This window comes from the organism of the source record quoted next, unplaced genomic scaffold (assembly GCF_019419815.1).
Source record: "Pyrus x bretschneideri cultivar Hongxiangsu unplaced genomic scaffold, Pyrus_bretschneideri_v1 Contig13, whole genome shotgun sequence".
Classification (NCBI taxonomy): Eukaryota; Viridiplantae; Streptophyta; class Magnoliopsida; order Rosales; family Rosaceae; genus Pyrus; species Pyrus x bretschneideri.
In genome coordinates this window covers 3,123,981-3,262,731 of record NW_025999424.1, presented here as the reverse complement: position 1 = coordinate 3,262,731, position 138,751 = coordinate 3,123,981, and the positions used below count along the sequence as shown (strand labels likewise).

Below are 138,751 nucleotides of genomic sequence, written 5' to 3'. Positions count from 1 at the left end.
ACAATGATCAAGCAAACACGGAATAAGTGAAGTTCATGTGATGTGTATGTAACGAAGAGTGTATGTAGTAGTATGAGTAGTCTGAGAAAGTATGTGATGTACTAATGTCTATTAAGACAAATTATAATCGAAGAAGTAGATATGAAGTGTACTCAGTATGTAATGTGTATTCAACAATACTTGGAGTGTGAATAAAACAACCTTTTCTTTTTTTTCTTCTTTCATTTTTTTTGTCAGAACCCTTTTTGTTTTTAGGTTGGAGGGATTTGAGTGTGAGGTGGGGAAACAGGGTGAGAGGGTTTTATGTACACATGTAAGCAATTGGGCACGAGTTTTGCACTCATGAACATGTCAATATATCCAAGAGAGAACAGAAAAGTGTCCCCTAATATAGAAATAGTGGACCCCGTACATTTAGAATTAGACAAACTAGTAAGCCCTGCATGATACTGTGGGATTGAAAACCATATGAAAATTTTGTGTATAGCACTATTTACATACAAAAATACTTGATCTAGTTGGAGCCTTTGGAGTAAGAGTTGTGTCTGATATTTCCTTTGCTGCAACATCACTTATATAAATGTAAAAGAGGAAAATAAAAGTCTTACTAAAGATTAAGTAGTGTGGAACTTCGAATAATGAAAAACTATGAACTTGATACGAATAAATTTGAGATGAAGATATACATACAGTATTTTGGGACATGTGAAAATGATTTCGGAATTGCTTGAAGTTGCTTTGGTTTTCAGAGAAATGATAAGGGTACGGTCGAAATTTGAGTCAAAATTTAATACATTTTACTATGGAGCGTTTGTGTCATCACTAAGTGTAAAACAGAGGACAATTGAAGGCATTAATAAACACTTAAAATGCATAGATTAAAATTAAAGGCATTAGATAGATGTAAAATACACTAGCATTTATACCGTAAGTAATAATACCAACTTGCTTTAAAATTTGGATCAACTTTATGGTTTTCATGCATAATTTCAACAATCGGATTCCAGTGATGATGAGGGGTATCGATTTGACGCCTCCGAAGTGATCGCATTTCACAGTGGGCCCCACTCTCAAATTATCCTCACACTAATTGTGGGATGCTTTTGTGTAATTTCCTCGTATTGCATTAAGCCCCCTCTTAACCTTGAATTTTAGCTCCGGATGCATAGATAATGTGGTTGCTTGAACCTTCAAATTTGGGTCAACTCTCTGGTTATCATGCTTGAGTTTCATGATTAATGTAGTAATGTTATGTTCGATTCTTGTCAAACGTAAATTTAAATAACATTGTTATGGTCAACCAAGTGTGAGGTTGTCCACTCTCTTATTCTCTTAGTCTAAATAACATCGTTTATTTAAAAATAAATTACAAGCAAATTTGATGCTTATGATCTCAATGTCATTTTTTTGTGACTCAATTAATCTTTTTTATTAAAATGTTACATTCCAATACGAAAGAAGATCCTTCAATTATCTCCATATTTTGTGTAATTTCTTCATATTGCATTAAGCCCCCATCTTAACCTTGAGTTTTAGCTCCGGGTGCATAGATAATTAGATATTGTGATTTGTTTCAACTTTGAAATTTGGGTCAACTTTTTGGTTATCACGCGTAATTTCAACCATTGGTTCCTTAGTAACCCTACAAATGGGACCCACCCACTACCACTTACCGGAAATAGGATTCTCTTCTTCTGAGCATGAGATCAAGATCCTCCTAACTTACTTACATGGACTGTTGAATTTTGATCTAACGGTTAAAATTATTATAACTTTTAAATGAGTCCCTTGTTTGTAAGCGTTGAATCAAAATCTAACGACACGTATTGTTCGGTTAAAAGGATCTTGATCTCCTGCTTAGGAGAGGATCCGATTCCCACGTACAGAGTTACAGGTACGTACCCCCTTTCGGCTCTGAATCTTCCAATATAATGGAAAATGTCTCCTCAAATATCATTGGCGGTCCGAAGCCTTTTGACTCTGAATCTACCAATAATCTTCCAGTATAATGGAAACTGTATACTCAAATATCATTGGCGGTCCGAACACGGGCGGAGCCACCATAGGCTCAGAGCGAGCAGATTTGGCCCCTCATTTTTGTGTGTGAAAAGAAAATGTGCTCTTCTTGTTGTAGTATTAGTACTAACTGTTTCATATACTATTTTTATTGTTGAAAGAACATTTTCGATCATGAAATTTATGAAGATCGATTTTGAAATTGTATGAGAGACTAATGGATAAATGATAACATGGTTATTTTTGTAGAGAGAGATGTTTGATGGTATTGGTAATAATGTTATCATGCAACGTTTTCAAAACATAAAAACGCATCGATGGATATTGTGATATGTTATATGAAAAACCTTATGGACTAATATATAAGTGTTTTGTTTAGTATATTTTTATGCTTTTTAGTACGTAACTTTGTTATTTAAAGATGTCCCCATTTATATATATCTCTGACTTCATCCTCGGTCGAAGTCTTTTGGCTCTGAATCATCCAATATATGGAAAATGTGTCCTCAATTCATTGGCGGCCCCAAGCAATATGTTAGGTTCCTGTCGGAAGGTAATCATCGTAACCCTGTCAGAAATTATATATACTCGCTAACCAGAGTCTATTTCTGTGGAGAAATGGCTTTGTACAACACTGAGAGTATCATGATTCAAGCAGCTAGCAACCGACCTGCAGTGACTGCGAGCAGTAGCACCCCTTCATCTTTATCATCTCGCCATGCGTAAGTACATCCTCTATATCTAGCTTCTTAGCTGCTCTAATATACGTTAAACTACTACTGCATCTAGTCACATGAACAAGTGTTTTTGCAATCACACCTCTTCATGTTGTTTTAGAAAGTGGCCTTGTGGCCATGAACTTTCCAATGACATTGGATCTGCGACTATTTAGATTTCAAAATTACTTATATCCACTCTATCAGAATTATACTTGCAATTAACATATTTGTCACGTATAAATTTTAAGATTAGAATAATATACTTTTTAATCATTATATAATAATTATCTTTATAAAAATATTAATTAAATCAAAAATCTTAAAATGATGCATATAAATGATTAAAAACAAAGAAAAACTAACGTAAAGTTCTCAAAAACTTTAGTTTTTAATCAAAATGACAAAATAAATGTGTAAGTAAATAGTATTAGGAGTGACTTTTCAAGGTAAAAATATCATTAACGTTAAAAATGAACTGTACCGAGAGTGTTTCATTAAGATTCCCCAAAAACAATCCACCGTTTTTATTTTTTATTTTTTTTAGAGACGGTCTTTAAATAATAATTAAAAAATGAACAATTTTAATTATAAAATTCGTGGTAAAAATAGGTTAATCTCATGAGATAGATTAAGATGATGCACCTTATGGAGTTGATGAAAGTATTGTCCTTTAGATTAAACATATTAGATGTGTGGTAGAGTACGTAGGTGCAACCAGAGCTTTCACTTTGTCACCGCGTCGAGCTTAGAATTTTGTCTAAGAGGGCTTGAAATGGGATTACATAATATTTCCAACAAAAGAAAATGTAGAACTATAAAGAATAAGTACAATTTTTTTTCTTTGGCAAAAAATATGTAGAAAGTTCCAAACTTTGAGTATTTGATTTGTTGAATCAATGTTATTTAGACGTAAAATATTAACACACTGTAAATAGCTTTTCGATCGAATATTATGACTTACCTCTATTTTTTGTACAAGTGAGGTCATCATTAATCCACGCTGCATGCATGCTTTTAATTATAGAAAAACTAATGAAAAAGACTTGAAAACCTTGAGTTTTAACAAAAATGACAAAATAAATGGTAAAGTGAATAGTATCATGATTGACTTTTTAGTGTAAAAATGTGGTTTTTCGTTAAAGTAAACAGTACCGGAATCTTTTCGTTAAAATTCCCTTTAATTATTGGTTGTTCGTATTCTTTAAACAAAAATGTTATTCTATCATTTATTTGTACCTATTTGTATCATTTATCTGGTAGAGATAGGATCCACATGCGTTGTCAAATCCTACTTTTATTAGGGAGATAATATAAATGATGGTATAAATAAATGATAAGTATAACATTTACTCTAAAATTATATGTTAGAGTCTCACATTGAAAATATGAGAGATTTCGATTCTAAATCACTGAAGCCTTTTATGATAAAATTTAAAACCTAGTAATAGGTGCTTAAATTTGGACTGTATTGATGATGCTTGTGGTTAAACATGATACGCCTAAAACGTTTATCACTATAGACCTAGAAGAAAAATGCTTATAACCCAATATAATTTTCTAACCATATATTTATAATACATCACAAGCGAGGCTGGGGAACATTATCGTCAAGGTTCTTCAAGGGCATTGCACAAGCGTATTATCTTTGCCATCCCCACGCTAGCCGGGTTTATCCAGCTTAGGTACGGAGCTGGAGCTGCAGTATATCTGTTGTCCACGGAATACGGCGTGTTAGTGGCTTTGATTGTTGCTATTGTGGTTTACATCAGTTCATGGGCACTGGCAGTCAAGATATTCCCAGCTCGTGAAAATCCAGATTTGTCTGAGTTCATGGATAAGATTAGCCTCTCGTCTGGAACACTTGCCATAACCTTAGAATTGTTGATTATCGTTCCAGCTTTGGGGTGGTTCGCCATCGCAGCATGGAGCATTTGCCTTGTGATTGCAGTAACAAAGTCCTACCATGAAATTGCAGATGTTTTGAAAAGTTTGTATCAGAGAGCACTTGAACAGCTTCTTCAGGTGTTTGACAAACTGAAAGAGTTGTTCATGAATATTGGTGCAAGTGCAGGAGTTGTTGCATCCGGAATGTTTGACAAACTGAAAGAGTTCTTCATGAATATTGGTGCAAGTGCAGAAGTTATTGCATCCGGAATGTTTGACAAATTGAAAGAGTTGGTTATGGGATCCGATCAGCCGAATGGTGCAAGTGCTAGTGCAGGAGATGATGAGATAACATCCGTACGAGTCTAGGAGCTACCGTCGAAAATTTTCCATGTAGGGACCCACTCCTTAATAAAAATAATAAATAGGAAGTGGTCGTGAAACATGGAAGACAAAATACTTTCCCTGTATTAATTATCTCATCAGACTTTTCTTTGGTCAAATTTCTGTTTTTGGATTTGGACCTCCAGGTCCAGGAGGGGCCAAACCCTAATATGCTTGTTTTTTTCTTTTGTACATGGTGTGTTGGTTGACATGGTTGGTGGAAATTTTCTGGTAAACGTGGACAGATCCATTTTTATTGTTTCATTTTGAATAAATTGTAGCAATAATTTCTCAACTTTAATCAGAATTTTCTCAAAATGAATTTTATCAACGGACTATAATCAATATGAAATCTAACATCAAGTTTATTTTAAATTTCAATTTTTTTAAAATACTAAAATTTAAAAAACCCCATATTTATATACCTCTGATATTTATCCCGCTGCAGGAATAGGAAGTAGGATTTTGGTGGAATAAACTTCTCCGAAACAGCATTCGGCCTTAGTCGATCGTGGGCCCGGCATCATGTCTCGTTTCTTTATAAAAAGAGGTATTAAGGCAAATCATTCCTAACAATGTCTCGAATCAATAGTTTAAGCTTTGCTTGCAAAACATACATTGAACGTCCAAAAGTGGAAAGAAGTTGAAAAAATCTGGGTGGTCCAACCAAACATGTTGAAACCTATAAGGTGTGGAAAATTGAGCAACGTACTATTGAAAAGAGACTAAAAGTGGATTATGGTCCGAAGGCAAATCATTCCTTACAATGTCTCGAATCTTATCTCCTCCTCATTCATCTTCCTATTGTTTAATGGAAGAATTATATGGATCCCTCACCTTTTGTCTAAACTGACATGTCTCGATCTCGATATCTCCTGAACATCAGAATAGACACGTGCTGGCCGACGCTCGATGCGACGAAAGCCATCTATTAAATGCAAATGCTGACAACAAGGAATAAATAAGACTTATAAATTTAAATATAATGAATATGCATTTAAGGAACGTGTTCAGAGCACACGTCTAATCTAGAACACTAAAAGAATTAATATAAAAATTGAATGAACCAGGAATGGGTCCTACACCGAGAGGACTCGATGATGCCGATGCGGAAGTGTCTTGAGGCCGGGATTGTACGCCTCGAATCTAAATCTTGAGGGGGCACAAAACAAACCTGAGTGGACCAAGTTGATATATATATATATATATATATAATACTAAAACAGTTATCAACATACTAACCCCTAAAGTTTTACGAAAACTCATAGTATAATATGTAATAGGTTTTCCAAAAACCCTAACATGCCATAAAACCTTTCATGAAACATATGTCGTATATAGTGTGCTAACTAGTGATATCAGTATCGCCCAAAGGCATATAGAACTCTTCTTCAGAACACTTCTTTCACAAGTATTAATCGCCTACATGCTTTTACAGCACCTAACCCGAAGGTCAATTTAAGTATCAATCGCCCAAAGGCTCCTACAGCACCCAACCCGAAAGTCAATATAAGTATCATCGCCCAAAGGCAGAATAGTAACCACTAGATACACACAAAACCATTGAATATAATCTTTCCAAACATAGGTACATATATCTAAAAAACATCTTCATAGTATAAAGTCATCCATCATCTATATTATAAAGAAGTGTGTAAAACATGTTCGAAATAGTATATCGTCATCCATCAAATATCCTACAAGAACATGGGTTCGATAGAAAATATAGTATTTCAAATACGCTCAGTATAGCATGATAATCAATTTCTTATAAACGTTTTATAAACGTAATCATTAAATCATGTTTTTCATGTATGCATTTCTACTATTAAAACATGCAATTTAGAAAGGGTCCACTTACAGATACTTCATTGCCGAAGAGCCATGTAAACTAACGAAGACGGAAACGCCACAAAGATTGCCCCTAAGCATACAAAGGGTCCAATTAATAAAACTCTTTTCAAATGATTGAATTTTGGAAAACGGACGTCAAAAATGGATTCAGTACATCGAATTAACTTAAGCAGTGTCCCGGGTAAATTTCGAAAAAGTCAACACAAGACTATTCCCTATGAAGTGTTTGGGCCAGTTAGGGTTTAGGGTTTAATAAGGACTTGGGCTAGGGTTAAATAGGTTAAAAGGTTATAGGGTTGGGATACCCAAAAGGGCTAGGTTCCAAAGGTCCAATTCGGCTGGGCTGGGTCAAAGGCTAGTGGGCTAGCTTCCATGGCCCAATGGCCTGGGGTCATTTGGGCTCTAAAGGGCTTCGGTTAAATAACCGGGCCTAAGGCCTAGTTTAGGTTCTCAAGGGGGGCATTTGTTTCACCTTCTTAAGTGGGACTGGACTAGCTAGGATTATTGTCCTATGTTTGGTATGCTTGGGGACTAACTTAAATGAGACTAGCCCGGACTCGTGTGGACTCTGAGCCTAGTTAGATCGTCCAAATTAGTCCGGCGTTGAACCATAGGATTGCTAAGAATGCCTTCCTCACAACGTTGTCTCCTTCGCCGTTCCTTATCTCTCTGTCTCTCCCTCTCCCTCTCTCTCTATTCTCGCGTGTTCTCTCAACTGCTCTCGTTCTCTCACTAATGCTTGCGTCATTTCCCTCTCTCCTCACCCTGAACCCATATCACGTCATCTCCTTCTCTTTCCTCGTCCTGCTCGATGCCGAGCCGATTTGCACGACCCAACCGAGATCACGTCCTCTCCTGCTTTCTCCTTGTCCTGCTCAAATCAGAGTGTCGTTGTTGGGTATACAAGGAACACAGCTGCGATTTCAATTCGATTGAAATTGAATTTTTGATTGTTTGTGTTTTGGGAGTTTTATCGATTCAAATGGAAGAGAAAGATGTGGTTGCAAGTAATGGAATTTGGATGGAGAGCTTTATTAATTGAAATGAAGGAAAATCTGTGATTGGAATCTATGGAGTTTGGACGAAAAAAAGGAGAAGGAAGAAAGGTTTTAGGATTGTTATATAACAGGAAAAAGAAATAGAAAAAGAAAAAAAAGAATTTATTTTATTATTTTTATTATCCTACTTCTTAGTCCGACACTGCACCAAACACTTCACTAAGTTAATTATACTTAGTCTAGTCTAAGCCAATCCGGCTTAGTACCTGAAACTAGTCCAGTCCTAGATAGTCTGGTACAACAAACACCCCATAAGGGTTTTAGGATGCGTTCAAAAGGGGTAAAGGATTGGGCTACCCAAAAGGATGGTTTTTGGCCTACCTGTTTCATGGGTCGCCGAAACCAGAAAAGAAGAAAGTCGGAATCCGGCGGGGGAATTCCCTAGCTCCACTTGGCTTCGTTTTCCATCCAAAACTCATCATATAAATGCCAAAATAAAGCTACGAGGATGGAGATTCGAGTCATACCACTTAAACTCACGGTCGTGGTCGAAAGGTGATCGAAAAAGCCTTTGCAAGTCACGGCACCTCACCGGAAAACTAGGAATTCCTTCCTCAAGTGTTTCTTTGTGGTTTTGTTGTCCAAGAACACAAACATACAATTAGTAATGTATCATGGGAACCAAGGGGAGAGATTTAAAGGGTTTTCAAAGCTTACCTACATTGAAGTAAGTCGGGGAGAAAGTGAACAGTGGACTCTGTCATTGTTGAGCTTTAAGGTCCTCAGTCCGAGGTTTGTGAAAGCATAGTCAAAGTAGTGGTGAGTGGTTGTAGTGAAAGGAGGGACTGCGGGGAAGAGTGAAGAGCCAGAATGAGAAGTTTGCAAGGGAGAAAGCTCGGGGGATGTGAGAAGGTGAAAGCTGAAATAAAGAGAAGAGATCCGAGAGATTTGGGGAAGGTGAAACTGCCACGTGGCAGGTAGGGAAGAGGGAACCGAGGACACAAATCAGGGGGTGGGCCCCTTGGGTTCATTAATTAAGATCCAAAAATAATTTTTAAATAAAAACCCAAAACTTAGTAAAATTACAAACTAAATTTGGGGAGAGGTTTTACAATCTACCCCCCCTTAAATAAAATTTTGTCCTCGAAATTTGAAATAACATACTACACTGAAAAACTCGAAAATAAGAAGAAGAAAAGAAAAAAAAAAATATATATATATATATATACACACACACACGTAGTGAAGAAATAACTTAACTAATCATTAACCTTTTCCGTAGATGGGTCTACTTGCCCACTTGCTTAATGAACCAAACGAATAAGCTATCGATATCATAGTCTGCAGCCGCAATATCGACAACACATTGTTGTCTGGATAAACAAGTAGTAATTTCCCGAGGGTGCACAATTTCTCATATCATAAAATTTGATCCTCCGAAAACAAGTTCGCAAAACTCTTATGTCAACCCATGTTGCCTGTAGAAACTCTTGTACCATGTCGTAAAAAGTCTAATACCCAAACCCACTGCAAATTTTGTTCCTTGCGTCTCCTCCTTAAAGATTGCTCAAGTTCTGGATCAAATGGAATCAATTTTTGTGCTACTGATCTAGTTCTGACCATGCACAGATTGTTGTAATCTGCAGTACTGCTGTAATCTGTAAAAATAAAATAAAAATGAAATTAATTTTTTTTTATGTGTATAGACAGCAATAACTAACTGTAAATCTGATTAGAATGAATTATTTTAAATAATCCCCGATAGCGGTGCCAATTTCTTAATAGAGATTTTACCACACACGCAAACGGGTTAAAAACTCTTATATTACTTGCAAGAATGACAAGGTTGTTGTAGTATAAAATGGTTCTCGCAAGATCATTCTCCACAGGAATTATTAAATAATTCAAAACAAGCCAAATTTCAATTAATTATTGTAAAACAGAAAGTTGAGATGATTGGTTTTATAACCTACTTAAATTAAAACGAATTTAATTAATAAAAATAAACTAATCTGCAATATTAAAGATGAAAGGAAAAGAAAACTGTTTTGGAAAAATCAAATTAAGAAAGCACTAGGGTTCCACCATCACCTAGCAATCTTATGTATTTTTACCAATTACTTATGATTTACACATGCCACTTTGAAGGTTAGGTTTTCCTAATTTATATTCTACTTGGAACCTCTAACATAGAACGTATATCTAACATGCAACCCGTCCGGACGTTCGGATCAAATCTGAACATGAGAGACTCATTATGTTTTATGAAAACCCTTTGAAAAACCGTGCAACCCTTAAGACGTGGTGTTCATCTTAAGTGAAATTACAATTATTAATCAGAAGAAGCCATCGTCAATTTCAGGGAACCTTCCGACCAAAATTGCATTAAATTACTTTTCTAAAGATCCTAATGATGATCAGGCATTAAGACAATTAGATAGTTTTAATTACGGTGATCAATAATTCAAAGTATGCATGCAATCAATCACAAGCAATTAAATAAAAATTACATATTCATGCTAAGACTCAAGGTTTCGCCCTAGCAAAAGGAATTAGTTACGAATATTCATAATTGAAATCATAGAAAATATTATTAAGAATAAAAGGAATGAAAACACCTTAAAGTAGAAAATCTCCAAAAACCCTAGCCAAGTTCTCTGTCTCCTCAGGTAGCATAAAAGAAAGCATCCCCCAAAACCTAGAACCGGCCAAAGCCTTTTAATATCTCTCTAAAAACCAGCGCACAAACCCTAACAATCAAGTATTTTATTCCCACTAAGAAACTAAATAATAATAAAATAAAATAGAAAATAAAGTCCTAATTAAACTAGGAAAAACTGCACAAAAATTGTTCAGCCACGTTTTAGCCTCAAATCTCCTCCAAATCCGGCCCAAGATAGCTTGTTTTAAAGATAAGAACGTTCTGAACACATCTCCAGAAGGTCACGAATCCATCTGAGGTCATCTTGGGCTCCAAAACACAAGTTAAGCCCAAAACGTCACTATTCCAGCATTGCGCATTGCTCCTTTATTTTATTGCCAGAAAATCATCGCTTGGTAGAAAAATCTAATATTTTGATACGATCAAGCCAGGTGACTCACCACATCCTCCAATTGGAATTACTCCAAAATTCATCCATTTGGCCATATTTTGCTCCAGAAGAAGTTGAAAGTCCTATATTAGATATACAATTTAAAGTATCAAAATTCTTCCAAATTATTAACCAAAATATACTAAGAATAGGGTAAAATATATAATATAAAATATACTCATCACTAATCAACAAATCACAATGTTACATCTACTAAGTTAGTCATTAATTCAAATTACCATCCTCGTTAGGGCTGAGTTCGGTTCAAAACTGTTCAGTTTTTCCTTGTCTTGTTTCGGACCAGTTTGGTTTTTTTTTTTTTTTTTCCTTCAATAACAAAAAATAAATAAATAAATAAAAATCCTTAGAAAACAAAACTTCCAATGGAATCAAAGACAATGACAATAGAGCAAAAACATTAATTAGTCCAAATTTCCAATATATGCAATGAGAAATGGAGCACCCAAACTCTACAGGAAAAGCATTAGTTAGTCCATAAACTAACAGAAACAAGCAACAGACAGCTAAATGTGAGTAAAGGCTGAATGAAAACTTACAACAGGGGAAAAAAGAGCGTGCCAATACTTAGCACATTGGCATCTTTAGAACGGTTGGGTGTAGAGCATATTGAGTGCCCAGATCACTTGTAAAATCAACAGGACCAGAATCATAGATATGTCCAGTAATACACCTTCTGATCAATCGATGTTCAGCCTCCAAAAATGAACATATGGGATCAAATGGGCATTACGAATAAAATAAAGCACGTGTTTTAACTGAAACTAGAAAGACAACATACCGGATAATGCTGAACATCACAAATTCTGTCAAGAATCTGCAGTTACATTTAAAGTTATTATAGAGTACAAACATTGAAATAAAATTAGAAAACTTACCCCAAATCCAGAAATCAACTTATCAGTGCCAAATACAAAGTCGGGTATCCACTACTACAAAACTTACCCCAAAAACCTTGTACATACAAGCTTTTATACCAGCAAAAAGAGCCACAAAGACTACAGAACATGGCTTAACCCTTAGCTCCTGCATACCCAAAATATATAAATAAATAAAAGGACACTCCATAGAGTAAACTCGAAATTCGAATGGGATGGGATTTTACACCATATAAGACTTCGGTTCTTCCTCGCCATTAGGCGAGTAATACACGTACACACACAACTAACCACAAGTCATTGGCCCGGAAATCGGATCATAGCTCCGTATTAAATATATGCATCAAAATCTAAAGAAGCAATGAATAAGAAATTGGCAAACTGGGAAGCAAGCTGACCTTAACCAGCCCATTGAGAATAACAAAGGCAAACGATATGGCCTTTTCGGGATAGAATCTACACAAAATTTCATCACCAAAGCAGAAAAATAAGCTCGAAATGCAGCAAAATTGAATAAAACTCCAATCTTTAAACCCATCCATGAATCATAAACCAAATATCCAAATACAAGCAAATCCATGAACGATTTAGCACAAAAAGAATTCTAAAAATACGTCTCATGCATGTTACGTTCTGTTTGGGTGGTGAGCAAATGCGAGAGAAGTGAGAGTGTGAGACTAACCTTTTGTTGTTGAGACTCGAAACGGCAAGAAGAATCTGACGGCGAGCTGTGAGAAATTGAAAGTGAGAAGGGTCGCGCCGTTGTAGGTCACCTGGGATTCAAGACCAAGCAAGACAAAGAGTTTGAGAGAGACTGAGAGTGATTGAAGTTGAAGACCAAAAGAGAGAGAGAGACAGAAAGAGAAGGCTTAGGCTGCACGAAGGCCTCAGGGTTACTGGCTTTGGGGGGTTAAAATAACACCATTTCTAGAATAGGATTATTAATTAATAAATAACTACAAAACAACGTCGTTTGAAGAAATTCGGTTTGGTTTGGTTCAATATATTTGGTTCGGTTTTCGGTATGGTTTTCTTCGGTTTTTTGTTTTTTCCAACCCAACCCTAATCCTGTGGCGATCAAATTTTATGTACTCATTTTGTGTGTGGTCTTTCTATGACCTCTATTATTGATTGATACATGTTAACTTTACGACAACAAAGTTAAGAGAGTTAAGTATTCACATGTGTCAATGAATGATAGAAGTCACATAGTAACACATACAAAATGAGTGCAGAAAATTCCATCTCATCATCATGAGTTCTTATCCATAGAACTTGTGGAAATGTAGAACCATTTATCCAATCGGTTATTTTTAAAGAGGAGTTGACGTTATTACTTTAATTTATAAATTAGGAGAACGAAATAATTTGAATGAATGATTATGGTCATGAGTTTCTTTTTAATATTCTTGCAGATGTAAACATTACAATTAGGCTATAATAAAGCTCTGCTTTGAAAAATAAAAATCGTACTTTATTATTTTTAGATTGTTTTTTAATAATTGAATACGCAGGACCATGCTTGGCATGACAATTTGCATTGTTCATTAAGTAAATAGGGTGACATCTGTAATAAGATTCATACTTCTTATTAATCAACACTGTCAATTATGTACATGACTGTGACATATGTGAGCGACTGATACTAGCATTCTTGAACACGAACGACAAATCAAAAATACAACACAAACTCTAGTATCCGACGATCGCAAACAGATTTCACCGAACCTTCCGACGGCCCATAAGCCCAAGGACCTTCTCCCAAAGCCCAACACTTCCCACACTCCTCAAATCAATCACACTTGGGCTACAAGCTGCCACAGTCCAATAACCAGATCTTATTTCATCCTTCAACTGCTCCTTCTCCCACCCACAATACCCATCAAAGAACCTGAACTCCCCAAGCCCAACCATATTCCTCTTCACCATCTCAGCCGCACACCCCACACTTTCCTTTGTCCCATAGTACAACCCCTTCATCACCTCATCAAAAACTCCACTCCTCCCAACTACATCATCACCCCCTTTGGGCCTCACCAAGAACAACCCCTCTTCCAACGGCCCGCCGAAGAACAACGGCTGGTCCGAGAACGTGCCCGCCACGTCCAGAGCGGTTGACCGCGTTTCCTTGATCGACATGAGGGAGGGCCGGTTGAGTATGATGCCCGACGGTCCCAATGGCCCAGTGGACAACACCAGAATGACTGTCCGTTCGAATATGTGGACCCCGTCGAGCTTTTCGGTTGCAAGGAGTAGGCATCCCTTCTCAGGCTCGTGGATTTCGTGAGCCCATTTGTCACCAACAGTGATGGGCTTAGGTTGATCCACCACAGTGTCAAGATCAAGTGAGGAAGTTGAGGTGGGCTCTTTTGACCTTGATTTCTCTGCAGCTACCAGTCTTGCTCTGAATGATCGCCAATCTGTATCAATGGATGGTTTGTGATCATCGTTGGACGGCGTTGATGACTCCCCACGGCTACCTATCATTCGACACTCGACAGAAACCCCGTTAGAATATGCAAGAAGAGCATGGAATTTTTCCCAGCTTGAAACAAAAAGGCAATAGAACAACTTACATGTTATTGAAGATGGAATCCCAACTCTTTTGGATTGAAGTTGAGTGAAATTTCTGTTGGGAGAAGTAACAGTTTTGATGAAGGAATTTGAGGCAAGAAAACAAGCTTCCATTGATGAACTTTTGACGGTAGATCAAAGCTTCACAGATGGCAAGAAAAAAAGAGCAGATCATGCACTGATATATAAGCTAATAATATATGCAAAGACTGAGAGAGTGAGAATAAATGTGCACCACATGGTGGTGTTTAATCCAAATCCCAATCCATGTTGGATGTTACTTCGTAATTTGCAAGCTTTCAAAGTATGGGCCAGTGGATATGACTTTACACATGGCACAAAAGGACAGGGACCTCCTCCTCCTCTGTGGGTAAGGGGCTTTTCTCATCAATCAAACCAGTTGTTTGTTGGGCACTTGCTCACCAAACTTTGAAGCACAATAACTTGTTAGATGTAATGGAGGAGTTATTTGACGGATGTCACTCTGTCAGTATTCTAAATTAGAAACACACTATTATATTAAAAAGTTAAAACACATGGCAATTGTTTTTAAGATAAGTTTTTCTTCTGTGAATGAAATAGCTTACAACACAGTAGTTCGACGTACAGTTGTTTTTAAGATAACATATTTCATTAAGAAATTCAAGGTTGAGTTACAACTTACAGCATATCAGCAAGAGCGATCCTTTCTCGTCCCTTTTCCGGCTATTTGATTGCGATATTATTTCCTAAATTTGAAATTGATGACAGAGCGGTGGCAAGCAGTGATATGGATACGGTGCTATAACTGTAGACACTTCCCCAGCTCTCTGCAAGAATTGTACTAGTGTGACACAGTAAGGCAGTAACAAACTTATTATCTCACTGATAAAATAAATGGCATTGATCACTGTTAGAGGTTAATTCCAATCTACGGATACACATAAGCAACAAATTAAACGATTGATCCCCTTCTATTTATCAACAAGTATACAAGTTTATAATCTACGAACACTGGAGAGAAGTTTTTCCTTGGAAAATTTCCTATTAGGAGGCTTGCAGAAGTGCTTCTGGCCAAGTTTAAGTCATGCTGATGCTCACCACATAAATGCCTCTTTCACAATTTATCCACCTATTACATTGCTAATACTCCGCGATGACAGATTCAATTGCTTGAAGTCGATACGAAGTCTGTCAATCATCCCATACACTTCGTCGGATTTAGGGTGTAATTTATCGAAAACTGTAAATTCATGGACCTCGTCGTCCACCTCGATGGAACTAGCCCCGGAAGGTTTTTGGACTCCAGGTGCTCCTCATTTGCATCCTTACATTGGCAACATTTGCCCAGTCACCAGCTGCAGCATAGATATTTGACAACATGGAAAAGTTTCCCGGTTCAGACGGGTCTAACTTAACTAGGTGATTAAGCACCTCCTCATGCGAGTTCCCGATCATTATGCATCCGACATGCCCCCAAAAGGGTACCCCATATAACAGCATTCGGTTCCATTGGCATGCTATGCACAAGCCTAAAAGCCTCCAGGAGACGCCCACCACGACCCAAAAGGTCAATCATGCAACCATAATGCTCAACTTCAGGTACAATCCCATACTCCTTCTCCATCGTGTTGAAGGCATGAAGACCTTCCTCCACAAATCCTACATGCGTACAAGCACATAAGACCCCAATGAAGGTCACTTTATCCGGAAAAAACCCAGCTTTCACCATTCGAGAGAAAAGCTCAAGAGCCTTCTCGCCATGCCCGTGCATGGCTAACCCTTGGAGCATGGCATTCCAAGACACCAAATCTTTTTTCGCTATCCCATCAAAGACTCTAGATGCTTCATCCAACACACCACATTTGGCATACATGTCAAGCAAAGCATTCGAGACAGGAGTACTACACTTGAACTGATTCCTCTCAATTGAGGCATGAACTTTCCTACCCAATCCAATCATACCAGACTCTGCACAAGCAGCCAATATACTAATAACAGCACCATTATCAGGCTTCAATCCAGCTTCCTCCATTTGATCATATAGCATAATCGCCTCCTTCGCAAGCCCCTTCTCGGCATAACCAGATATAATAATAGTCCATGGAACCAAGTTCCTGAAGGGCATCCTATCAAACATCATTCTTGCCATACTCATATCCCCAGCTTTGCTATAACCCGAAACCAGAGTCGACCACGAGACAACATTCCTCTGAGGCATTTTCTCAAACAATTCAAAGGCTTCATTCATCTCCCCAGCCTTCACATACCCATCCAATATTGTATTCCAACTAACCGAATCTCTCTCAGGCATTTCTTCGAACAAGCGGCGTGCATCACTCAGCTCCCCAGCTTTTGCCAACCCCCCAATCATTGAATTCCAAGACACAGTATCTCTCTCTTCCATCACCACAAACAGCTTCTTCGCCTCGCTAACACCAATCAATCCACACTTTGAATAAGTATCAATGAGCGAATTGGGCACGAAGATATCCAACCCAAATCCAAATTTCTCAATGTGGGCATGAATCATTTGAACTACCGGCAGCCACGGACGGCCCACACAAGCTTTCAGAAGAAATGGATAAGTAAAATTATCGGGATAAACCCCATTAATCTGCATATCGAAGAAGGCCGCGAAGGCCTGAGAAGTCTGCGAGTTCTGAATGTGAGCTCTGATAAGAGTGTTGTACAAGTGGACATTTGGGTAATCAATCTGATTGAAAACGTTTACCGCCAGCGCCATCTGCCGGCAGAGGGAGAAAGCGGCGATGAGCTTGGGCGCCGAGTGGATGTCCTGGTGGAGGTCGGCTTTGAGGATTTGGGCGTGGACTTGCTTGATGTGGCTGAGGTTTGTACATCTGTGGAGGTCGGAGAGCTTCTGGTCTAAGATCCGTCGCCGGGAAACCCACGACGGGGATCGAACTGGTACACACATTTGCATGGCGGGAGAGAGAGATTGGAGCAGAAAGTTGGGATATTTTTGCGTTCAGTGTGAAATAGGCATGGCGGTTATTATGGTTTGTGGGAAGCAGTGGCTGGGACTTGATTTTTTTTTTATCTCAGAGAGAGAGAGAGAGAGAGAGAGAGAGAGAGATTTGAAGAGGTTGCTGAGTGGACTGAGCCAATTTGTAAGAGCTAAAGAAAGGGTGGGCTTTTGCAGCCCAATCTCTAGATCCACTCAATTTCACTTTGATCCAAACAAATTGATTTTGATTGACGTGATTTAGGTGATTGATTAGAACAATGAACCCAGTTGTTCTCCAAATCTCTAAAAATGAGTCTAAGGATCAAGTGATTCGGAACGTTGAAATTTGATTTAATGGCTACAAACGAGGGAGTTCCTCTAAAATTATAATAATTGTAAGCATTTAATTAAATTTTAATTGGTCAGATCACTTGATTTTTAGGCTCAAATTTTTTTGATCTGAAGATGATCTGGTTCAGAGTAATGAGCTCAACTCTTTGTCCTCGAGTTAGAACTTTTCTTCTAAATATTGCTCAGATAAGAAAACATTATATTATGATTATACACAGTTTAGGATATGTATATCCAAGTGCCCCAAGGTATAGGGGTAGTGATTTTCACTTTTTTGTTGGGTGCAATTAAAGATAGATGGGAGAAATCGGTTAAGGTAATTTATACACGTGAACCTAAAATTTGCATATACTTTGGTTAGATGATGCAACTATCAGAATAAGGATCAAGTCAAAATGGGTAGAGGAATACCTAGAAAGACTTTGAAAGAGACTTCAAGAAAAGACATGAAGTATTTAGAGCTAACAGAAGACTCGCTACAAAACCGAGCGCATGACGTTCTAGTATTTATACTGCAGACCTTATTTAGTAGGATAAGACTTGGTTATTGTTATTTATATTATTCTTGTTTGCGCTCCTTACTTCCCATTGTTTATTCAGTTAACAAAAACATAACAAATATGATATACGAATGCAAATAGACAAAAATGAGAGTGTAAAAATCGTCACCATAATTTTGGTTACTAAATTCCCTTATAGTGGTGTCCAAAATATAGGAAAGTTCAATCTTACACATTTCCTTCTAGAAAAACACTCAATGAAGAGTATGTGACTATATGTCCTAGTTGCCTTGCCTACTAACTGTTCCACTCAATTATATTCTTTCACCACTAAGTGCTTGAACAAAGCAAACATTAATTCAAATAAAAATATAAATGTCATGTGATAAGAGTTTAGGAATGAAAGTGGAGATCCCATGGTCGTTTTTGTCTTGTTCTTTTTTCTTAAATAAACCCATGTGACAAAAATTGTTGTCATTCTCAAATTGTTCCTGAAACACATCTAAAATGAAGACCAAACTTAGCAGGTCACTGGGTCGGTGAGAACCATTATTTGTTCCATCCACCTAAGACAACGCTGATAATTATTTAGGGTTCGTTTAGAATTGTTTTTAAAATGGCTAAAAACGGCTTTTGTGAAAGTAATTTTTAGATTCAATTTTTAGTTAAAAATGCAAGTGAATCTTAGAAAAATACTTAAAGTTTTTCCAAGAAGCACATAAATGGTGGTTTTTGCAAGAAGCACTTTAGGTGCTTTTGGCTTGCTTTTAGTCATTTTTAAAAAAACTTCTAAATAAGCCCTTAATTAGTGAGATAACTTCCGTTCACGATGTCACAGTAAATGTATTTTAAGTCAATTTTGTGTATAGTTATGCGTATTTAATTTGTAACAACATTTAAATAACTTGAAATATCATAATTGTGACATATTACATAAATTCTATTACTATAAAAGGAAAAAATGACATAAAATAAATTCACAACCACGTGGCGTATAATAATGCACTTTATTTGAAGAAAAACCGTATTGAACTAAAACGTCTCCGCAACGGAAAATTTTTAGGTGTACCGGGTACACCAAAAAAATTTGGTGTACCCTCACTCATTAGAATTTTTTTGGTGTACAAAAAGTGAGGGTGCATCAAATTTTTTTTGTGCACCCTCACCATTATGAGTGAGGGTACACCGAAAAATTACTCCTCCGCAACGCGAACAGAAAAGATTGGAACTCAAGTGTCGCACATGCCCACATCCAACAAACCAATCACGACAAAAAGTCTCAGAAAACACAGAAAAAAAAAAACCAACAAAAAAAAAAAAAAAATTAACTAAAACTATCCGTACTGTTTATTTGAACGAAAAATTACATTTTTACACTAAAAAATCAATCTTGATATTATCTACTTTACCATTTATTTTATCTTTATAGTTAAAACTTAAATTTTTTAAAATTTTTTATTAGTTTTCTTAAAAAATAATGTGCAGTGTCTGCCTTCTGTTCTGTCTTCAGCCTACCAACCACCAATTCAACCTCTATACCTACCCTACTCCTCCCTCCCCCTTCCAACCACCACCATAGTATTGCTCCCAATTCCATACCTCCATTCTTTCTCCTGATTTCTCAAAGAACCCATCTCTCTCCTCCCCCTCTCTCTCTCTCTCTCTCTCTCTCTCTCTCATCCATGGAGGCCAAGCTGCTGATGGCCTCCTCTCCTGCCGCTCTTTCAGCTCCCCATGTTTCCAATTCAAGACCCAATTATTTGTTTCCCTTGAAAGCAACGCAATCCAACAGCTTCGCATGCCTCAATTCTTCCTTACCAAAGAAACCAAATTTGTCTGTCCAGGCTGCTTCGACTTCCATTGGGTACAAATCCAGCAACCCTTTTGCCTAAACTTGTTGGGTTCTCTGATTTTCTTTGTTTGCCCTTTTATGGATCTGCTGGTTATTCTGCTTTTATGTGAGAGAGAGAGAGAGAGAGAGAGAGATATATATATATATGCTTTTGTACTGTTATTTCTGGAAATTGGCATGCTTTTATTTTTCTGTGCAGATAAACTGCATTGATTGATTGGAGTCTGTAATGATTTGATATGCACCAAATAAGATGCGTAAAATTATTATCTTTTTCCTCAAGTCTAGGAGTAAATAATTGTTCAAAAATATTATTTTGAAAGAGAATTTGGGAAAGGCTGCTCCTTTGTGACTGAAAGGTCACAGTGAGTTGTGAAAACAGCTTCTTTGTTAAGGCATAAGGCTATTGTACGTTTTCCCCGACCCTCACAAAGCGGAGAGCTTTGTTAGCTTGAGATCGCCCCTTAGAATTTAAGTACTTGATTATTTTTGTTATTGTTAGTGTGCTTTTGCTTTCAAGTTAGTCAGGCTACTTCAAGTATTCCGATGAATTCAAGTTCAAGTGAATATAGTTTGCTCAAGTTTTCAAGTTGGTTCAGGTACAAGTAATCCGGTTAGTAGAGTGATAGCTTAATTGTTTACATTGAAAAAGATGTTTTTGAAAGTACCTATGATTTAACTTTTTCTATGACCCGTTGGGGGTAAGAATGCTGGATCCGCCACTGGATGTAACCATAAAAATTCTCAGGAAGTGTTATATATTGCTTCGAATAGTATTTGTAGCTTAGATTGTTGTGATATCTGGCATGTCTTTGCTGTATATATTTTTTGATGTTTTGCGTAGAAAAGTATGTTCGTTGCCACTCAAATCCATCGTTCATCATAAAAATGCATATTATTGATTACTGGATGGATTAGGAGTCTTGCTTTCAATTTACTATGTCTAGATTCTGATACTAGACTGGCTATTGTGTAGATCATTGGCTACGAAGAAAAGGATGGATGAAACCGATAGTTTGACACTAGAAGGTATAAGACATTCTTTGATCCGGCAGGAGGATAGCATAATTTTTAGCCTTTTAGAGAGAGCTCAATACTGTCATAATTTGCTTACGTACGACCCCAATGCTTTCCCTGTTGAGTGTTTCCACGGCTCCTTGGTAGAACACATTCTTAAAGAAACAGAAAAGCTTCATGGCCAGGTATGTTAAACCGTAACATGGACAATAAGAAAACTCGACGAAAGGATTGTTCTGGGGTTTCTTATTGACTTTGCATTGTGATTAGGTGGGCAGATTCAGCAGTCCTGATGAGCATCCTTTTTTTCCGGATGACGTACCTGAACCAGTGTTGCCACCTCTGCACTACCCTCAGGTAAATGTAACACACATTAGGAACAATGAAATTGATTATGCCCAAGCTTGTGCTTATCTTTACGGCAGGGCCACATGCAGGCCCGGCACGGCAATGGCCTCCCACATCCTCCATGTGGCTGTTTTCACTTATTAAAATTTTAAGAATATATTTAATAGTTTAGAAAATTCTGAAAACATGCGTTTTTTATCCCTCTCCTGCAATGCTGCAAGGGACAAACTATGAGAAACATTTGAAAAGGTCTCATAAATAACTTACTTGAATGGGGCTGATTGTGATCGAGAAAGTTGTGTTGAACATGGAGGTTTTGTTTTCTTTTTTGGCCGATGTGTGAAGCTCAACATGGTCTAAAGCACAGAAAACGGAGTCTTTTCATGTTATTACTTGCTCAAAAGAAAATTATATCTGAAACTATTTAAGAGATAACTCGATCTATAACATTCCTAGATAAACTTAAAATGGTAGTCAATTATGTGAATCCATCTGCAACAAAATATTTATTCAGAAAATTTGATTCTACCAAAAAACTTGACATTTAAAAATCTAACACTAATGGGAAACAGTTAAAGAAACAATGTCTTGTCGGTCATAGTTTAACTGAAATTTCACTACATGAGCTAGCCCTTCCAATAGGAGAGCTTTCTTTATCTCCCCGCTTTCTGCATCTGTCCTATTTGTACCACCATTGTTGTGTGGCAGTGGCAATCGTTGTTCTGGTTTTCTGAGTGGCAACCACTTTCATTCTGAATATATATGTCCGACTTGCAAACAGGTACTGCATCCCATTGCCAACTCAATTAATATAAACAGCAAAGTTTGGGAAATGTACTTCAGGGATATTATTCCAAGACTGGTTAAAGAAGGAGATGATGGTAATTACGGTTCAACTGCTGTTTGTGACACAATGTGCTTGCAGGTATTCAAATCCTACCTGATCTTATCGTTCTCAACTTCCATTTCTTGTTCGGTTTGGAAGGCGAAATAAGCAATGTCCTTCTTATATAGGTTAATAGATTCAGTAATTATATGTGAGTTGTTTTTTAACTAGCATTTCTAAATGCTGACGCGGGGTGTCCTATGACGGCAGGCTCTGTCCAAGCGAATCCACTATGGTAAATTTGTTGCGGAGTGCAAGTTTCAGTCCAATCCAAAGTCCTACGAAGCTGCCATTATCGAACAGGTACATGATCTTGAATGGATTTCTCTATCCTCCTGTCATAAGTAGTTTTGGATGTTCCGTGTGCTTAGTCAGTTTTCTTCATTTTTCAGAACAGGGACAAGGTGATGGCTTTGTTGACATTTCCGACGGTTGAGGAGGCAATCATAAAGAGGGTAGAAATGAAGGCCAAAACTTACGGGCAAGAAGTGACATTGTACGAAGGGGAAAAGAAAAGTCCCAACCTCGTGTACAAGATAAAACCGACCTTGGTTGCAGATTTATATGGGGAATGGATCATGCCAATGACCAAGGAAGTTCAAGTTCAATACTTGTTAAGAAGGTTGGACTGAGAGGCAGCTAAACTAGTCTTGAATATCTATTACTATCCACGTACAGAAATTTGTGCTTTCATAAATTGTGCTTATTTTCAAAAGCATGGGGAGCTGCTTATGTTTTTATCTGTAATTTGCTGGTTGATGTGGATGCTAAGATGGGAGGCAAAGACATGTTATTGTTGTATGATTAAAATAAGTACAGGCCCGTTCTGCAGCCTACATGTATAAGTTTTGCAGCCCACTCTAGCTTACTGAAGTCTTGAATGTTGGTGCCACCCAGCTAAAAATGTTGGGTTGTTCTAGGCACCTATTAAGGAGAAATTTTTCAATATGACAGGTATACGATGCGGTATTGGTTAGAGCTTCATTTTCAAGTTTTCAGCCAATTGTACTACTACACTTAGTGTCGGGTCGTGTGCCTGGCATACTGAAAAATTTCTTCCCAATTAGAGCTGCTCAAAATTAGTCATAATTCACTTCTCAAGGTGTAAATATTTTCCAAATAGTTTGTAGGTGAAGAGGGCTAGTGAGGTTATGTTTGTAACTATTTCTGGAAGGTTTAACAATCAAATTTGCAAATGGCGAAAAACTTAAAAACCACTTTTATGTATAGAAGATGCTTCCAAGTGTTTTGTGTTCCTCTTAAAAACACTCGCAATAAATACGCTTATAAATAGAAGTGCTTGCACGTACTTGTTCTCGAGTGGTCAACATTTTCAGATGATGACAACCACTCTTTGAATTATGTCCTTATTGGTAAAATACATGAATAAAACACCCTGTACAGCGAAAGCAGTGAAAAGGCACATGCTTTACAACGTGCCAACGACAACTATCATAACCATTTTTCATTTTGTATTTGATTTTGTGATGGTTGCCTTGCATAACTTGAGCTTTGGTCCACAAACTTTAATAAATCTAAAAAAGGGCCGGCAAATCCTTCTGGCAGAAAGCATTTGTCGAAGATAATTTTCATATGAGAACTGAAAAACTATAGAAAATTTTAACGAAATATTTTCGATACTGTCTATTTTTAATAAAAACGATATTTTTACTCTAAAAAATCACTCATAGTACTATTTACTTACAACACTTTTTTATCCTTTTGATTAAAACTCAAAGTTTTCAAGCTCTTTTTATTAATTTTCCTAAAAATATAATATATAAGTTTGGTTTTATTTTTAATAAAACAGAGACTTTTATAATAAAATTTAATACTTAGCAATGGATGAATACGCTAAAATAATATCAGAGTAGTTAGGAGTGGATCAATGGCTCATCTCTCTGACAATATTTACCCATAATATTGTTTACTTTTGGGAAAACTTGTGTGCTTTTAGGTTTACTTGTTATTATGAAAATGTCACAATTGCAATTGTATTAATCAAACATTGAAAGACACTATTGATTGAGGTCCTTTTTTTCCCACCCAACCAAATTTAAATGTGTACGCTTTGTGAACCTAACCAAACCTTATACATTGGTCACTAGTAGAAACAATCTTTTTATTTTATTTTTATGCAAGGCTTTGAACTACAAATCACTTGTACTAACTTCTACCGTTTTAGTCATGTCGTGTTAGTTGTGTCATTAATCTACGTGTTTTAATAGAGCTGTATTACATAATATGTCATGAACTTAAGGTAAAAAACACACGTATTATAAAATAAGTAAATATAAACACAACACAATTGTGTGGTTCAAAATCACACCGAATTCCTCAACAAGTTTTGCTTCTCATTGTTTGGTTTCTTAAGAAATCTATAACCCACAAGTAACTCTCAGCTGGATTTCACTATTTTGCGCAAGATTTAACTTACAAAGATTGCCTAATTAACTTCAACAGCAGCAAAACAGCACATTCAGACAGGAGAAGCTTGTCCCATTGACCTGGTTTGAACACTGTCATCAACCAACACTTAATCTTAAATTAATTATTTTTAATCACTAAACACTCGAACTTTTATTAATTTATAACAATTAGGTTCTTGCATTTATGAACAGGCACACATAAAAGTGCAAATTTAAGAAATATAATATTTGCATACGGCCATACAGGAACTGAAATTATCCGGATAAATAGCCCACGGCACTTGTAGATCTGGAAACCGAAACCTCATATAAACAAACTACCCTAACTAAACTAAAGGCCCAAAAAGTTCAAAAGCAAAGTGCTTTTGTAGACGGAGCTTTCTAGAGCAACTGCTACTGCTTGTGAGAGAGTGAGAGAGCAATGGAGAAAGAGAGAGCTATAGCGGTGGTGGTGCTTTTGTGCTTGGTGGTGGTGGTGAACTTCCAGAAGCATCAGCTACGAGATATATGGTGGGAGGGAAAATGGGTTGGAACAGCAATGTCAACTATACAATTTGGGCTCAGGATAAGCACTTTTACAATGGAGACTGGCTCTGTAAGTTCATCTTTCTTTCTCTTCTCTCAGATCCATTAAGTTTCTGCTTTTTTTTTTTTTTTTTTTCTGTCAATGCTTATGGTTCTCTGTTAGTTAATTCTCAGCTGAAATTTTCTTTTTTTAGCTCATTTTTTTGGTTGATGTCGCTTTTTATTGTGTTAGACTTAGATCTGAAAATTGCTTAATGGGTTGAGCTTAAAATCTGCTTTTCCATTTTTGTTTGACTAAAGAAAAGCATTTTTTACCGTAAGTTTGTTTCTTGATGTGTAAAGCTTAAGTTAAATTCAGTTTTTCCTGCTGATAATTGCAAGAAAAAGAAGCAAAGATTACAAGTTTGGTTATTCAAATTATATATGGGGTTACTTTACTTAAGTTTGTTATATACAGTTTGAATATAATCAGATTACCAATTAAGGAGCTTTTCTGAATTTTGTCTCTTGATGTGTAAAGCTTATGTAAAATCTCAGATCTGCAACTTTTTCTAATTGTTTTCCTCTTTGCTTTTGCTGTGAAGAAAAGCCAATGTTAGTTCAATTTACTTTCATATTTTAGTGTATCTTTTGGTTAGTTCTAAAGGGTGTAGAAGAAATGGAAATCCGGAAATGAACAAGAGTGTGCGGAAATCATTTCCTTATTAAAATGTCGCCCTGCACGACACGAAAACTTAAAATAAGTACCAAATATTAGTTTTCTACTAAGAAAACCATATATTTTATCTAGTTGGTAAATTGTGTTTCTTTTTCCTTCAGTTTTTGTTTATGACAGGAACCAAATGGACGTTCTAGAGGTGAATCAGACCAACTATGTCTCGTGCAATGCCGAGCATCCCGTTCACAACTGGACCACGGGAGCCGGAAGAGACGTGGTTCCACTGAATGTGACAAGGCACTACTACTTCATCAGTAGCAAGGGGTTCTGCTATGGTGGCATGAAGATCGCTGTTAAGGTTGAAAACATGCCTCCACCTCCCAAAGCTTCCCCGGTGAAGAGCAAGAGCAGTGTCCTAACACCTACCTTCAGATCCCAGTTTGTTTTGCCTGCGGTTTTCGCCATTGGCGCAATGTGGGACGCTTTGGTTCGGCTGTGAAGGCATATGATCCTTAAACTTATTCGCTAAACAGTGTGGATTATCGAAATTCGCTAAACAGTGAGGATTATCAAAATCAAAATTAGACAATTCTTCTAGCTAAGTAAGCTGAGCCATTGATTTGGGAAGCAACTTGAGATTGTCTTCCACTTTACTTGGATTTAATTTTTCTTTTGGTTTTTGGGGTTTTGATTTGTTGATTTGTTGGTGTTGTTTTAGTTTCACCTTGATGGAGTAGAAGGAGGACAGTCGTTATGATTGAGGAAATTTTTAAGTGTTCTTTTCATTTCTGGATGATTTTTTTTACTTTTTATTTATTGGATTTTCAAATGCGTTGATTACGGAAGTTTGTTGAAATTAATTGTAACTTATTCCTCGGTCCTTCAATCATGGAGCTGGATCCAGCCCTTTAAGCGTGTCGTTTTGGAGATGTTTTTCAGTTTACCCGCAACACGGTTTTGTACATTAAATATAATAATACAATCGGTTGTAAAAAATTCGTTCTTTCAAGCTTCCCACAAGAAGAAAACTTGCATTAAATCCACATCACTGGACCTATGGACCAAAGACGAAAAAGAAGACATGGGTTCTTTGGGCTCATTTGCTCCCATTGCAATTTCCATGTCATGTCTAATGGGTGAATTAGGTGTACATGGGGCACTATCCCTTTTGCATGATTTCATTTTGCTCTGTAGAAGTTGTAACATGTAAGGGCAGTGTGTCCGTCTTTTTCTACAAGTCTGACCTTAGTTTTTTTTTTTAATTTTTCTTCAATAGTTCAGACTGCTTATTAGTACGGAAAATTGATGGTTATGCTTAATTGTAAAAAAAATTATTTTTGGTTACTTGTTAATCTAATGAATATAAAGCTGGACTACCTAGTAGTCCGGAATATTGAAGACTTACCTAAATTTTTTTTATACATTAGAGTGGTTCAAAGTATAGTGTTGTTAAGAAAGAATTTTTGTTTACTCATCGTGTGGTTCAGTATTCTAGTGGATAGGATGTTGGGTTTATATTCATATGTATCGGGTTCGAAAGTCTTCCTCCCTTAAATCAATGTAATAGTTTTGCACCCTCTCCGTCTTCTTAATAATGGTAATTTCAATTTTTTTAAAACAGAATTTCTGTTTACTTTCTTTTGTGTTTTTGTGTTAGATTTTTAATTTTTTCTTGCTATCTTTGTTTCTATGTAGGATCAAATTTGCTTTTATTCTTCCTTCTTTTCCTTTATTTGATTTTGCAAGTTTGAGTGGGGTTGTTTTCCTTTCTCAGACACAGACAAGTTCATTCTCTCTCTCTCTCTCTCTCTCTATGCTTTATATTACTGCTTTTTAAAAAAAAAAAATTTAGGCAGGCTTTAATTTTTTTACTTTTCTTTAGTTTCCCTCTTCAAACCAAATCAAAATCAAACCAAAATCAAATTTTAAGAATCTGTTCGTTTGCTTTGTAGCAGGTGGCTTGCTTTTTTTTCCCCCCTTGCAAGCCTTCTTCTGCACTGAACCAGCTAAAATACCAACACCAAAACACTCCCAAACTTCAGAAATTCTCCTTCTCTTACACTCCATGGTATCTTATTCTGGAAATTTTGACTGTTAAATTTATGTATTTGTATACTTGACGAATAACCTAACTCTTTAAAAACTGTGAAATACAATTAAAAACTTCTAAACAATATATAAAATAATTTATAATGTCCTTTCATTTCAAAACCATATTATTCTTCGAATGTGAGCATAAGTCCAGGGGCCTTTAGGCCGGCTATTAATTTTGATACGATAATTCATTTAGATTTTTGGAAACCAAAATTTTTTATTTTATTTTAATTAATTATTATTCTTCGAATTTGAGCATAAGTTTGGAAAATGATCCTCTCTGAATTCACTTTGTAGAGATCTCTAGCCGTTTATTGTACATTGTGCAACCAGTTTTCGTCAAATACTATTTGTGTTTAATTTTAAATAAAAAAAAATCTGTATGGGAAAATGATCATCTCCGCACGATATACGATGAATGACTAAAATGTGGGGATCCTTAAGATCCCCACAAAGTGGACCCGTATGGGATTTAATTCCCATAAGTCCAAAGGTTTTTAGGCCTGCTATTAATTTTGATATGGTAACTTATTTGGATGTTTGAAACCAAAAATTATGATTTTACACTCAAAATATATTCTCCATGAACTTTCTATGATTTCATAATTTAACGTTAGTTTTTATTTTAATATTATAAAATATTGTGCAAAAATTATGAAATGACGAAAAAATTATATGAATAATTACTTATTTGAAATAATTTCCTTAACATGCAGCATAATAAAAATCCCCTCAAATTCAACCAGTCAGTCAGTCAGTCAGTCGAGCAAGTGTAACGATTGTAACTGCTCTGAAACATTCTTTGTAGGATGGGAGTTGAGATGAATTGGACCCCACCAATGTCACCAACTTATGTGAAACCACCAATCACCTCATGCCACGTACACAAAGAACCAAAAAGCCTTCGTGTCTTTCATGCAAGTGTGTAAGTAACCTATCATGTAATTTTGACTCATACCCTCTTGGTTTGAGCTCGAAAAGAAACCCCCCACGTTCCTCTTGAGGCTGATGCCATTCGTCCCTTCACCTTCCGAATAAATACCACCATTACCATCAGCATTATTTGCCAGACAATTATAAATTAGGGTTTACAGAGAAAGCAGACATTAGTGTGTGAAGTTAAGCAATGCGGATGATGAGTTCGGGAGTGATGGCGGCGGCGGTAATAACGGTGGGCTGGCTGATGGCGTCTGCAACCGCTATTCTGCATAAGGTGGGAGGCAAACAGGGTTGGGATCAGAACGTCAATTACACTGAGTGGGCGGCAAATGAACAGGTTTACGTCGGCGAATGGCTCAGTACGTTTATCATCATCTCTCTCACATAAAATATGTGTATTTGACATCTTCTAAAATAATTCTCAATTCAAAATTTTGATAAATTATACAGAGAAATAAGAACATTGATGCAACCAAAAAGTTGTTTGTTTGTAACGCAAAGATAAAATTGCATAATTGGAAACAGTTTTGTTGGCCTAAGGTCGTCCTTTTTTTCATTTTTCTTTAGTTGTGCATTAGAAATGACTGACTTTGAGCATACATTGCTTTGTTTTCAAGTATTCAACTTTGACAAGAGGTACTACAATGTTCTGGAGGTGAACAAGACGAGCTACGAGAACTGCAATGATCAAGGCTTCATAAAGAACATAACCCGGGAGGGCGAGATGTGTATCAACTCACAGAGGCAAGGCCGTATTACTTCCTCTCCGGCGGAGGTTACTGCTGGCATGGCATGAAACTTTATCTGATTGTCCACGATGGACTCCCACCTGCTCCGGAACTCGCTCCAGCACTTGCTCCGGCTACAAGTGTTGCTTCTCCTCCAAATTCACTAACCTCTTCGGCCGCTGAGATGTTGTTTCTATCCATTGCGCTTTGCTTAGCTTTAATGTGGACGCTCTAGCTAGTTAGTTATATATAAAAGCGAATTATATGTGGTGATGATCAGGATCTTCTGTATGTTCTATTGCGTGCAAGATTATGCAAGGCATTTAATTGTAGCCGTGAATTGAATGAAATTCTTGAACTTTCATACCCAGATTAAACTCCAATTTGCAATTTTTTTGGTGTTCTTTATCCCTTGCGAATTTCTAAGCTTGCCCAATGCTTGGCATGGTTTTTTTTTTTTGGGTCTCTATCAAGAACCATTGCTAATGGGTTCTTCTGATTAACAAGACTTCGCTGAGATCTTTGAGCGTTGAAAATTTATGGCTGAGAGAGAAGAGAGAGAAAGCGATGTATCATGTAGTATTATTTTGTTCTACTTTGTTTGAGAGAGAGAGAGAGAGAGAGAGAGAGAGCACCAGCAGCAGCAGCAGAGAGTGTGCGGCGGGAGAGATTATTTGGGGTACAGTACTTGACTACTCAAATATTCGTTGTCAATTTATATAATTTCGTGTTTATAATCAAAACTGTTCATATTATAAATCATCCTATAAAGATTGTCTCTACAAAAAATCAATTAAAACTAAGGTCGTTTAATCATCAAACTACTTAAAAACAAATGAACGGTATCGGTAAAAGCATTACGAACCATCTACGTATTTGCTACAATAGATTGACTAAACGATAATGGTTTTAATTTATTTTTTGCAAAGGCGATCTTTACAGTGTGATTCATAATATGAATGATTCTGATTATAAACACAAAACTCTATGACTAAAACACTAAGAGTTTTGAGTAGGAGTTCCTACTCATCTTTGAGTTGTCAAGTATTATTATTATTTGGAGAAGAGATCCCCTCCGAATCTCTCCCACCAAATCCTAGGGATCCGGAGATTCGGACCCTTGAAATTTGATCAAACAGCTACAATTATTATAACTTTTAGATGGCTCATTATTTGTAACCATTTGATCAAATTTCAAGAGCCTGGATCTTCGGATCCCTAAGATTTGGTGGGAGAGATCCAAAGAGGATCTCTTCCCGATTATTTGGGGGTTTTGAAACAAAAAAACATTAACAAACGACTCATTAAACATGTTGGATAAGAGAATTATTTTAGTATGTCAGAAACAAAGCACAGTACATCAAGTTTTAATATAATTTGATTAGAATTTGTTTTAATTTTCAAACAATTGTATTATTATACTTATGTGCTGCACGGTCCGACATATTGAAAAAATTTTCATTTGGTAAAATCTCTCCTTCTGTACATTGTGAACCATTTAATGAGTTGTAATGGATAACGAGTTGTATTCAATTGAGATTTTAAAATATTTTAAAACAGTTATAAATCCATAGAGTTTAACATATATGTGAATTTTTGGTGAAATCATTAAAAAATTTAGGGGCCAAGGCCTGATTCTATCAAGCCTCAAAAACATTATAAAATTCCTCTAAATCCATCAATTTTTTTTTATTATTAAAATACTTTAAAATCCAATCATAATTGAATACATTTGAAGTTTTATGACCTACTTCAAACGTGAATACATTCTAATTTTCATAGAATTTTATAAAACTCTTTAGAAATCTATACCCGTAGACTTCAATTGAATACATACAGATTTATAAGCTTATTTAAAATCTCTCTTCCAAATTTATGTCGTGTTTTACCCATTTACTTCGTTTCTCCTTGGAAATATTTCACAAGATAAACGTATCATCATTGCGTTCGCAAATGAAAGTAAAACCTATCGTTTAACTAATTTTTATTGCTTTGATTTGAAGAGGGCTTTACACAAATAGTTTTAGGGTTAAAAAAGCATGGGCCTTTAAAACCCATTTTTGAGATAAGATGACAAAACAGAGCAGCTTCTTCTGCTCTGTTCTGCTCTGAGCTCTTCACTGTTTGCTTTCATGGCTTCCACTTACTGCTACTCACTTTCACTCCCTCCCATCCCCAACCCACCAAACCTCAACAAAATCCAACTCCTACCCACCAACCTTTACACCAGGAACCCGTTTTCTCGCTCCATTTCTAGAATTCGGAGCCCCGGAATCCGAGCTTCCAACTCGTCGTCTTCCACCGCAGTACAAGATGAAGCTCGAAAGCCCAGCGAGGAAGCAATGAGCATCGACAATCTTTGCCGCTTTGTTAACCTCACCGTGGGAAATTGGCAAGGTTCCTTCTTTGTAAGTAACTGGTTTGGTCTCTAAAATTTGGGAGGTGTTTGGTTGCTGAGAAAACGCAGGAAAAAAATTAGAATTTAAATGGGATTTTGTTTTATGTTTCGTCTGTAAAGACTGCAAATTTTTCAACTTTCTGAGCAAAACACATGTAAATCTTGTTGAGTTAATGAAGATTGAGTTTTTATTCCTGCATTTTCTGGACAGCCAAACAGATTATGTATGTTCAGATAATAGGAATCATATGGGTTCTGGTGATTGATTAGTCCAGGTTATTAATTAGTTTGAGTGATATTTTAGCAATTTGATACTGTTGGGAATCTGTTGCATAAAGTGAATACAAAGCTTGCAGCTAGCTCTTATGGGGAAGATGAACTCATCAGTCTCATTCAAACGTAAGCTTCAGATAAGCAAAAAGTTTAAGATTGGTTGAAATGAAATTTGTGTATTGAATATTAGTGAGCATGGTTAGTTTGTTCTGATGGTTTAATGATATCATGCTTTGCAGATTATATATTAAACAAGCTCCATCAAGCACTTCATTTTCTGAATTAGATGACGAGGTGGAGTGGGCGGAGTACAAAATTAAAGAAACGAACATGTTCACGGTGGACAAGTATCAGCAGGTGAGGTTTTCAGAGTGTTTGGGATTGGATTACTAATCGGTTTCTGCCCATTAAGATATAGCTTAGAAACTAGTTTTGTGATGAATTGTTTTCCGTTGAACATCCGTTGTGATTAGTCTGCAGATTGGCTTCTTCCCCAATGAGAAAGCATTTTCGCTAAGGTACCAGACGGCTGGCATGTTAGAAACAGTGCTGAGACAGGGCGTTCTTGGGGAAGATGACACCGGTGAAGAATCACCAAAGTGAGTGGTTCCTCCGTCAGATGACGCTCTTTATGATTCACCGATGTAACTATACACAATGAGAGTATAGTACTTAGTGTAATAACATGTTCTTGTCCATTGGTGTGATGAATTAAGGTGCATTTCGTCATTATGTTTTTTATTGAGCTTCTTGTTTCTATACCTTATTATATGTTGATCTCTGTCCTCTTCAATTTTTGTTCATCATGTAGAAATCTAAAGCTTCCTTCCCGTCGTCCTGCTATTGTATGTGAAAGTTGTCTACATTCACTAGAGAAAGATATGCGAGTAAGAGCTTTCCACATCATGGACCCAAAAGGCATTATCGAAATGATTGTAATCTTCCTGGAGGAAAGAGGAGATGAGGCAGTTCTTCCTCCTGCCCTCGACAATAATGTGGTATGTATCACAAAGAAGGCTTGTATCAACGAAATTTTGGTTTTTATAGTTACGTATTTGTTTTTAGGTGTGATGCATATAATTAAGTTTCCTTGAATGGTCTCAGGAAAACACAGACAGGATTGTGCCATTTCTTGGTACGTGGAAAGGTCACTCCGTAACAAAACGAAGTGGTGTTTATGGATCAACAATGGCTGAAGCTGATATAGTAGCAACACTTGAGATGGATGATAACGGCCACGTTATTCAGGTATCTTCCACTCGAAGAAAATCCCTCTTGAGAGAACATGGAACGAAAAATCAAAATGCTTCATTGAGTCTTTTCTTCCTCGTTTCATTTCTCATCATTCATAAATTATGTCAGGGCATCACTTCCACCTCCGCTGCGGGTGATGTCACAACTAGTGTGCCTTGGACGGGGATCAAGTCGGACAGCTTGATTACTTTCAACGGAGGTTACCAGATGACTCTATTGCCTGGAGGCATGTACGTGGGATGCCCGTGCGATGTAGGAAACAATGTTGCAGAATCATTGTCGTTCCATTTGGAGTTCTGTTGGCTTGAGGGTCCTGGCAAGAGACAGAGACTGGTTCGCACTTACGATGTTGAAGGTCAGGCCGTCTCCACAACTTACTTCTACGAGACTAAAATGTGATCACTCCATCTCCACCGTAGAGACATACCTTTTGAAAGGGCGATGGATTCTTCCATCGATGGTTTTGCACCGTTCTTTAGAACCCCCATTTGAGGTGCCAATTTGTATTTGCCTGAAGCCTTGAAGTAGTTGAAGAGTCGAAAGTCTTGAGACAATTTTTGTACGTCATTTTGCCATTAAAAGGTAAATTTTTTAGAAAAAAGGTGAAATTGTCTATGAATCTTTCCGAAGATGTCAATTCCTAATGGAAAATTACATTAGTTTATAGGCTCGTTTGGAAGTGCTTTTAAAATGACTTGAAAATGCTTTTAAAGAAAATATTTTTGGTTCTAAAAGTACTTCAAGTGTTTTTATTTATTTTTAATATAGGATTTACTTGTATTTTGATAAAGAATTGGTTCCAAAAACATTTTCACTAAAAGTGTTTTCAACCATTTAAAAATACTTTCAAACGAACTCTATATTATTGGAGCATTGCTTGGCTCATTCCCTGCAAGAGTCGTTCCTCCTTCCTATAAATCAAAGCTTAACATATATACATAAACATCCCATAAAAATCACAGAAGGGAAAGTCTCTATTCGCATGTCAAACTATCATTAGATGGAAAGTAGGAGCTCCTATTTTTAGAAGGAATCAAGTATTATCCTCATCGTTAAATTTATTTTTTTATTTTTTAAAAAAGGAAAAGAAAAGTGAAAATTGGGGATAAACAACTTTGATTTTGTGCAACCAGAAATAAATATTTCTTCACAAAAATTAGTACAAGTTGACAATATGCAGCTTGTGTTGGGGACTTCATGTTGTAATTCACTCACTGATATGATGAAGCACAACTTGGTTGAAAATCTTGAGATAATTTCCCCTTGCCGCCCCAACCACCAAAAGTATGAAAATCCCCACCAAAGATTAATGCAACTACTCCAAGCCCCACCTTTATGCTTCTATTATTGGTATGGGAGTGTGTACGGTTGCCATACTTTATACTTCGGAGGAGGATTCTCTATTCTCCTATTCTCATTCTCTTTCATCTCCTCCTCTCACACATTCTTTTTGTCTTATTATTTTTATAAAAAAAATCAATATAAGATGTTGACGTGGCTTAAATGTTACCGTTCAAATAGGAGGGCATGGAAGGGTAGAGAGATTAGGAGAGTAGAGGATCATCCTCCTTATACTTCTGGGTTATTTTATAAGATCGTCTCTGCAAAAAAATCAATTAAAATTAAAGTCGTTTAGTTATCGAATTGTATAAAAATAGATACATGAAATTGACAAAAGCATTACGAACTATCTATGCATTTGCTATAATAAATTGACTAAACGATTTCAGTTTTTATTTATTTTTTTTTTTTTTTAGCAAATATGATCTTTATATAGTGATTCATAATATAAACGGTTATGATTATAAGCACAAAACTCTGTGATTCGAACTCAAAGAGTTTTGAGTAGGAGTTTTTACTCGTCCTTAAGTAGCCAAGCATTGTTCATATGTGACATATAGAACTGCAAACTCAATTATGCATTGTCATGCTAATGTGAGTTGTGGGTTCCTTTGCACCTAAGTTCAAGTTCTTCTTTTCATAATTAGAATTGCAAACTCGATTATACACCGTCATGTAGTTTAAATTTTTTTAAATGGGATTTTTATGCTCTCATTTTCACCTCTTACACTTCTCTTTTTTATAGCTATTGAATTTTATAGATCAAAGAAAAATCAAGAAACCGAATGACTCTGAAGAGTGTAGAAGGTCGAACAAGAGTATGGCAATACTACTAGCGTGGCATTCGATGTATGCGAAAGTTCATCTCCACGATGAATATGATTTATTTTCGCTGTTTCAAGCGGATATTCTACTTCAACTACCAAAAAGGTATCATACTCGGACGTATAAAATGGGGCATTTCCGCTCTAACCTAACTAGCCAACGATACCGGGAGTTGATAGATCCATTCACATAAAATCCTTCCAATGTGGACTAATTTCCATACATGATACGTGTGGTGTGAATTTATAAAACATAGCAAGCAAACTCTAGCTGTTTATAAATTGACATTTTTTTTTCAAATTTTAATTCATGTACAAAGCTTGCGTACGTCAACAAGTTTAAGCATCCACATTCCACACGTAGTTGTATTTATTAACAAAATATTTTTTTTTTTATCAAATTATTAAAATATTAATTTCGAATTTCGAATTTTCTTCAATATATATGACCACTAGATTTTTTGCGGCAGCACTTCATTTTAATCTTCTCGGTTGAAAAAATCAAAAAATGTTTTGACAATTATTAAATTATACGTGTAAAAATATATATAATTAAAAAATGTAAGCGTAGCGTGTCTTACTTTTGCTATTTTCTTTTTTAATTTTTTTAATTTAAAATGTCGAAAAGTCAGAACACATTGCCGGTTGCTTGCATAGGCTGCCAAAATAAAATGATTGTGGTGGCTGCACATAAACAATAACTAAAGAAAAGAAAAGGACGGGTGGTGATAAATGATAAATACAAAATTAAAATATGGTTTTGGAGAATTTTTTTTGTTTACAAGAATAATTAAACTGAAAAAGACACATCTAAAAAAAATAAATTTGGAGAAATATCTCTTTTTTTTTTTTTTTTTTTTAACAATCGAATTGTTAGTTTTTAGTGACACACCCCGACCGAGATCAGGGCGTGCTGGCCATCACGCAGAGGTGACGTAACCATGTGCACAGTGCGGAAGCTAATAAAACAATAATAGAAGAAGTACGAATAAATAAAAACTAGCATACATAAGGTAATGGAAATAAGTGCTAGCGTAAGTGAGACACAAGTTCAGAGCATAACGCCTAAAGCAGTCCAAACGAAAATGACGCGACAACAGTACACCTGAAGGTGACCTACGCTGGTGATCGTCTGTCAGAATTGCCGGGAAAGCCCTTTGGGAGAACCACCAACCTGCTAAACAGCTAGAACCTGGAGGGGCGCAAAACAATAGCGTGAGTGGGCAAAAACAAAGCTTTTCGAAAACCATTTCACAAAATAAGTTCTAACCCCTCGCCGTAAAACCTGTATACTTCCCAGAAGATAAACATATGTACACACACACACACACACACATATATATATATATACCAATCATGCTCAAGAATATGCCATGTAGGAACCTCAGAATGAAATGCAAGTGCTCAGGTATAAATCACATCAATAACATATAGTCTGGCAGCCGGAGTCACCTAACGTGACCTGTACGGCTGTATCTAGAGCTCAAATCTCAATCTCAATAACTAAACCTGCCCACGAGTCGGAACCACCTAAAGTGGTCTGTACGACATGCCTGGGTGTAATACATATAAACGCTCTAGTGCTACGATCACGTGAAGGCTGTGCGAATAATCGCGGGTCACCTACGAGTCGGAACCACCTAAAGTGGTCTGTACGACAGGACTGTGCACCTAACTTGGATCCAAGCTGAGCGTGTGGTGCGGGAGGTGAACAACACGTGAAGGACTGTGCCCTACTCTGGACGGGAGCACTAACACCGGGGGTGCAGGTTATGAGCTCTCTAAGCATCTCGAATCGCTACCGAAAGTAAACATGAATACACTTACCTGGCACGTACCTGTGCGTCCGCAGCACCCAACATGCATATGTGTATATATACAACTAATAATGCAACTAGCGATGCATAAATAACGATAATCTAATGCATGGCATATGGCAAATGATAATTCAAATCAATTTCTGGGAAAATATATGTATATAGGTATATACGGAAAACCAAAAGCCCACTCACTGGTAAGTGGAAGGGTCGTAACCCCCTACCTCGAGTGACCATGCTCGTCCTCGGGATACGTCTCACCTATATGCGAAAACTATAAAAACGTTAATTTTAAAGCACATAACCAAATTTTAGAAATAACTTCTCATACAAAGCTCAAATGGGGTGTATGAATACACCAACGTGATCTACTTAACCTCAGGAACATCCCCATATTTTTAAAATAATTTTTCACCGCCGCACACGCCCCCCACGCGCAGGCACGTGCCTGGCACGCTGACGGCGTCAACTGACGCCGTAGGGAATATTCCGTCAGGTTTAACAGATTCTGTCAACGGCGTCAGGAATATTCCGTCAGACTTGACGGAATATTCCGTCGTCTTCTCCGGCAAGCCTCCGACGCCGTCGCCGGCGCCGGAAAATCGGGAAAATTTCAAACTTCGATATCTTCTTCGTTTTTCATCCAAATTTCACAAAATTGGTACCAAAATGAAGCTTAGAACTAGAGGAATACAATCATACCACTTTCAAGGGCTAAAATCCACAAAATCTCACCTGAAAAATCAACCCAACTCCGGCCAACTTCGAAACTAGTGTTCCCGACGTCCAAATCCTTCAAACGAAGTTAACGAACCACCCCGAGCCTCCTAGGGACCTCCCCAAGCTACCTACAAGCTTGAAATTCTTTAAAACGTGAGAAATCACGTGTGCATGAACAGTACTCGAAATCGGACATCGTGGATTCGACGTGAAAACGATGGTGTTCTTACCTGAAAATGGTATAGTTAGACTCCTACAAGCCTCATGAACTCGAATATGGCCTTGGATTCCACGATCTGTGAAGGTTTGATAGGTTTATGGGTGTGTCCGTACGTGTTAAAGGAAATGGAAGGGGAATGGGGCTCGGGACAGGTGCAGGAAATATGAGGAAAAGGCTGTGGTGTGTGGGAAGGTGTGTGTGGCTCCAAACATGCCAACCAAAACTCAAAAACAACAATAAACGTAAAGGAACAAACTAGGGGCAAAACTGTCTTTTCACGCGTACGTTTCAACATTCCCGGGACGGGCTGTCACATTTAGAATGAAGAAGGACTTCTAAAATCAAATTTGCACAAAATGCATTAATACAATAAATTTTCGCAGTTGCGTTAAAACGTGGTCTACTACAAATATATGTGTTCATCTGACATTCTTTTCTGATTTTGGATAATAGAAGCACTGGGTCCCATCACAATTGATGATGGTAACCAAATCAGAGTGGGCTCCGTCTATCATGCTTCCCCCTGTCGCTGCATGTCATAAAGCTAAGTGTTACGCCATCTCAAAACAAAGGGTGGTTAGAGGGCTCGTTTTAACTCTCTGGGTTCTGGCCCTCCAAGATATTAATATTTTAATGAACAATACATGGCCATATTTGCCTCTATCTCCAACCGAATGCCAAAGTGCCATAGGACTCGTTTTAGCCCTGTCACAAAAAACCGCCTCCAACCGAGGGCCAAAAGGCCATAGGGCTAAACATAATTTATTATTTAAAAACTACAACTTAAATTCAAATCCAACGACTAAGTGACGTCAGCATGATTTTTATGTTGTTAAATATTTTTTTTATGTTGTATAATTTTTATGTTGTTAATGTTATTTAATATTGTTTCATATTGTTTAATGTTGTTTCATGTTACTTAATTTAATTTAATGTTGTATAATGGCTTAGGAAGTTATGGGAAAAAAAATTGAATTTAAAAAATATATGAAACAAATTTTGTAAAGTAGAAATTATAGGAAAAAAATGGCATTAAAAAAAATATGAAACAAATTTTGTAAAATAGAAGTTATAGAAAAATTATAATTTAGAAAAAAATATAAAACAAATTTTGTAAAATAGAAGTTAGAGGAAGTTATAGGAAAAAAAATTGTGTAAAATAAAATAAACTAAAATTGTAAAAAAAAATTCAAAAATAACGACTAGCTGATGTTAGCTAGCCGTTGCATTTGAAATTTGGCCTGGAATTCCTGTCGGATATTTATAATGCTAGAATTTCTGGCCCAGCCTGGGACTGGCTGGCTGGTTGGATTGGGCTAGCTGGTTGGCCCTTTCAGATTCCGTGGGGCCCACGAGCCCTCTGGCCTAGCCCTCGATTGGAGACGGTTTTCGGGCTATTTTCGGCCATCTAGACCCTTCGGTTGGAGATAACCTTACATGCCATGTATTTTTAGAAAGAGGAGAAGAGCCATTAGTACTGCGGTCTAGTGATATTTTTCTTCACTTGTAAGTGAGAGGTTTTAAGTTCGATTCTTGTCAAAGGTGAATTTGAACCACATTATTGCTAGCTTATTGTAAGGTTAAGCCCATCTCCTTCCCTTAGTGTAAGTAATATCATTTGTTCAAAAAAAAAAGAAAAAAAAAAAGGAAGAGGATTCTTCTCTCCCATTCTCATCTCTCTCATTTTCTCTTCTCCTACTTAAACGATTACGATTAAATCATGTCATCATCTTATATTAAATTTTTAATAGAGGCAAAAAAAAAAAAAAACAAAACAAAAGCAAAGTGAGAGGAGAGGGAGGAGGAGGAAGCGAAGGAAAATAAGAGGCGAGAGAATCCTACTGTATTGTATATAAAATTTGTCACATGATCGAAACCTAGCTAATTAGCGGTCATTTGCTGTTTTTTTTTTTTGATACATGTTTTTCTTTTCGTTATAGTTAGCGACGACAAAATTCCTTTTCTCTTTAGATAGAAGCAACATTGGGGAGATCTAAACCCCTAACTCAAATACAAAAGTAAATATGCTTAATTACTTGAATTACAAATATTTTACAATTAAACTGCTTAATTACTTGAATTACAAATATTTTACGATTAAATGAAGATTTAAAAGTGTTTAAGTAAAGTGGAAGTTCCAAGGAGATCAAATTTCGTGCACCCAAAACGAGTGTGACTTGCCGTAATTACTGACTTACTGACTGACATAATTAATTTTATGACAACAAAATTATAAAAATAAAAATTAATTTTATAAACAGGTGTCAGTCAGCAATTGAAACCATAGAAAGACTGTCTATTTTGTGTGCAGAAGAAGATTTGATCTCGTGTTAAAGGGCAACGAAAAGATGCCAAACATCCATCTGTCTAAAATTTCACTTTAAAATTTCACCGTCTATTCCGTGGACTTTCCGCTTGAAGTTGAGGATAGCACCGCACGAAACCACCAAGAAAAAACCCAATCGGTTTCTGAGAGCAGAGCACAAAACCAAGCAAACAACTCCACCTGCAGCAGGAAACAACACAGAAAAACAGAGAGTTTTAGAGAGAGAAAAACAGAGATTCTTGAGAGAGAGAGAGAGAGAGAGAGAGAGAAACAGAGGAAAAAGCTGCTTCCTTGATTGCTCGATATTACTATCAATGACCGCCAAAACCCAAGGCTCGAACAGAGTCACAGTTTCAGCCCCGCCGCCGCAGCAGCAGCCGCAAAGACCAGTGATAACACTCCCGCCGCGGCCGTCCGCGGAGGCCCTTTTCAGCGGCGGATCTGGGGCGAGCCCGGGTCCGATGACTCTTGTCTCGAGCTTCTTCGAGACCTACCCTGAGTCGGATTTCAGGTCCTTCTCTCAGCTGCTCGCCGGAGCCATGGGCTCGCCGGTGGGGTCCACAAGGGGGATGAGCTTTTTTAGCGATAACCCAGCTGATGGTTTGGGAAAATCAGGCGGAGGGTCCGAATATGGCGGGGAGGGCAGTTCTGGGTTTAAGCAGAGTAGGCCGATGAGTTTGGCGGTGGCTCGGCCGCCATTGTTTACTGTCCCGCCGGGACTCAGCCCCTCTGGGTTGCTTAATTCGCCTGGCTTCTATTCACCTCAGGTAAGTTTTGTTTAATCTCTACGAAATTTACTGTCACTGTTGGGTTGGTAAAAGCTAAAAGCTGCTTTCTTTTGTGTTAAGTACTAAGAAATGATGAATTTCTTCACAAAATTGTATGCAACGGAAGTTTGATTTATTCAAAAAATATCAATTTTTTGCCTATGCGATTCACCAAAGTTGTGTAAAGATGTTGCTTTTATAGGCGCAACTATATTAGTGCTTCTTGTGCTTGTGAGTGCTGAAAATATATGGCTTGTTTAGAAGCTCTTTCAAAATGATGAAAGCACTTTTGGGGAAGATGTTTTTGGCTTCTACAAGCACATAAAGTGCTTTTCTAGGTTTCATGTGTCTTTCCAGGTTTCACTTACATTTTTACTAAGGATTGATCCCAAAAAGATATTCACCAAAAGCAGTTTCAGCCATTTTAAAAGCACTTCCAAACAAGCCCATATAGTTTTGATTTTTCGATTGCTAATCATGTTCATTCTTGTATTGTGGTTATAATTCCTGATTAATGCTTCTTGTGATTGTACTTTTGTTAAAAGCTTCTCAAATGTGGTTAAACATATCAATATATTGATGCGTTCTTGTGACAGACCATATGGAACTAGACTTGTGTTGGTGTTATTCTGTATTGTCTTTCAACATGATACAATATGATTTCCGAAGATGGGTGACTGGAATTAGCATCCGGTATTCATGTATTTCTCTTCATATCGTTGCAGAGTCCATTTGGAATGTCACACCAGCAGGCCTTGGCACAGGTTACTGCTCAAGCTGCATTAGCCCAATCTCGTGTGTACATGCAACCTGATTACCAACCTTCTTCAGTAGCAGCCCCGACAGAGCCACAGGCATGTCAACCATCTTTAATGCCTGAGGAAGCTTCTCGGCAGCTTACATTGCCCTCAACATCTGATACTAAAAGTTCTGTGAGGCAATCCTCGGAGGCATCTCATTCTGATGGGAAATACCAACCTTCATCCACTGATAGGCCTGCAGACGATAGCTACAACTGGCGGAAATACGGGCAGAAGCTGGTTAAGGGCAGTGAATTTCCTCGAAGCTACTACAAGTGCACACATATGAATTGCCCTGTCAAAAAGAAAGTCGAGCGTTCTCCTAGTGGCGAAATAACTGAGATTATCTACAAAGGTCAGCATAACCATGAAGTCCCTCAACCGAGTAAACGCCCAAAAGATGGTGATCTGAATGGGCCTAAGCCTGAAAACGGATTACAAAGAAGGGTAGGAGATTCAAATAGGTTGAGTGAAAATGTAGCTTCTCACTCACAACCTGAAAAGGATCAGGAATCTACCGGAGCCGCTTCTGGACAGTTACCGGGGGGAAGTGACAATGAAGAGTTGGGTGATGGGGAAACTAGAGAAGGGGGAGATGCTGATGAACCAAATGCAAAGAGAAGGTATTTTTCAAGACTATCATTTTGCATAAAATCGTAGTATATTGTTTACCTTTCTTTCTTCTTAATATTAAAGTATCCATGTAAATGAGCGCAGGAACGTAGACGTTGGCGCATCTGAGGTAGCTTTGCCACAGAAGATGGTCACAGAACCAAAAATCATTGTGCAGACAACGAGTGAGGTTGATCTTCTCGATGATGGCTATAGGTGGCGCAAGTACGGGCAAAAGGTGGTGAAAGGGAATCCTCATCCAAGGTGGTTACTTCCTCCATATAAATATTTCTTATTTTCAGTTTTACGGATCGCATTATATGCAAAGGCAAGCACTCTCTACATTGTTTCTTACGTGTTAATACTCAATATTAATGAAGTAATAGGCTTGCATCTTTCTCGGCCGAGTTAAAATGGGCAATAAATTATTCCGAGAATTCTTTGCACATTATTTGTATGATGGAGGTGAAATCAAGAACTATTAGGTGATATATAGAGTTGGATTCGGAAAATCATTAGGGATTGGGATGAATTCAGGATTACTTATGCTCCAATTGATTAAGAAAGCTCCAATTGATTAAGAAACAACTACTTTCTGATCTTAGAGCGTCACATCCTTAGCATACATTTAAGCAATATGTGAACAATTTAATTCTAATGTTTTTGTTTCCACTGGAGAAATGATTTTCCTTTTGTGAGCATGTTATCTGATACAAACTTGTTAACAGGAGCTATTACAAATGCACGTTTGCGGGGTGCAATGTCCGTAAGCATGTTGAGAGAGCTTCCACTGACGCTAAAGCTGTCATCACTACATATGAAGGCAAACACAACCATGATGTTCCAGCAGCAAGAAACAGCAGCCACAGCACGGCCAATAATAGTGCATCACAGTTAAAACCACCCGCGTCCGGGGCTCCTCAGCATACCCTACTTAAAGGCAGAGAATATGGAAACAATGATCAGAGACCGGTACTTCTTCAGCTAAAAGAAGAACAAATCGTTGTTTGAAGTGCTTCAGTGACATACGTTATGTAAGTAAAGGTCAGCAGTCAAGTCCAACAACTAACACGATGCAAAATGAACGAATACGGAGAATAAAGAAAGGAAAGGTTTTTTGAGTGGTGAATGTCACTGGTGTGCGATCTTTGTTGATATGCATTGCCGTACATGTAGATGGTTTGTAGGTTTGGCTTCATAAGCCCGACATTATTTGTAAATACGAATGCAGAAATAGGGTTGTATTTGTGTAGAATTACGTCACGCTGAAATGCGAATATAGAAGTATACAACTGATGTATAAATGTGCTTTAAATCTACCCCGCTTTTTTTTCAATTATTTCCGTCTACATTTTTTTTTTTTTCTTTTTCGTTATATTTCTCACATGTAAGCTCGTGTGCCATTCATGAGAGAGCAAATGTCAGACATCCTGTCACATCCTAGTTCCGATTTCGCCGTAACACGATATTGTTCCTATCCCCCTTAGGGGCCCGACGTTCTCGTCAGCACACTTGTACCGAATGACAAAGTGGTTCTGATATTATCTTGTCATATCCTAGTTCTAGTTCCGTCGTAACACGATATTGTCCCCATCTCTCTTAGGGGCCCAACAAGACGATATTGTCCCCACCCCTCTTAGGGGCCGGACGTCCTCGTCGGCACACTCACATCGAATGACAGAGTGGCTCTGATACCATTCTATCACATCCCAGTCCCCGCTCCACCGTAGCACGATATTGTTCGCTTTGGGCTCCGGCCACGCCCTCACAGTTTTGTTTCTGGGAACTCAAACGAGAACTTCCCAGTGGATCACCCATCCTGTGCTTTGGGCCTCGGTCACTCCTTGATACCATTCTATCACATCCTAGTCCCGGCTCCACCGTAGCACGATATTGTCCGCTTTAGACCCCGGTCACGCCTTCACAGTTTTGTTTCTGGGAACTCAAATGAGAACTTCTCAGTGGGTTACCCATCCTGTGCTTTGGGCCTCAGTCACGCCCTCACAGTTTTGTTTTTGGGAACGTAGACGAGAACTTCCCAATGGATCATCCATCCTGAGAATGCTCTCGTTCGAACTCATTTAACTTCGGAGTTCTGATGGAATCCGAAACCAGTGAGTTCCCAAAAGGTCTCATGCTATAGGAGGTGAGCATGTACATATAAGGCACATCACCCCCTCTCAGTTAGTCGACGTGGGATGTTACACATCCGTTTCATGAGACAAGTAAAGGTAAGTTCTTAGGCTGTTTTTTGACTGGCACAAAGCCAAGCTACCTGGCTTTTGAGATGTTCATACTTTTTGGTGCGTGCTTTTGCGGGTTGTTTTGTGAGTGGCACAAAAGCAACCAAAACAAGTTGAAGCAGGACAACTGATCTGCCGTTTGGGAGATTGTATTTTGACTGCGAAAATACATCCAAGATATTTCTGAAAACCTCTTTATTTTTTATTTTTTTATTTTGACAATAGGGCGTAAACCCGAAAGAAAAAAAAAAAAAGATTACATAAGAATATCACGAGGCCACAAGAAATCATCTATATCTCCAACTAGTAACTGACAACAAGGAGGAGCTAGCTAAAAAAAAGCTTGAACCCAAATAGTCAAATTATCAGCAACAAAATTCTTTTCATGGAATATATGAGGAATTTCACAAAATCAACTTTGGCATATAAAAGCACGACAATTCAATGCTAAACTTTTCAGGGTGATCATCCACTTTTGCATTTAGAATCAATTGTACTGCAAGTACAGGATCCGATTCCACTATAATCTTCTTAAATCATTCATTCCACGCAAGTTGCAACCCAATAAAAACACTCCAAACTTCACCGCATAGAATCTACCTCGACTAAGATTAGCACAAAAAACCGGAGGCCCATGCCCCTGACGAGATTCTGAGGACACCACCAACACTAATGAAATTGACCACCCCCTTGCGACATCCATCAACATTAAGCTTTACCCATCACTTAGGAGGAGTTTCTCAACGAAGAAAAGCATGTGTTAGAAGGGGATTTATAGAGAAACCATATTCACCTACACCAATTTTTTAGGGAGCAAAATTTTGTTCAAAAATACTTTTGTTTCGCTAGTGCCACAAGAACTAGGGAGTGATACACAAAATAAATCTCCATTCCAAATTGTCCAAGACTAATATTTTGAAAGATATTCTTTTGGAAATATATTAGTACATGCATCGATAAAAATTTGATCAGGAACAGAGACTTTTTCAAACCTTAGCAGTAAAGGAACAATCTCTAAAGCCATGAATAATCGATTCAAAAGCACCATCACATCTGCCACATGAAGAATCCATGGCCACTCCCATCTAACTCGTTGTGCATTGGTCAATAATTTGTCAAGCAACAAGCCAAAGAAAAGAGAACACTTTAGGAGGAAGAAGAAACTTCAAGATAAAGCTCTTTCACCACTTGGTGTTCATATTAGCGCCAAGATCCAACACATAAGCAGATTTCGCATTAAAATTACCATCACTAGTTGATCTCCATATACATTTGTCTAACGAACCACCAATACTATCCACATGAATATTGATACTTATGGGTTGGTTTCAACTGTTTGGTAGCCCGTCCAAAATAATAAAAAACTGAAACTCACAATAATTTGAAACAATTATTTATTTGATCAGAAATTTTGCTTAATTTCCCAACTCATAAAATCTAGCACAACTAATAATGTACACCCTGCTTCTGGGTATAATCATACGTAGCTTTGGGGCTGTTGGGCAGTTTGCCTGCAACGTCCGTCACCACCCTCACCTCCCCATTTCATATAACATCACTCATCCCACAACTCGCTTTCTCTCTCTAATGTTTCTTAGGCGACATGTTATTGGAACAACTAAATGTGTTTTCTGACAATTCAAAACGCTTCTGACTATATTTGTTAGAAAAATGCAAAAACATATACGTACCATGGAAATATTCTCTAGAGAGGCACCTCGAAAATATTTTCGAGTGCTTTTTTAAAGAACGCTTTCAAGTAAGCACTCGTGTGCGAAAGTACTCCTACTAGTTTCTCTCTCTAAACTTTCCTTCTCTCTTCCCCGTCACTGTGCGACCGACAGTCCATTTTCCAACCAGAGACACCAAACACCGTGAAAGCATGAAAGCAACAAACAAACAACGGTTACATTCTCAAATTTCCCACCTTTTCCTCTTTTCCCAAATCACAGACCCCAAAAAAAAAAGCAAAACACAAAAACCAGAGAAAAATTATGAAGAAAAACATGGACCCACGTACTCAAATCACTGTCGATAAAAAAAACATTGTAAAAACGATGTTGTTGTTGCTTCCTCTGTTTCCGGACCGTTGGTCACGACATCCTCATAACGCCCCCGCACATTTCGCAAAAACCGAGGAGGGAGGACGACCGGCTCATTGGGACAGCCACCCAAATATGGCCGCCTCTGTTTTCTCAATTTTTTTTGGCTTCGAGAAAATGACTTCCATAATGCTGTAGGGGTGCCCTTCCCTTCCCCCTTATCGACCCATCTCCTGATCTCCGCCGTTCGATCCCTCGGCGATCTCCCCCCACATTCTCCGATCGATCGATGCTGGCGGGATTTGGTGGTGGCGATAAATGGGTTGCATCAGCTCCAAGCGGGCGGCTGCCTCGGCGTCTCCTTGTTACGAGTACACGGCCGCCGTCGCCGGCAATGGCTCCGTCCTCCTCGAGCCCTCTTCGTCCTCCTTAAAAAAGAACAACTCCGCCTCCGCTGCCAACAACAACAACAACGTTAGCCGATCCAAATCCAAACCAAAGTCCAAATCGAACTCTTCGGAATTTAAGAAGAGTGGTAGCAAGAGGGAACCACAGAATCAGAATCATCGTCCGGGCGACGTGTCGGAGGATCGGAGCGTCATCGGCGGCAGAGAGTCGAAGAGGAGCAGGAAGGAGAAGGAGGGGTCTTATCACAGCCATAATAGTCACAATGGCGGGAAAGGTAGTGCCTTTAGCTTCAGATTGGGTTTTTCAAGTCGTTCTTCTTTGGAGGCTGAGCAAGTCTCCGCCGGCTGGCCCTCTTGGCTCAGCGCCGCCGCCGGCGAGGCCATATACGGGTGGATCCCCCTCAAAGCTGATGCTTATGAGAAGTTGGAAAAGGTACATTTTGATTGATCACCTTCCCATTTTGCAGTAGTTTTAATGAAATTATTAATTAATCACTAATAAATGCTAACGCGATGTTTATTACGTATAATAATCACATTTTAGATTCCATCACGCAGATGTTTTCCTTCATCCATGTTGGTTTTGATTTTGTCTGATACGAGCGATATACTATTTTAAACCTATTTTAAACTAATCTAAATTGCGAGGTGATAAATTGAATTCGAAATGAACAAGAGGATCACGTATGCGCTATTGTCATTATGACTGCGCCCACGTCCACACTTTTGGTTTTGATTCTTTAAGTAAAACATATTTGCTTACTTTATTCTTTGTTGTGCCCCAACTTGAAGTTTGTCGAGAGTGCGAAGCACGAGTGGAAAATGTATCCTCCTATCGAAAAATGTGTTTGTTCTAGTTGAAAGTGCACATCTTTAGTTTGTTTAAATGTGGAAGCCTTCAAGAATCTTGTAATGGGATTTTGGTTCTTGATGTAATTCAATGTTGGTTTCCAATGGATTGACCTACATTGTTCTAGATTTTGAATTTGCTTACAGTTCATCGATTTTTTACATTAGTTCATTTCGAATGCTTGCAGATTGGACAAGGTACATACAGCAGTGTGTTCCGAGCAAAGGATGTCGAAACTGGGAGGATTGTTGCACTCAAGAAAGTACGCTTTGACAATTTTCAACCGGAGAGTATTAGGTTTATGGCTAGAGAGATCATGATTCTTCGCAGGCTTGATCATCCGAACATCATGAAACTGGACGGAATAATAACATCTCGATCATCAAATAGCATATACCTTGTATTCGAGTACATGGAGCACGATCTTGCAGGACTTGTAGCTAGTTCCGAGATCAAATTCACCGACATGCAGGTTAGCTTCTTGCCTAACAAGTTTTGCTGAACCGTGTGACCATTGCCATACAAGTCAATAAAGTTTGGTTGGTCTTTCTTCTGTGTAGATTAAATGTTATATGAGGCAGCTATTTTCCGCAGTCGAGCACTGTCACTTAAGAGGTATTATGCATCGAGACATCAAAGCCTCAAATATTTTGGTAAACAACGAAGGGATTCTAAAGTTGGGAGATTTTGGATTGGCGAATGTCATTAACTCAAAGAGCAAGCGACCACTGACCAGTCGGGTGGTGACCTTGTGGTACCGTCCCCCTGAACTTTTGATGGGGGCAACTGAGTATGGAGTTTCGGTGGATCTCTGGAGCGTCGGCTGTGTATTTGCAGAACTGTTTCTAGGAAAGACTCTCCTTAAAGGAAGAACTGAGGTGATTACAATGTTAATGTCCAACGCTAAGTTTCTCTGATTATGGATTTTTAATAGTCCTCATTAGCAATATGGGATTTAGAATTCGAGATGAAGTTAATCGCTCCCCTCTCGTTTTACAGGTCGAACAATTGCACAAAATTTTCAAGCTTTGTGGGTCGCCACCTGAAGAATACTGGAAAACGTCAAAGCTTCCTCACGCAACTATGTTTAAACCGCAGTACAATTACGAAAGTTCTCTTAAGGAGAGGTGTAAAGAGTTTCCAACTACTGCACTAGACATGTTAGAGAATCTCCTTTCCGTAGAACCTTACAAGCGCGGGACTGCCTCCTCTGCCCTAATGTCCGAGGTAAAATTCCATGAAAATACTCTCAAACTTGTGATGGAAAACTACTTTCAGCATTGTTTGAAGAGACGTTCGTAAGAGTATAAAAATTCTGCCTTTGGTGATTTACTTGTTTATTATGGCCTCTTTTCTTCCAGTACTTCAAAACAAAGCCTTATGCCTGCGATCCGTCACATTTGCCAAAGTATCCTCCTACAAAAGAAATGGATGCTAAAAATCGGGAGGAATCACAAAGGTAAAATTCTTCGTTTAAACTAAGGTTGTAGTTCAGATGTCTGTGGGACTCTGCAGGTGTTTTCCCATTTCTAATTGCGATGTTTACATAGAAGTGATTTCAAATGTAATACTTGTAGATTAGACCATGCTTTAATGTTTACGTTGGCATAATTAGACGGCTGTATTACATTTTCAGGAAAAGACCTGGTATTCGAGAACGAGAGACAACAAGGAAACCAAGGAGAGTCCGTAAGGCCTTGCACGAGTCAAATGGTTCCGCTAAAGTGGCACCAAAAGAGGTCTTTCTCTATCTCTTATTGCTTGCCTGTGCGTGCGTGTGTTTTTGTGTAATGGAAGCTAGAAGCAAGAAGCAAGCTAGTTCTAACCAAGTGATTTATCCTTTGACTGTGCAGGATGGGCAAGACGATCATACTCAATCTGCTCGTAGAATCAATGGTGGTAACCCGTTTATCCCAAAGGCGAAAGGAGGGCTTCTGCGCCGAGAGTCTAATCTAAAACCGCAATTTGATACAGTTTCGGAGAATTGCGAGTTGAATGCATCACAAGGATACAGCACATTGTCTTCCGTACAAATCTCAGCAGCAAGCGGCTTTGCATGGGCAAAAAGGGGAACTGAGGATGGTACTAAATCCGCAGTTTCAGATGGCTCGAAAAGCCAGTTCAGTGCACTTGACGCAAATTTCGCAAAGAGTACATTTGACCTAAAACAAGGATATAGAACTGGCAAGACTGCGATACGAAAGCTTAGAACTTTCGACACGTCTGAACTTATTAGTACAGGAGAGCCAGATGATACAGGAAACGACATGGTAAGGACAGAGAACACAACCGTCTTTGACACAGTTGATCCAGATGCTTTACACTTAATCACTACGACTTATCCTTCAACAATGTTATAGGATTCCGTTGTGGAAGAGAACCGTGCCATTGAGTTTTCCGGACCCCTACTTTCCCAGCAATGTGGAATCGACGAACACTTGCGGAGGAACGAAAGCCATATACGCCATGTATCTCGAAGATCAAGGTTCGAAAGAGGTATGCGCGCGAATCTTAATCCAAATGGAGCATAAATTATCGTGTTATTATACATATACCATATTAACTACTCGTTACATTGCTCATCGCTTATGTTACAGAGGTAGAACACCAGCCTTTAGAGGTGACCATATGAGACAGTGATCTTTGTACAAATAGTTGTATTATACACGACAATGGCAAGGGCGATTACGTGTGATGAATCGAACTTAATTTCCTCAAGAGAAATTATGCAAGAGCAGGCAATGCTTGTTGAATCAAGCGATTTGGAGCTCAGAAGACATTTTTCTCTTGCCACATTATTTCATGTGTCACGTACACTCTGTGCCCTAAACCAAAGAAAGTCTAAGTTCTTCATACAAATTTGCGCAACACCACCATCGGGCATTTTTAGCGAACATCTAGGCAACCCCAATCAAATTTTTCACAAAGCCAGAACTGTTTGCCCTTTCCATTTTTCAAGTGCTGCAGATTTTTTTTTTTCTTGAATTATATGATGGGCATAATGAAATTTCATTTATTTAAATGCAAATATAGTATTATGTTAAAGTCTACAAACAACTATTCTGTTTTATCTGTTTGATTGACGATGTGATGTCTCTAAATTACTCTTGATTCACGCAATGGATATTAAAGCACGGGTGAAAAACAATATTTTATAATATCCTAACTAACTAACCTAACTCGAGTACAAAAAAATAGCGAGAATGTCGTAATTAATTAACCTAACTCACGTCAACGGCTCATTTGTCTAATCGAATTGTTGGTTGCTTATAGATCGCTTCTTTGAGTACTATGCTATAGTGGTTTTCATATTATAAAAAATTCAAAATCAAAACTTGATACCCTTTTGAAAAATTCAAATCAAGAGTGGACAAATTTGTAATTTCCTTGTGGAAACCAAAAAATAGGGGAAATGAAACCAAAACAAAAAAACAAAAATCAGAGACCAGGGACAATGAACTACGACTGAATTAATCCAAATCCCAAAATTAAAAAAAAAAAAAAAAGCACAAATTGAAAGAAACAAATGGTTTTTTTTATAGAGATTTTAAAAGCAATAAATTAGGTTTATAGATTTTAGAAGCAAGAAAATTGGGGGTTTAGAGAAAAAGGAAGATGTAGGGCAAACAGATCGCTTGTGCTGCAAAAACTGGAGCAGCAGAGCGGCCATGGAGCCCCCAACCGCAACCTCCCCCGGAAGAAAGAAGGCCGGGTTGTTAATGTGCGCCCAACGCACTAACGTGCGCCACGAATAAACCTCTCCCGTGGAATACCACGCCGCCTCTTCCTTAAGAGGGAAGCGCCCGGCCTCGGGCGCCATTTTCTCTCCTCCCTTCCTCCTCCATCATTTTATAGTCAAACCCTAACCACATTTCCCAATACGCCCTCGCTTTTTCAACTCACCGTCAGGTAAATGCTTTTTCTGTTTTACATTTTTTTGAGAGATTCTAGTTACTTTTTTATTTGCCCTTTATTTATTTTTTTTAATTTTGTATTACGATTTAGTGGAAACTTGCAAGTAGATGTCTTAACTTCGATTCTCGTTAAATGAAAATTTAAATCACATTATAGCTGTCGCGTTGTGAGGTTGAGTCCACTCCCCATCGGGTCGTTTGGAAATGCTTTTAAAATGACTGAAAATACTTTTAGTAAAAATGTTTTTAGGTTCTTAAAACACTTTAAGTGTTTTTTTTTTCTTCATGATTAACTTGTATTTTTATTAAGTATTAATTTTAAAAACATTTTCATCAAAAAACACTTTTAGCTATTTTGAAATTATTTTCAAACGAGCTCTAAAAAAGTAGACCCCTTGTCTTCCCACTTACTCGACCAACGTCACCCACCCATTTCTTACATCAAATCCATAACCCAACCATGGTTCAGTTTTGTTTGGTTTCAACCAATAGCTACAGTTATAACCAAACCAAACCAAACCAATCCGATCTATAGTATGATTGTAATTTGGACATCAAACTGATCCAAGTTGTATCTGTCCAACATTGTATCATCAATTCCATCTAAGTTGTGAACTTGTGATATAAAAGGGACTCGAAGGAGAAGAAGTAATTGCAAACACATTGTTGCTCTGGTATCCAAAGTAATCCGAATATTAAACCTTAGTCCTAATAAATCCTAACTCCTAAACTAGTTTTATCAAGCTAATGCTAATACATACAAGCTACAGAGTTATACAAGACTCACCAGTATATATGTATTTTAACGCTAATTAATCGCGATTATTGAAACGCTACTACAAACGAACATCTCGATCACCAATTTCGCCACTAATGTGTGTATATCGGTAAGTCTAGATGGCGTGCCCTGCATCTCATCCTCTATGTCATTCATCGTCAATGGTCACAAGACTCGGTATTTGGCCGTGATCAACAAAATCAATCTTGTTCAGCCTCATACAACAGAGCACTTCCTCCGGCAGTTCTTCCTGTTTCTGTGCCTACAAAAAGCACGAAAACAGCAAGTTAGTAACACGAACACAATTTGGAGACAAACCGATGAATATGCCAGCATTAGTGAATGTGACAGGGTTTCTGGTTACCTGGATGGTTAAACCCATGTCCAGCATTCCGTTTTTCAGACGTTCTCTAAAAGATTCGAGACCCTTCCTCGATATGTAGCTGAAGCGATGAATGTCCAGATCGATCTCAAGGTAATTAGGACCCTGCATGTGAGAGTGCTTGATGAAGTCAAACAGACGTGGTATTTTCCAGTATTGTAAAACTTAGCAATGTCAAACGTTCAGTGTTTACCTTATAAAAATTGTGCTGAGGACGCGAAAGAACTGGTTTTTCGTTATATGCATTTACAAGCTTCTTTTCAGCAGAACTCAGACCGAGATCCTCAGGATTAACCAACCCAGCCATGATCTTTAGCCTTTCTCTAAAAGGTACAATGGAGTCCTTCGCAAATCCTTTAACCTTTTCCGTTTCATCGTCAACCAATTTCTGAAACATCACATAGATCAATAGACTGAGTATACCAACAGATAATCCAAACGTTAAGTCCAAGACAATTTCACAAAGAGGTAATTCGAAATAAAGTTACCTTGATGCTGTCCTGGAATTGAGGAGAGATGTCTTTCTCAAAATTCTCAGAAACTTTGAAATACATTACGAGACTCATTCCTTCTCCATCACTATCACCAAGGAACATTGCAGCGGGATAAGTAGGCAACTGCAATAATGCAGAAAGCAATACCATAAGAAACAGTTGAGAACAATGTAAATAATAAAACATACCAGCATAAATTTGTTCTCTGAGAGTACCTGTATATTTACAATGAGGAGCGGAGGCACTTTTCCATCGGCTTTTACTTTGGGAAGCTCAAGATGCTGGGCAATGTGATGTATCTTCTTGGGGCATACAAATAGATCAACACCTATTGGAGTATATGGACTGTAGTTTGGAGCAGGTGACTTTCGTTTATCCCTGATCAACAGAAAATATTATTCTCATTAGAGCAAAGAAAACTCGAAAAAAGAGTAACTAGTTTCAAATTCAGTGAGGTTGGTTTTAAGAAAGAAAAACCAAAATCATACTTGAAATAGTTCTCGCCACGGAGTTTAAAAGTTGAGGGTGGAATCTCAGACCAAGATCCTGAAGTCAGCTTTTCCACTCTACAACATGGAATGATATATCCTGGTCTAGGACGATACAGAAACCTTCTTGATTGACCTGCGGATATATCGATGATATGCTCAATTACAATCTCAAAATTCTAAGTTTTCTTCCTATTCAAAGACAGTTAAAGTATTTGAATACTTACATTGTTCAATGGTTTCGTCTGCATCACACGATCTCCTCTTAAAAGAAAGCCTGAAAACTGCTGATGGCTTTCTTTGTGCCTGTGGACCCAAACTCTGCGCACTTAAAATCTTATCGTTGAAACTTACAGAAGGTACCAATCGTGGCAAGCCAGATTTAAGCATACTGTCTTGAATTTTTTCATTAGAATCACGTCGATCCTCTCTAAGTCCTTTAAAGCTTCCATAAGAATGATCCTGAATATTCTTCCTCTTGCTACGCAGTTCGTCAGCCTTCCCCATGAACTTATCTGATATACCTCCATCTATTTTTGTATAGCTTTGGTATTCTTCATACTTACACCCGTTATCCACAAAGCGTGCGGATCTTTCGTACTGAACTACTTGGCCACCTGAGATATTCCCAATTGGGTTGCCTCCTAATGGAAAACCATCTGTTGAACAAGGGAAGAAAATTAAAACCAAAACAAAACAAAACCGCTTTCCAATCAAACATGACGAAACCAATGTCTATACTCTGTGCGTGCGTGTGTGTGTGTGTGTGTGTAAGTGGTTGTAGGCTGATGACCAATACCTCCGTGTATACTGATAAATTCATCATCCGAGTCAGACTCCAGAATACTCACTGAATCGAACCAAGCTTCCTCTTGGGATATTACTGCAAGTGATAACTTTCAAAATATGAGATTCAAGAGCTAAAAAGTTGTCAGCATTTTCGGTTGAAAGATGTTGCAATCTGAAGAAAATGGAGCACAAACCATTTGAATCATATTGGTGGTGCCACTGCATTTGGGTGAGTTGGAACGTTGAACTAGAAACCTTAGATCTTCTGCGAGTAGTTGTTGCGCCATTCTCAAAGTCCATATGAACAAACTCGCTCACAGAATAATCAGTTACGCGAGCTCCTGCATCGCTGTTTCTCTTCTTGGCACCGCTATTTCTTTTCCTGGTACCATCGGAAGCAGAGCAGGTTATGTTTCCATGGCGTTTGCTGACTCTCTGACGGTGTTTCTTCCGTGATTTAATTGTTCTGGACGGGGTTGACACGCAACCACCCATCGCAGCTCTTTTAGATCATACAAGTCCAACCACAACGATGTCTTCACAAAGTCGTCCAATTTGTGTTCCTACGTAGAACAACTGAAACAAAACGCATCACAGAAGTATGAGATTTGCATAACTTCTTCACTCTTTAAGGGGGAGGAGGAGAAACTCCAGAACCTGATGAGGCTTGATCAGCATATTTTTTGCTCTTAAACTTCTTACTTACCACTTTAATGTTCTATTAAAGTATGATTAAATTACCTTAGATAACAAGCTATCAAATTAACCATGCCTTACAAATGCTAATATATGTTTTACGCTCACATATCACTTGCAACAACTGATCTAATCTCAGAATTGCAGCACTAATAATGGCATAAAAAAATTCAAAAAATATATTAAAAATGAAAAGAAACAGAAAGAAGCAAAAGAATATCCTTGCAAATGGAACCACTGCTAATATCAACCAAAAAGTACGCAAATTTCAAAGCATAAATTCTCAAAAGTTGCAGCATTACCTACCCGGAAAACAATTCTGCATCTTTTTGTATGAATTTCAAACTGACAGATGCATACATTTAAGGGGAGAGAGAGATAGAGAGAGAGAGCCCTTTGAGTTTCAAGGAAGCTCCAACTTTGAGTTTCAAAGAAGATATTAAAAATGAAAAGGTAGAAGAAACGGCAGGAGACCCCACTTGGGCCACTTCCACCGATGTTAAAGAAGACAAATGAATAGGTTTGCAAATTGCAAGCAATCATAAATAAAATGTTAAGATGACGCTTGAGTTATCCGGAATAGGATCCTCTACGTGAGATCCGAATGACCAATCAATCGTTTTTGTTCATTATACAGTTAGAATTTATTTTGAAATTTTTATTTAAAGTTGAATAGAAATAATACTTAACAAAAAATAACCGCACAATATACAATAAACAAATATGATTGATTGATTATTCGGATCCTCATCGAGAGGATCCTGATCCGTGTTATTCCATGAGCAAACCTACTTATCCTTTCAGTTACAGTTAATGAATTTTTAATGTCCAAATATCATAATTGAAATTGTTCATTTTTTTTATTATCGTCTAAATTTGTTGTATATGCAAAAACTTAATTTTTTGCATATATGATTTTTAGATGATGGTAAAGAGAATAATGATCTTGATTATGACGTTAAAGATTTTTTAATCGTAGATTAGGGACAAGTAGGTTCCAATGAAAGGACGCAAGCATTATTCAAAAGTTGATATTTTTTTTAATGAAAAAGGAAAAGACCGACAATTCGTCCCCATCAAAAGGATGATAAAAGTGTAAAAATGTGATATTTCCTGAAAACCCCAACAAACAAATATGAAATAAATCACAAACAACGCAGAAAATGCAGTTCCAAAAAATTAAGAAAAAACTAAAGCAAGTGCAACATATGGAACGTGAGAGCCTTTATGGATGAAACTCAAGATTTAAATCTTCCAACAAAAACCCAGAAAATCAACCGCAATCAAATTTGAGGAAAAACAAAATCCAGTGCAGGATATGGTCCAAAAAATAGACAGAGATCGTTAAAAACATCAAGCTTTACCTTGTTGCCGGAATGCTGCAGACTCCCTCTCTCCGAAGCAACAAAAACACGAGAGAGAGAGATTCAGACGGGCGGATGGGTCCGACTCCGGCAGTGTCGAATCTGGGTCCGGTATCGGAGCTAGCTGCTTGTCTTCCTTGAAGCTTGGATTAGTTAAATTACAAAAAAGAAAAAAAAAAAAACCCTTTAAATATTAATGGAAGAACAAGAAGAACAGGAGTTACGATGAGAAGGGTTGGTGGGCGTTGTGATGTTCGTGTGTATATTGTTGGCCTTGAGTTTAGCAAATTGTGTCCGAGATTTCGGTGGGAGAAAAACAGAGAGATAGAGAGAGAGGGTTGAGGTTGTCAATACTTGTCATCACCTTCAACAAAATCCGGATTTAACAGATTTTTTCCCACTCGTTTTTCTGTTTACCAAGACACCACCTGTCTATTCGTTACCATTTTGGAAAATAGTTTTTTGTTATTTTTTTTTAAATATAAAAATAGGTGAAAAACGCCTTTGACGAACTGTTTCGTGAAGATATAATAAAAAACGAAAAACACATACACCAATGTTTAGCTTAAGTTTTGTAAAACTTCAAATTGTTATTTCTTCCGTTTTTCAAAAATGGTTTTCAAAATAATATCTGAGTTTTAATAAATAAATAAAATTTATAAAAAAGACATTATAAAAAAAGTTAGAGGTTTAATAAATAAAAATTAATGTCGCTATCACCACCACCTCTTACTACTGTCATCGCCACTACCGTATCTTCAACCATCATCACCTTTGTCACCATAGTTACCACCACCTTTACCAACTCATATACGGCCATAACTGACATCGTCACCATCTTAGCATGACCATCATAACTTGTACCTCCGTTGCCATCATGCCCACCAGTAACACCACAATCACCACCACCTCAACCATCTCCGCCAAATCATCCTCACCTCTCAACTACTATTTTCACAACCATCCCTCATAACCATCGTTAACACAACTACCACCATCGTAGTCGCCGCCACCACCACCATGCCCTCCGCCATCGCCCTCTACCTAGGTTTGCAACCACATATGTCCCACCACCACTAACACCTTTATTTTCACCACTACTCCAACCCCCAGTTTTACACACACATCCTTACCACCACCTCCACCATTGTACCAAACATAAATTTGTATTATAGATACATACATACATACATACGTACATACATACATACATACATACATACATATATATATATATTACATTTGGTATCGGACGTGTTTTGACTGTTTTCAATGTTTTCATTCTCTAAAATCATTTTTGAACTAAACCATCAAAGCATTCTCAAATCATCACAAAATTGAAAACTCATATCATATTCGTTTACAGAACAATTTTAAAAAAATCATTTTGTAAAACGTTACTGAATGGATCCTAAATTTTCTAGATATCTTGTTGCTATCCGTCCTATGAATATATGAATTGTTTTTATTTTCTTGGTTGTTAAAATGTTTAAGCTTATTTCTAAGAATGTGTATTGCTAGGTTCCCACACAAGAGAAACTTATTTAGACAGAAAACGACAGTGTGGCAATCTTTAAGCCACTCACACCTGAAATACAATCCGTTTTTCCATAATCATCATTTATATCTCTAAGCTCATTCCTTTTCATAATTTTCTAATTGTTAGTGGAGTGTTAGTTTAATGATATTAACTTACAAGTGTTTCTAAGTCAAAAGAAATTTGATGATCTCAGCTCTTCATCTTGGTCTAAGCTTATGGGAAGCCACAAAATCACGTGTATTAACATGTAGTTAATGATTTTTTTTAGATTAACATGTAATTTAACGGCCAGAATCCTAACGTACTCTCTAATGCAAGTAAGTTTCACGTATAATATTAAGACTAATCTTAATTAGAGAATGTAACATGAATACAGTGTATAACATTGTTATTTAACAATTGATTCATCATATATATATAATTCAACGTTGCATGAATTGGCATGGGCCACATGGTCACACATGTAAACTCGTGCTGTATTAATATGACAATTGGATGTGACCCAAACAAAGAGATTGTCTGCCTGCCGTTTTGCATAATTATATGGTTTACAGCTTCATCCAGCTGCTTTTGCTTCCCTATTTGTTTTTCTTCCTTGCTCTTTTCTGCCTTCACAGACTCACAAGTCCACAAAATTACACCTGTATTTGGATGCATGCCCTAATGAAAATAGCAACTGCTACCAATGCTTACAAGTTACAATCAGCATCCAAGCAAATTTTACGACACTTGTCATCAATTTTAATTCCCTATATATTTAACCTTTTTATGGCTAAAACCTTTTTACAAGCTATATGGTGGGACTATTCAATATCCATACCCTTATTTTTACCTCCCAAACAACCTTCTCAATTTCTGGTCATTAGATTGAATTAATCAAAGAATATCAAATGACATAAATTAACAAAAAACATGTAAGAGGTAAAAATGGGTACCAAAATTTTTGTTTAAGCTCGAATAATGGATGCCATGCACATCACAATCATGCTAATTAAATAAGTGTTAGATAGGGCAACGTGCATACAATTTCAAATCCTTATTTCGTAACTTATAATAATTTAGAATTTCGTTTTGTTAATAAAAGTATGCGAAGAACATTTTCTTTAAACTTTGCTATATTATTCTCTCCAATTGTAAGCCAATAATACATCAACAAAACTTTTCACTTTTTCCCAATCATGCAAGATTGTCGAAATGGAAATTAAAAACAATAAAAGAAAAACTGAGAGAGAGAGGGAGAGAACCGGATACCCTCCTAGGCTTAGGAGGTTGAGTCTCCTGAGCAAATTATACGTGCTATTAAAATTTGATTCAACGACTGTAATTAATTATTATAATTTTTAGAGGACCCTCTATTTGTAGCCGTTTGATCAAATTTCAACGATCCGGATCCTTTGCTCAAGAGGCTCAGCCTCCTAAGTTCAGAAGGGGATCCAGTTCCATGCGGGGGTACTAAATTATATGGTCTTTGAATCCCTTTTGTTAGGCAATATATACTTTATTCCTCGCAAAGTCACAATAATATTAATTTTTTATGCACTTCTATAAGCAGTGGAAGTGCTAAATAGCTAGATAGGCTTTTACTAAAAGCTGTTTTACTATTAGGGTAAGTGCCATTTTTGTTAAATTGTAAACTGAGTGCCATGAACCTCACTTGAATGGAAATCGATGGAGATGGAGACGCAGATATTTATCACTTTTTTATGAGAGTCATCATCAAACACGAAAAAGACAATCTAAAAGCTATGCGATGATTCATCTCAGCCGCAGTTAGGAAAAGCAAAAGTTAATTATTTTGAGTGCTAATCAATAAAAGAAATCTCCACCTATGATTATGATCCTTGTATAGCTTGGTAAGAACTCACCTCATATAATGGCTATCTCTTTTCAACGTGCCGCTACTTGGTTTCAGAACATACTTGAAAAGTTCGATTTTCTTTTACTTTCTATAACAATGATCTATCCATGCTTTTTGTATGTAAGAAGAGTTTTTTTGTCAATTAATGTGGTTTGAACCATAACGTACCTCTAATTATGGATCAAACCATAAATTTACTTTAATAATTCAACAAGAAACTAAATTCAAATCATGTTAACTACCATGATTTGCTTCTTAATCATATTGTACATTTTCGCACTTCTCATATAATGAATAATTGTTGCAACTAATTAGAATAATTTGTTGTTAGAAATGATTCATTATTTGAAATAAAGCAGAACTGCTCCAATAGCTCTTTTACCCTCTTTATTAGTCCCTCTAAAGTCGAACATTATGACGTATTTTATCACTCAACTTTTGAAATAAGAGAGCAGCTTATAAAGTTTGAAGCATGATGGTGACTTGAGGTAGTGGAGTTTGTGAGTGCATGCATGCATTGCTTGCTCCAGTGACAAAAGTGCGTGGGTTAAATCAAGGATGGTGCTCTTTACACATTTATTTTTACTTTACATACTTGTTTTGTTAATTTATATTCATTGATATTCTTCAATTCATTTGATCCAATGACCGAAATTGAAAATGGTGCGTAAAAGTATAAGATGATGTCTGGATAGCACTACCCCTAAATTAATACTTGATAAGTTGAAAACACAAAACTATTTTGCATCAGACAATATCTAATTGAAGATATTTAGAGATATTTGCAGTTTAATATTTGATTATATATAAGTTAAAGCTTAACGAAAAACACTAGCAGTACAGTTTACGATAAAATTTAGATCATAAGTGCTGCAAAATCCTCCCTGGTTGAGGTCTTGAAACTTGAAAGAGATTAGGGTTTAGGACGAGAAACAACATTACAGGCAAAACGACATGAACCTTAAACCTCTCCTATCAATCACTAATATAATTTAAAGAAGTGGCTCTCTAAGCAATAAAGTAAATAACAGACGAAGGAAGTAGCGATGACATGCATGCATGTTCACAAGAAAGTGCAGAAAGCACGTGCCCTGCACGCAAATGCACGAGCATATTGCAGAGAAAAAGAAGTTGGATATATACATGCACAATTAATTAGCCTCTTTTTTTTTAATAATGCAATAATGTGGGTTTATTAATCAAAGATCATTACCTGCACTGCACATGCATGTCTCCTGCATTATACTGCATTATATAATGTGTATGTATATAAATATAAAGCCAGCACCCTAAAACGATGAAGCTTTTAATATATTAAACATGCCCCTTTCTAATTGGAATCACTATATTAAAATAGGACTATGATTCTTTCCCTTCCTCTTTCCATCTCATTCTCTCACATTCTCTTATTTTGCCTTTCTTTTGCTATAAAAAATTAATATAAAATGTTGACGTGACTTAACCGTAACCTTTCAAATAGGAGGAGAGGGAAGGGGAGAGAAAAAAAGAGGGGAGATGGAGTAGGATTCTCTGAAATATATATCTTCCAGTTTGTTCAAGACATTGCTAGGAAACTTCATGTGTGTTAAAGATGATCTTCCCAGTTCTTTCTTTTGCTGTTTCTTTCTCTATTATAATTCCCCATTGTACCTCTCATGGCTACTAATTTAATTTCCCTCCTTTTCCAGGGTTCAAATACGGACATGCATAGCCAATTATATACGATTCAGTCTTTACGTTTCATATATATTCTGATCGAGTCAACTCATACGAAAGCTATATACCTAGTTGTATTTTTTATTTTTGGTTAAGCTGCCCTAAACTAGCTAGTTGCATTCTGTGTGTTCTAAATGGTTTAGGATTTAGGGTTTAGGTTTAGGAAACTCAATGGTAACAAGATGACCAACCTAATTTTACCTAACATAAGTTGGCATCGATCTCTACTAAACTGGTCACTCTTACAAAATTTGATAATCTCTAGAGATGTAATAAGAGCTAGATGTCTACAACTTATTCCACTAATTGCTAGTTGCCTTTTGATTTATTGGTAATACTAGGAGACTAAAATTTAAACCAAATTTGCAAACCCAATGATGTGTTATCAATAGGAAATAAGCACATTAATCAATATTTAAGTAATAATCTAATAACTAATAACCACGTCATTTAATTTGCAAATTTGAACTGTCTAACATTATCCTTAAGTTAAATGTCAATATTTGATTAATATGTCGATATTTGAATCACACTGTAAAATGATTGTTTTAGTCACTTTCCTCTTTATTTCCTACTTTCAATCTTGTATCCATCATTTCTTCTATGTATATATGGTTTTATCAAACGGAATTTAAAAGGTGTGTTTTAATTTTTTGAAAAATAAAAACAAAACAAGAACACTAAATTGTGTGGGCTTGGCTAGGCTTATCTGAATTTTAACCATAGCCCATTTACTGGCTTACTCACCCGAGCCCGTTAACCCAGTTACCCAAATCTTCCCTCCTTCCCGGGTCCCTTCTGCCCTCTTCTTCGAGTCTTCTTCCCCACCGTTTACTGATTCACCATAACCCAATTGATCTCCATCCTTTCTGTCAAGTTTTTGGGTTTTTTTTCTTCTCGCCGACTAAGAGGAAAGTTTCAATCTTTCGTTGTAGAATTTTTGCAGAAAAGTTTCAAATTTTCAATCGCCGGTTGAAAGGGCAAGTCTCAGGTTAGTAGATTCGTTGAATTCTTGCAATTTCAGCATCTGGGTTTGCTTTTTAGGATCCATTTGGGCCCTCCAATGCTTCGTTTTACTATTTCCGTCCTGTTTTTTCAGATGAGTACTTTTGTTGGTTCATTTATTTTTGTGTTTGTGCTTGAATTTTGTATTATAATTAGCCTTAATTGACTTTGATCTTCATACGAATAATTGAACATAATTGTCTTCTGTTTCTGCAAATTGTTTATTTTTTGTTTCAGCCAATGAATCTGTGCTTCAAACTGTTTCTCTATGTTTGCCTGCGCTTGTTGTATGCAGAGTTTTGTTTCCTTGTTCGAAGGAGTATACATTATCCTATATGCCATCATATAGATTTCGATATGATAGTCTTTGATTGGTTGCATTTCTTAATTCCTAGAAAAAATAGAATCTTGCATTGTCAAGTTCCTGTCAAATGGTTTATGGGTTTTCGACGTTTTTTATGCCACCTTAACTGCAGTGTTGTAACTTGAAAATGCTGTTTGAGGTTGTTTTTCATTTTCCCATATGCCTTGTCCGAGGAGGTGGGCCTGTTCGTTTTATCCTTAAGGATGTTGTGAGACGGCTTTAGTTATCTGCTCCGTTCTGATCCTCAGGTCTTGTTGAACATCCTTGGTGATGGCATCTAGGCGCAATGTTCGTTACAGCCCTCTTGCTACGGATGATGATGATGTTTATGGAAGCCCCAGTGACCCTCGGTTTGACTATACGCCAAAGTCTTTTGATAAAATCCCGTGGAAATCCATAGTTCTTGCTCTTTTCCTGCTGTCTCTTGGATCATTGCTTCTGTTTCTTTCGTACTTCATTTTCACCGGTCACATGGGAGGGGAGCTGGCTCAAGCCTATGGCCTTTTGGCTCTTGGGGTTCTCACCTTCCTCCCAGGTATCCCAAAAGATATTTCCATTCAGTACTTTAATTTTACGTATCCTTTGTGACAACTTAGAGTTATATAACTGATCGGACTATATATTGAATGCTAATATATATAATTCAATAATTTTAGAGTTTAATATTAATGAATCATTTCAAAGCATTGGAAAATTTGTCTTATCGATTACCTCACCATACAATTAGAGATAAGGAAAACTAAATCATTTGGCTAGAGGAGACGGCATTCAATTCTCAAATCGATAGCCTCATATCAATTCCCTAATTCTTATGTTGAATTTCCTCTTTTCTATTTGGTAGAATGTTGAATTTCTTTAGATGTAACTATTTGAGCTTAGGAGTAAAGCGTAAACTGTATTTCCGAGTCTGGCAATTGGCTATCTGGAGACGTTTTCTGAAATTCTCTGTGAACTTTGATATGCTGACTGGTTTCATTTGATTCCAAGTCTTAACTTATGCAAATGCTTCATACATGTTTCAGGTCATCGATTCACCGACTGATTTCTTTATAAATATTGTGACCTGCAGGCTTTTATGAGACACGAATTGCATATTATGCATGCAGAGGTGCAAAAGGATACCGTTTTGCCTCCATTCCGGACTACTAGGGTTCTTTTGCCTTTCCAAATAATGCCTTGCGGTGAGAGACACGATCATGTAAAATCCATATTGTATAGGACACATGAACAATCCGTATGTAACTTCTTTTCCATTTACTTCTCGTTAAATGACTTGTTGCTATTGAAGCAGTGGCACTCGCACGCATAGTTCATTGTACTGGGATTTTCTCTTCGGCTTGTGGGCTGTAAAACTGTTTATCCAGCAGAAGTTTGTAGTTCATATTATTGTAGCCAAATTATGCCTATTTTTTCAATGTTTTGATTGGAACTGTGAGGATGAAACACCCTAGTTGGGGTGAAAGAAATGTGCGGCCGGCCGGCCGGCCAACGGCTGGAAACTTGGAGCTATGGAGGGGTGAATGAACTGGAAAATGGAGGGTCTGTTTAGTAGATCAGAATCAACGATGTCATCACTGCTATCCTAATCAATGATGTTTTATAGAAATCATCGACGTTATAGTTTATAGAGTTCATAGGAATCCTCACTCAGTTAAAATCTACTCTTTCTGCAATAAAACGTGTGATAAGTGTGACATTTTATTTTATTTAAAACTTTTGCATAGGTTGCAGCTCCCTAAAATTTTTAAGTCCTCATCAATTCATCAATTGGGTCAAATTCAATGATTGTTGCCAGCGGAGGGACGTCTTGAGTTCGATTTTTGACACTAGGGAATCATATTAGAGGAGATTGAAATGTCTTTGTAAGTCTTTTCATCTCCTGTAGAATGGACCGTTGTGACGAAACCACCAACTGATCTCCTTTTAAGAAAAAAAATAGACATTTGGTTAAATTATTTTTTTAAAACTTTTTTACTATTGTTAATGCCGAAAAAAAACTTAGTTACTTTGAAATTTGATATAAAAATTTATCTACTTTTTTCTTCTTATTTAGAGAATGAATGCGTATGAAATCAACTAAATATCTAATTAATTAAGTTTAACATTTGAAAATTTATAAATTAGATTGATTCGATTCACAACTTCTCTTGTCTAAAGTAAACATTTCCGCTATCTTCTATTAATTAATAACTTACTAAATTTTTAAGAATTAACAAATTTGTTATTTCGCTTAAACTTAAAACTTCGATTTCATGTCAAAGTAGTTGGCAGAAAAATTTGTAAAAACAGTTGAAAATCCAATGAAGACCAAAAAGATGAAACTCCAAAAACAATCATATGAAATCCCCATTTTGCCCCCTCGGAAAGTGACTTTCACTGTCGTTTCACCGAACTTCGATGGGCTGAATCAGTCATTTGAGGAGGAACTAATTAAGATTAGTAAACTTGATTAATACGAGTTGATGTTGATGGTGGCGGAGTGAGTGGAAAGTCGGGAAGCGAAGCGAGAGAGAATAAAGACGAACAGGTAATCCCTTTTTTCGAGTTTCTGGGTCTTTGAGACTGCAATTTCCTCAATCCAATTCGAAGAGAACCTTTACGCCTTGCATATTTGCGACTTCAATTTCGGGTTTAATTTTCTGTAACTCTCTCCCTCTCTACTTTCTCTCTCTTGTTTTCTGTATTATGTGTTTGTGTTGAATTGCATGAATCTTTGATTGTATTGTCCAATTCTGTGATTTTATTCGTGGTTTCGGAGATCTGTTGCAGCTGGGTTTATTGGGTTTCTTTGGAATTAGGCAACTATTGGAAAAATTGGGGGAAAATGTTACAAAATTTGCAAAAATTGGGAATTATTATTATTTATTCTGATTGAAGGTTTTACTGATTGATTTGTGCGAGATTGGGTTTCTGTTTCTAATTTGAAAGTGGGGTTTTTCAATTTCCTTTTTTTTCCCTGTTGTTGCTTATATTCCTCAAAGTTACTGTTACTGTGTCTTGGGATTTTTACATGACTGATGTATCGAAATCGAGGATGGGAGGGCAATTCTAAGATAGATAGCTTTTTTATCTTGTGGTGTGTTGGAGTAATGGAAAAATTTTAACTTTTTATGTTGTTTATGTGGGTGAAATTACAGATCCAATCAAAGTTGCTTACTTTTATCATTTCCATGGCTATACAAAAACGTTGGAGTGTGAATTTCATCTGTACTTACAAACTTACAGATTAAATGTCTGTTATGAAGTATGTGAAATCAAGTGTGGTGCCTTGCTTTTCCAATCCTGGTGGGGTTTGAGTAATTCTATATGTACACTTGAAGAATCACAAACTGTTAGCTAGAGTAGAGAGCCGGAGTAGAAAGAGAGAAGGGTGTGAAATATGGAACCAGGGGCGATTAGTTGGGACAATTAAACTAAGAATAAAATAGGAACCAGTTGAAAGTGAGGATATGTGTCATACAATTCTCGGGTCTTGAATTTATTCTTACTTTTTAAAAATCTACGCGGGTATATTCATTATTTTTTATTTGATCAATGACTAAGAGGTATCTTTCAAAAGTATATATGGACATTACTATGTGACCTTAACTGTCATTATATGGTGGTGCATCTCTTATTAGTTATTACATAAATTCGCTATTGTTTCTCCCCGCTAACCATGACCATGAGGATGTCTATGGCTGAGAGATATCTTCTTGGCATGATATTTTGTTGGTGTTATCTCTTGTACATTTATCTGAATATTCGATTGTGTGTTTAGATTAGGAAAATGGATGGACCTGTTGGCCGTGGTGGCAGCGGTGCAGATACTTATTTACCAAATTACAAGCTTGGAAAGACTCTTGGTATTGGTTCTTTTGGAAAGGTTAAAATTGCAGAGCATGCATTAACTGGACATAAAGTTGCTATCAAGATCCTTAACCGCCGCAAAATAAAGAACATGGAAATGGAAGAGAAAGGTCAGCCCTCTATCTTTGTAAATCGATGGATGAATTTGATTACTTGTCCTTTCTAATTAAGAGTTCTGTCCTGAATTCAGAATTTGGACTTGGTTGTATTATCTTTCCATTTTCCCCTTAAATTTGATGCAGTGAGAAGAGAAATCAAAATATTGAGGTTGTTTATGCATCCTCACATTATACGACTCTATGAGGTCATTGAAACACCATCCGACATTTATGTCGTGATGGAGTATGTGAAGTCTGGGGAGCTCTTTGATTATATAGTAGAGAAGGGTAGGCTGCAGGAAGATGAAGCTCGTAACTTTTTTCAACAGGTGATTTGTCAATTGTCTTGTTGTATTTATTCTACTATTGTTTTGCTTCTTATATGAGTTAATATTTTTTTTGGCAGATAATATCTGGCGTAGAGTATTGTCACAGGAATATGGTTGTTCATAGAGATTTAAAGCCCGAAAATTTGCTTCTGGATTCCAAATGCAATGTGAAAATTGCTGATTTTGGTCTGAGCAACATAATGCGTGATGGCCATTTTCTCAAGACAAGTTGTGGCAGCCCGAATTATGCGGCTCCAGAGGTAAAATGATTGCAGTTAGATGTCTTTTAAATTATTTTGAAGTAGTTTGCATACATTATTTTTGTATCTTGGCTTGATTTCTCTTTCCAATGATACATCTGTTTCATCTTTCGTAGGTTATATCTGGCAAGCTGTACGCTGGGCCTGAAGTGGATGTGTGGAGTTGTGGAGTTATACTATATGCTCTTCTTTGTGGCACCCTTCCATTTGATGATGAAAATATTCCAAACTTGTTTAAGAAAATAAAGGTATTGCTAGATCTGGTTCTTTTGTTTACTATAAAATTGATATTTTAGTTTTCATCAGATATATTTTCCTTTTGTTTTCGAATTATATTAAGATCTAATTCTGTTGTGGCTTTTGCGTCCACTGACAATCAAATTTTCCATTCACTATCTATATTAAACAAGCTATAGCATATCATGAATCAAATAGTTATATGCTTGCAGATTAGTTATCTGGCCTAAGCCTACGTCATTTTGTCTTCAGGGTGGGATATACACTCTTCCTAGTCATTTGTCACCTGGTGCAAGAGACTTGATTCCAAGAATGCTCGTAGTTGATCCAATGAAGCGAATGACCATTCCTGAGATTCGACATCATGCATGGTTCCAGGCTCATCTTCCTCGTTATTTAGCTGTTCCTCCACCAGACACCATGCAACAAGCAAAAAAGGTTTCCTTGTATCTCCTGTATTGCAGTTATAATAAATGTTCTGGTTTGTTCTTCAAGATGTGCCAAGTGATATTTGCCACGTTGTTTAAATGGAATTGTGAAATATTTCGGTTTTTTGGTCCATAGTTTAATGTAACAAGTGTTAACACATAGCTGATCCTTGCTCACTGTATTCCATTTTTTTCTCAGTTTTGTATTGGCATGTCCATAGTGTGTTTGTATTGCATGTTTTTATTTATGCTGCATGGACAAGTGCATGTGCACAAACAATTTTCAAGATTACCATCCACACTGGTTGTTTTTTATGGTCCATTGTCAGTATTTTGGCCTTTTTATTGTTGTGATGTTTACTTCTTTTGGGGAGGACTTGGGATTTTGTCTTTTGGTTACATGATATTATATCATAAGTTCTGAAGTGTAACCCTTCTTTATGCAGATTGATGAGGAAATTCTTCAGGAGGTAGTTAAGATGGGATTTGACAGGAACCATCTGGTTGAGTCTCTTCGTAGTAGAGTACAGAATGAGGTTTGTACCTTAGGATCTCATCCTCTTGATTTTCCAACTGAGACTTACTATCTGCATCATGTTTCAGGGAACAGTTGCATACTATTTGTTATTGGACAACCGTTTCCGTGTATCCAGTGGCTATCTTGGAGCTGAGTTTCAGGAGACTGTGGTATGTGTCATCCGTTTTCGATATTATACCAACAGCTTGGTTAGAAAATAAAATTTTCTCTTTTAAGGCCAAAGACTAAGCCTGTTGGCCATAATATAACAACGTGAAAGAAGAAAGAAGTTAGGGGGAACTTTTACAGCATTTGATACAGGAATATGATAGATTTGTGAACGAACATAATTTAGGCCAAGATTTACATAACATGAGTGGGGCAAATTTATTCAAAAGCTTGAATTGTTTTTATCAAGCTCATCATATATTCTTCTCTGCTGTTCAGTTTCTGTTAAGACTTGGCACAATTCGTGTTTCATTTTTATTGATATGGTCCAGGAATGTGGTTTCAATCGTATGCAGCAAAGTGAGACTGCTGCTTCACCTGTTGGGCACCGCCTTCCTGGATATATGGAGTATCAAGGAATGGGTTTTAAACCACAGTTCCCTGTTGAAAGGAAATGGGCTCTTGGACTTCAGGTTAAATTTCTTCGGCTTTTGGCTAAGTATTATTATTTGGGAGCAACTCTCCTAGACGTTAAATGGAGTGAAGTTCAAACTTTAATATGATTGTTGTTGATCTATTGCTGCCTTTTATTGCCAGTCTCGAGCACATCCTCGTGAAATAATGACAGAAGTCCTTAAAGCTTTACAAGAATTGCGGGTTAGTTGGAAGAAGATAGGACACTACAACATGAAGTGTAGGTGGGTTCTTGACAATCCAGGTCAAAACGAAGGCATGATCGACAACCCTGTGCACAGTAACCATTATTTTGGAGATGAGTCCAGCATCATCGAAAATGATGGTGCTATGAAGATGCCAAATGTGGTCAAGTTTGAAGTGCAGGTAAGAGTTTCTGTTAGATCGCTCCCTAATCCCATACTTTTTCTAGTTCCATTCAGTCATCAATCTACTATTGTCTTTGGTATCAAAGGAGTTCACTGCTCGAGCATCTGTCCAGAACATAATCCTGACATTTTGCCGCTGTTTTGGGTATTAACAGCTTTTCAAAACTCCGGCGGAGAAGTACCTGCTTGATCTTCAGAGGGTTCAGGGTCCGCAGTTTCTCTTCTTGGATCTTTGTGCTGCTTTCCTTGCCCAACTTCGTGTCCTTTAGAGGTAGAGAGCTAGGCCTTCAACAAGTCCTTTGTGAATCTATCGTGATGCTTGGGAAAAAAACCTCGCAATTTGTATATATAATCTGTCCTTCAGTTGGTGCTGCTGTACTTATTTCCGTCGCATTCCCGAGTTTTATATGGGTAATCGTTTTGTTATTGAGCCAGTGTTCAACACTGGCGTAGGCCGAGTTATTTCTAGTTTGGTATTTGAAGTGGGTCTGTCCTGAATTTTCCTCTTTACGAACACAAATTAGTATGAAAGAAAGAACTGACCTCCCTTGGAGAAATGCTTTAACATATCCTTACAATTCAGTGTATTTCAAAGTACTGTAATTTATTTATGCAACGAAAGTATACAGATGCTCCGGTTAGAAAATGCGATAATGAGTCAGAGAGTCAAGTCAAAAAGGGTATAGGAAGACTTGGGAAGATTTTAACAAAAACTTACAGAAAAGATATAGAGTACTTGAAGTTAACGGGAAACTCGGTGTTAAATTGAGCGTAGTGGCGTTCTAGAATTTACATAGCTGATCTGATCTTATTTAATGAAATAAGGTTCTGTTGTTGTAGTTGTAAATCATTTACCATCATCAATCAATTCAGGTGAAACGTCTACATCAACTTTTGCCTACTTGTTATCATCTCTTGTGGTGTGTAAAAGAAACAATCACTTGCACAGGCGGTTATGCTCATCTAGGTGTTAGCTTCTACATAAGGATGAAAAGTTCGATATCTAATTATAATTGGTCAATAACAGCTCTCGATAGAGATTTCATTAACTTTCTGAATTGCTTAGTTTTAAAAGGATCTTGCAAATTATTAGTTTGGGTTGTGTTTGTCTAACATGTGTTTTCCCTTTAGCTTATGTCCAATACACACCAAACAAAACCTCAAAATTTCCAAATTATTGAATCAAATATACAACAAAACCTGCTAATTTATTTTATTTGTTATATTTTTTTAAAGAATTATAGGAAATGAATTTTGTACTCCTACACATTGGAATAAAAATAATAAAAAAGGAATTAAGGGGCAAAAACAAGACAAGGTAACGAACACTGAAGGAAAAAATATGAGTTGAGGAAAACATATTCCTTTATTATTACTTCATCGGGTCGAAGTTTGAACCCAAAGTTCGAATTACATAAAATTCACTATTTCTTTGAAATATATTAGAATATCAGAAAATATTGCAAAGAATGGAATTCCAGATTGATGTGTGGAATCAAATTAGAGCATGAATTTGGTAAAAAAGAAAAAAAAAGGAAAGAAAAAAAAAAGAATAAGAAGAACTAATTAGTTGACAAAAAGCAGATTGGCGGCAGATCAAGTGAGCTCCAGAGTGACAATTCACCATCACCACTCAGAGAAACATCCATTGATGAACCCTGCTCCTCCTGTTTCGAATCATTTCGTTGGTGTTCCCCCGCCGCCCCCACAGTAACAACAACCTCCTCTTCTTTCTTGTTACCGCACGCTCTCTGAAGGTTGCTCAAACACTCAGACACCCCTCTACCTTTCCCATTCCCATTCACCGATCCGATTCTTAACTTCAAGCACTCGGGAATCCCATTGAAGGCGTAGAGAGAAGCCGAAAACTTCCTCTCGTACTTCATTCTCTTCATGGCGGCTCTCAGCATCGAAGGCTCGTCGGTGTAGCTCTCAGCCTCCAGAACCGGCTCCTCTATCTCCTCAGCAATCTCGAAAGGCGATGGAGAGTAGCAGTTTGAGTTGGATGCTCCGATATCATCGACAAACTGGAAGTCTATAACTCCAACTTGATCTCCGTTCATTTCCTCTTCTTGTTCTTGTTCTGGATCAACATCTTCCTCCGATCCTTCTGCTGCGAAATTTGCATCTCCGCAGCTGTAAGTCTGTTGCACCAATTCACTCAAGTTACCGTACTCTATGTGATCAGTTTCCTTGTTAGTTAAGCATGACTCTAAGCTCGATGTCATGTAGTCAATGCTGCTTGCACTGATATGATCAGTGATGATGTCATGATTGTTGCTGCTTGTGATGTAGTAATCTTCGGGATCGTTGAGGAAATCCGTGTATGTTTCAGACAATTCGGTTTTTGCTGCTTGTTCGTGAAGATTGTTATCGTGTTGGTGGTTGATGATAGGGAGAGGAGCAGAAGGAGGAGAGCAAGAGTTGGCGTTGTTTCTTGCTTTCAGCCTCTGGAGGAGGAGGTTTGTGATCTTCGAGGGGAGCGCCGGGGTTGAAGACGGCGAATGGGAGCAAGGCCAGAAGTTGGTTCGGGTGTTGGCACCGCGAAGCAAGCAGGCAGCCTCATCGTAAGCCCTAGCTGCTTCCTCAGCAGTGTCAAAGGTGCCTAGCCAAACCCTAATTTTTTGAATGGTATCCTTGATCTCGGCCACCCATCTTCCAGAGGGTCTTTGCCGGACACCAACAAAGCGCTTTCGCGCCCTACGTGCTCCGCCTAGCTCGGCGACAGCAGAAGCTTCCTTCACCATCTCATCCCAACCCATGGTTCCCTCACTTGAAGTAGCGCTGTTGTCTTCCACTCCCTCACTAACTTTTCTCTTCCTTGCCATTTCTAGCCACTAGCTATTAAGTTCTTTTGAGTTTATGTTTTGTACTTGCAAGTGATTGATTTAATTGAAGTTGGAGGCTTTGATGCTAATGTGCATATTTATATGCGGGGAATAGGAAGATTTTTTCACAGGATTGAATATGAAATGGTCTTATAGCGTTTGTTTTTATCTCTTTGTTCTTATTAATCTCGGGCAATAAACAGTAACCTAATTGAAAGAGACCTGCAACTGTTAAATTTGACCGAGCCAAAGATGCCAATATGATCTCTCTTCTATGCTATCAGTCCAATGATCATATCTAGAAAAACTCATTTAATTAAGAGATTGCTAAGTCGTGTGTATCAAACAAGTTACCAATTTATCATAAAGACGTTATTTGTTATCATAATTGTTGATTTGTTTGACACATATGATTGACTAAACGGACTCCAAGTGAAACGAATTTTTTTAGACATAATTCTTCGATGATGATCAAAAGAATGAATTATCCCGATTATCTTATGATCTGATGAAACAATGTCACATTAGTTAAAAATAAAACTTTCCTCCTTCGAGAAGGACGAGAAGACTGTTGTTATTTTAAAAATATGTATCACAAAATTAATTATATGGAATTGTGAGCTTGAACTAGTCGTATCTTCTTTTACATGTATTTTATATGTTTAATAAACTATATTTTATAAAATTAGTGAGTGACGTTTTAGCACCAAGGAGATAAAAACATAGAAGTAAAGATAGGGACTAATTGTACCCTTGTATTGAATATCTGATGAAAACAATTACAAGTGCATCATCAGCATTGAGCAAAACAATTAATCAAATGATGCTGAAGATGGACAACAAATGGAGCCTAATTAGATCAACATATGTTTAGTGAGCTAATTACAATTAGGGGCAGAAGATCCATATCGGTACAGGATAATTATATTAATTAAACCAGCTTAGAAAAAATTTCCACCAAATTGATCACCACCCTTATTGAAAGTCATCTAAGGCAACTAGGGGTTTATTTAAGTTCATCTACTAGAGGAATGAACATCTACCGGAAACATGTGATCTAATATCCTGACAGATAAGGTATTGAGTTTCTACTCATCCGTTTTGAATTTAAAACTCTACACTTCCCTAGATGAAATCCTGAAATGATAGATTAATCAAGGATATGGAGGAAGTCTGGTAGGAGAGAAGACGGAGAAATGCACAAAATGACATACGAAATGAAAATATAAAACTAGAAATGAAAATCTACATAAAATTGTTTTTAGTTTTTTTGTTTTGTACCATTCTATGTACATTTTTCTATATCTTTCCACCACCATTCTGCTATCCTTGTTCACCCTTCCTTCCCTCGTTGCATTTCCTTTTATTTCTAATAAAAAAAGTGAAAAATAGAAACTAAAAATGAAATGATTATCAAACAACTGCATAGAGTCACATTTGAATTTATATACAATAAGATTACCTTAATACAAGGGGATTGCAGCACAAGTGATTGAAAGAATTCATCCTTGCATGCAAGATCACTTATCCAATTCTCATTTTGAGTTCTCCATCCCACAATTTCGCTCGTATAAAAATAATAATACTAACACTAATAATGTATGTGACAATGACATTTTCATGAAGAGTAATGTTAAGTAAACCATTTTTTAGATCATAAACGATGTGATGTGTCACAAATAGAAAATAAGCACGTTAATTAACACTTAAATAATAATATAATCTTCAACAACCATGTCATATGATATACAAAATATGGTTTAAATTGATAGTCTTCTTACCAAACCTTTTTCATGAAATACCGACACTAAAGGCTCATTTGGAAGTGTCTTTAACATGATTAAAAATGATTTTGGTAAAATATTTTTGGAATCAATTCTTAGTAAAAATACAAGTGAATCTTGCAAAAGTACTAGAAATGCTTCTTACAAGAAGCACCAGTTCTTTGAAGAAGCATTTTAAGTACTTTTAAAATCTAAAATCATTTTTTTTAAGTACTTTAAATTATTTTAAAAGTATTTTCAAATGATATTAATTTCTAAATAATAATTCGGCGACGGTTCCAATTTGCTCTTCCTATCCCAACCAAATCTAACACACTGGATCCAGATTTTCTCCTAAAGCTAAAGCCACTAGCTTTCTTATGATGGGACAAAAATTAAGGGGCAAACATTCTTAATTTTTTTTTTTTTTTTAATCTTGGATGTGACTTGTAGAACAACGCGTTTTATGTCACTTTCATGGCCATATGAGGTCAAAATTTACATTGCCTTGGGTAAATAACCTCACAGTAAATTAACCCTACTAGGCTAATCATTCATGAAAAAAAGTTAAGAAGATCGATTTTTACAAAGCCACCCCTACAAGGAAGCATGTCCAGCCCACTCTAGCACATAGAACTGGTCCTTAAGTTTATCCACCTTAAATCATTTTGGTATTTCTGTGAAAAATTTCCATCAACTAAGGAAAAACAACAAAAATACCTTCAATTTTTATCAAATCATTTTGACCTATTGTTTATTAAGCTGAGGGTATTTTTATCATTTTGGTTATTTAACAGAAATTTTTCACACAATGACCAAAATGATTGATGTTGGATAAATTCTGAGACAATTTCTATCGATTTTAAATCTCAATGATCAAAATGAGAAATTATGTCAATCTTATAACCATTTTGACTAAAATGTCTTTTTCTACACCATAAGCTTCTTAAAAGCCATGTAAGACATTTCAGAGATGTTATGGGTTCCGAATAACCGTTTACGATCCTACGTTCAAACTTTCCGAAAACATCAAGATTAATAATTATCATTAAGCAGTTATCAACTTTGTTGGGTTGGTTAGTATTAGGAAGTTAGCAACTTTGTTGGGTTAACGGTTGATTTGACATCTGAGAAAGCACAAATTAGCAAGAACACACCAGTGAAGAAGATTTAAGACAAAAAACAACTATGTAAACACAAAAGAAGAAGCAAAAAAGGGTAATTAAAAAAGATCAGGTAGCAAATCTAACGGATTGTATGGCGGCCATGGACAAAGGAAGAGATGAACAAGTCCGAGGCTGCCGAATCTTTCGATTGTTCACATTTGAAGTTAACCATTAAACCATAAAAATTGAAAAATAAAAAGAAATGCTAAAGAGAATCTCTGAAAGTGAGGTTATATTTTTCATATGTCTGGAGATGAGACGGTACATCACGCGTTACTATACAAATGATGAGATACTTGTTTAAAATATTAACAACTTAAAAATAAAACTTCCCTCACTTATATAATGACACGTAATGTGTCACTCATGTTCTGGACACAATGAATATTTTCTCCTCTTCATGGACTTTCTGCCACCTCATAGTTTAAAATTAATTTCCGTGCCAACATTATAAACTACTATGCAAAAAATATGAGATTGTAGAGAGTCCATAAAAAGTCCGATTTTTTAGAGAGTCTCCTTAGCATTTCTCAATAGTAATTACCTAGATTCTTTAAAATCTAGGAAAGTATTTACAATAAATTGGTTACAAGTTTCCAATAGAATTAAATCTGAAGGGATACGCACTATATATACAATAAATTGTATTTATATCTTGGCTTATTGCATCTCTTTTTGTCTGTTTATCGTCCATGAGGTTTTATTTTTTATTAAAAGTTACATGTGTATTTTTAGGGTGGTGTAATCTTCAAACTTATTTTGCTTCTCACAAACCTCTTTTTATTTCGGGCTGTCGAATCGAATAAATTTATGAAGATCAATGGACAAAAAAATTAACAATGATGTGTAATAAGTAAAAAAATGTGTAAATAGCACTACCTTATTTTTATTGTCTATTTAATCTATTTATTATTAGAAATTATAACCAACTCTATTTTTGCACAATTTACGGACAATATTTCTTTTTGTTTTCTTTTTTTAGTACATCTTTCTTATCAGTTTAGCGTCCATCCAGTTCTAGTTTTTATTGAAAGTTACAACCGGCCCTGCTTCTGCACAAGTTACGTCACTATTCCTTTTTTCCCCTTATGAAGAAGAAAAATATAGATTGTACTGCACTTAAGGTTTGTGGTACTGCCATGTCTGCATGTCATGTGTTCATCACCCTAATTAATTTAAATTACAAAGAACATTATTTAAAGTTAGCATGGAAAGGGTAGTTAATAACATTGCGTCAAGTTAAACCTAAATTTTTTGTCATCCTAACGTTTTCTAAGGGACATTTTGACATTTGACCTAAAAAATAAGGGTACATTTTGACCAAAAATGTTTTCTAAGGAACATGTCAATAGCCCTTTGTTGTTGCTCCACGTGGAGGCCAGAAAACAAGCCAAATGTCAACATCCTTAAGCCTCCAATTTCTAAAATGTAGGCTGTTTCTAGAAAATTAAGAAGGAAAAATAAAAGTGACATAAATCACATAAATTATAGGTAAGGTTGACAAATGTCAAAGTCTTACGTTAATAATCTGGAAAAATGGAACTGTTCCAATCTTCAACAATGTTGTAGAAGTGGGGTTTTGAGTTGACAAATGGAACATCAGAATCAGCATGTTTTGGGAATTGGTTGCCAAAAGTTAGTTAAGTTAGTTGAAAGTATAAAAAGAAATTTTCTACGTTGGGACACAACTGTAACCAATATCTAAAGCTAATCACATAATGTCGTGCGATATTTCACGTTTAAGAATTGGAATATCATTCAACACAAATATTTATGCATGAAAATACACGTTATTCAAACCGCATATATCAATAAAGATGTGAAAGGTTACTAATATTACAACGACAATCATTACGATAGCAATAAATGTTTACCATACAACTCTACTTCTCGAAATCAAGGGTTTGTTTGGAAGTGATTTTGGAAAGCCAGGATCACTTATAGACGAGAGGTGCTTCTCCAAAAAATTCACATGGTTTACAAGCCTAACTGAAAGATCACACTCGTCACATTTTACATGAAAATACAGACTCACCACACACAATCTTACCTACACTTTTAGCCAAAACTTCTGTCCCTGTATTCGCGGCAAAAGCTGTTTCGTTCTTCGTTTTTTATTTTCGTAGAGACAGGTAAGCTTGCTTCAGACGACGGATTGAAGAAGGGGAGACCTGTATCCATCAGTGCTCCGCGGATGCTGCATTGGCAACAGAGCTGGATCCCTGTAAGCAGTGGTTAACTTTTCATAAAATGCAGAGATTGTGGGATCCTTCTCGTCTTCTCTATCTTTCTTTATCAAACACTGCATCAAAACGCAGTAATGAGGTTCTTATATACATGCCAAATCGTCGGCTGAGATATATATTCCTTAAGTTTTTAATACAAGGAACCATATTAATGATAACCAATTCGATGTCACTGTCAGATATCGATGGTCTGAAAAGATAGGGTATATTCAGGGTAAGAACCAGATTTGGAACATTAACTAATTATACTTCCGTTGCAAATGAAATAAACGAAAAGTTGATAGCATTAGTACCAACATACCTCAGCTGGATAGTCTTGGAATATTGGAAGGAATCGTTTGCGGCAGTACTCATTGAAAAGAAGCGTGAGAATCGGAAGAGGAATAATCAAACCGGCCGCTAAGGGGATCTCTTTGAGCCCAAACATTCCAATTGCAATAATGTGCATCAGCACCAAGGAAAAAATTGTTGAATTGTGCACCGTTGGCCAAAATCTTCCACCCGTTTCATACTTGGGTTCATATACATTCAGAAACTGTTCAAAATTGTCAATATATAACATCAGAATAAAAAGAACCAAAACTTGTTAAATACAACAAAATTTACAATAAAACTTCGATCAATGACCAAATATATACTTAGATTGTACAAAATATGAAGTAATGTCAAATTGTCAGCCTACTTTTTGAGTATAAGTTAGTAACTCAACTGAATAGGGTCCTATATGTGCTTCTAAGATCACTAAAACGAATTGCCAAAAATTCAAGACATAACAACGAAGCGAAAAATTGACCTTGCAGAAAGCTTTCCTTGTCTGAGGTTTGACGGTGCAAGAGGAGTTTGGGGTTGCCACCAATTTTTTAATTTATTTCTCATTACCCTAGCACCAATATTTAGTCATGACACAACCTAAATTTTGGAGTTTCAGTCCGATCCATTTGAAACGCTAATAGTTACTAAGAAGGACCCAATAAGTTGCATTGGGAGTTTTCAAAACGTGAAGTTGTATTGTGTCCTTAATACCAACTTCCCACCACCCATGTCCATCTTCTCTCTAAATTAAATTATAGTTGGTTTATTATAGTTAGAAATTAATTTTTATACAATAAGAGAGCATCGAACTAACCTGGTTACGGAAGATTATGTATCCCAGGCAACAGTAAACCACGAGGAACGGGAGAATTAGTGGAGCGAGGAAGAAGTATGTTAATCCGAGGAGTCCAAAAAAGAGAACTTTAGGAATTGCACTGTGGTATGGAATTGAAGGAGCTTCAAATTCATCATCTTTTCCTGAAAATGGTCTCTTTATGATGCTCAAAATCAGGCGAGTCACGCGGAAGAGTTCTGAAGATAGAAGGCTGGTCCATCCAGATGTCACAACATATGCAATGAAGAATGATGCCTGCATCCAAGATAACAAATCTATATAATACCTTCATCATGAATTCGTGATGCAAACAATTGGTTTCAAAAGTTAAAAATATAGCACTTCAACTGAATCTCAAGTTCACCTGACAAATATACGATCATAGAAGTACCACTGGTTTTTTATTGATAACAATTCTTCACATTATCACCAATATTATAATTTGATGATGATCGAGGATAAGTTTTTCAAAAGTTACGGATCAGGAAAAAACTGACCAGGAAGCAAAATTCAAATTTCCGGTCTTAACATTGCACTTTAAACAGTTACACAATGTAATGAAGTTGCAAAAAGCAACTAAAAATTAATATGATTATTCTAGCGAGAGAATGATACATGCTAACATGACGTATGTATTTTTACCTGTGCTGGAACAGCATCAGCAAGTATCCCCGGAATCTTTTTGGGCTCAAGAAAGATTTCGAACCCATAGAGAAGTGTTCCTGATAGTGTATTTGCCAAGAAAACATTCCATATTGTGAACCCCAACATCTTGCTGCATGCACTTTTTTGTATCTGACTGAAAGAGATGTATCCTTCCAAGGAAGACAACATTATCATGACGGGTGGCACAAACGACATGAACAATTGAAGAATAAGACTTGGAAGATATCCTGTTATGACTGCACTGACAACTGTTCTGCAAGTCAAGAAATTGTACAATTCATCAGACGTCGTAAATAAAAGAGTCAATTAGTAAAACTGATAAATTTCTACTTACAGGTCCAGTACGCTTGTCAGAAACGGGAACCAGGTTTCCAACTGATTAAGATTGGTAAGGCCTTGCACTACTACAACTGGAATGAGGAATAGAACTGTAAGAGCAGTATATGCAACCACCACCACCAGCTTGGAGATCCATCTTTTTATAAAAGATGCAGAAAAGAAGGGCCAGTGAACATCCTGGGGCTCCGGAGACCTCTCGGTAACCCATTCTATGGGATTTTCTCCTTGCTGAATGTGAAAAGCTACTGCAGCACCAAGCCGGGACTTGAATGACACAAAGGCAGCTGCAACGTCCTATAATTAATATTTTTTGGGCATCATGGAACGAATGCATCAAATTTCATGTTCATATAAATCAAACAATTTCAGAAAAATCTATTGGAACTATGATTTTTTTTTTCCTCTAAAATTCCGACATGTCTTTTACAAGTCAACATGTGGCTATACATGTTTATTCGTACAATTCCTAAAGCTAACATAACAAAAATAATAAGAGGAAGATTGTGCGTTACTCATTTCTATTATATTTCCCAGATACTTTTGTTTCACCTCTCGGGTTAAAAATTTGCTAAATGAAGTCTTAAGCAGAGGAGAACTTCTTCAATACCATTAGCAAACAATTACTGTCACTCTCTTGAAAAAATAATAGTATGAATACCTTTCCTGCCACTGACGTTTGCTCCATTCTCACATTATCTTCTAAATCATCCAATTTCTTTCCATAGTAGTCTAAAGCATCAACTTTGCGTCCAAACAGCCCCCAACAGCCATCACGCTTGAATCTTTGCTGAGTATTAGTTTCTGATCTCAGGCGCATAAGCTTTCTGTATAGTTTCCCTGCCTCACTCTACCAAGAAAAGAAAATGAATTGTTCACATATCTCATTGATAGAGAAATGTTAACTGTTACAGTTTTGTTCAAATGCTGTAAGTGTGATGTTTCAGAAACCCAAAAAATACAAGTACGACGAACACCTAGGCAGTGTGGGATGAAGCAAGTAGAAAGGGACTCCGAAGTGTGACGTGTAATAATCTGAATAGAATACACATAATAATTACAGAAGCACCAAGCAGGGACTAAGAAAACAACCAAAACATTAACTCGTTCGGGCTTAAGTCTGATACTCATTGAAAACTATTTAATTAAGTAATTAAATGTTCCAAAAGCTTAGCCTTGTAAAAACTAAAAAGTCAACCCAATGAAGATGACAGAACTCAAGAACAAATTAAGTCATAAAGATTTCGTTTTTCAGCAAAGAATAATGAGGTATTAAGGGTACATAAACAGTTCTATCATGTCTTTGATTATCTGCCACATTGTCAGGATTATCCAATAAAGAATGCAATCGAGCATAGGCACATGTCAGGATTATAAGTGAAAAACAAATGAGGTCTCACACTTATTTTCCAAAATATTCAAAAATAAACTCCCACAATCAATTCTGACCCCTGTCGGTGTGAGGACAAAAGATTAAATCTATAACAGATACTTACTGTGAGCCCTTGGAGTTTGTTAGTTCGACGAACCACTGAATGTGAAAGATAAGTAGAAGGATAATTCTCTGTAAAAAAACTCTCAACAGTCTCACTGCAGCTGCTCCCAGATGATACAGGAACAGAACGAACTACTACCGTAAACTGATTAGGCTGAGGTTTGGATGAATAGAAATGAGCAATTCTTTTCGATGAGATATAGCTATACTCCTGCAGTTATAGTCATGAAGTTAAAATCACAATTGATTATTTCTTTTCAATGAAACGGAAAATTGTGATGGAATAAGCCATGAAAGAGAAACAAAACAAAACTTACATAATAAAGGAGATAACAGACAAATCCGGTGACAATGTATGCTGCACAGAAGTGAACCCATAACCTTGGGAAACCAAAATTAATTATCAGGGTACCTTCAGAATAATTTTACTGTGCTTAATATAAATATAATAAAATGTACTTGAAAATGATCTAGCAACAACAATGAGGAAAAAAGAAAACTTCACATAGATGTACTTGTTGAAGTTATTTTGAATAACAAGTGAGAAAATTATTTAACCGAGAAAAGTCCAAATCTCGGCATGAGCTTGAACAACTGCAGTCTCACCTTCTAGTCTATGAATGTGCAAGCACAAGAAGAGAAAACTCCAACCCGGTTGCTGAGCTCTATGACAATATATCCCAAGTAAGCTTACATTCGTTGGGTCTGACAAAAATTCTCCCAGAGAAATTAAAAGACACATTGAGACCTATATCCAAATGTCAACCTATGTGCACACTTTTTTTGCCTCCTTTAGCTTTTACATGTTCAAGCACAGAGAGAAAAAGCATACAACTTGGTTACGACCATTGGCAAGGGGAATCCGGTATGTCCTAGGTTTTTCACCTTGAGTGCCTCACTAACTTAAAATGCCATAAATTCGATAGAATTGAATTCCAAAGAACGGGAAATCACTGCATTCGGGGAACAATGTGTAGAAATATGACACTTCAACCCAGTTTAGAACAGGCAACAACCAAAAGAGTATAACAGACACTGTTCAAATACTGCAATTTCATGTCAAGTTAATAACTTTGGTCATCAAAATTTCCCACAATGAACTAATAATTACCATTTCGAGCCGGCATTCACATTCGAAATACTGAAGGAGTCCAATGACGTACTGGGCAAATCCGAAATATCCAAATCCCGGTTCAGCTGGTCCCCCAGAAAATTTATCGGAAGCAGAACCAAAACCCCAACAATCCCAGCAAACCCAAACACTCTCAAACTGCACCAAAACAAACAATAAACAAAGCACCCAAAATTAATCTCAACACACCCAGCAAACCCAAACACTCTCAAACTGCATCGAAAGCTCAAAAGAAACAAAAACCAACTCAAATATACACCCAAAAGTACTCTCAACACACCCAGCAAGCAGCAGATCACCATTTTTCTACCCCCACTAACCTGAAGATAAAAATGCGCATGAAGACGACAGCATCCAAGCTGGTGACGGACAGAAACTCGTCCTCAGAGGGCTGCCACGCCCTCCTCACCCAGCCCGCCGTCGGCAGCAGCCGCTCGAAATTGAACCCGTTGCTCTCCTCCGACGCCCCCTTGGCCGCCAACGAGCGCGGCGAATAGACGCGGACGTTGCTGGGCTGCTTCTTGAGTACTGAATACAGAGTGAAGAACAAGAGACAGAGGGCGAGATTGATTCCCACCGACGTTAAAAGCGCCGAAACGAGCATTTCTTCGGAGGAAATCGATCGACTTCAAATGGGCAGATTTCAATTTTCGAACTTTGATGGAGGAAGGCATTTGTAGATTAGGATGGTGATGAACTTCGAGCAGAAAGAGCTGTGGGTCAGAGCGAGGGTGAGGGGAGGGTAGGATGGGGATTTTGCGCCTGACAGTTGTTTATTGTTCTTCATTACCGACCTTTTTTTATATGAATTGACGATTGTACCCCTGTGTCCACGTTGGCTCCCGCCACGTTTCGCGTTTCGTGCGGATCAGTCCGGAGGGGATTTTGATTCGTCTGCCGCGAAAGGATATTGGAGGTGAAAGCTGGAGTACTTCTTGATAGAGAATCCGCCACTGCCAACGAGGGATAGTCATAATAACGTTTACAAGTCGTTTCTAAATGTAATTGAAGGAAGGAAGGGAAGATTTCATGAGACTTTGCTTGGCAAATGGGTTGATTATTTGGGGCATTCTGTGATTGTCGTAAGTCCCTCACTTTCATTACATTGATATGGATTGTCTCGCAAAATAGCAATATAGTTTTTTCCAGACATTTGTAATTCGTGGTTTAATTAGACAACATTTTGCTTCGAATATAGGAGTTGCTAAGAGTAAAATTTGGGAAAAATAGTCGGTTGTATGGGAAATACTTTAGGAAGTTGTTGACTACAAAAATTACAGAACCTACGTGGCGCGCAGGCCGAATAACTAATGAGCTAACTAATGTCCTTCGGTTGAATGCGGGGCGTGCCAACTCGTCGGCCGAGCTCGGCCGAGGAGTAAAATTTGATGCGGTCGCGTTGAGCGCGCTGTTGACTTCTGTATCTTGCGATTGCGACCGAGGAAGGAACGCTCTCGGTCTCTGGATTCTATAGCCTGAAGACAAGGCTACTAATTCTACGGAGTTCACAACTCGTCGAAGCCTGATTCGGCCACTGTGATTATATTCGTAAGAGTATAAGCACGCCGAATTGAGACCAAACTATACGGGCACAGGTACTCGAATGTGATATATGTCTTGATGGTAAACGTAGTTCGGCCGTCGGAATGCCGAACCCTGAAACTTACTTGTGAATATCCAATCATAAACTCACTCGGCCTCCAATGCGCCGAGCAAGGCAATTCGTAACACCCAACTATGCCGAAGCGGCTTAGTAAGATGACCTCTACCAACAAAGGTTCGAAAACCTTTCTCGGCCGAGACTTAGATAGATAATCGGTCGACCTCGACGCAGTGCTGTTTATCCAAACTGAAGGTGTGTCTTGGTCGGCTGATTCTGCGGCAGCAGTGCTGTTTATCCAAACTGAAGGTGCTCACCGGTTGCTTCCACAGTGCTGTTTATCCAAACTGAAGGTGTGTCGGCGGGAAAAGAAAAGGAAAAATCTCAAGGTGTTTGAGAGAATTTGCGCAGGGCAATTGTATGCTGATTGTGGAGGCCTTTCTATTGCGTAATTTCTTGTATTTATAGCACCTCGTTCCTTGATTCCCATTCTGATTTGGATTGGGAGTCCTTGTCCCATCTCACCTTTAACTCAAACAATCCCAGTCCTATTGGGATTCTGAATTCTCCTACTTTTGAGGTTCTATCCCTTGCCGGTCGAGAATCCTGGTTGCATCAGGATTTCCTCGACCTTTCCTCGTTTATCTGGACTACTTAAGATCGGATCTGGCCGACCCTGCCAGCTGGTCCGAGTCTCATTACTTGGCCCATAGCATGTGTTATTACCCTGGGCCGAGCACGTCTTGCTGCTCGGCCCAATCATAATATTTGGGCCCAAACATTGCCCCCTCGCTTCTGAGGTCGCCGGCTGTCACTCTTGGTCGGTTCTCGGCCTTGAAGAAGCGAAAACATTTGTTGCTTTTTGGACCTTACTTCATTAATGACCATTATTCCTGCATATTTATGAGACATGATTGCGCCTCCTTCGTTGCCCCCAACGCGTGGCCACGCGTCAATTTTTACGCCGTTCTTAAAAGCTTCAATCATGGGCCTCGAAAACTTGCACAAACTGAATCGCCCTATCTTTATTAATACATTGAACCTGTCTCCGCACGCAATCGTGCGTCCTGGATTTTCGACTCCTCGATTCCATTTTCGCAGGTTCCCAAAAAAAATCCGAAATGATTGCAGACTTTCCCGGTCACATTTCCCCCCAATTTGAACCCACGCCTTTTGAATTCCAGTGTCTTTTGAAATTCAGACGTTTGATCTTTCGTCTGAAAAGCCTATAAATACCCACACTTCACCTAATCATATCTTACACTTTCAGAAATTCCCAAACTTGCACATTTTAATCATTCTTGCTTATTCAAACCAAACCCTCTAGCTTTCCTTTCTGCAATTTTCCAGTTCTTCCAAATTACACTAATGGCTTCCTTCATCGCAAAACTTTCCGAGGAGATCAACAAGTGTAAGGATTTCATCGATCGGAGCGCTATCAAGACGCTGCGATTTGAAGAGGACATGGCCACCACCCACCAGATTCTGGGTCCCCTCTTCAGAGACGCAGTGCCGTCGCCTATCACTGACCTGCTCAAGGAGCAATGCCTAACACCCCTGCTGCAGGGGTTCGATTGGTCGAAGTGGACCCTGGCGCGGCCTCAAGGAGCTTGGCCCTCGACCACTACTGCTTGGGCCGCCTGGGTGGACCGAATGAGGTCATTCTTTGGCGAGGAGTGGAAAACCCTTGGTATCTATGATGCCATCCTGCTCTCGACCATGGAGATTACCATGGACAAGGAGCTGCTTATGGCGGCCTTGACTCTTTGGTGTTCGGCCACCAACACTATGGTCCTTCCATTCGGCCCCCTCGGCCCAACGATCCTCGATATTTCGGCAATCCTTGGGACTTCTCCATCCGGCCTCCCAATCGATGCCGCTCTTTCAGGATGCCCCTCCCTCCTCGACCTGAAGGCGCTTTTCGACGAGCGGGCCGTCGAAACGCTCAGTCGGGGTGGCCGGGAGCCTTCGAAGGAAGAAGTTCACAAGCTCCACAAAAACTTCTTTAATTATAATACTCTCATCCTCCATTTCGCCGGCCGGGGCGAGGAGAGTCTCAGGAAGGGGGAACACGAAGCCTTCCTCTTCTACTGGTACAACAAGTTTATTTGTTGTACCAGATCGAACAAATGTTTGGTCGAGAATATGCCGGTGGCCCAGGCTCTGGCTAGTGGTCACCTTCTGGCGCTCAGCCCGGCTATTCTTGCCAACCTTTTTCGTTGCTTGGCCGAGACGACCATCAACAAGATTGATCCGCACCAGAATGGGCCCCTCTGGGTCTTTCAACTCTGGCTGCAGGTCTACTTCTCCACTCTTCGGCCTGAAGTCCCTACCTTCCAGCGCTCGGCCGCCCTTGGCCCCCAACTGGCATCTCGACCGGCCCCTCCTCACCGGGCCGACGAGGTTCTTAGGCATTTTTTTGGCCTCGACGTCCTTTCGGATGACGAGTTCTTGGTGTGCCGGCACCAGGAATACCCTGCCTCGATCAGGCTCCCGACGGCAGCCTGGGCCGAGATCGAGGACGCGGGCCTCCGACAGTCTTGGGGGTCAATCGTACTGGCTCGCGACCTTCCCCTGGGTTGCGACGCCCGCCGAGCCAGCTGGGAGGTCTACCATCCTCACTTTGTCGCCCGGCAACTCGGCTACCTCCAAGGTTGCCCCGTTCCTCTGCTCGCTTCCCGTTCCCTCTTGAGCCGGGGGCGCCTTTCTGGTTCTTCCGAGAGGGAATGCCGGTCGACGGAGCAAGAATTCCAGGATCGGTGTAAGAAGTTCCGTCTTCGCCCAACCGTTCCGGAATCCTTGGGCACCGATACCTTTGGGGATTGGTGGGATGCGTACATCTGCGACTTCTTCGGCGCCTCAATCGAAGACGTGGTGAGCAAAGTCTTTGGCGACCGGCCGGGACTAGCACCCTCGACCCAACCTAAGGAGTCGGCTCAAGGTATATTACTGAAACTACTTCGCCATTTCAAAACTTGCCCTTGTTTAACAATTACGTTGCTATTTCAGGGGGTCGTGGGTCGAAGAAGGCCGAAGTGGTTGCCGCGGCGGCGAGAGTGAAGAAGGTGGTGCCCAAGAAAACCATCGCCACTGAGCGGACAGCCCCCTCCAAACGCCTCCACCGAGAGGCCGAGCCGGAGGTTGATGTCCTTCGCCCTTCTAAACGCGTCAAAAAATTGGCGAAGAAGGGCGACCGGGAGATCCATGTCGTCCCCAGTGATGCTACTGGGACGCCTGCCTCTGACGGCTCTCCTGTGCCGGCTACCCCGGCATCTCTACTCCCGATCCCTCCAGCCGGCTACCCTGGCGCCACGGCCGATCCAATCGTCGCACCATCTCCAGCTTCGGAGCCGGTCGTGGCGCCTGCAATGGCCAAACCGGCTGCGCCCGTCGATGCACCCTCGACTCCCACGGTCGTTTTGGAGGTAAAACTCTACTTCCACTTGTTTCCTTAGGTTTCGGGTCGTAATGCTAAATGTTCTCTTTTTGTTCAGGATGACGAGAGCGTGAGTAACGAAGTTCCGCTGGAACGCCACCGTCGACCAGTTCACTCTCCTCCCGTCCATCCTCCTCCGGTCGTCGAGGCGACCGCTAGACCACGTCCTTCCGCGGCAGATCGTGGTAAGAGGCCCATGGCCGATCCTGAGGCCACGGCCGAAACGCCGATCCATCCGCAGGACGAAGACCTTCCCATTCCTCCACAGGAAGTCTCTTCGGCCTTTGTAAGTCTCGCTTCTTTTGTATTGATTTTTTCGTGACACATGTTTTATTTGAAAAAGACCATTAAATGTCAGGTGCCCGAACATTCATTTCACCGGCAATTTTACGCGCCGAGGGGTGTTGTCTATATTTCCTGGCCACCGTCGTGGCCATCAAATGTAGACAACCTCCATCGGCCGCGTGAATTGCGTAGCGGTCTAAGGCACTGGGCTCGGCCATTAAGTTCCCTGGGTTCGAGCAATGACCCAGAGGGCATGGCCGAGGTCTCCTCTCGGCAGGTCTAAAACAATCCCCCTTTTCCTTTATGCACTATATGATGACGTTTTACTTTTCTTCACAAAGTTCTCTTACGTGCAGCCGTCGTGGGAAGTGGAGCTCGATGCCCTTCTGCAGAGCACGAATGGTGCGGCCGGTTCTTCTGCTGCTCCGGCCGAATCGGCGGAAGCCACGCCCGCCGAAGTCTTTGTGAAGCTGCACGAAGTCTTGTCTCTGACTGCCTCCCAAGCTCTTCGGTGCAAAGGCCTCGACTCTGTTGGAGAGTGTCTCAACGACCTCGCCAGCGGTGGTCATCTGAGCCCGGAAGGTATCTCTTTCCTTACCGACCTCCTGGAGCGGACTCGGCAACACTTCTATGTCCTCGAGCGAGCCCTTCAAGCCGAGGATGACTTGAAGGCTGCCAAGGTCGCGCAAGAGGCCGGCCGAGCTGAGATGGAGGCAATCAAAGCTAAGAAGGCGACGCTGACTGAGTTTGATCGCCAGATATTTGAACTCCAACGTCAAATCTCTGACCTTCAACGACAGAGGTCAGTTGCCGCTGCCGAGCTCGAGAAGAACTTCGAGGCTAGCAAAGCTCGACTGACGGCCTTCGCTGCCGGTGCACGGCACGTCCAGCAGTTGCAGTGTAACAAGAAAACCAGGCAGGCCGAGATCATTCTGGGCGAAGCGAAGTGGCTGGAGCTAAAAGCTGCCCTTGAGACTTATCTCCCCCCGTCCCCTTAGAAATCTCATTGTATTGTATTTTCTTTTTTGTAATGATTCTTTTGATATCAATACAATGGTCGTTTTACTATTAATCCGATGGTCGTCTCGCTACAATGGTCTTATTCTTGCATTTCCCATGTAATTGGATAATACTTCTTTAAAAACTTTCCATTAATCGGCAATTTGTGAACTGAACCCGTCCGATCTTTTAAATGATATGCCCCCTTGCCGAGGACTTTGTGAACGACGAATGGCCCTTCCCAATTCGGCGACCACTTCCCAAATCTTGGATCCTTAATCCCAACAGGCAACACAGTTTGCCAAACCAATTCTCCTTCGCCGAACGTTTTTTGTCTTACCCGCTGGTTATACGCTCGTTCGGCAATTTTCTTTTGTGCTATCAATAAGTTACTCGCGTCGACTCGACTTTCTTCTAAATCTTCTAATTCCTGCCGCATCGCTTGACAATATTCAATACTGAACAAGTCACTCTGCTCGATTACTCGTAACGAACTTATACTTAACTCGACCGGTAACATGGCGTCGTGTCCGTAAGTTAACGCGTAAGGGGTCGTTCCAGTGGCCGAGCGGGGTGAAGTTCGGTATGCCCATAACGCGTCATTTAACTTTAAGTGCCACAACCCAGGTTTTTCTTTTACCATTTTTTCAAGGATGCCGATCAACACTTTATTGCTTGCCTCGGCCTGCCCGTTTGCCTGTGGGTAATACGGCGTAGATTGCTCGAGTCGGATGTTCAACCTTGCTGCGTATTCCTTAAACCTATCGGCCGTGAAGATAGTGCCATTATCAGTTATGATCGTTTCTGGCACGCCGAATCTGGTCACAATATTTTCCTCTACGAAATTGCATACCTCCTTGGCCGTTAATTCGGCGTATGACCTTGCCTCGACCCACTTAGTGAAGTAGTCAGTTGCTACCATAATCCACGCGTGTTTCGCTGCCCCCGATGATGGCGTGATTTTGCCAATCACGTCCATTGCCCAACCTCTGAACGGCCATGGTTTGGTGACCGAATGTAGCAATTCGGCCGGGGCTCTCTGTACGTGTCCATGAATTTGGCATGGTACGCATCTCCGTGCGTATTCGATGCAATCCTTTAATATACTGGGCCAAAAGTAACCGTGTCGTCGGAGCAACCAACGCATCTTTCGTCCAGACTGGTGTGCTCCGCAAATTCCTTCATGTACCTCGGCCATTGCTTGGGCAGCCTCGTCTGGGCCAAGGCACAACAGCAGTAACCCATCCTCGCCCTTGCGATATAATTCATTTTGATACGACACGTAATTCGTGGCGAGGACCTTCGTTCTCCGGTCATGTTTCCCGTTGGGATTATCGAGGTACCGTAACATCGTTTTTCTCCAATCATCTGGTTCTACCTCGACGGCATATATTTCTACGGGGTCTCCCCGTTCTAGTAAGGATGGGAGCGACATTACCCTTGTTCGTATTACGTGTGTGCGCTGGAGGGTTTGCCGATCGATCAAGGCCGGGTACGATTGCAGGCCTGTGGCTGCGATGCGGCCAAGTTTGCCCCCCATGAGTTGTGCTCCAGAGGCGATCTGGGCGAGTTCATCGGCATCGGTGTTGTGGATTCGTGAAATATGTTCAAACGTGATCCGTTCGAAGGACTCGGCCAAGTATGTGGCGACCATGTGATATGGCGCCAAAGTACAACTCATGCAACGAAAAATGCCGTTCAATTGGTTAATCACAAGTTCGGAATCACCGAGGACAAGAACACGGGAGGCCCGTAGATCGTGTAAAACGTGGAGACCGATAATGAGGGCTTCATATTCGGCCTGATTGTTTGTGCAGCTGAAATCCAACTTGAGAGAGAAGTACCATCGGTAGTGGTCGGGCGACTGAATTGCGATGCCGACACCTGCCGAGGTCGAAGTACTGGATCCATCGAAATGCATAGTCCAATGGTTATCGCGTGTGGTGACTAGACCGATGTCGACATCGCCCCCTTCAAAACCATATGGGGAAGGGTGCTGGGCCAAGAAATCGGCGAGAGCCTGCCCCTTGACCGCTTTTTGGGGAACGTACTGCAGGCTAAATTCGGATAAGGCGAGTGTCCATTTCCCGATTCGGCCTTTAACGATAGGCCGAGTGAGCATGTAACGAATTACGTCTGTCTGGGCGATGACCTGCGTAACTGATGGGAGCATGTAATGCCGAAGCTTGGATGTGGCAAAAAACAAAGCTAAGCAAAGTTTTTCGACCGGTGAGTAATTGAGCTCTGGTGCATTCAGATTTCGGCTAAGATAAAAGATAGCTTGCTCACGACCGACGTTGTTGTCTTGCGCAAGGAGACAACCAATGGATTCGGCGGCTGCCGAAATGTATAGTTTGAGGGGTTTGGTGCGACAAGGTGGAACCAGCACGGGTGGGGTCGAAAGGGCCACCTTGATCTGCGTGAATGCACTCTGATGTTCTTCGCGCCAAACAAATTTATCGGTATCCTTAAGTTTGAGGAGAGTAGAGAATGCCTTCATTTTACCGGCCGAATTGGCGATGAAACGGCGGAGGAAGTTGATCTGTCCGAGTAACGACTGCAACTGTTTCTTTGTTGTGGGAGGTGGGGCGCTAATGATGGCGCGGGCTTTATTGGCGTCGACTTCGATGCCGCGATGGTGCACCAAAAACCCTAGGAAATTGCCGGCCGAAACACCGAAAGCACACTTGGCTGGGTTCATCTTGAGACTATTCTTGCGCATGCGAAGGAACGTTTGTCGTAGGTCATCCAGGTGTGTTTGGCGGCGTTTCGACTTTACCACCACATCGTCGATATAAACTTCGACGATGGTCCCAATTAAGTCGTGGAAGATCATATTCATGGCTCGTTGGTATGTGGCGCCGGCATTCTTGAGGCCGAACGGCATGACTACCCATTCGTACGTGCCCAGTGCCCCTGGGCAACGGAAAGCCGTTTTGTGGACGTCGGCTTCGGCGATGAAAATCTGGTTGTATCCCGCATGACCGTCCATAAAAGATAGTAGTTCATGATTAGCTGCGGCATCAATGAGCAAATCTGACATTGGCATTGTATATTCGTCCTTGGGAGTCGCCAGATTCAGGTTACGGAAATCGGTGCAAATGCGGAGGGCACCGTTTTTCTTCAACACTGGGACGATATTGGCCAACCATTCGACGTACCGAGCGGTCCTAATAAATCCGGCCTTGAGAAGCCGAACCAGTTCTTCCTTAATGCCGAGTTGTAACTCGGTCGAGAATCGGCGAGGGGGTTGTCGAAAAGGCTTACAACCGTCTCTGATGCGTAGCTCATGCTCGACCAAGTTTCGATCGAGGCCTGGCATTTCATGGTAACTCCACGCAAAGCAATCTTTAAATTCCTGAAGTAACTTACGGAGTTCGGCCTTCATGGCCGGTGGGAGTAACGCGCTTATAAACAATATGCGAGGATCATCGACCGTGCCTACGTTAACTTCCTCTAATGGGTCCTTGACTTGAGGCCGATGGTCCTCGAGTTCGGCCGGTGCTGCCCGAACCTTCTCGAGAGACAAAACAGGGCCGTCATCTGCTTCGGCCAAAAATTCAATTAAATTAATGCCAGAATGCGGTTGCTTGGTAATGGCGTACCAATGGGCCAGCAGACGTTCCATCGTTGATGAAACCGCGGCCTGACGCTGTTCTTGTTTGGTGTACTCAATCATCGGCATTGGGGACTAAATCTGCCAAGCCAAGGCGCGCCGAATCCTGTTGGACAGTCTCGGCGCCGACCTCAATCACTTTCTGCACTGAAATTCGCGTCGGCCGCCCATCCTCGTTAAGACCTTGGAGGGTGATGTAGCCGACGTGATCATCATAATAGCGAGCCTGAATCATGTTGGTCTCAAATGGTTGATTATCGGCTGGATGGATGGTAACCGATTTGCCATCCCAGAAGATGAGAACTTGGTACAGTGATGAAGGAATGCAACTGGTTTGGTGGATCCAGTCTCGACCAAGTAATGCGTTATAATCGGTCTTGGAATCAATTATGAAGAATGCCGTCATGTGTTGGCGACCGGCAATGCTAACCTCCAATGGTAACACTCCTTTGGTCTGAGACTTGTCACCAATGAAGCTGCTCATAGTGATCCCTGACGGAATGAGTTCATTATCAGAACGGCGCAAGGCCTTCATGACAGATATTGGCATAATGTTGACTGTGGCCCCACAGTCGACAAACACTTTGGAAATAGGGAATCCTTCGATGTGAGCCGTGATGTACAACGGCTTCAGGTGTTGGAGATTAACCGAAGGGGAGCGAGGAAATAGCTCGGCCAATGCCGCCTTAAGGTTGTCCGTGCTTCGGGTTTCTCGGTCGTCATCGTTTGCGATGAAATCGACTTGTGTTGCCTCCTCGGCGACAACATCCCCATCCAAGAAATTTGACTGGGGTGTACTTGGTTGGAATTCGGCTGGTAACACATGGACCATACTAATCTCCATTTGTTCGAGGACCGAAGGACCCATGGGATCGTGGTCGTCGTCTTCTGCCGAACTAGTCACAGTGTCAGCCGGCGGAACATCCTCGATCAAGCTTTCAAGTGCCTCGGTAAGAGCCGGTACCCGAGACGTGGGAACCAAGTCGAATGTGGTGTGGCTATTTTCCTCGACCATGTTGACTATCGAAGATTTATGTTGGTCCTTTGTTATACGGGCTCGTTCTTCATAGGCAATGCGGGCGTTCCTAGTGTCGAGATATGTATCCAACCTTGCTATTCGTTTTTCTTCGTCGGCCGTGAGGCCGAAGAGTGATACCGCCGAGAAAACTTCGAAGTGATGGCGCAAATGCTGAAGGTCATCGAGTGAGAAAGGTAATTCGGCGGTGTCGATATCTGTATAGGGATCAACATCAAAACCAAGTACCCGAGCTTCCCGTATATGCTGGAACCTTGCCTTTATTGCTGGGTCGGAGGTTTTCTGAATGATTTGCTCGGCATCAGGGCAAGTGAGAGCTAGGTCGAGGGCTTCCTGACACTCCCTGGGTAGTCCGTACAAGTCATTGGCGGAGTATTTCTTATGAAACTCTCGCATGTATTCCAAGGATTCACCGAGGAACGGGGGATGCAAGTTGCGCCGTACTTTGATAAACGGTTCGCGCGGTGGTGATGGGGAAATCTTCCTTTTGGCCTCTTGCGTGAAGTGTTCTAGCCGAGCTCTAGTTTCCCCAGGCCGAAGCAGGATTTTGATACGTTTCTCAGCATCCTCAATGGTGGTTTCAAAACCGGCAGCGGCTACTTGCTTCCCTTCGGCCAATTCGGTCATGATAGTCGGGGTTGGCCGTTCACTGATGCTTTCCGCGGCCTTCTTTGGTTGCCACTGGTTGGCAGTGCTGGCCTGCGCTTCTCGTCGCCGAGCCATGCAATCAATCCGTTGACGGCGACGTTTTTGGGATTTAGACAGTGCTGTATATAAACCAGTCGGGGAGTTGTAACTGTACCAGCGTTGATCCGATGTTCGGGGTGGTTTGAAGGTTTTGCGATCGGCTGACGAGCTGGAACTGTTAGTATTGTGCGAGTAGTAATCCTCATTATAGAAAGGCGCGTCGAAATCAAGACGCCGCCTGACTGAGGCCTGGTCTTTCGGCCGTACTTGTAAGCCGAGTCGATCGAACACTTGACGTCGCGGACCAACTTCCTTTGGTGCTGTGGTAAGGGCCGTGGGTGTTGTTGAAAATGTCTTCTTCCCAGGTTCAATCGGTGTTTTACAATGGTCACATAAAACCTTTGACTCATGAGTTTCGTCGGAACTCGACCCCGTCATAGGCTCATCGGCGAGGGGCCTCGATTGTTCCGTGGGTGGTGCATTCGAAAATATATCAAGCTTTAGCCTTGTTCGACCATTCTGTTTACGGATATGCTGCACCGGAACGTATTCGGCCTTCCCTTTGTTTTTAGGAAGATGAGCATCCACCATACCAATTGTTGTTGAAGGGAAGGGATTGACGTCGACCGCCATCTGCTTTTCCGGAAATTTCAATTTTCCTTTCTCGATCCAACTTTGGATTGTATCCCGGAACACGACACAATTATTTGTTGCATGCTTATTAGAATTATGGTACTTGCAGTATATCTTTCCTTTCAATTCATCGGCCTTAGGGATAATATGTCCCGGCCGAAGCTTGATGATCTTTGCCGCCAATAATTGATCGAAAATTGCATCGGCCTTGGTGATGTCGAAAGTGTATACTTTTGAAGATTTACTTATGTCCTCGGCGGCCGAATGGGCTTTGGTGTCTTTGCCGTGTATTTGAGCCAGAGCCTTGCAGACGTATGGTTTATCTATTACTATCTCGGCCGCATCCACACTGACGTACTGAGGGTCCCCGCTTTCGGCCGATGCATAGCTGACCGTGGGGTTTTTATACAACGTTCCCCGGGATGGTGATTTTGAGACCTTCTCTTCTCGGAGCAGGTAATCATACTGTTCGACATGTTGAGCAAGTTCGTACATATCGCGAATGTTTGCCCCCAGGAACTTCTTTTTGTACTCCACGTCTAATCCGTTGAGAGCAATCCTGACGAATTCCACTTCGGGGAGTGGTACTCGGCACCAATTCCTGGCCGACTTGAACCTTGTTAAGTACTCCATTGGAGATTCGTCGGATGCTTGAGCCATCCTGGCCAAGGATGATACTGACATCTCCATCCCTGGCCGATAGAATTGTTCATGGAATTTTTCGACCAATTCCTCCCAACTCTGCACAGAATTGGGTGGAAGATTAATGTACCAGGCGAAAGCGGAGCCTGTCAATGAAAAATTAAACAGACGTAGTTTGTAGAAGTCGCTATTAACATCTCCACACTGCGCCGTGAACCGAGCCACATGTTCTAATGAGGACAAAGACGATTCCCCAGCGAAGAGGCTGAAATCAGGGATCTTAAATCCCCGTGGGTATTCAAACCTTTCTACGTAAGCCGGGTATGGATGAATGAATTTTGGAAACTTCGGTCCTTTCTTCAAGGCCGAATCAATCATTCTCTGGACTTCGGTCATGTTCACGGAGGCGGCTTCTTCTCCCTGGCTCGGTCCCTCGGATCTGTTTCCTGGTCCCCTTCTTTCTAAGGTAACCGGTTGCGGCCGAGTGGACCCTCTCTCGGCTGGTACGGGAACATTCGTTGAGAGCTGCCGGGGTTGGCCAACCGGGCCATCTTCGAAGGCTTTACTAACCAATAACTCGAGCATTCTGGTCTGCGTATCATTGTTACTTCGTATTGCTTCTAGCAAATCATTCATCCTTTGACCAATCGAGTGTTCGACCTGACGATACTGTTCATCAAGTCGTCTTCGAAGAAACGACCTAGTTGGTGGATCAGAGCCTTCTCCACCATCGTCGTCGCAGTCTTCCACTATCCCCTCCACAAATACGGGCGTCGTTTGATTCGGGATCGCCGCGTTGTGAGGTTGCCCACCGAGACAGATCTCATTCTCTCGGCGGGTCACACTTGTAGCCTCGGGTGGCAAAGCAATGACCGGATTTTTTGCTGGTTGCGAATCCTGCCCGAGGCCTTGCACTGGTAAGTCAGCTGTTGACTTTCCCATGTTCATTTTCTTCTTGGTAGACCGTGTCTCTACGGTCATGAACTCCGAAGGTTTAGCACAATGGTCCCACCGGGCGTGCCAAAATGTTGACTACAAAAATTACAGAACCTACGTGGCGCGCAGGCCGAATAACTAATGAGCTAACTAATGTCCTTCGGTTGAATGCGGGGCGTGCCAACTCGTCGGCCGAGCTCGGCCGAGGAGTAAAATTTGATGCGGTCGCGTTGAGCGCGCTGTTGACTTCTGTATCTTGCGATTGCGACCGAGGAAGGAACGCTCTCGGTCTCTGGATTCTATAGCCTGAAGACAAGGCTACTAATTCTACGGAGTTCACAACTCGTCGAAGCCTGATTCGGCCACTGTGATTATATTCGTAAGAGTATAAGCACGCCGAATTGAGACCAAACTATACGGGCACAGGTACTCGAATGTGATATATGTCTTGATGGTAAACGTAGTTCGGCCGTCGGAATGCCGAACCCTGAAACTTACTTGTGAATATCCAATCATAAACTCACTCGGCCTCCAATGCGCCGAGCAAGGCAATTCGTAACACCCAACTATGCCGAAGCGGCTTAGTAAGATGACCTCTACCAACAAAGGTTCGAAAACCTTTCTCGGCCGAGACTTAGATAGATAATCGGTCGACCTCGACGCAGTGCTGTTTATCCAAACTGAAGGTGTGTCTTGGTCGGCTGATTCTGCGGCAGCAGTGCTGTTTATCCAAACTGAAGGTGCTCACCGGTTGCTTCCACAGTGCTGTTTATCCAAACTGAAGGTGTGTCGGCGGGAAAAGAAAAGGAAAAATCTCAAGGTGTTTGAGAGAATTTGCGCAGGGCAATTGTATGCTGATTGTGGAGGCCTTTCTATTGCGTAATTTCTTGTATTTATAGCACCTCGTTCCTTGATTCCCATTCTGATTTGGATTGGGAGTCCTTGTCCCATCTCACCTTTAACTCAAACAATCCCAGTCCTATTGGGATTCTGAATTCTCCTACTTTTGAGGTTCTATCCCTTGCCGGTCGAGAATCCTGGTTGCATCAGGATTTCCTCGACCTTTCCTCGTTTATCTGGACTACTTAAGATCGGATCTGGCCGACCCTGCCAGCTGGTCCGAGTCTCATTACTTGGCCCATAGCATGTGTTATTACCCTGGGCCGAGCACGTCTTGCTGCTCGGCCCAATCATAATAATTTGGGCCCAAACAGAAGTTACATGAGATTGCGATTATTTGATATCGAACTAGTTATTTATGAAAGTCGAATTTAAGACATTTTACTTAGAATGTGAAAATAAGTATGAGAATATCTCTAGGTCATACGGCTTGTCTGCTAATGACAATATCTTGTGTAATTAACTAGAAAGATATGAAACGTGAAGCGGATAAAATAGAAAACGACATGTTAATTTGTGTTGAATTTTGGATTTTATATATATTTAGACACGGTATATTAGGGAATCAAGTTTGAGTTTAAAGTCATTTTCACACTATATTTACGTACTGAAAATAAGAATTGAAATTTTGATACTTCACTTCCATGTATTTACTAAAAAAGTAATTTTCACCTTGAAATCCATAATCAAGTGCTTGAAAATTACGAATTAAATCATAAGGGACTAGTTGAAGAAAATTGAAATTTCATCATAAAACTAAATGACAATATAGGGAGGAGTTCAATTAGTTATAAGTACATGCAAAGTCTCTTAATTTTTAGATGTGAGATTCATACTCTTAACACGCTCCTTCATGTATGACGGATTTTCAAGTCTATCACATAAATAACATAAATTGGATGACGTGAAACACTTATGACTATTGGACTTTTCATATATAATAACTTATTCTGATACCATGAAAAAAATTCAACGTCTACTACAAACCAATTAGTAATATCACGAGTATCTTAATCAGTTACAGACACATGAAAAACCTTTTTTATTTTTTCGATAAGAAATTCATTAACATCCAAATCTAACAAGAGGGTGCACACAATATTAATACACCAACGAACTCTAACCACAGCGTCACAGTTGTAAGCAAGGGCCAAGTGTAGCGACCGAGCATCCAATGGCCGGTGATTTTATCCGAAGGTGCGCACCAAATTAATACACAAGTTGGCTTCCTCTTTCGCGCACATTGCCGTTTCGATCGCTTCGAAAGCAAAGCAACACCACCACCACGTAGAAGAAACATTCAACACCCGCCACCGCCCTCAGCCGTCGTCTTTGGCGATCCATCTGAATCTCCGTGTCATCAGGTCTCTACCTCCGATTCGATGGATCTCAGATCGTTCAAATTGTTATCATAATCTCCAAATTCGATCAATTTAGGGCTTTATATCTGAATTATTGCTGAAATTGTGTGATGGATTGAATGCAGAGAGAAATTTAGGGAGAGATGAGCAACGTATTTGAAGGGTACGAGCGCAACTACAGTGAGCTCTCCGCCAACCTCACCAAAAAGTGTACGGCAGCTGGTGCTCTCGATGGAGGTCAATTTTTCTCACTTTTCCTTTTTTTTTTTTTTTTTTTTTTGTGAATTTAATATATGTTTGTGTAGTTCCCTGTATTTCGATGATTTATTTTGTTTATAATTTTGCTGGTGTAAGGGATTTCAAGGATAAAGTTTGAGTCTTTTTGTTGATTTAAGCATGAGGGTGGCATAAACCTGATGGAGTATTGTAATGTATGTATTCAATTTGTCTTAATCACGCGAGAACCTAGTTCACGTTATGATTGGTTGGGGATATGTGTATATTGGATCACCGGACTGTTAAGTTTCTAACTGTTACCGCTTTGCCGCAAAGTTATGCTTCTTTGTTTGATGTTGAAAAGTTATTAGTAGCTATAGGCTTAGTGGTCTCAAAAGATGGTGAAAGTCATTAGGCTGGTAAAGCTTCCACCAGCTTGAATTATGCATAATGTGTTAATAATGGTTGTTTTAAAAGTGGACTTTTGCAATTTAGAGGAGAAAACAGGAAAGAAAAGGATTGAAATTACTTGAGGCAATTGGATCAGATCTTGAATTGTGCAGGATGTCTAATTTGAGATTGTGCTCAATTTAGACTCTAAATTTCTTCAACATTTGAATGGCATTGAAATGGATGGAAGAGGAGTTTATTCTGAATTTTTTTGGTTGTTGAATATTGTAGCACAGAACTGAGCGCAATGGTGTTCTAGGATTCATACAGCCAACCCCAGTTAGTAGGATAAGGCTTTGTTGTTGTTGTTGTTGTTGAATATTGTAGCAACACCCACTGGAAGTTTGTGAGTTGAGTATACAGAGGAAATGGTTTTTAAGTCATTCATGTAGTATACATTTACTGAAAACACGTCACCTTCAAATTTCTATATATACGAAAATGATGGACCTAAGATTAATATCCCAAATTGTGCTTGTTGGGGGGTTTTAACATGCTTATTCTCGCTTATCAAGCCAAGTGATACTGACATTTTTGTGAACTATTGCCTCTATTCTAATCTGCAGAACAAAAGAAGCAAAAGATTTCTGAAATAAAGGCTGGAATCGATGATGCAGAATCTTTGGTAATTGATTGAACTATTCTCTTTGGGAGGATTAGTTTTCTGTTATTTCATTGTACTTGGTACTGATGTGATGTTTCTTAAAAAAAATTTCAGATCCGAAAATGGACCTTGAGGCAAGAAGTTTGCCACCAAATATTAAGGCTGTGCTTCTTGCTAAGTTGAGGGAATATAAGTCGGATCTGAATAATCTGAAAAGCGAAGTTAAAAGACTTGTGTCTGGAAACGCATATGCAACTGCCCGAGATGAGTTGCTGGAATCAGGCATGGCTGATGCTCTGACAGTATGTCTAAATCCTCATAACTTCCTTTTATGTTTCGAATAGTTATGTTAAGATATTAAATGTGATTCATTATTTGGTAGCGAGTTTGTGATGGATCTTGATATGTATTTGGCATGAAACTAGGAGTTCTACTTTTTTGAGGAAGATTTCACTTCGGTGTGCTACCTTAGTTATCTCAATCTAATTTGCTGGGTCGAGCAATAGAATCAGTGAACATGATCAGTTCTGGTTTGACATGATGGTCACTTCACTTGCTAATTTGAAACAAAGATTCTTGAAAGAAGCGTCCTTTAGCATTAATGTATCTCTCTACTTTTTATTGAGAAGCACAGAAACGATGAAAAGTTGAGTTACTTTGAAAATTGTTCTTCGCTGAGCACTTTCTTTTTTGTCATAATGATTAGCTTTTCCTCTGTTTGTGATAAATGATGATACAAGTGTGTGCTTTCCATGACATAAAATGAGTATCTCATGCCTTCTGCTGAATCTGCTCTAAGTACTCATCCTTTCTTGATATTCTGGATGAATGATTTTACAATACTCACTGATGCGTGAAACTTAAATAGGCATCAGCTGATCAAAGATCAAGGCTAATGATGTCAACCGAGAGATTAAACAAGTCCAGTGACAGAGTTAAGGACAGCAGAAGAACCATGCTGGAAACAGAAGAGCTTGGTGTTTCAATCCTCCAAGATCTGCATTCACAGAGACAATCTCTGTTACATGCTCATACCACGGTAATTACCGTTTCAGGCTCTGTATTAATTTAGGGTTTTTTTTAACAAATCTTACCGCGAGCAAGTTACTTTTCCATCTTTTGCCCTCTTACGTTTAGGGGTAGTATGCACACCTTCTCTTGAGTAATGTTTAAAAATATACCGATTTCCGTGTGGATTCTGGACATACCACCTTCCGAACATGATTTACTCAACACCTTTCGGACATGATTTCCTTTAATGTCAGTGCATTTATCTAACTGTTTTTTCCTTCGATTGCAGCTTCATGGAGTGGACGACAACATAGGGAAAAGCAAGAGAGTCCTGACTTCCATGGCGAGGAGGATGAACAGGAACAAGTGGCTTATTATTGCAGTTATCACCTTTCTTGTCATTGCGATCGCTTTAGTCTTGTACTTCAAACTTAAATAAGCCAAGACATTTTCTCTTGCTAAGCCTGTGGGTGTTTCGAACGAAACTGATTTTCATTTTTCCTGATTCTCCTTGTTTTTCGAGTGCAAATTGAGTTTGTCAAGATGGAGATCCTTGATTGTGTAGTAATGGAAACATATTGATACGTTCCAAACATTCTTTGTTGGTTGTGTGACTTGTGCTTACCATTACCGGACGTGTGCTTTACTCAACTCATGATTTGGATTAGGGCATGTTGCATACAGCTAATTAATCGTAAATCGGAATTTTGGCATTTGAGCTAGACAATACTTCCCACCTTTCCGGTGGGAAAGTGCGATCAGCAACTCTTTACATTATGTTTGGATAAGGAAAATAAACTTGGAATTTGGATAAAAGTCGGAATTTACAAATTGACATGAACCAATTCTTTTGTTTGGCTTCATAAATATAGAAATTTAGAATTTCTGCATGGAAAAAAAACTTGAAATTTGAGACCTTCAATTTCCAAGTTTAAATTCCATGTAAATATGTGTCATTTCCCAATTGATATGATTGAGAGTTTAAAAATAACAAATTTCATATTCAATTCCATTGTTTTTTAGGTTGATCAAACAAGAAAATTCACAAATTCTAGAAAATAAAATCTCATTATTTCAATTACCGACGTTTTAAATTTCTTTAGTAATCTTAAATTTCTTCATCTAAACATAGTGTAAAGGAAAAAATGGGAGGTCCTAGTTTGATACTTTGAGAATCTGTTTAATGGTAACCACAGATGAAATGCAATTCCTAACTTGCCTCCTCCGTGCACCAAGAGAGTGAAAAACGGTGGTTCGTCACTACTTACCCCTCTTTTTTAAGGAAATGAGTAAGCAGGAAAGTCATCTTCTTGTAAACGTGCCATCATTTTTTCACATAAACGTGATAATTGGAACTGTTCATTCTTTTTACTGTATAAACGAAACGTGAATAAGAGTCGGTTGTGAACTTATGTGTCCTGTTTGTCCAAAATTCCAAACATATTAGCCGGTCTCAGCCTCTCTCATATGAGATGGCCAACCGACACTGCCTTGACATCACTCCCCACCCGCCACCTCCGTTCTCTTTTACGAGGATGCACGCGTCAATCCTCCGTCGACGTCGGAAAGAAGCTCCACGCCGCCATTGTCACCAGCGGCCTCGCCGCCTCACCAGACTCATTCCTTCACAATGCCCTCCTCCATTTCCACGCTGCACACGGCAGTCCATTCTCTGCACGCAAGCTGTTCGATGAAATTCCCCACTCGCACAAAGACGCTGTGGACTGGACTGTCCTCATGGGCTGCTTTGCCCGCCACGGAATGCTCCAATCTGGGCTTCGTTTGTTCGTCGAAATGAGAAGAGAAGACGTGAAGGTGGACGACGTGGCCATGGCTTGCTTGTTCAATGCGTGTGCTCGGCTGGGCAATGCTGAGGTTGGGGAGCAAGGGCATGGGTTTGTGGTGAAGGTGGGTTGGGATTCTAGTGTCAAGGTCTGCAATGTGGCCATGGATATGTATGTCAAGTGTGGTCAATTGGGTATGGCGAGACGGCTGTTTGAAGCAACAGGGGAGAGGAGTGTAGTGTCGTGGACTGTGATTTTGGACGGTGTGGTTAAATTTGAAGGCGTGGGAAATGGGAGAGTGGTGTTTGATCAAATGCCTGAGAGAAATGAGGTTGCTTGGACGATTATGATTGTTGGATTTATGAGTATTGGGCTTATCGGCGAAGCTTTTTTGCTTCTTGAAGAAATGGTTTTCGGTTGTGGTTTGAGATTAAATTATGTCACCCTCTGTTCTTTTTTATCGGCATGTACACAATCAGGAGATAGGGTGACGGGCAGTTGGCTTCATGCTTATGCTTTAAAGACTATGGTGAATGAGATTGACATCATGGTTGGCACATCATTGGTTGATATGTATGCGAAATGTGGTAGAGTAGACACCGCGTTAAAAGTTTTTGAGCAAATGCACCGAAGGAACGAGGTGACATGGAACGCTTTGCTCAGTGGTTTAGCAATGCATGGAAGGGGTAAACTTGTTTTGAATATGTTTCCTCAAATGCTCGAAGAAGCCAAGCCAGACGAATTGACCTTTGTTGCTTTGTTGAGTGCTTGCAGCCACTCGGGCCTTGTTGATCAGGGCCAGCATTACTTTCACACTCTTGAATCTTACAGCGTAACTCCAAAGATAGAACACTATGCCTGTATGGTGGATCTTCTAGGAAGGGCTGGTCATTTGGAAGAGGCTGAAGTCTTGATCAAGCAAATGCCAATGCCTCCGAACGAGGTTGTTTTGGGTTCCCTTCTCGGTTCATGCAGAATCCACGAAAAACTAGAGCTTGGTGAACGCGTGCTGCAAGAACTGGTTCAATTGGATCCCCACAACACAGATTATCACGTCCTGCTTTCAAACATGTATTCTTTAGGAGGAAAGCAGGACAAGGCAAACTTACTGAGGCAGGATCTTAAGAATAGGGGTTTAAGAAAGCTCCCCGGAATAAGTTCAATTTATATTGGTGGCCAAGTTCATCAGTTCAGCGCAGGAGATAAGTCACACCCGAAAACAACGGAGATTTACATGAAATTGGATGAGATGATACGAAGATTGAGATTGGCAGGCTACATCCCAAATACCGGTTCTCAGGTTTTCTCCGGCTTTGACAATGGAGACGATGATGCAGATAAGCAGGAGGAGATTGAGCAGGCATTGTTCCGCCACAGCGAAAAGCTGGCAGTCTGTTTTGGGCTTGTAAGCACGAAATCTGGCTCGCCTCTTTACATTTTCAAGAATCTGCGTATATGTGTAGACTGCCATTCGGCTATGAAAATAGTTTCCCATGTGTATAACCGAGAGATTGTGATCAGAGATCGGAATCGATTTCATTGCTTCAAGCAAGGTTCTTGTTCTTGCTCTGATTATTGGTGATATGTAAACAATGCAAGTGGTGATCGATTAGATTTCTTTTTGGCCTATTTTTTAATTTTGAAGGAAACCCTTTTGTTGCTTATGAAAAATAATGAACGTAACTACCCAGTCTCATTATGAGTGGATTTTTTAATCCTAATGGGAGAAGGGTAATTTGGGTATTGTGAAAACTTCATCCTTTCTCCTTTTATTTTATAAATAAAAGAAAACTAATGAAAAAACTTGAAAACTTTGAGTTTTATAAGGACAAAATAAAGGGTAAAATAAATAGTATCAGGTTTGACTTTTTAGTGTAAAAATATGGTTTTTCATTAAAGTAAACAATACCGTAAACTTTTGTTAAAACTCCCATATATAAAAGATTATATAATGGACAGAAATAAGAGAAGATTGCAGGAGAAACAAAAAAAATGTATATATTTTATTCATTTAAAAGTTGTCACATGTATATAAATTAGGTCCGTTGACTAGAATATTGACCTATTTTGCATCAAATTTTGAATATATACCTCATAAATTAAAGTTGTTTAGAATATCATCTTATACAAATACTTTGCGGATTTTCATATGTGATATTTTTGGATCTAAAGCTAATATCCAGCACAGAATATCAATTAGGGGATGTAGCTCAAATGGTAGAGCGCCCGCTTTGCATGCGGGAGGTATAGGGTTCGATCCCCTGCATCTCCATCTGTCTCCTTTTTTTGCATTTTTATCTGGGATAATTTTGTATATGAATCAATGAAACCGAAGTCTCGAGTTCAATTCCCGTTCTCCTAATATTGCTTCTTAACTAGTCCCTGATGACGCATTCTCACGAACAATTTCAAATTTTATTATATCTCAAGAAACTTTGACACATAACACATTTAATAATACAATGAATAAAAGACCACCTCTCTGTCTTCGTAGTGCTATTTAGACTTAAGTCTTGAGCTTCTCTGTTTTGAACTTGTCATAATCTGCTAGCAACACCGCATTCAACTTCACGTCGTCCATCACCGTCGCCACCAGCTGCTTCAATTGAAAACATTGATTTGGTTACGCAACATGCTTGCCCACAATTCCATCAAACGTGAATAATATCAGGGTTTTGAAGAACTCACCGATTCTGTAATGCTTTTCATGATATTGTCAGGAACCCAAGCGAAGAAAGACGAAACGATGAAGCTCACCGATTCTGTAAGGGCTACATATTATAACCAAAAAAAGTATGTCTTTTTTTCTTTTTGTAGACAAGATGGGAAGTCAAAGGCCCCGCTGAGTACGGGCCATGTCTATCTGAAAATATGGTTCCTTTGATACCTGACTCGTATCCAGCTGGGTCTTGGACTTCCCATCTTGTCTACAAAAAGAAAAAAAGACATACTTTTTTTCGTTATAATATGTAGCCCTTTTTTAAGCGGGATCTCGCTCAACTGTAGGTGAAAGGGATCCGTATCAACAACAAATCAATAATTGTATTATTGTCAATATAACATGAACTATGCACCAATAGTGGATAACTGTTGATATCGTCGTTGATATGTATCCATTCCACCTATAGTTGAGCGGGATCCGGTTACGGAGAGGCTTGTGTGTGTTTGTGCATTATGGATTATCGTGTGCTTAAAATGTCAAGCTCAAGAATCTTGGAGATGTGGTGAGGAACATGATGAGGAGGGTAGTCTTCCCTAATGTATTTGCATCTCAACTTGACGTATAATGCAAGGTAGACAGACAGGAACAAGACTTGCATGGCCAGCATGTGAATTCTCCACTCTTCCTGCAAACACATTCATTTTTACACTAATTAACTATTTAATCAAACGTGCACGCTAGCTAATTGGGAAGCCTGCTCCCTTCTCACCGGGGAAAATCTAGCTATCCCGGTAGGATACTTTCTCGTGTATCTTTCACGTGCGAGTACTCCCTCTCTGTCTGTATGTGATCATATCACGTTCTGGGGGAGATAGACATAAGGGGAGACACAACCGGTTACAAGGCAAATTCTTTTCTTCTCGTGATTTGTCAATAATTAAATTTCACGCAACTGATAAAAGGATGACAAAGAACTGAGTCGAAGTTCAAATTTGCATAGAAGTTTAGGTTGTTACAGTAAGATTAACACAAGAAAATAGAACAGTAGGCAGTGCCTACTAGGCACCTCATTTATTTGGGTTTTCGCTATGTCTGGAAAAACCGCTTTAAAAACACGGTGTTCATCCTCCAAGATGAAGCCTGCAAGTTATGCAAGAGCTTGTTTCTGTGAGTTTGATTGTGCTTTGTCTACGTGTGTCACACAGAGAGAGAGAGAGAGAGAGAGAGAGAGAGAGAGAGTACCGCAGGAGACTCATTGAAAGGAGACACCCTGTGCTTCGTCTTCTTTGATTTTAACACCGCCTCGGCGTGGCAAATCCTCTCCTGCTTCCTGATCGGCTTACCCTTCAAATTCTCCAGCCTGAAACGCATTCCTCAATCCTCTACCAGGACAGAACAAGAGTTGTCAATGCCCTACAGAAAAAAGAGCAGCAGCGGCAGCAAACTCACCCATTTTCCTTCACCATACTATGCTTGAGCTTAATTTTTACATCACACTTTTCTTCAAGGTTGGCAGGTGGACCTAGTTGTTTATGGAGCATAGAAAAAAAAGTTACAGCATCTTCAATCACACTTCCTTAATTACCATGTGCTACTGTTTGTTCTAAATCAGCAAATTTCAGCTCCACACGTTATTACTACATGCAACTGCTTCTGCATTGGGTGCTCTACTACATGCAACTGCTTCTGCAAACATAGTTTTAAGTACGTTTTGTTGTGCGTAGGAATGGGATACTAGAACCCTAGTCCAGGCGATGGGACGGACGCCTGTTTTCTAATGAAGAATGGTTTTTCATATCGTTGTTGTCAACAAAGCGTATTGACATGTTATTGATGCATTTGTGACAATATGACTATATATTCATTCTAAACAAGAAAACAAGCATCCTGCACAAAGAATTTTCGAGCATTTCCATTTTGATTGATTAGGAAGATGAGAATATTAATGAACCACTCTACTTGATTAATCTTTTGCACATGAAGTAGGGAAGTAATTTCCGCATGTGTGTTTTCTTTCTTTGAATACCTTTGTTTATTTATAGTTTTTGAGATGAATAAATAAAAAGAAAATCTATAAATATAACTAAACATATACAGAAGAGAAAAAGATCATACGAAAATCATTACCCATGAAACTGACTTCAAAGATTTGAAATGTCAAGTGTGTGACTGTTTATACCAAAACCAAAAAAGAGAACATTAAGTCTCGAGTACAATAGGGGAAGTGCATTTGATGAGGGTGGGTGGGAAGGTGGTTGCATTTGATGGAGATGGATGGGGGGGTGGTTCACCTTCACCAAAACAAGAAAGGGCAGCCCAAAACTTACAAAATACAAAAATATATTACTCCAATTGGATGTATGTGGTGGTGTGATTGGTGATGGTGAAGGGCTTGGACAAGACTTCCATGTGTCCTTAGTCACAGCATGCATCACCTTGTGACTAAGTATCTATGGACCAAATTGACTGTTAAATGTTGTCGTTTAAGAGGATGATACTGTTATTGATTGGTGATTGGTGATGGTGAGGGGCTTTGGACAAGACTTCATGTTCCCTAGCCATAGCATGCATCACCTTGTGCGTAAGTATCTATGGACCAAATTTGACTGTTAAATGATGTCGTTTAAGACGATGATACTGTTATTGATTGGTGATTGTGAGGGGCTTGGATGAGACTTCATGTTCCCTAGCAATAGCATGCATCACCTTGTGCATAAGTATATGTGGAAAATTGACTGTTAAATGATGTCGTTTACGACGATGATACTATTATTGATTGGTGATTGGTGATTGGTGATGGCGAGGGGCTTGGACAAGACTTCATGTTCCCTAGCCATAGCATGCATCACCTTGCGCGTAAGTATTATGGACACCAAAATTGACTGTTAACGATATTGTTTAAAACAATGATACTGTTATTGACACTCCAAAAAAGTTATCCAACATTCATCTGTTGTAACAGCTCTGAAAGATAAAGTTCCGAGTATCGTCTTTCAAGTTGGGGTTAAATCGGTTGAAGGTCCAAAGGGAAAGGGGTTTTTTCATCACAAGAAAAGTACACACATTAACCATCCATGTTGCAGGCCGAAGATGAAAACACATAACAGAACAAGTTGATCTATATTATCCTGGACAAACCTAAAAGCCAAATCAAACGAATTCTTCAGCACAAGCAATTACATCTGATACAAAGCTTAAACGCTAAAAGTGACCGTGTAACACCTCTCGCATCTTGAGAAAACAGGATTTGAAATAGCTATGGTGCATATCTTATTCTTTCGTCGTAAAATGTTTTCAATATACTCGACTATCTTTGTTGGGAATCATTCCCATGTTTTTAACCCCTAGGCAGAATACGGTATTCTTAGGGCCATTCTCTGGGCAAGCCAAGGCCTTCCTGGATCTGGATCAATGAAACGATGCTGGAGGAACTGGTCTGCTTCCTCGTCTACCAGTTCTCTTGCCCATGTCACCCGTTTGGATGGGCAACTACCCGGTCCAAAACACCTGAAATTTGCATTCGATGATACAAGCTTATCAAACTCTGCCTCTAGTCACGCACTCGAGAGAAACATTAAACTTACAAACAATAATTAGTATTTCAAGAAGTTGTTATGCACAAGAGCAGATAAACGAAGTCACAAGCTTGAGACGATATTATCTTCAGAAAAAGAAAAGCACGATGAACCCGATCAAAGTAATTTAAACATCTTTCCCATCTCAGTTCTGTGTAATTTTACCTTTAGGTACCCCCACACGAACCATCTAAATGATAAACTAGTTTGGTTTGACAAGTCACAACGTTCCTCCGAAGTTATTCTAGTCCAGGTCCATAGTAATGTAATGTGAAAATTTCTTCAGTTAGCTAAATTTTCTATCACATATTTGACCGCAGGTATTCAGCAACAATGACAAATTTACCGAACGGAGGCACTGTAGAATAGAAGTACAATGCAGATGGACTAAATATGTATACCTGTATTCATAAAAGCAAGCAGTTCGTTCATTCTCTGTTTTACCCCAATTATTCCATCCTACATGTCTGATGCATCCATCCATAAATGTATATGCAAAAACGACTCTTCCAAAAGGTCCCCACGGTCGTCCCAGATATGCATATGAAGTCCCTCCATTTCCAGTGATTACACATCTGCAACAATTCAAGAAAACAGGGTTGGTTTTTTAATTAAAAGAAAACAATTCACCAATTGTTCATCAATGAAGTACACAAAAACACAACCAAGCGACTTCTAGAAATTAATCAATGGAAAAGCAAAACCTAGACAAACTCCTCTAATCATTCACAATCGTCCTATCTTGAGTCAATCAGATAAGTTATAAAACATAGCTTCGAATCAATTGCTTGATTCAACCAAGATGGGCGAAAGGTTAGCGAACTAATGTACCTTAAGAATACATATCCTGTTGTCTCCTGGGAAGATTTCCTGCTTTGGGCAGTTATGAAACCTGCTGACTTGCAGTGGATATGACAATGCTCCAGAAGCGCCGTGCTATTGCCAAAAATGAAGTCCACACTTCCTTCAACATAACAATCTTTCAGATACTGTTTTCCATAATGCAAGTACAGGGTATCCTGCATTAAAATTTGAAGGAACCCACCAATTAGACTGATAACCGCTCTCATTTATCCTCAAATAGCTTGTGATTACCCAGTAAAAACAGTAGAAGTTTGTACCCAACAGGAAATTTAAGAAAATGAACAGACTAATTGGGGCAATGGGTATACCTGCCATCCAAGGAACCTGCAGTTATAGAAGGCACATCGATCAGCTGTTACTCTAATTGCCACAGCTTGTACCTGAACCCTACCGAACAAAACAAAGGGAAGAAAAAGTTAAATACATGTTGAGAGTGAATGAAGTTCAAAGAGTGAAAGTGAAGGAAAATTCAAAGGACTTTTGTATTACTATAAAAGACATAACTTTGTACATTTCCAACAACCTCTAACAACAAAGTTTAAACATTCCCCAACTTCTCTAACGACAAAGACGTTGGCTATCAGTAAAACCGAAAAAAAATAGACGGACGGACTTTTAGAGCTTCATTTCTCGCATTTTCTATCCATTTCCAAAAGTACAGAAATTTGTACAGAAAATGAGATTTTTGTGTTGGCTGAACATTCCAAACCCGGTTTTCCCTAATCAAAACAAAAATGAAAAATCTTCTTGTCTTCCGATCACATCATTTCACTTTCCTTCACTCCCAAACAAGATTTCGAAAACCGGCGTCATCTAACGAAACCAGTAACTCCAACATTCATAAGACTCCATAGAAAAAAACCAAACCAAACCAACACAAACCAACAAGTTCAAAATTTCAACTTCAAACTACAAGTTTCACCATGCTCAATGTACAAAAAAGCAATCAAAAGATGCAAACTTCGAGTAAAAACTAAGTGATGAAAACATAAACAAAGCTAACCTCAGGAGCAGAGTTCTCAAAAGTAATGTTCTCTGCAATAAAATCCTCTCCTTCCACAATAGCACTCCCACACCCGAAAGTCCCAGTTCCAATCACCCGAGGAGCCTACCAAAAACCCACAGCGTCAGCAAAACAATACGCTTCATCCACGTGTCAAAAACCCAACTGGGTAGCATTAACAAAGTGTAGTACCTTACCTGGTGGTGCTCGATTTTGGTGGCGGTGTTGTTCCAGGTGAGCACAGTGAGCTCCGGAGCCAGACCCGCGAGCGTGATGAGGTTCTTCGTCTTGGGCACGTACACCGGCTGCCTGTAGATGCCGGGAGCGACGCGAATCACGGTGCGACGGGTATTGCAGAGTGGGACGGCGTCTATGGCCTCCTGCACCGTCCGGAAGTCGCCGGTGCCGTCCTGCGCGACCCTGAGAACGAGGGCCGCCATTTCTGATGATCTGGGAGGTCTCCGAAGTGGGATTTTCGTTAATGTTTGTGTCTTTTACTTGCGTGCAGTGGCGCTTGAATCGATGGTGGCGGAGATAAGACTCAGAGAACCCAGGCCGACCGACAGTGACAGTGGCGGAGATAAGACGCAGAGAATCCTCTTAAATGGGCTTTGTCATGAAGCCCAAACTTGAGGCCATGCAGTGTGAAGGGCCCATGAAAAAAGAACATGTGGCCCAATAATAAAAAAGTTTCCGATACGGAGGTCCGTCAAAGGATATACCTTTCGTCCCTACGGTTCAACTGAGGTTTCACTTTCGTCCGTGTAGTTCAAGACTTGCTGATGCTTAGAAAATTGGCCGAAATGATATTTTTAAGTTTTAATTGTTGAAATGATCAGTATGCGTTTGATATATAATTGTTATGTGTCTAACCCGATCCGTAAGTTTCTACGTAAATTATACCGGTGATAGCTGTCGGTTAGATGTCACGCGTAAGTTTTTCTAGCTTGAGATTATGGGTACGTCATAACGTTAATCTTTAGTAGTGAGAATAACCGATCTCCCCATACTTTGTTACTCCATTGTCGACATTTAATTTATATGTTGCCGATATTCAATTCTAATTACTTCTGTTTGTACCATACTTCACCAATTCCGAAACCATCAAGTATCGATCAACTTCATACCTTTAGGGACCTACTAAAGAATTCATGTTGAGGCATCCTTGCTGAAGCACAAGAGTTTCTCTCCAATGAGGAGGCCAATCACAACACAACACATGTTAATACCAGAATAAAGCCTCTAGAGTCCCACATTGACCCAGACGAAATCTGGAGATTGTCCTTAACTACAAAAGGAGACCATTCTCCTACAATTAATCCCTAATGTCATTTTTGTATTTAAACTTGTTATAGAACTCACTAGTGATGATTATGTTTGAACCTATATACTGTGTAAACTCTTCACTATTAATGTGTTTGAACCTATATACTGTGTAAACTCTTCACTATTAATGAAAACTCCTCTACCCTTGTGGATGTAGCCCAATTTGGGGTGAACTACGTATATCTTGTGTTTGCTTCCATATATTTACCTTTCTACATATTTACCTACAATTAGTGACCGGAGCAACCTTGCGAAGGTCACAACCTTAACACTTTACATTGTTCCAAAATCTTACTAATTTTGTACATTAATATTTAGGATTGTCGGTAAGAGTTGAACCCACGACCATGTGATTAAAAGCCTCATTATTTTGATAACGGTGCAAATAATTAGTAATATCCAATAATTACATGGACAAAATTTAAACAAAACCCTCAAAATAATGCAGACCACAGTAAAAGTCTCCGGCAAACAATGGGAATGAAATAGTGTAAATTCCTGACACGGTATTTTCGCAGGAGAAATTGTCAACCACCATAAATGGAGCATTAACCAATATTTAAGACATACTATTATTCTCGTCGTCATTCGTTAATAACATTTGGAGTTGATCACCATTAGGAAAAGTTAATCTCCTTGATTAAATAATAATGGCGCATTACCGCTCGTACTACTCGGAGAAGGATACCGACGACGACACCGACATATTCGACCAGTACGACCCGACGCCGTACGAGGGGGGATACAACATGGGATTGACGTATGGCCGGCCCTTACAGCCTTCGGAGGAGACGTGCTACCATCACTCGTCGGGCTCGGCCTCTGATAATTACGATGAGCCCGAGTTCTCGTCGTACAATGAGCCGTCTGCGTACGACGACGAGGCTTTGGAAGAGGAGTACAGCAGCTACGCCCGACCGTCGTACGAGGGCGACCAGTTCCGGAAACAGAGAGGAGGGAGTAAAAGCGAGTCTTTTGACGACGAGGAGCGTACTCCTGCCGGCGAAGGTGGCTATGGTCGCAAAAAATTGGTGAGACACTACTCTCGTTTTCTTTATTTGGAATCTTACATGATCTGTTTAGTAAACATGCACGTAAGTTTTATGTGTTTATTGGTCTGTCTTGCCCGTGATTAAAGAGATAAACACATTAAAAAACATGAACATCAAATGTTTTAAAATTTTGGATTAGGTTTGTCGAGTGACAAGCACGTATGTTTGTGTTTATTATCGTATTGCATTACTTAAACGGAATGAGAGAAACTACTATACATGCATATCAAATGACATGCATACAATTATACAAAGTGTTTGTTTAGGTGTTTGTATCTAAATGTTGTGTTGTTAACTGTTGCATGCATGAAGTCTTCGTCGTGGTGGCCGGGATGTTGTACTAGCGACCAAGCAATTCAGTAGCTAACATCCGTCGGGTATTCATATCCTGTTCCATCCTTCTTAATTTGATTTTAAATTTGTCTCAAATTATGGTCGTTACAAATGTATGAGGATCCTCTCCGCATCCTCTTTGTGAGGATCCCGTGGATCCTTCAATCACATTCATTCATCGTAGTTTTCATCAGATATTGTTTATATTCAATTCTAAATAAAAAAATTTACAATAATTTCTGACTGTACGATATACGATGAACGTACGTGATTGGAGAATCCTTGGAATCCTAACAAAGAGGATCCGTAGAGGATCCTCATTCATTACAAATGATGTATTGTCTCAACACCCTATGAATTAAGTTTTTGTTGTTTTATTGCCTTGAAAAATCACACATGTACAAGTCTTCCTAGTTTGATGAATCGTATAATAGAACTAGTATTCAATTTGAGGAGAGATTATTCGGTACGCCAGACAGAAGCGGAGGCACATAAAGCGTCCTCCCCGCTCAGAATTTCAAAAGTAAATTAAGTTTTTTATTTCTCAAAATTTTATCAAAAACATGTCATCCATACAATTTAAGACATAGTTTCAGCAATATTTCTCATCGAATAAATACTAATTAAAAAGTGCACCATGTACTGGTGGCAAAACCACAGATTGAAGCCTTTTGCTCAACAACTCTCTGTATTAACCATTTCAGTTAGTACTGTACTAAATATGCCGATCAAATACGGTATAAGCCCAAAGGTAAGGAAATCCGAAGCATTTCAATGGCCCACCAAATTGTCTACAACGCCCCACTAAATTTCGGATAAGGATTAATGATTGGTTAAGCCCAAGTTATGTCAATTGGTTTTACAAAATGACAGCCCAATAAAAACCGTACGCGTGTCATTAACAATAAGGCAACGACCTGACGCGGTTTTCCAACGGCAAAAAAGCAGTCGACAACTATAAATATACATCGCCAAATACACATCACCCAGATCGCATCCCCTCATCACTTTTGACAGTCGTACTTCCGAGACCAAAATCCCTGCAAAACGATGCCGTACTACACGCACGCGAGGATGAAGTCACCGACTTCGACGAGTACGATCCGACTCCGTACGGTGGCGGATACGACATATACCTGACCTACGGCCGCCCTCTCGACCCGTCCGATGAGTCCTGCCACCCTAACTCATCGCCGTCCGATGATTTCGATTACGATCGCCCCCAGTTCTCATCCTCCTCCGAGCCCGCCGCCTACGCTGACGAGGCTCTCGAAGACGAGTACACTCACTACGCCCGACCCACGCACCGACCCGGACCAGCTATCGGGTTCAATCCGGGCGGGGGACATCCAGAGGGAGAGTACGAAGGCAGGCCCCAGCCGGCCTATGGGTTCCAGCCTGGCGGGGAGGAGAGGCCCGAATCGGGTTATGGTCGGAAGCCGGAGTATGGACAATCCGGTTCGGAATACGGGTCTGGGTATCAACGAAGGCCCGAATCCGATGAGCCCGGCTCCGAATATGGATCTGGGTATGGTCGGAAGCCGGTGTACGAGGCGCCCGAATCGGAGTATGGATCTGGATACGGTCGAAAGCCCGAGTATAAGGCACCGGAACCAGAGTATGGATCTGGGTACGGGAGAAAGCCTGAGTACGAGGCACCGGAGTCCGAATATGGATCTGGGTACGGTCGAAAGCCCGAGTATAAGGCACCGGAACCCGAGTATGGATCTGGGTACAGGAGAAAACCCGAGTACGAGGCACCCGAGTCCGAATATGGATCTGGGTACGGGAGAAAGCCCGAGTTTGAAGCACCGCCAGCCGAATTCGGATCTGGGTATGATCGGAAGCCGAGCTACGGTGAGGAATCTGGTTATGGCGATGAGCCGCCGAGAAAGCCGAGCTATGGTGAGGAAGGCGGTTATGGAGAAGAGCCACCGAGAAGGCCAAGCTATGGGCGGCCCAGTTATGAGACGCCAGAAAGCGAGGAGAGGCCGAGCTATGGGAGGACTGAGTTTGAGAGGCCGGGTTACGGCGAAGAGCCGCCGAGGAGGACAGGCTATGGAGATGAGCCGCCACCCCCGAGGCCAAGCTATGGGAGGCCCGGCTCCGAGGGCCAGGAAAGTGGGGAGTATGAGAAGCCCAGTTATGGGAGGAGCGAGGAGCAGGAGTACCGCCGCCCTGGTGGTTATGAGAGGCGCGGCGACGATGATTCTGATTCCGAGCGTCCTAAGTACGGTGAAGAAGGCTATGGTCGCAAGAAATACGTGAGAACCTCGCTCTTTTAAATGTCATTTATATGTTTATATTCGTGGTATTTATTTTAAATTATTAATGATGGGCTAATTGCTTCATTTGAGTTAATCCAAGGCTTATAATGTTGGGTGACGAACTGTTTATAGGATTCGTTTGATGTTTAGGATTGGATTGGACGACTCATTATATTCAATGTATGTTTAATAAGAAAATGAAAAACTGTTGTCCAACTCGAAGGTACGAGGATGGATTCGTTAAGACTTATCCCTTCCAATTCCCCGAAATAGTAGGATTAGAAGAGCTTGAAGATTCTACCGAGTCATATCGAAAATTAGACACCAAACGATCAAGTTGTCTTCTATATAACACTATCATTAGTGATTTAGATGTATTAGTGTGTTAGTTCGTAAGCATACAGCTTCCTTAGTTCGTAAACATACATTGAATCTGTGCACACGTACGAATCATATGAACTTGTCATCTGTTTAAGTCAGTTTCGACAAAATTGGGTGCATTGTTTTGCCTCAATGTTTTTGTTGTTCTAGTTTTAGACAATTTAAATCCCATGATGTTTCCGAACGTGTCCTCAATTTTGTTTCGAAAAGCTCGAATCTATGCAATGCATATAGGTCTTTGATGTTCTGTTTCCTAATCAACTTTACCCTTCTGTAGTCTTTGGTATTTGCCCATCACTGTTGGCTGGCTTGCGTTATTTGCATCTGATTCTCTTATCTGAATATGACAGGGAAATGACGACTCAGATGACGATGAGGAGAAAAACCAGCGCCGCCACAAGCACCACCATCGCAAGAGCTATGACGATGAGTGATCATAGTACTCGTCGCCTTATATACGGAGATGCATGCCGTACTTAATTACCTACTAAATAAAAGGGTTTAGGCATGTTTTCCTCTGAGTGGTATTGTGCTACATGTTTGAGTGAGTGTATTCTAAACATTTAAAGTTCCAAACTGAGGCTATCCGAATTCAATTGTGTGCTTGTGTGAGCATCGTTGCATCTATGTAAACATCTTAAAACCGGATTGGATTGTCATATGCCTTTTATGTTGGAGTTGTTGAATGATGATGACATCCCCTTGTGTTTCAATATTATCCTCGAATTTTATTTTATAACAATCAACGAAATTCATTACAAAAACTATTTTGTTTAATTAACTACTAATCTCTTTTTTAATTACGGGCGCTATGTGCTCCTTAAGAAAGGCTTTTTGCATGCATGAAAGCATGTTCTGAGAGGTTAATAAAGAAAAAATGAAGAAATATAGCAAGGAACCAAATATTGTTAAGAAAAAAAAATGAAACAATTAATCTATGGGAATAATCTAAGGAGAACCGAAAAATAAAGGAAGAAATACACCAAGGAACTAAATAGTGTTAAGAAAGAAAAAAAATTAAATCTATGACAATAATCTAAAGAGAACCGAAAAGGTCTTGAAGCATAGCAATCTTTATGCAGTCTCTCATAAGCCAAAAACCTTTTATGCTTACATAGAAGTTTGTCCACAGAACATGTAATTCATATTGCATTTCCGAAAGGCAAAAACAAAAGAGTGGAGTAAGGAAAAGAAAATGCAGAAGAGTAAGAGAGCCAAAACCAAAACATTTGTGTAACAAAAAAAAAAAAAAAACCAAAAAAAATTGTCAAACTGTTTTTCATTTTGCACTCCATTGACATTTTTTTTATGCTTTTCACATAGGTTGAATGAAGTTGACGCTCTTATCCTGGTTTCAATGGCTTTCATGGATCGCTATTTCTATTGTTATCAATGGAATGCCAAAGATGAGTGGGCGGTCTTGAGATCTTTGCGTACAGCGTGGCATGTAGAACAAGTATCTCTTCTTTTTTATTTTTTTTGGGGGAGAAACCAGAACATTTGTGTAACAAAAAAAAAAAAAAGCCAAAAAAAATTGTCAAACTGTTTTTCATTTTGCACTCCATTGACATTTTTTTTATGCTTTTCACGTAGGTTGAATGAAGTTGACGCTCTTATCCTGGTTTCAATGGCTTCTGTGGATCGCTCTTTCTATTGTTATCAATGGAGTGCCAAAGATGAGTGGACGGTCTTCAGATCCTTCGTACAGCGTGGCATGTCTATATTTTTTTGGGGGGGGGGGGGGTGTGGCGGAGCAGTTAGGTACCGTTTGGTACGTGAGACGGGACGGAACAGAGTGGGACAAGGCGTTCCGTTCCATGTTTGATGCGTCTAAAATGGGTGGAACGAGCTGTTCCATGGCACGAGTTTTGGGTGAATTTTCGTTCCGCCTCATCCCTCTGGAACGACTCGTTCCACATCTGTGGAACATAAAATTATAACCTCTCCGTCTCCTTCTTCTTCCTCCTTGTTTCCATCCGAGGGCATCTTTGCTCCCGCTCCGTTCCGTTCCAACATCCGAGGGCATCTTTGCTCCCGCTCCGTCCCGTTCCATCCTGTCCCATCCCGTCCCGTCCCATTCCGTTCCGTCCCGTTTGCATACCAAACGATACCTTAAAGAATGAACCAACTCGAATGATTGTTCTAGAATGACTATTCCTCACAATTGTTCCTTGTGATGCAGCAGAACCATGGCAATTAGGATTTCAAGAAGCAGCAACACCTATCATGCAAGGAATAATGGACTTCCGACTGCATAAGCTACATATTTGGGCGATAGCAATACACAAACTCATCCAAGCAGAAAACAAATATCATTAATATGAGGAGACAGAGTTGTACAAAAAGTAGCAAATATTTAAGAGAGTCTGAAGTGCTTAAAAAAATGAGTTTTCATAGCGCACAACACCCAGGAGAAAATTTCATTTGTAAACAATAAATAATGAGACAAACAATTCAATCAAATACATTGAATCCAACCTCTACGTTAACAATCAACATAAATAATCGATGTCGTTGTAAACCGTTTTAAATGAAAACGAAGAAAGTTATCTTCCACAGTTACACGTATGGCGACTCATGCCTAATCTATTATTTATTCATCCTGCAAAACATCATGCGAATAATAAAAAACCCTTCTCACAGATGACAACAAACAAAATAATAAGTAGATAGACTTGCACCAAACGTACAAATAGGACAAATATACATTAAGGGAAAAATAACCAAGAACAAAAAGATGAGACTTTTCAAGGCCTGCCGAATAGAATCACCAAGCAATTTCCAGAGCATCAAGTGAGTTTTTGCAATCGTTCCTAAATCTGCAAGGAACACATGCATAACCATATAAGTGCCTAATAAAAACTAAAACCAGTTTTGTCCTCCTTTTTGAATTTTTTTTTGTTTTTGGTTGTGAAGAAAACAAAGAACTTTGATAAAAATTTGAAAATCATCAATAAGGTTTCAGTGTATTAGCGGTTAAGGACTACATCCAAATACGCTCTATCTGAAACTGAAACCTTATTCAACTTAAATATTTAAATTTTAAGAATTGTACATAATTTTTTAATTAAACTGTTTATAGAAATAAATCATGATAACTTAAACATATTATTATTTAAAAATTAGACGGAAATAGATGAGGTTAAAACCGTCGTTTCTTCACAAGATAAAATTGGATTTATGTCCTTATATTACTTAAGAATTTTTTGTTCGGATTCTCTAAATCTGTAGAGACTGATTATTTTGATATGTTTCCTATATTACCTGAGAATTTTTATCCAATTGCGATTACAAAAATATGATATATCTGAGTCTTCTTCCACAAAGAAATTCAGCGTTATATTCCAACAAACAATACCACTATGTCTTGGTTCATCAGAAATGTGTTTCTGCTAATAATTCTAGTGTCGTTGTTTCTAGCTATGTGTGATGCAGTTCGTGTAAGAATGCATAATGATATTGGTCCAGATATACCATTGACCGTCCACTGCAAATCCAAAAACGATGATCTTGGTACTCATGTGGTTCCCTTTAAAGGTAGCTATGACTTTTCGTTTGGGTTACATCTTTTGGGGCGTACACAATTCTGGTGCAGGTTCGAATGGCTGGCTGTATATCGCTACTTCGACATATACATACAAGATAGAGATGAGGGAGGTTGTGATGAGTGCACTTGGAGAATAGTACCGACGGGTCCATGCAGGTTGAATCCAGAATACAATTCGTATAACATTTGCTATTACTGGAACAAGGATGTTCCGACGGCATTTGCTCCTTAATTACGTAATTTTAATTTCTTTGTTGTTATGTGAGACGGATAATGGAACTTGGGTTATGAACTTCATCATTGGAATAAACAAGAACTTTGGTCATTTTTTTAATTTTAATGTTGACGAGCTATGCTCTCTAATAAATCATTTGCGCTAAACTGGTTTTTGATATATAGGATAAAGGGACAAAGATTTTGACTAACATTTTTACACTTTTTCTTAGCCTTTAGATCTCGTAACATTCAATAGTCTTGATTAAGAGTTATCTAGAGGATTTTAAACATTAAATGAGGTGTAAATTTATAATTAAGAAATAAATAAAAATTAAAACTAAGAAAATAATAAAAACTGAGGAAATAATAAAAATAAAAGTCCTGCAAACACAAGGAAGAAACGAAAATGGCGTCCATCTCGGATGCAAATGCAGAAGCACGACTATCCGAATTGCTTCGTCCAACTGCAACACCTCGAATTCCTATCACTCACATTGTCAAAATTAGTGTCGTTCCTTCAATTGATCGATTCAAAATGTCGATATAAAAGCAAATCAAGTATCAGTCTGCTTCAAGTCTTTATTCCTCGCTCTTTCATTAAATTGACAAAACTAAACCCTAAATCAACAACTGTCATTGCCTCCCTCAAAATTTTTTTACAATTAAATCTGAGTTTGGATTAGAAATAGAATAAAATAAATATGAGAATGAAGACACAAAAGACTTGAAGATATATAGGGTTAGGATTAGGGGTGGGTAGGGTTCGGCTCGGTACAGTTTTGAGTGAAACCGCAATAGAAATCGAAACTTTTTGTGGTGCAGTTTCGATGTCAAAATGAAATGAAACCAAACCATTTGGTTAGGTTCGGTGTGGTGTGGTATCAAACTGTTTCGGTTCTGGTGAGAATTTGAGAAACTTCTTGGTCATTTGTATTAGGTGCCGTCAATTTGTGTAAGAGACCAAACATCTCTTCTCTGTTTTTTTTTTTTTGGATAAAACATCTCTTCTCTGTTAGGTACTGAGAGTGCAGTACCATTTGGAGGGGGTGTGTACTCATTAGTTGAAGTTCTCTCATTCTCTTTCATATTTGGCATGCTTACTTATAATATATGGGTGCAGAGCTACGCGGCCTTAAATGATTTTGAAGGAGTAAAAAGAGTCCTGGAGAAAATGGAAACACAAGGCGTAGAAAAATGCAGTTGGTCAACAGATAGTAACCTGGCTGCCATCTATGTAAACACGGAGCTTTCTGACAAGGCAGAGCAAGCCCTCAAAAAGTCGGAAGAAATGATGAAACCCTGAAGCAACGCGAGCCGTACCATTTTTTTATTAACCTCGATGCCTGCACTTTTAATCTAGGTGAGGTCAAAGGGGTGTGGAAAATGTTCAAGTAATCTTTCCCCGCAACAAACAATATAAGCTATCTTGTAATGCTTCAGGCCCCTAGTAAGCTAAACCATATTTGAGGGATTGAAAGAATTGTTTGAGGAATGGGAGTCCATCATATCATTAGATGCGCCAACAATGGCACATCGAATTTTTTCTTTAATTTCATAAAATAAAAACTCATAAATCAATTCATACCTTAGTTGGAGAATCGAAAACTTTAAAATCAATATCTATTTGTCAAAAAGAGCTTATATTCTTTAAAATAGAACGCAAGAGAAAAATTTCGTGATAGTAATGATTTAATTATTGAGAGTGAGTTTATTGATATATTTTAGTTTTATTGTCAATTTTATCTTGTATTTTATGGTAATTATGAAATAGGATAAAAAAGAAAAATCACATTTAAAATTTAGATTGGGTGTAGAAAGAAGTTATATGAGTTTAAATAAAATTTTTCGCTAACCTTATCAAACTTGTTATAACTACCCATTTGATTTGTTGGAGTGGCACTGACTTGACCCTTGATTTCCTCTTCACTCGGATCATTGGATCCTTCACTTGGATCATGGTTTTGTCCTTAGTTATTCTTACAGCAAGTACAGCTATCGAAGTTCCGTACAAGTGGAATGAGGAAAAATTCGAAATCATGTGTTCCTTAATTATAATTACTTTTAATTTAGATAAATTATATTTTACTCTTTCACATTTAGGATCGATTTTAATTTCTTATATCTTTAAAACATTTCAATTTTATACATTTATTTATCATTTTATTTCAATTTCATACATTCGTTGAAAAATCTGTTAAGTAATGACGTGGCAAATATGAGATCTACATTTGTGTTGATGTGATTGCTAAATTTGTGCTACGTGGCAAAATTTTTATTTTTAATTTTTTATGCATTTAAAAATAATAATTTACCCTAGTTAAACAAAAAAACAAAACCCAAAAACACATCCCCCTTGCGACACACCTCCCTTTCCTCCAGTCTTTTCACCTCCCCTCCCATCCAAGAACCCACCCCACCCCCCCTACAACCCCCCACCCAAAACCCCAAAAAACCCAGATTTTTTGCAGGAAGAACATCACTCCTTGGACTGTCAAATACCAAAATCTCCTTCCGATGTTGTTGGCTGCATCTCGTGGGTCCAATCGACCTCAATTCGAGATTAGAATTAGAGGAGGAAGAGAAAGAGATAGAGGAGGTCGCCGGAAATAGGTGGGTGGGGCGGGTTCGGGTGGATTTTTGGATGGGAGGGGAGGTGAAGAGAGTGGAGGAGAGGGAGGGGGGTCGGGGGGTGGGGGGTGGAAGGAAGACGAGTTTCTGGGTTTATTTTTTATTTTTTAAGTAGGGTAAATTATTATATTTTAAATGCATAAAAAATTATTTTTTTTGCCACTTGTCACGAATTTGGCTGCTACGTCAATACAAATATGGATCCCATATTTGCCACATCATCACTTAACGGTTTACTTAACAGATTTTCTAACGGATGTATGAAATTGAAATGTTTTAAAGATGATGTAAGAAATTGAAATCGACCCCAAACTTGAGGGGATAAAATGTAATTTACCTATTGTGGGAGATTGAAAAATGGAATTTAGATAATACAATTGGAAGCCTGATTGGATTCATTTTCTATGACAACATAAAAGCATGACTCAGAGCATTTCCGAACGCCAATACAACATTCAACGGAAACCATATTCTCCCACCCAGCTGTATCCGGGAGTCTTACTAGCACCGTTAACTTTCATGCTATGCCTCATCGCATTTGCTTCCATTGTACTTCCGGCTGCGACATAAATATCACGACGGAGAATGTACTACCCACCTTCATCTGGTTTCAACTCTAATAGCCTATTCACGACCCTCTCGCCCATATCAGCATCCCCATAAGTTCTGCAAGCTGCAAGCAGTGTTCCCCAAACAACATCGTTGCCCGGAATTGGCATACTACTAATCAATCTATATGCTTCCTCCAACTGTCCTGCCTTCCCTAACATATCAACCATGCAACCGTAATGCTCAATTCATGCCTAGATTCTATAGTTTGTTTGCATTCTCTCGAATAGTCTGATCCCTTCGTCTACCAATCCCTTGTGTGTATACGCAACTAAAAGGGCTAAAAATGTGACCCCATTCGGTGCAACACCAGCAGCAGTCATGCACCCAAACAAACCAATTGCATCATCGGCATTACCATGATTTGCACATGCTGAAATCATCGAATTCCAAGTGACCAAGCTCTTCTGGCTCATATAATCAAACACTTGCCACACTCAATCCATGCATCCACACTTCGCGTACATGTCAATCAGTGCATTGCAAAGCGAAACCATCCACGCAAACCCATTGTCATCGATATATTGGTGGATGCATATCCCCGTTTCCACATCTTCGGAATCTGCACAAGCTGAGATTACACTCACCATCGTGACTTCATTGGGCATAACTCCCCCACGATTCATCTCCCAAAACAAATCATGCGCTTCTCTCGAATACTTTGCTTGGCAATGCGCAGAGATCATAGCAGTCCAAGAAACCACATCCCTCTCAGGCATCTCATCAAACACCTGCCTTGCAAACTCCAATTCCCCCGCTCTCGCATGCGCAATAACCAAACCCGACCACGAAACGACGTCAGGAGCCACAGCCTCATCGAAAACTCGCCTCGCCGCTACCTGTTTCCCTCTCTCCCCATATATATGAATCAATGCGTTCTGTAAAAGAAGGATGCATCCAAGTGTTCTTCCACAAAGAAATTTAGTGTTATACTAAACTTCAACCAAACAATATCAGCATGGCTTCGTTTATCAAAAATGTTTTTCTGGTTGTGATTCTAGTGTTGTTCTTAACTATGTGCGACGCTGGAGTCGACTCCACTGTCACAATGACTAATGATTTGGGTGCAGAGTTGACCGTTCACTGTAAATCTGGAGACGATGATCTTGGTTCGCATGTGGTACCTGTCCAAGGCACCTATGAATTTTCATTTGGTACCCATGCTTTTGGGCGTACACTATTCTTCTGCAACTTCCAGTGGTCGGGAAATTCTCACTACTTCGACATCTACATACAAGACAGAGATTTGCAATGGTGCGTTAAATGTAAATGGAGTATAAGACCAGAGGGTCCGTTCAGATGAAATCCTTATATCAGAAGACATGGGAACTTTTAAGTGGAACGAGGATTAGTTGTTCCTTAATTATTTGATTTTCGTACTATGTGCTCTTCTGCATCTGGAAATAAATAAAGAAAACTAATGAAAATAATTTGAAAATTTTAAGTTTTAACGATAAGAACAAAATAAAAGGTAAAATAAATAGTACTATGTTTGACTTTTTAATGTAAAAATATGATTTTTCGTTAAAGTAAACAATAACGTGGAATTTTCGTTAAGACTTTCAACAAATAAGAGCTTTGGTTATTTTTATTGTAATTTTGAGAGCATATAAATGCTCTCCATCCATCAAATTTTGTCTTCTTCTTTATTTCTTTTATTTTTACTTTTTTTTTCCCTTTTTATCAGTACCAATCTAAATTTCTCGAATCAAAGAAAATATAAGATGGGATTTGATTAATCATTTTCATTGGAATAAACAAGAGCTTTGGTCTTTTTTTTTTTTTTTTTTTTTTTTTTTTAATTTTAATGTTGAGGAGCATATTCTCTATCTATCAAATTTTTCTTTTCTCAAAGAGTAGATTTATTTATTTTTATAAAAAGGGAACAACGGGTAAGTTATGGTATCCACAATTTCGGATTTGAGAGGCTATGGGGAATTTCATTCTACCCGTAGCCAGAGTCTAACAAACTCACTAGCTCAGAGCATAGAACTCGTGACCTATCACATTTTTTGTTTATTAGAGAGCCGCAATGTACGTCCTTACCACTATGCCACTTGCTATGGTTCTTAAGAGTAGATTTCACCCGTTAGATTTCCACGTAACAAGTTAGTAAAGCCTAACTCATCATACATTGACCCTCGTAAGTATACACATAAAATATATAAACCCCTTTAAGGGAGGGGAAGGATTTAGATCTAAGACGAAGATGGAACGATCTGGACGGTACTAGAGCCACCCAAGCACAAAGGTGGCTCCGCCCTAGATTCTTTGTACTTTGACATATTGCATCTAAATGAATATATATTTGAGTAGATAATTCATTTATAGTAATTTGTTTTAGTATTTTTAGGTTATTTAAAATAAATTTGGTACATCAGATTATAATATATTTACGTACATTGCATTATAAGATATATTTGCTATAAAATCTATATTTTTGGTGTCTATATTTTATTTCTTTCTATGGCGCCTTGCAAAGATTATATTGATTCATGTTTTGGGATAGATCTTTACCGCCCACCGCAAATAGAGCCTTGTTATTTGATCGTGTGAGCTTAGGGTGTTCTAGGGGTTTCTCCCTTTAATGTACTGTTTTTTCTATCAAAAAAATAATAAATAAATAAATGGTTAAAATTCAAATTAAATATTATTTATATCCTCTAGATATGTATGAGATTAATTCTTTTGTTAAGTTTCCTTGTATCAGCTGATAATTTATATCCAATTGCTACAATTGAAATTCAAATAAAAATGATGATATATCCAAGAATTTATATCCTCTAGATATGTTGACGTCTCGTCACCGGTTAACGATTAATTTCATAGCAGCACTAACGGATGTATGAAAGTGTCCTAAAATTATGACTTCACCTACCACTCTTGGATGAAAAAAAACTTTATGTATCAAATGTTAGAAACCAATAAACTTAAGAGTACTAGTAAAATGAGATTAACCCTAATTTTAATGTTGAGGAACATATGCTCTCTAACTATCAACTTTATCTTTTTTTTTTTTTTTTTTTCATGAGGACAAATCAATTTCTTTAAATAAGATAGGAGTTGATAAATCATCTGCGCTAAACTTGTTTTGATATATGTCTATACGTTCTTTAAGTAAATGGATCCCCATTAAAAGAAATAGAAATCACTTGCTCAGACCCTTGACTGGATTCATTTTTATGATAACATAAGGAACTTGACTTTTGGTAAGTTGGAGTAGAAAAAGATTTTAAGTTAAAATGTGTAAATTGGAGGCAGACTTGAAAAATATATTTCTGGGCATGGATTGATTCAAATATATTTCTAGGCATGGATTGATTTAAATCACTTGCTCAAACCTTGATTGGATTCATTTTTATGATAACATAAGGAACTTGACTTTTGGTAAGTTGGAGCAGAAAGAGATTTAAATTAAAACATGTAAGTTGGAGGCGGACTTGAAAAATATATTTCTGGGCATGGATTGATTCAAATATATTTCTAGGCATTGATCGATTTAGGCCTTTTATTTTTGTTATCCAGTTTTAATTAATTATGTAGAAATTTAATTTTTTTTTGTTTTTAATTAAACTTAATAAGGAGTCTTTTATTAATTTGGTTTAACTAGTGGCAAGTTCTTAGTGAGTGTTAGTGCCACTCAATATAGTCTAGTGGTAAGTCGAGTTCCATACAAGTTTTTCTTATGTTCAGGAGGTGGAGCCTTGCGCAACCTGATAGCAATGCAAGCTCTCACCTTTACCTCTCTTCATATTCTTCAATTACAAAACCTCCCAAATCCACCCACCCCCACCCACCCCCCCTTCCCCAAATACCCTAACTGGATTCACATTGAATCCCCAAGATTCTGTTGGTATATGGTCCAGCCCATGATGAATGTTCTAGATTATTTTAGTACACAAGTGAGGTGGCTAAAGCATGCTAGACAATTCTAGCATGTGTATTAAGTTGATGGAAGAAGCTAGAGAGTACTAGCTTCCTTGGTTGCAAATGGAAAGATCTAGAAGCTACAATTTTGTGGCTAGTCTAGAATTATCTAAGTTAGAGGTTGGTAGAATATTCTAGAAGCTAGAAACTAGTTCTAGTTTGTAGAAGGAACTAGAAACTAGTAGAATGCCAAGCCCTCACCTATAAATGTGGGTGTAGTGTTGTAATCAAGTGACTAAGTGTGAGTAGCAAAGGATCAAGTCCAATGCTAGAGTTCCGCTCCAAGAGTGAGAGTGAGAGTGAGAGTGTTTCACTACACATTGTGAGTGAAGTTTAGAGAGATAGAAAGTGTGTTATACTTTCTTGTATCCATCAAGCCTTGTCTTTGGCTTGGTAAGACTACTCTTGTTGTACTCAATTTTCATATCATGAAGATTGATTGTTGTTCGTGAAGGTAGGTATAAATTGCCGAACCACATAAATTCTTGGTGTCAATTTTCTACTTTACGTTGTGCATTCTCTATCTTGTAGTACGGACATTCCTAATAGATTCCACTAAAAAGTTACAATGTTTCATCACCACCGATTGAAAATTCCAGAGAGATCTGAATCCCCCATTTGGTACCCCAAATATTCTTTAAAATCCAACACCCTTTTGAAAACCGAATGCTGCCAAGCTCTGATTTTTTGAATCAACAAAGAATGCAGTGAAAACTATTGAACTTTGAGGGAGAGAGGGACTTGAGAAAAATGAGGGGGAGCCATAAAGATCGAGAATAAGTGGTTTGGGATCAGATGCGGAGCTCCACGGGGAACGAAATCGTAAGAGACGGAACAAAACCGAAACGAAAGCTCATGCTTGTCAACCCTCAATGGCGCGCCAATTTGGTCACTTAAACGAAAGCCCCATGACATCATCTTCCATGACATCAACTTACATGTATATTAGAATTTGTCCACCTAAGAACAAATATAAAAAGTCTCATATAATAATGACTTTTTATCTAAAATGATTCATGATATTTGGATAACTTCTTATTTTGATCCCTTAGATTTGAAATCGATAGAATTGATTATTGAATTTGTTCATCACCAATCATTTTAGTCATTCCATGAAAAATCTCTATTAAATAAAGATAAAATGACAAAAGTACACTCAATTTTTGTCAAATTATTTTGGCCTATTGTTTGTCAAAATTGAGGGTGGTTTTGTCATTTTAATCTTTATTTAACAGAACTATTTATAGAAATATCAAAATAATTGATAATGGACAATCTCAGGTATTACTTGTATTGATTTAAAATCTCAGAGACTAAAGTAAGGAGTTATACAAATCTCACTAACAATTTAGCTATTTTAATCCAATATTCACAAACACCTCATGAGGTTTAATTGTAACCATGTACATATAAAATGACAGCTATCGAATGCCAACCTAAGAACTAAAACAAAAGTACCCAAATGTTCATTTAATAATTTGGTATTTTAATTCAATATTCCCAAACACCTCATGAGTTTATTAGGTTTCAACAAATGCCTCTAGTTTCAAAAATTACACGAACACCTACTGAGGTTTCAAAATTGTTCATTATAAGTGTGTTGTTGCTAATGGTTCTAGTTTGTTGTTAAATAAAAAAAAAAAATTCTATGGAGTACAAAGCTTAGCTAAATGTTCAATATAATTTAAGAATGACTCATTAAAATGGCTGGAAAGTATAAGGAGAGTAGGTTGGATACTTTTTGTATATTACATTGACAAAATATCTGTACAATATATACATTACACACAACCAACTCAACTAATCAAGGTTACATCAAGGACAAAAACCGTGATCCACTTTAAGTGGGATTGACCTAGACTAATTGAGATATATATTACACACAATATTTCTTAATATGGTTCCCATGTGATCCTAGAGGCACTTGAAAATTTTCATTTAAGCCAAGTTTTTGTACGACTACGCAATTTTGGTGCAGGTTTGAATCTCATTACTTCAACATCTACGTACATAAAAGAGATGAATCTGGTGACAGTGGTCTATATTGCAAGACAATACAATTGGAAGCCTGATTGGATTCATTTTCTATGACAGAATTTAGGTGTTTTTCCTTCTGCTTTTCGGCAGACATTCACTTGCTTTCCTCTCATATATTACAGCCAATTTAGTATAAGGATGAAAACATAATTTGTTTGCAAATTTTCCCGTGTAATCCATCATCAACTAGTGCTATTTCACGTTAAGAAATAAAGTTGTAACATTTTTTCTCTTCCACAAAGAACTTAATTGCTATGATTTCAGAACAATTGAGAATCAAATGAGTAATGTAAAATCAACAAGCCACACAGCGAAAGTAAAGTTTGAGGAGTTTCGGGATTTTTCATTTTAGAAAAGCAGGAAGAATACCGAGACTAAAATGCTTGTTTAATTAAAGCAGCAAAACTTTGGGAGATTGTGGAAATCATGTACCATCAGAATGAGATTGTAGCATAGCGACGAAGTTTACTATAGTGTCTTGTGTTCAGTTGGCATGAATCATAGCCAAAGTATAATACTTACAAGAGCCATGGAGTGAAAGGCAGGATACAATCAAGGTCAGGAAGATTTTCTTGCCTGATTTAAAACAGATTGGCCTCTTTATTAAGTCCTAATCCTAGCTGGAAACTGATATAGCAAGATACCCTAACTGGATTCACATTGAATCCCCAATATTCCACTAAAAACTTACAATGTTTCACGAGGGAGAGAGAGACTTGAGAAAAATGAAAGGGAGCCATAAAGATCAAGAGAGTGATTTGGGATCAGATGCGGATCTCCACAGCGAACGAAATCGTAGGAGACGGAACAAAAAGGCTCAGGCTTGTCAACCGTCAATGGCCAGCCAATTTGGTCACTGACACAAACGTCCATGACATCATCTTCCACGACATCATCTTACATGTTCATTAAAATTTGTCGACCTAAGAACTAAAATAAAAGTACCCAATGGTCAAAATATTTTGGTATTTTAATTCAATGTTCACAATTAGCTCATGAGGTTTATTAGGTTTAACAAAATTTCTCAAGCTTAAAAAATTATACGAATACCCCTTGAGGCTTTAAAACTGGTCACCATAAGCAGCGGCGGATGCATGTGTTGACCAAGGTGGCCTGGGAAAACCTTCGAGGACTACCCAATGGTCTGGGTAGGTGATAGAAGAGAGAAGACTACCATGGTTGTGGAGATGCTGTGCAAGAAAAACTTTAAATCAAGAAGAAATATCAAATTTTAGACGAAGAGGAACATAGAAATCCACTATGATCTGCTTTTCTTGGACCTTAGTTCAAACGAAGAAGCAAGACTTTCTCTCTCCTTTTTCATGTGAGTAGCTCTTTTTTTTAATTGTTGTCCAATCAAGTTGTGCCACTTAGCATTTTAATTAATAAAATGATGTGTATTACTCAACCCATATTTTTTATACCATATGTTTTACACCTTTATTATTTTGAAATTTACTATGAGTTCATACGAGCCACAGAAAATATTTCATAAAGTACTCGAACTTATATCATACGATCAAATTCACTAAAATACTAAAGAAAAATTATGATGTTTTTGAATGTTATATCTTAAATAATAAACTTAATTGAAATAATAAATATAAAGTTTTTTTTAATGTAAACATATTTATGTGATATATAACAAATTTACTTAAATTCACCTAGTCCACCTAGATCGTTAGGTCTTAGGCTCAACCCGCCCTCCAACTAGCGCCTAACATACCTTGTTTAGAACCACCCGATTTTAGAATCTTAAATCCATCACTGATATAAGCGTGTTGCTCCTAATGTTGTAGTTTGTTGTTAAATAAAAAAATTTCTATCCAGTACAAAGCTCAGCTAAATGGTCGATATAAATTTAAGAATGATGATCTTGGTGTGTATTAAAATGGCTACATGAAAAGTCTATGGAAAGTGGCAGGTTGGTTGCTTTTTGTCAATTACATTGACAAAATATACAGTACAATATATACACAACTAACTCAACTAATCAAGCCTACTTCAAAGACTAATCTTACATATAATATTCTTAATATGGTTCCCATGTGATCCCATTAAGGGCGCTAGTAAGTTTTCATTTAAGCCAAGTTTTGGGGCAATTCTGGTGCAGGTTGGAATTGGGATCCGAATCTCATTACTTCAACATTTACGTACATAAAAGAGATGAATCTGGTGATAGGGGTCTATATTGTCCTTAAAATATACTGCAAGATAATACAATTGAAGCCTTATTGGATTCATTTTCTATGACAGAATTTAGATGTTTTTCCTTCTGCTTTTTGGCAGACATTCACTTGCTTTCCCCTCATATACTACAGCCAATTTAGTAAAAGGAAGAAAACAAAATTTGTTTGCCAATTTTCCTGTGTAATCTACAATCGTCATCAGGTAGTGCTATTTCACGTTAAGAAATAAACTTGTACATTTTATATCTTCCACAATGAATTTAATTGCTATAATTCTAGACAATTTAGAAGTCGGTAATGTAAAATCAACAAGCCAGCGAAAGTAAAGTTTGAGGAGTCCCGGGATTTTTCATTTTAGAAAAGCATGAAGAATACTGAGACTAAAATGCTTGAGCTTAATTAAGGCAACAAAACCTTGGTAGTTTCATGTACCATCAGAATGAGATTGTAGCATAGCGACGAAGTTTACGATGTTGAGAATGAATCTCATATTGATGAGAGGATAGATTTTGCATGTGCTTATAAGTAGTTGGACTACTCTCTATTTTGCCAATTGATTAATTTTACGATGGAATCTCAAATTTTTCATACGAGAGTGTCTAGTGTTCAGTTGCCATGAACCGTAGCCAAGTATAACATTTACAAGAGAGATTGGCTTCTTTATTAAGTCCTAAAATCGATCGACTCTTACAAATTACATATCTTTCTCTCCCTCTTGCAAACTGATATAGCACTGATGATGATGATAATGAAATGACGTTGGTTTCGTGAATCCGGAACCGGATCCCCTTTGGATCCAAAGGAACTAAGCTTACTCATCAAATGATTTGGGCTCAGTTCCTTTGGGTCCAGAGGGGATCTAGTTCCCGTGAATCCTATGACGTTATCCCTCCATCAGTCGCATTTAAGCTTTAAGTAAAAATTCATCCATTTGCCGAAGTCTTTTTTAATTGCTCAAGTGTACGTTTCGCCAAGTCTTTTTGTAATTGCTCATTTGCGTCTTAATTTCTTGGTAATTTACTAAGTCTTTTTTTAATTAATTGCTCAATTATATGTTTCCAAGTCTTTTTTAATTGCTCATTCGTATATATAAATGATGAAAAGTTCGGCTACTCTATGTGCACATACAAAGGAATTACCAATTAGAAAGTTCATAGCGCTGCTACTGCCGCCTCTTTTGAAGATTTCCCCAACTCAAATTGTGAGTGTAGTAGTTAGACTTACTTTGTTTCTTTTTTTCTTTTTCTTTACTTTTTTTTTCACATATATGCTTGATTGACAAAAATATCGTTGTATAAATAGGCAGATGGCAGCTACAGTTGTTCATACTGTTCTTAACCGTAAGAACTATGATGATTGGAGTAATCAGATTGAGACCTACATGTTGGCCGAAGATCTTTTGGACGTTTTACATCAAGTACGCCCTATTACAGAAGATGAAGAAATTAGTAGGGCTTGGAAGAAGAAGGATGCCAAGGCCTTGTATGCAATCTGGAATTCTTGCGGGGATGATACTTATGGACTTATCAAGAGAGCAACCACGGCCAAACAAGCATGGGATGCTTTGTCAGATAAATTGAAGAAGCCAAATGAACCATTAGATGAAAATGGTACGTACATACATGAAAAGTTGTAGGAAATAAATATACGGCAATGGTTGTACGGTTGTACCTTGTAGGTGCTCTATGATTCTATATATTCTGATTTGATGAGGAATATTTTGTAATTATTTTCACACGCATAGGCATTTGTATGAAGGGAAAAGAAAATAAAAAAAATTCAGAATTGAACGATAACATCTGTCATCTTAACATCAAAGTTTTCAATTTCAGAAAAGAAGTCAGTTCTTCAAGCTTATCCACCTCCGATTGATCATGCTACGAAGCCACCGTTGGAAAAGGAAGAAGGCCGCACTGAAGGTATCCTCACAAATTCAGACTTCTGTAGAATTCTTTTTAATAGTAAACTATGATAAACTTTTAAGTCCAGTATGAGTGATCACTAACATCACCTATAGACCTCGGTTATGTTAACTAGGGGTGGAATGTCCTTTATATATATTGTTTATTATTTTGTCATATTTTCCATGTAGAATTATTTTGTTGTATTTTCCTTAAAATTTCCCATTTGTTTTCAAATTGTATTAAATTATTTTTATGCAAGATGGGAAATTTAGCACTTAAAAAACATGGCACATGCATGCAGGCAACGATATCCCTAAACTTTTCGCCGAATATGTGAAGTCTAATGATTGGAGAAATGTGATCAACCGTCTTCGCATGGATAGCGAGGAAGGAAGTGCAACACTTTCATTTGTGCGAAATGGTACAGTTCTTCATTACGCAATCCTGAATTTCAAGAACTGCAGCGTGCGCACTATTAAACAGTTGGTGGAGTTAATGAAAAGGGAAGACTTGGTTATAACAGACGATGATGATTTAACAGCTCTTCATCTTTTAATAAGAGATTATCCGGAAGAGTTTGAAATAGCTGAATGCATGGTTACAAAGAACGCCAGATTTGTTACCAATTCACCTCCTTTGTTCCCGGTGCCTCTTGTTGTAGAGGCCCAAGAGAAGACAAAAGGGGAAATAATGGCTCGCACTCTCTATTCCCGCACTCCACACAAAGAACTAGAAGTTCCCTATGCCGCTCAACTTATTTCTCTCGGTTTTGATTACAATAGATTTGGTACACTTCTTCCCCTATGTGATTTTTTATTTTGTTACAATTTTTGTCAGTATACTTACAATGTTCTTTTTTCATGCTTTTATTACATAGATATTGCGTGGGATTTAATTCAACGTTATCCAAAATTAGCCATGGATGTAGACTGCAATGGGAATATCCCCCTTGTAACATTGGCCAATAACCGTTTGGCATTCAAAAGTGGAAGCCGACTGGATTTATGGGAAAATTTGATCTATTATGGTTAGTAAATTATTGCTTTTTATTTCTCCTTATATTTTCTTTTTTTTTTTTCTAAAAAATAAATTTGATATAAGTCTAAGTTTGTGGGTCACTATTAGGATTAGTACACTTACATGAAATTGGTGACTACGATTACACATTATCATATTTTTATTTTCACACCAAAATACACCTAAAACTATAAATATTTATAAATATGTAAATGAACATAATCCCTTATTAACTTCAACTTTCCCGTAGAAAATATGGTCTCTCTATCTTCTTCCATAGCTCCCTCGCTTGACACCATTTGCTCATACACAATTTTTACAACACTGCAATGTCATACACAAATTTGTGTATTAGTTGCAATTTCATACGTCCGCTAATCAAACCATCAATTTGTCTGCTAAGTGATGATGTTTTAAAAATAATGTATGAGATTGTAATTGCACTCAAACTTAAGAGTGAAAATGTAATTTACCCCTTTTTATTGTATTACAAATTAATTTTACTTTATTTCCTTATATCACATGTTTTTTTAATAATCTATATTAATGCCGGAATAAAATGCTAAACAAAGAAAACATCAAGCAAATCCTTGTCATTTCATATTTACGAAGTTACACATGAAAAGAATAATACTTGCATTCCCCATTAGGAACATATGACCTCTTTTTTCCACTTGCAAATAACATCTTTATCGTAGAAATTTCATAATTGGAATCGTTATATTTCTTAATCTTCACTTGGATGTCATCCTTACGAAAAAAAAAAAAACCATTCAAAATGGAGATTGTTTGATCATCCAAATGTATCAAATAAATAAACGGTTTATAATTAATATGTTACTTGGTACCTGCACCGTTTATTTATAGAATACATTTGAATGATGCAAAAATCTCGAATTTGAATGATTTTTATTGTAGGGACGATCTTCAAATAATGATTAAGAATTTGAACAATTTTAATTATAAAATTTGTACAATAAAAATACGTTATTTGCAAATGTGAAAATTAGCTTATACCCAAGAAGAAATGCAATAGGTGATGCCTAAATAACAAATGGTTGAGGTGAAAAGAAAAAATTGAGGTAATATTATTTATTATTTGGAAGATAAGTAAGTGTGATGTTGTTGTTAATAGATTCTCTCTCATCATGGTAAAGAAAGATAATTTAACTTAATTAAGTAAAACAATTTATCCTGTTTTTTTTTTCTTTTTTTTCTTTTTTTTGTCAAAAAACAACTTACCATTTATTCTTTCTTTAATATCCCCACAGAATTCAGAGCTGTTTCAGAAATTTTTCTATAATCTAACCCCCTTTTTCTTAAAGATACTGTAGAATGCATAGCTATTTTTATATATACAAAATATATTTACACTATATACGAAGTTGGGTGAATAAATTTTTTATGAACTAGCCATTTACGAAATTCAAATATAAAACTTTTTACTTACAAGTGACGAGACGAGGAATACCACTAGGTCATAATACTAAATGACAATCCATAGCTCATTAAAAAAAAATTTCATTGATATATATATATATATATGTATGTTTGGTTTGAGGGCTGAGTTCTTTGGAAATGTTTGACAATGCTGGAATGGTTAAAGTAATCACTCTTTAAGAGTTATATGTTTGGTTTGTGACATTGTGTACAATGTGTAGTAATAAATAGGGTAAATTTCAGTTTACTAACCTTAACTCTTTTTTAATATTTAGTACATAAAGTTTTTTCGTCCCAGAGTTATACATAAAGTGTTAATTTTGGGACAGTTTTATACATCCGTTAGTCTAGCTATTAAGTCTTCCGTTAACTGATGACATGGCGCCCATGTAGACAATGAATGGACGCCACGTGTGATACAGAAGTCCATGTGAAAATTAAAAATTAAAAAAAAAACCAAAAGATTTAAAAAAAATTAAAAATTTTAAAAAACTAAACAAATGAAAAACGACCTAGGGATGCAGACCTTCCTTTTCCTCCACCCGCACATACCCTAATCTGCATTATGCCCACTCTTACCGCTTGCCCGTCCCTCCCCCAAAAATAAAAAAAAACTAACACAATATGAAGAATGACATATTTATTTTGGTCATCAAATTTGACTTGTAATGCAGGAATGGATATACTCCGATTCAGAGGACTAGTGCCGAAACTCCAAACATGTTTGGGTAGGCCACATACACATTTGTATCATTCATTGATTTCTTTTATGAGTGTTTTATTAATATTAAAATTTATTTTAATATGATTTTAATTTGTATTTGTTTTTAATGAATCTAGGAATCAATCGTATATACCAAATGAAATTGACCCATGAGTCGGTTCAACAGTTTTTACCTCTCATGTGTAAAGCGAGTGAAGAAATTCTGACGAGTGAAAGAGGTTTCAGTTATTATAAAAGAAAGAAATTGGAAGGAGCATTGTGTGTGGCAGCAGAACGAGGGCATGTGGAGTATATTACTCATTTTCTTAAAGATTCCTTATCTCCAGTATTGGCAGTTAGGAACGAAAAAGGCCAGAGCCTATTCCAAATTGCCGCTGAATCCCGTCACCACAAATTTTATAAGCTTATAAATGACCTTGATCAATCTAAAATACAGGAAATAGTGGGGAATAAGGATCACTTCGGCAATAATATGCTACATACGGTTGCAAGTATTACCCCATTGTCACAGATTGATCACATTCAAGGCACAGTTTCGCAAATGCAAAGAGAAGTACAATGGTTCAAGGTGACTATTTACATATCTATCTATGTATGCTTATATTTATGAAATATTTTGCCTATATGTTGTTTATGTATATTTTGTGGCTATAATTTTACTCTCATTTTCTCCAACTTCCTAACATATTTATGTTATTTTATTTATTGAATTTCATAGAAAAAAAAAAAGAAAAAAGAAAGGGAGAATGTAGAAATTACTCTTTAAAAATACAAAAATCGAAACAAAAAGTTTGTCGACATGCACAAGCATAATGGGAAAAAATTTGAAATTAAACATATTTAACTATTGATTTTGGATTTTGTGGTGTCTCAAACGACAAAAGTTCAAGGATTTATATGAAGAGATAATGATTTTAGAGTCACATCCATAAATAATTTTGTCGCCAAAAATGCAGGAGGTGGAGAAAGTTGCAGATCCCAAGGATTGTGAATCTGAAAACAAAAATAATAAGACACCACGAAAATTATTTACGGAGAATCACAAAGAATTGGCGAAAGCGGCAGAAAAATCAATAAAGGGAACAGCAACTTCTTGTACAGTTGTAGGTGCTCTTATTGTCACCATAATGTTTGCTGCAGCATTCACAGTTCCTGGTGAAAATAAAGGAACGACAAGTCATCCTACATTCTTAACTAATAAGGTATTCACAACTTTTATAGTTTCGGATGTAATCTCACTCTTTTCTTCAACAACTTCGGTTATCATGTTTTTGGGCATTCTCACGTCACGTTATTCTGAAGATGATTTCTACAAATCTTTGCCCATAAAAATGATGATAGGCCTTGTCACCCTCTTTTTATCTATCGCCACCT

At 38.5% G+C, this 138,751-nt stretch overlaps 20 protein-coding genes, 1 non-coding gene and 1 pseudogene across 29 annotated transcripts; 15 read left to right on the top strand and 7 right to left on the bottom strand.

Annotated features, from left to right (window-relative positions):
* Positions 1 to 13,411: 13,411 nt before the first annotated feature.
* Positions 13,412 to 14,605, bottom strand: LOC103951021 (UPF0301 protein CHU_1773). The gene is made up of 2 exons (XM_009362301.3): positions 14,420 to 14,605; positions 13,412 to 14,323 (listed from the first exon to the last, which is right to left on the bottom strand). Exons 1-2 carry the CDS (start codon positions 14,529 to 14,531, stop codon positions 13,563 to 13,565), a joined length of 873 nt encoding a protein of 290 aa, XP_009360576.2. The 5' UTR covers positions 14,532 to 14,605; the 3' UTR covers positions 13,412 to 13,562.
* A 735-nt stretch (positions 14,606 to 15,340) lies between these two features.
* LOC103951020 (pentatricopeptide repeat-containing protein At3g29230) lies at positions 15,341 to 17,466 on the bottom strand. The gene is given in 3 exon segments (XM_009362300.3): positions 15,341 to 15,703; positions 15,705 to 15,836; positions 15,838 to 17,466. Coding segments are annotated over 3 exon segments (1,818 nt in total). The 5' UTR covers positions 17,341 to 17,466; the 3' UTR covers positions 15,341 to 15,520.
* A 2,264-nt stretch (positions 17,467 to 19,730) lies between these two features.
* On the top strand, positions 19,731 to 23,154 carry LOC103951019 (chorismate mutase 1, chloroplastic). Of its 2 annotated transcripts, none has more exons than XM_009362299.3 (6): positions 19,731 to 20,079; positions 21,044 to 21,269; positions 21,355 to 21,441; positions 22,214 to 22,357; positions 22,529 to 22,621; positions 22,711 to 23,154. In XM_009362299.3, the coding sequence occupies exons 1-6, from the start codon at positions 19,898 to 19,900 to the stop codon at positions 22,948 to 22,950; spliced, it is 972 nt and encodes a 323-aa protein (XP_009360574.2). In that variant the 5' UTR covers positions 19,731 to 19,897; the 3' UTR covers positions 22,951 to 23,154. The 2 variants fall into 2 exon arrangements, with proteins under 2 accessions (XP_009360574.2, XP_048434948.1); XM_048578991.1 differs by lacking the exon at positions 19,731 to 20,079 and adding an exon at positions 20,486 to 20,666.
* A 1,846-nt stretch (positions 23,155 to 25,000) lies between these two features.
* On the top strand, positions 25,001 to 26,715 carry LOC103951023 (lamin-like protein). The gene is given in 3 exon segments (XM_009362304.3): positions 25,001 to 25,228; positions 25,231 to 25,342; positions 26,092 to 26,715. Coding segments are annotated over 3 exon segments (510 nt in total). The 5' UTR covers positions 25,001 to 25,168; the 3' UTR covers positions 26,430 to 26,715.
* Positions 26,716 to 28,986: 2,271 nt separating this feature from the next.
* Positions 28,987 to 30,061, top strand: LOC103951024 (lamin-like protein). Its single transcript, XM_009362305.3, is given in 3 exon segments — positions 28,987 to 29,322; positions 29,581 to 29,673; positions 29,676 to 30,061. Coding segments are annotated over 3 exon segments (516 nt in total). The 5' UTR covers positions 28,987 to 29,150; the 3' UTR covers positions 29,927 to 30,061.
* Positions 30,062 to 31,738: 1,677 nt separating this feature from the next.
* LOC103951025 lies at positions 31,739 to 34,217 on the top strand. The gene is made up of 7 exons (XM_009362306.3): positions 31,739 to 32,099; positions 32,394 to 32,488; positions 32,602 to 32,719; positions 32,843 to 32,961; positions 33,174 to 33,360; positions 33,467 to 33,610; positions 33,725 to 34,217. The coding sequence occupies exons 1-7, from the start codon at positions 31,824 to 31,826 to the stop codon at positions 34,013 to 34,015; spliced, it is 1,230 nt and encodes a 409-aa protein (XP_009360581.2). The 5' UTR covers positions 31,739 to 31,823; the 3' UTR covers positions 34,016 to 34,217.
* Positions 34,218 to 40,896: 6,679 nt separating this feature from the next.
* LOC103951028 (probable WRKY transcription factor 3) lies at positions 40,897 to 44,382 on the top strand. 2 transcript variants are annotated; one of them, XM_048578990.1, is made up of 5 exons: positions 40,897 to 41,099; positions 41,141 to 41,631; positions 42,357 to 43,054; positions 43,149 to 43,307; positions 43,772 to 44,382. In XM_048578990.1, the coding sequence occupies exons 2-5, from the start codon at positions 41,179 to 41,181 to the stop codon at positions 44,052 to 44,054; spliced, it is 1,593 nt and encodes a 530-aa protein (XP_048434947.1). In that variant the 5' UTR covers positions 40,897 to 41,099; positions 41,141 to 41,178; the 3' UTR covers positions 44,055 to 44,382. The 2 variants fall into 2 exon arrangements, with proteins under 2 accessions (XP_048434947.1, XP_009360587.2); XM_009362312.3 differs by having other exon boundaries at positions 40,897 to 41,631.
* A 2,678-nt stretch (positions 44,383 to 47,060) lies between these two features.
* LOC103951027 (cyclin-dependent kinase C-2 C) lies at positions 47,061 to 51,655 on the top strand. The gene is made up of 9 exons (XM_009362311.3): positions 47,061 to 48,168; positions 48,773 to 49,057; positions 49,146 to 49,463; positions 49,585 to 49,812; positions 49,947 to 50,044; positions 50,222 to 50,324; positions 50,439 to 50,855; positions 50,946 to 51,081; positions 51,183 to 51,655. The coding sequence occupies exons 1-9, from the start codon at positions 47,647 to 47,649 to the stop codon at positions 51,215 to 51,217; spliced, it is 2,142 nt and encodes a 713-aa protein (XP_009360586.2). The 5' UTR covers positions 47,061 to 47,646; the 3' UTR covers positions 51,218 to 51,655.
* Positions 51,656 to 53,096: 1,441 nt separating this feature from the next.
* On the bottom strand, positions 53,097 to 57,855 carry LOC103951026. 3 transcript variants are annotated; one of them, XM_009362307.3, is made up of 10 exons: positions 57,491 to 57,855; positions 55,625 to 56,006; positions 55,441 to 55,524; positions 54,869 to 55,300; positions 54,642 to 54,777; positions 54,369 to 54,531; positions 54,148 to 54,276; positions 53,853 to 54,047; positions 53,642 to 53,764; positions 53,097 to 53,539 (listed from the first exon to the last, which is right to left on the bottom strand). In XM_009362307.3, the coding sequence occupies exons 2-10, from the start codon at positions 55,923 to 55,925 to the stop codon at positions 53,426 to 53,428; spliced, it is 1,677 nt and encodes a 558-aa protein (XP_009360582.1). In that variant the 5' UTR covers positions 55,926 to 56,006; positions 57,491 to 57,855; the 3' UTR covers positions 53,097 to 53,425. The 3 variants fall into 3 exon arrangements, with proteins under 3 accessions (XP_009360582.1, XP_009360584.1, XP_009360583.1); XM_009362309.3 differs by lacking the exon at positions 57,491 to 57,855 and adding an exon at positions 56,429 to 56,611; XM_009362308.3 differs by lacking the exon at positions 57,491 to 57,855 and adding an exon at positions 56,433 to 56,611.
* A 5,520-nt stretch (positions 57,856 to 63,375) lies between these two features.
* On the top strand, positions 63,376 to 65,354 carry LOC103951029 (transmembrane protein 230). Its single transcript, XM_009362313.2, has 3 exons — positions 63,376 to 63,595; positions 64,222 to 64,508; positions 65,043 to 65,354. The coding sequence occupies exons 2-3, from the start codon at positions 64,244 to 64,246 to the stop codon at positions 65,120 to 65,122; spliced, it is 345 nt and encodes a 114-aa protein (XP_009360588.2). The 5' UTR covers positions 63,376 to 63,595; positions 64,222 to 64,243; the 3' UTR covers positions 65,123 to 65,354.
* Positions 65,355 to 66,344: 990 nt separating this feature from the next.
* LOC103951031 (SNF1-related protein kinase catalytic subunit alpha KIN10) lies at positions 66,345 to 71,288 on the top strand. Of its 4 annotated transcripts, none has more exons than XM_048578987.1 (11): positions 66,345 to 66,500; positions 67,734 to 67,932; positions 68,065 to 68,249; positions 68,327 to 68,509; positions 68,626 to 68,757; positions 68,999 to 69,184; positions 69,621 to 69,710; positions 69,778 to 69,861; positions 70,216 to 70,332; positions 70,457 to 70,699; positions 70,857 to 71,288. In XM_048578987.1, exons 2-11 carry the CDS (start codon positions 67,743 to 67,745, stop codon positions 70,968 to 70,970), a joined length of 1,524 nt encoding a protein of 507 aa, XP_048434944.1. In that variant the 5' UTR covers positions 66,345 to 66,500; positions 67,734 to 67,742; the 3' UTR covers positions 70,971 to 71,288. The 4 variants fall into 4 exon arrangements, with proteins under 4 accessions (XP_048434944.1, XP_009360591.1, XP_009360592.1 ...); XM_009362316.3 differs by having other exon boundaries at positions 70,192 to 70,332; XM_009362317.3 differs by having other exon boundaries at positions 66,459 to 66,602; positions 70,192 to 70,332.
* Positions 71,289 to 71,455: 167 nt separating this feature from the next.
* LOC125474856 (ethylene-responsive transcription factor ERN2-like) lies at positions 71,456 to 73,596 on the bottom strand. Its single transcript, XM_048578988.1, has one exon. The coding sequence runs from the start codon at positions 73,527 to 73,529 to the stop codon at positions 72,264 to 72,266; it is 1,266 nt and encodes a 421-aa protein (XP_048434945.1). The 5' UTR covers positions 73,530 to 73,596; the 3' UTR covers positions 71,456 to 72,263.
* Positions 73,597 to 78,198: 4,602 nt separating this feature from the next.
* Positions 78,199 to 84,221, bottom strand: LOC103951030 (CSC1-like protein HYP1). The gene is made up of 10 exons (XM_018648358.2): positions 83,801 to 84,221; positions 83,460 to 83,618; positions 82,666 to 82,729; positions 82,350 to 82,559; positions 81,515 to 81,703; positions 80,852 to 81,150; positions 80,494 to 80,770; positions 79,831 to 80,106; positions 79,006 to 79,239; positions 78,199 to 78,760 (listed from the first exon to the last, which is right to left on the bottom strand). Exons 1-10 carry the CDS (start codon positions 84,082 to 84,084, stop codon positions 78,602 to 78,604), a joined length of 2,151 nt encoding a protein of 716 aa, XP_018503874.2. The 5' UTR covers positions 84,085 to 84,221; the 3' UTR covers positions 78,199 to 78,601.
* Positions 84,222 to 86,072: 1,851 nt separating this feature from the next.
* LOC125475023 lies at positions 86,073 to 88,838 on the top strand. The gene is made up of 3 exons (XM_048579354.1): positions 86,073 to 88,021; positions 88,090 to 88,505; positions 88,575 to 88,838. Exons 1-3 carry the CDS (start codon positions 86,449 to 86,451, stop codon positions 88,836 to 88,838), a joined length of 2,253 nt encoding a protein of 750 aa, XP_048435311.1. The 5' UTR covers positions 86,073 to 86,448.
* Positions 88,384 to 90,494, top strand: LOC125474855. Its single transcript, XM_048578986.1, has 2 exons — positions 88,384 to 88,505; positions 88,575 to 90,494. Exon 2 carries the CDS (start codon positions 89,041 to 89,043, stop codon positions 89,797 to 89,799), a length of 759 nt encoding a protein of 252 aa, XP_048434943.1. The 5' UTR covers positions 88,384 to 88,505; positions 88,575 to 89,040; the 3' UTR covers positions 89,800 to 90,494.
* Positions 90,495 to 99,406: 8,912 nt separating this feature from the next.
* On the top strand, positions 99,407 to 102,487 carry LOC103951036 (vesicle transport v-SNARE 13). Of its 2 annotated transcripts, none has more exons than XM_048578984.1 (6): positions 99,407 to 99,614; positions 99,737 to 99,848; positions 100,844 to 100,906; positions 100,999 to 101,183; positions 101,750 to 101,920; positions 102,182 to 102,487. In XM_048578984.1, exons 2-6 carry the CDS (start codon positions 99,755 to 99,757, stop codon positions 102,329 to 102,331), a joined length of 663 nt encoding a protein of 220 aa, XP_048434941.1. In that variant the 5' UTR covers positions 99,407 to 99,614; positions 99,737 to 99,754; the 3' UTR covers positions 102,332 to 102,487. The 2 variants fall into 2 exon arrangements, with proteins under 2 accessions (XP_048434941.1, XP_009360598.2); XM_009362323.3 differs by having other exon boundaries at positions 99,414 to 99,614; positions 100,844 to 100,902; positions 100,996 to 101,183.
* A 713-nt stretch (positions 102,488 to 103,200) lies between these two features.
* LOC103951035 (pentatricopeptide repeat-containing protein At5g15340, mitochondrial) lies at positions 103,201 to 105,303 on the top strand. Its single transcript, XM_009362321.3, has one exon. The coding sequence runs from the start codon at positions 103,360 to 103,362 to the stop codon at positions 105,256 to 105,258; it is 1,899 nt and encodes a 632-aa protein (XP_009360596.2). The 5' UTR covers positions 103,201 to 103,359; the 3' UTR covers positions 105,259 to 105,303.
* Positions 105,304 to 105,875: 572 nt separating this feature from the next.
* TRNAA-UGC lies at positions 105,876 to 105,948 on the top strand. Its single transcript has one exon. It is a non-coding gene; the product is annotated as a tRNA-Ala (tRNA).
* Positions 105,949 to 109,351: 3,403 nt separating this feature from the next.
* On the bottom strand, positions 109,352 to 112,220 carry LOC103951034 (pectinesterase 31). Its single transcript, XM_048578983.1, has 6 exons — positions 111,978 to 112,220; positions 111,772 to 111,885; positions 111,086 to 111,157; positions 110,745 to 110,932; positions 110,315 to 110,488; positions 109,352 to 109,845 (listed from the first exon to the last, which is right to left on the bottom strand). Exons 1-6 carry the CDS (start codon positions 112,218 to 112,220, stop codon positions 109,683 to 109,685), a joined length of 954 nt encoding a protein of 317 aa, XP_048434940.1. The 3' UTR covers positions 109,352 to 109,682.
* A 1,512-nt stretch (positions 112,221 to 113,732) lies between these two features.
* Positions 113,733 to 114,873, top strand: LOC108867512 (uncharacterized protein At5g39570-like). The gene is made up of 2 exons (XM_018648362.2): positions 113,733 to 114,137; positions 114,471 to 114,873. The coding sequence occupies exons 1-2, from the start codon at positions 113,757 to 113,759 to the stop codon at positions 114,519 to 114,521; spliced, it is 432 nt and encodes a 143-aa protein (XP_018503878.1). The 5' UTR covers positions 113,733 to 113,756; the 3' UTR covers positions 114,522 to 114,873.
* Positions 114,874 to 115,541: 668 nt separating this feature from the next.
* Positions 115,542 to 117,852, top strand: LOC103951033 (uncharacterized protein At5g39570). The gene is given in 3 exon segments (XM_048578982.1): positions 115,542 to 115,557; positions 115,560 to 116,755; positions 117,490 to 117,852. Coding segments are annotated over 3 exon segments (1,296 nt in total). The 3' UTR covers positions 117,574 to 117,852.
* Positions 117,853 to 123,807: 5,955 nt separating this feature from the next.
* On the bottom strand, positions 123,808 to 125,290 carry LOC108865455 (annotated as a pseudogene).
* Positions 125,291 to 138,751: the final 13,461 nt, after the last annotated feature.

Bases quoted from the DNA above. Each gene is read 5' to 3' on its own strand.
- LOC103951019 (XM_009362299.3), top strand. From the start codon at position 19,898: ATGGAGGCCAAGCTGCTGATGGCCTCCTCTCCTGCCGCTCTTTCAGCT. The intron at 21,270-21,354 runs GTATGTTAAACC...CATTGTGATTAG, and splicing joins CAGAAAAGCTTCATGGCCAG to GTGGGCAGATTCAGCAGTCC. The intron at 22,622-22,710 runs GTACATGATCTT...TTCATTTTTCAG, and splicing joins AAGCTGCCATTATCGAACAG to AACAGGGACAAGGTGATGGC.
- LOC103951034 (XM_048578983.1), bottom strand. From the start codon at position 112,220: ATGGCGGCCCTCGTTCTCAGGGTCGCGCAGGACGGCACCGGCGACTTC. The intron at 111,886-111,977 runs GTAAGGTACTAC...GGTTTTTGGTAG, and splicing joins CCAAAATCGAGCACCACCAG to GCTCCTCGGGTGATTGGAAC. The intron at 110,933-111,085 runs GTATACCCATTG...ATTTTAATGCAG, and splicing joins GCAGGTTCCTTGGATGGCAG to GATACCCTGTACTTGCATTA.
- LOC103951027 (XM_009362311.3), top strand. From the start codon at position 47,647: ATGGGTTGCATCAGCTCCAAGCGGGCGGCTGCCTCGGCGTCTCCTTGT. The intron at 50,045-50,221 runs GTAAAATTCTTC...TTACATTTTCAG, and splicing joins AATCGGGAGGAATCACAAAG to GAAAAGACCTGGTATTCGAG. The intron at 50,325-50,438 runs GTCTTTCTCTAT...TTGACTGTGCAG, and splicing joins CTAAAGTGGCACCAAAAGAG to GATGGGCAAGACGATCATAC.
- LOC103951029 (XM_009362313.2), top strand. From the start codon at position 64,244: ATGGCATCTAGGCGCAATGTTCGTTACAGCCCTCTTGCTACGGATGAT. The intron at 64,509-65,042 runs GTATCCCAAAAG...TGTGACCTGCAG, and splicing joins GGTTCTCACCTTCCTCCCAG to GCTTTTATGAGACACGAATT.
- LOC125475023 (XM_048579354.1), top strand. From the start codon at position 86,449: ATGGCTTCCTTCATCGCAAAACTTTCCGAGGAGATCAACAAGTGTAAG. The intron at 88,022-88,089 runs GTATATTACTGA...TTGCTATTTCAG, and splicing joins ACCTAAGGAGTCGGCTCAAG to GGGGTCGTGGGTCGAAGAAG. The intron at 88,506-88,574 runs GTAAAACTCTAC...CTTTTTGTTCAG, and splicing joins CTCCCACGGTCGTTTTGGAG to GATGACGAGAGCGTGAGTAA.
- LOC103951025 (XM_009362306.3), top strand. From the start codon at position 31,824: ATGGCTTCCACTTACTGCTACTCACTTTCACTCCCTCCCATCCCCAAC. The intron at 32,962-33,173 runs GTGAGTGGTTCC...TTCATCATGTAG, and splicing joins ACCGGTGAAGAATCACCAAA to AAATCTAAAGCTTCCTTCCC. The intron at 33,611-33,724 runs GTATCTTCCACT...AAATTATGTCAG, and splicing joins ATAACGGCCACGTTATTCAG to GGCATCACTTCCACCTCCGC.
- LOC103951030 (XM_018648358.2), bottom strand. From the start codon at position 84,084: ATGCTCGTTTCGGCGCTTTTAACGTCGGTGGGAATCAATCTCGCCCTC. The intron at 83,619-83,800 runs GTTAGTGGGGGT...GTTTTGGTGCAG, and splicing joins ATGCGCATTTTTATCTTCAG to TTTGAGAGTGTTTGGGTTTG. The intron at 79,240-79,830 runs GTTAGTTCGATG...AATTTTGAACAG, and splicing joins ACATAATCTTCCGTAACCAG to TTTCTGAATGTATATGAACC.
- LOC103951035 (XM_009362321.3), top strand. From the start codon at position 103,360: ATGAGATGGCCAACCGACACTGCCTTGACATCACTCCCCACCCGCCAC.
- LOC108867512 (XM_018648362.2), top strand. From the start codon at position 113,757: ATGGCGCATTACCGCTCGTACTACTCGGAGAAGGATACCGACGACGAC. The intron at 114,138-114,470 runs GTGAGACACTAC...GCATGCATGAAG, and splicing joins GCTATGGTCGCAAAAAATTG to TCTTCGTCGTGGTGGCCGGG.
- LOC125474855 (XM_048578986.1), top strand. From the start codon at position 89,041: ATGACCCAGAGGGCATGGCCGAGGTCTCCTCTCGGCAGGTCTAAAACA.
- LOC103951026 (XM_009362307.3), bottom strand. From the start codon at position 55,925: ATGGGTGGTTGCGTGTCAACCCCGTCCAGAACAATTAAATCACGGAAG. The intron at 54,778-54,868 runs GTAAGTATTCAA...ATATATCCGCAG, and splicing joins AGACGAAACCATTGAACAAT to GTCAATCAAGAAGGTTTCTG. The intron at 53,765-53,852 runs GTAAACACTGAA...TCTCACATGCAG, and splicing joins CTCAGCACAATTTTTATAAG to GGTCCTAATTACCTTGAGAT.
- LOC103951036 (XM_048578984.1), top strand. From the start codon at position 99,755: ATGAGCAACGTATTTGAAGGGTACGAGCGCAACTACAGTGAGCTCTCC. The intron at 99,849-100,843 runs GTCAATTTTTCT...TCTAATCTGCAG, and splicing joins AGCTGGTGCTCTCGATGGAG to AACAAAAGAAGCAAAAGATT. The intron at 100,907-100,998 runs TTGATTGAACTA...AAATTTCAGATC, and splicing joins TGATGCAGAATCTTTGGTAA to CGAAAATGGACCTTGAGGCA.
- LOC103951021 (XM_009362301.3), bottom strand. From the start codon at position 14,531: ATGGAAGCTTGTTTTCTTGCCTCAAATTCCTTCATCAAAACTGTTACT. The intron at 14,324-14,419 runs GTAAGTTGTTCT...GTCGAATGATAG, and splicing joins GATTCCATCTTCAATAACAT to GTAGCCGTGGGGAGTCATCA.
- LOC125474856 (XM_048578988.1), bottom strand. From the start codon at position 73,529: ATGGCAAGGAAGAGAAAAGTTAGTGAGGGAGTGGAAGACAACAGCGCT.
- LOC103951031 (XM_009362316.3), top strand. From the start codon at position 67,743: ATGGATGGACCTGTTGGCCGTGGTGGCAGCGGTGCAGATACTTATTTA. The intron at 67,933-68,064 runs GTCAGCCCTCTA...AATTTGATGCAG, and splicing joins CATGGAAATGGAAGAGAAAG to TGAGAAGAGAAATCAAAATA. The intron at 69,711-69,777 runs GTTTGTACCTTA...ATCATGTTTCAG, and splicing joins GTAGTAGAGTACAGAATGAG to GGAACAGTTGCATACTATTT.
- LOC103951028 (XM_048578990.1), top strand. From the start codon at position 41,179: ATGACCGCCAAAACCCAAGGCTCGAACAGAGTCACAGTTTCAGCCCCG. The intron at 41,632-42,356 runs GTAAGTTTTGTT...ATATCGTTGCAG, and splicing joins CTGGCTTCTATTCACCTCAG to AGTCCATTTGGAATGTCACA. The intron at 43,308-43,771 runs GTGGTTACTTCC...ACTTGTTAACAG, and splicing joins AAAGGGAATCCTCATCCAAG to GAGCTATTACAAATGCACGT.